This window comes from Cannabis sativa, chromosome 7 (assembly GCF_029168945.1).
Source record: "Cannabis sativa cultivar Pink pepper isolate KNU-18-1 chromosome 7, ASM2916894v1, whole genome shotgun sequence".
Classification (NCBI taxonomy): Eukaryota; Viridiplantae; Streptophyta; class Magnoliopsida; order Rosales; family Cannabaceae; genus Cannabis; species Cannabis sativa.
In genome coordinates, this window is record NC_083607.1 from 25,232,745 (window position 1) to 25,376,923 (window position 144,179).

The following is a 144,179-nucleotide window of genomic DNA, read 5'->3' on the forward strand; positions in this document are numbered from 1 at the left end:
CTTATATATATACTAGGAAACTATGCCGCGCTTCGCGCGGTGTTCCCAAACTTTTGTAATCTTTATATATAAATATTGTATATATATTATAGTTTTAATAATAATAAGTGATATAATTTAAAATATACATTTTCATGTGTGTATTATTATTAATCACTATAAAGAAATTGATTATAAATTTATTAATTTAATTATATAATTAGATTCTATTTTATCATTATTTATTGAGGGAACTAATCTGCGCTTCGCGCGGTGTTGAATAATAATTGTAATATTTTTAAGTTAATAATTCTTTCTATCGAATGAATGATATAATATAAAATAGAATATTTAGTATTTTTTTTTTCTTTTGAACATTTTACACTACTAAGTTGTAACGCCCTGTCCAACAGGGACGCCACGTGTGTGCACTTTATTTAAAATACCAATAATTATATAAGATGTAATTATACTAAAAGTGTGGGTAATTAAATTTTTGATAGTTAAAACTCAACCTTTAAATTGTTTAACAAAAGATAAGTAACATGATTTGTGGGGTCCCCCTGTTTTCAAAATATTTACAAACTGGTTTCAAAGTATTTTACAACATAAGCTTTATATTTTCCAAAATACAATCAAAATAGAGCATCCTGTAAACTGGGCTGCCTACGGCTGGTATGTACATTGCTGCTGCGACCATAAACTCATGATTGCTCGACTTTAGCCTTTCCTTTACCTGCACCATAAAGCACCAGTGAGTCACAGAGACTCAGCAAGAAAGTGATCAAAACAATAATTGTAAGAAAATGATTATCAACTTATTCTTATGCCATTATGTTTACTCACTATTCGATAATAACAAGCATTCCTTTAAACATCACACATTCCTGGTACTTAATAAAGTACCACTTTTTACCACTCGTTACATACGAGCTGAATATGTCACTATCGTTGCCCGATAAAGCAAACGATAAGTAAGAAACCTAACCGCAGTTTCAAGAGTAATTACTCATAACGGTAATAATCGTTTCCAACCCTAGGTCATAACCTAGGCTTAATAAACTTTTAATCAACATCATGATAATAATTAAGGCCACTTCCATTCATCCATTAATCTTTAACCACATACGGTGCTTACCACTTTTCTTACCTTAATTCAGAAGTCAAGAATATGGCCGACCTGGGTGGAAAAACAAGCTAGGCAATCCCGGTCCTATGTCACGACAATTGAAACACAATAAATACCTTAACATAATATTCCGGATTAAAACCCTAATTTGAAACCGATTAGACTTAGCCTTCACCATCTATATAATAATTCAAATAACTCAAAATTATTCAAAGGCAGGTACTAGGTTCAACCCCGAGCTAAACACGGTTCAGAGAAAAACCCGAGAAATTTTCCCCTGCTGTAACCGGTCGACCGGTTCTGATACAGCAGAACCAACCGGTCGACCGGTTGCTGCCAGACCAGAAAAATTCTGGTTTTTCTCCTCCAGCTCGAACCAAAACCATTTCAGACCTAATTTGCACTTCCAGAACAGTTCAATATACCAAATACAACATATTCAACACATCATTCAATCTCAATTCACCACTTAACTCAAAATCACCATCTCACATGAAAATCAAGCTCAAATTACTTAATCAATTGCCTTCAAACTAAACAGCCATTAAAATCACATGATACTAACTTCAACACACCCAAAAAGAGACCTAAAAACACCATCACAACCCAGACTAAACATACAGCCACGAAATCCTACAACCCTCATCCAAAACCAACCTAAATTAGTGAAATCTTCAATCCTCAAGGAAAAGAACTTACCTTCAAAGCTTCTAGGATGATCTTGGGTATCCAACTTGCTCAAAAGCTGAGAGAAATCCAAATGAATCCCCTGGTTTTGGCTAGCTCTAGGTCACGAAAGAGAGAAAGAGAAGGAGAAGGAGAAGGAGTGAAGCTTCCTTGCCTTGGAAGGTTTCTTTCTAACTTAAGTGAAGTGTTTGTTTTTTTTTTTTAAATTTCACTCCTTAAATAAACAATAGGCAGCAGAAAATAAAAGAAGAAAAGTCAAAAAAAAAATCCCTTTGAATTTCCTAATTTACCCCTCTCACAATATATTTTTTTTTAAAAAAAACCCTAGGGGCATTTTGGTAATTTTACTAATTCCCCAATCCGACATTCTAATAAAATTCTAACTTAATCCGGGATATTCTTAAAATAATTCTTTCATTTAATGTCGTGACATTGCTAACCACATAGCTAAATTTTCACAATTGCCGGGTCCAAAAATAACGTATTTCATTAAATAATTTCTCAACAATTTACCTAAGTAAGATCATAATCCTACTTCATTTCCCAAGTAATTACATATTTAATAAAATATGTCCATTTAAATATTATTTATTTTCTGGGATATTACAACTATCCCCCACTTATAGGAATTTCGTCCTCGAAATTTACCTGAAAAGCTCGGCATACAACTCCCGCATCTGCGACTCTAACTCCCAAGTCGCTTCTTCAACTTTACTATTCCGCCACAACACTTTGACTAGTGGAATAGTCTTGTTTCGCAACACCTTTTCTTTCCTGTCTAAGATTTGTACTGGTTGTTCTTCATATGACAGGTCGGTCTGAAGCTCAATGTCTTCATAACTTAAGATATGAGTTGTATCAGATACATATTTCCGAAGCATCGAGACATGAAACACATTATGAACCCCAGATAAAGCAGGAGGTAGAGCCAACCGATAAGCTACCTGGCCTACTTTCTCAAGAATCTCAAATGGACCAATAAATCTGGGACTCAACTTTCCCTTCTTCCCGAACCTTCGAATTCCCTTCATTGGGGACACCCGAAGAAAAACAAAATCCCCAACTTGGAATTCAACATCTCTACGCTTTGGATCTGCGTAGCTTTTCTGTCTACTTTGGGAAGCAAGCATACGAGCTCGAATCTTCTCAATAGCCTCGCTCGTTCTTTGGACAGCTTCAGGTCCAAGGTACCTACGTTCACCAGCCTCATCCCAGTGAATAGGTGATCGACATTTCCTTCCATAAAGCATCTCATACGGAGCCATGCCAATGGTACTCTGATAACTATTGTTATAAGAAAACTCAATCAGAGGTAGGTACTTGTTCCAAGAACCTTCAAAGTCCATTACACATGCCCTCAACATATCCTCAAGTATCTGGATAGTCCTTTCAGATTGACCATCGGTTTGAGGATGAAAAGCTGTACTGAATTTCAACTTAGTACCCATTGCTTGCTGTAAACTTTCCCAGAATTTGGATGTAAATTTTGGATCTCGATCTGAAACTATCGACTTTGGGGCACCATGAAGTCGAACTATCTCCTTAATATACAAATCAGCATATTGATCCACTGTATACGTTGTCCTCACCGGGAGAAAGTGAGCAGACTTCGTATATCGATCCACTATCACCCAAATAGAATCATAATACCCTACTGTTCTGGGCAAACCTACCACAAAATCCATGGTGATGTCTTCCCATTTCCATTCAGGAATCTTTAGAGGTTGAAGCAAACCTGCCGGCCTTTGATGTTCTGCTTTAATTTGTTGACAGGTTAAGCATTTTGACACATATTCAACAATATCCTTCTTCATACCCGGCCACCAGTATAAAGCTTTCACATCATGATACATCTTGGTTGTTCCCGGGTGTAAGGAGTACGGTGTAGTATGAGATTCATCAAGAATCTCTTGTCTGATTTCTTTATCAACCGGTACACAGATTCTGTTTTTGTATCGCAACAACCCATCAGATAAGCACGAAAAGTCTCTTGCCAATCCAGCCTCTAACTTCTCCTTATGTCCCTGTAGCTCAAGGTCACCTTGTTGGGCTACTCTAATTCTTTCCAATAGATTAGATTGTATGGTGATATTAGCAAGTTTTCCAATTACAAATTCAATTCCCGCTCTCGTCATATCCTCAGCCAACTTTGCTGAGATTTCCTTTAGTTCACAAACTTGCCCTGGTCCTTTCCGACTTAGAGCATCCGCTACCACATTTGCTTTACCGTGGTGGTAGAGAATCTCGCAATCATAATCTTTGACCAGTTCTAACCATCGTCGTTGCCTCATATTTAAATCCTTCTGAGTGAAAAAGTACTTGAGGCTTTTGTGATCTGTATAAATTTCACACTTCTCACCGTATAGATAGTGACGCCAAACTTTTAGTGCAAAGACAACCGCTGCTAATTCAATATCATGGGTAGGATATCGTTGTTCATACTCCTTCAATTGCCTGGATGCATAAGCAATCACTTTCCCTGACTGCATAAGAACGCAACTTAACCCTTGTTTGGATGCATCACAATAAATCACAAACTTTTCATCACTTTTTGGTAAAGTCAGCACAGGAGCGGTAATCAACCTTTGCTTCAATTCCTGGAAACTTCCTTCACACTTGTCAGTCCAAACAAACTTACAATTCTTTCGGGTCAATTCAGTTAAAGGCGTAGAAATCTTTGCAAAGCCCTCAACAAATCTTCGGTAATACCCTGCTAACCCCTGTGAAACTTCTAACTTCGATTCTTGACTTAGGTCGAGGCCGATCCACGAATCGCTTCAATCTTCTACCGGATCCACTAAAATACCATCTTTACTCACCACATGCCCCAAGAAACTCACCTGAGGTAACCAAAATTCACATTTCTTAAACTTGGCATACAACTTATGCTCCCTGAGACGTTGTAATACCATTCGAAGATGTCTTTCGTGAGTCTCTTCCGAGTCTGAATAAATTAGAATATCATCAATAAAGACAATAATAAAATCATCCAGAAAATCTTTGAACACTCGGTTCATCAAGTCCATAAATGCTGCCGGGGCATTTGTTAATCCGAAGGACATTACCAGGAATTCATAATGACCATACCGGGTCCGAAAAGCTGTCTTGGGAATATCCTCCTCTCGAATCCTCAGTTGGTGATAACCAGATCGAAGATCAATTTTAGAAAAGACAGTTTTACCCTGCAACTGATCAAATAAATCATCTATTCTTGGCAGAGGGTACTTGTTCTTCACTGTTAATTTATTTAACTCCCGATAATCTATACACATTCGTAATGTTCCATCTTTCTTTTTCACAAACAAAACTGGTGCACCCCAAGGTGAAGTACTAGGTCTAGTAAATTTTAAATCCATCATCCCCTGTAATTGAACTTTTAACTCTTTCAGCTCTGCAGGTGCCATCCTGTAGGGAGCTTTCGATACGAGCTCGGCTCACGGTATTAAATCAATCTCAAAATCAATTTCACGTTTTGGTGGCAACCACAGTAACTCTTCCGGGAACACATCCGAAATTCTCGAACCATCTGGGACATGCTCCGGTCCGCTAGTGGTTCCCTGGAAATATCCACAACACTTGCCAAGAAACCAATGCACCCCTCACACAACAAATCCCTTGCCTTAAGGGCTGAAATTAAGGGAATCCGAGATCCTTGCATCTTACCCACAAATACAAAAGGGTCCTCGCCCTCAGGCTAAAAAGTTACCATCTTTCTTTTACAATCAATGGTGGCGTTGTATTTAGCAAGCCAATCCATCCCCAAAATGACATCAAAATCCTCCAGATTTAATTCTATCAGATCAACTGATAACTCTCTTCCTTCCACAAACACTGGAAGGGATCTAACCCACCTGCTGGAGATAACCAACTCCCCAGTAGGCAGCAAGGTTCCAAAACCTCTAGAAAGCACATCACTAGGTTTATTCAGCTGCTCAATTATTCTACTTGTATAAGAATGCGTCGCACCAGAATCAATTAACACAGTCAATAAAGTACCAGCAACAGAAAGGCGGACTGTCACGGTAGAAGGACCGGCATCGGCCTCGGCAGTCAGGGCAAACACTCGGGCAGGAGCGGGTGTATCATCCTTCTTTTGCTCTAACCGTAGCAATTGTGGACAATTTCTCTTCATATGACCCACCATTCCACAGTGGAAACAGGCCCTAGCCTGACACTCTCCCAGGTGATGCTTTTTACACCTCGGACATTCAGGAAAAGTCCGCCAGTTTTCATTCCCACTACGACGGAAACCTTGGTTACCCTGGAATCTTTTGTTTGGGCCTGCTGCTGATGATTCACTAGGTCTTTTCCTGCGGTCACCAAGATCAGTACCCCTACCTGAACCAGCACCTGCTGTTTGCTTCCATGAATCTCTTCTGGCAATATTTTTCTTTCGTATCTGAGCCTCTGCACCCTCAGAAACTAAAGCCAACTCAACTATCTGAGCATAAGTTCAGGCAACCCCCGGTTGTTTAGAAGCAACAATCACATCCCGGGCGATGTGTTCATCCAACCCCCGAATAAACTTTGCTTTTCTAGCAGCTTCAGTAGCCACCTCATCTGAGGCAAACTTTGCCAGTCGATCAAACTTAGTAGCATACTCTGTCACAGTCATACTACCCTGAGTTAACCGTATAAACTCTTCTGCCTTTGCTGCCTTAATAGACTCATTATAATACTTCTCAAAAAATAAGGCCCGAAAAGTTTCCCAGGTCATATTATTCAGATCATGGCCCTGAGATACAATCTCCCACCAAATACGGGCATCATCTCGTAGCATATAGGTAGCACACCTGACCCGGTCATTATCTTCAACTCGCATAAAATCGAAAATGGATGTTATCATACTCATCCATTGCTCCGCTTTGAGTGGATCAGCACCACCCTCAAACACTGGCGGATTCTGCTTCCTGAACCGCTCATATAATGGTTCCAAACGATTCCCTGCATCCGGTGGTACTACTAGAGGTGCCGGAGGATCAGGATTAAGATTTAGAGCAGGCTGAGCTCGCTGCTCTCTTAATTCTCTGATTTGCTCACCCTGCTGCCGAATAGTTTCTTGCATAGCAGCATATAACTCTTCCCAATTAGGTGGTGGTAAAGGGTTCTCACCCTCCCCGGCAGCCCCGAGCCTAGCTAGCTCGCGGGCACCCCTACCAGTCCGCCTTGGGTGCATAATTATACACCTGCGATCACATTCCAATTATTAACAATACTGATAAGTATTAATCCTTCCCACAACATTCTGATATCAACATAATTCAAATAATCAGGTAATCAGAAAATTAACAAGCTATCTTTTAACTTAAAGCTTACTAAACCATGAGTCGATCAGGTCCTTGCAGCCAATGTACATATCAAACCAGTCTTCAGGATCTAAAAACCTTGGCGCTCTGATACCATGTGTAACGTCCCCGCTTCAAGCCTCCATTGGGCCCTTACACCCACGGACTAATGGCTCTTATACACAGGTACGCCACACTCTGGCTGCTTCATGGACTGATGACTGACCCTACAGACCAACACGAGTGTTTTCAGCGTGCTTTGTCCTCACTCACACGCATCCTGGGAAAACTTCCCAGGAGGTCACCCATCCTTGAAATTGCTCTAGGCCAAGCACGCTTAACTGTGGAGTTCTTTCGAGATGGGCTACCGAAAAACAAGATGCACCTTGTTGACATAGGTAGTACCAATCAATCCATTTAAGCCCTCTTCAACTGTGTAGTCCCATACCTACACAGTCTCAGAATCATCCCACTTGACCTTCCCCAGGCGGTGTGGGATTGCACAGCTTACCCGGTATTTCCCCTTACGGATCACGGGACTACTGACTATCACAATCACCCCCCCTTACGGGGTCCGACGTCCTCGTCGACCACACTTCCGGCTGGGTCAAGGCTCTGATACCATGTTGTAACGCCCTGTCCAACAGGGACGCCACGTGTGTGCACTTTATTTAAAATACCAATAATTATATAAGATGTAATTATACTAAAAGTGTGGGTAATTAAATTTTTGATAGTTAAAACTCAACCTTTAAATTGTTTAACAAAAGATAAGTAACATGATTTATGGGGTCCCCCTGTTTTCAAAATATTTACAAACTGGTTTTAAAGTATTTTACAACATAAGCTTTATATTTTCCAAAATACAATCAAAATAGAGCATCCTGTAAACTGGGCTGCCTACGGCTGGTATGTACATTGCTGCTGCGACCATAAACTCATGATTGCTCGACTTTAGCCTTTCCTTTACCTGCACCATAAAGCACCAGTGAGTCACAGAGACTCAGCAAGAAAGTGATCAAAACAATAATTGTAAGAAAATGATTATCAACTTATTCTTATGCCATTATGTTTACTCACTATTCGATAATAACAAGCATTCCTTTAAACATCACACATTCCTGGTACTTAATAAAGTACCACTTTTTACCACTCGTTACATACGAGCTGAATATGTCACTATCGTTGCCCGATAAAGCAAACGATAAGTAAGAAACCTAACCGCGGTTTCAAGAGTAATTACTCATAACGGTAATAACCGTTTCCAACCCTAGGTCATAACCTAGGCTTAATAAACTTTTAATCAACATCATGATAATAATTAAGGCCACTTCCATTCATCCATTAATCTTTAACCACATACGGTGCTTACCACTTTTCTTACCTTAATTCAGAAGTCAAGAATATGGCCGACCTGGGTGGAAAAACAAGCTAGGCAATCCCGGTCCTATGTCACGACAATTGAAACACAATAAATACCTTAACATAATATTCCGGATTAAAACCCTAATTTGAAACCGATTAGACTTAGCCTTCACCATCTATATAATAATTCAAATAACTCAAAATTATTCAAAGGCAGGTACTAGGTTCAACCCCGAGCTAAACACGGTTCAGAGAAAAACCCGAGAAATTTTCCCCCGCCGTAATAGGTCGGCCGTTCGATACGGCGAACCAACCGGCCGACCGGCTTGCCGCTTTCGAAAAATTCTGGTTTTTCTCCTCCAGCTCGAACCAAAACCATTTCAGACATAATTTGCACTTCCAGAACAGTTCAATATACCAAATACAACATATTCAACACATCATTCAATCTCAATTCACCACTTAACTCAAAATCACCATCTCACATGAAAATCAAGCTCAAATTACTTAATCAATTGCCTTCAAACTAAACAGCCATTAAAATCACATGATACTAACTTCAACACACCCAAAAAGAGACCTAAAAACACCATCACAACCCAGACTAAACATACAGCCACGAAATCCTACAACCCTCATCCAAAACCAACCTAAATTAGTGAAATCTTCAATCCTCAAGGAAAAGAACTTACCTTCAAAGCTTCTAGGATGATCTTGGGTATCCAACTTGCTCAAAAGCTGAGAGAAATCCAAATGAATCCCCTAGTTTTGGCTAGCTCTAGGTCACGAAAGAGAGAAAGAGAAGGAGAAGGAGAAGGAGTGAAGCTTCCTTGCCTTGGAAGGTTTCTTTCTAACTTAAGTGAAGTGTTTGTTTTTTTTTTTTTAAATTTCACTCCTTAAATAAACCATAGGCAGCAGAAAATAAAAGAAGAAAAGTCAAAAAAAAAAATCCCTTTGAATTTCCTAATTTACCCCTCTCACAATATATTTTTTTTTAAAAAAAAAACCCTAGGGGCATTTTGGTAATTTTACTAATTCCCCAATCCGACATTCTAATAAAATTCTAACTTAATCCGGGATATTCTTAAAATAATTCTTTCATTTAATGTCGTGACATTGCTAACCACATAGCTAAATTTCCACAATTGCCGGGTCCAAAAATAACGTATTTCATTAAATAATTTCTCAACAATTTACCTAAGTAAGATCATAATCCTACTTCATTTCCCAAGTAATTACATATTTAATAAAATATGTCCATTTAAATATTATTTATTTTCTGGGATATTACAAAGTTATACTTCTAAGATAGATGACTTGTAAATAACACCTCACAGAATATAATTTCTATATTAACGTGGTCTTTCCATCATACTCTATCCAATTATTTTGTGTAATGAGTGATGCGGTGAATGGTACGTAATTGATAAATGGATGCAAAGAATATATTTTCACCATTTTTACGTTAACGAATTATAGAATAAAAGATATTATTTTTATAACAATTCTTATTTTTATTTTTCATTTTTTAATTATTAACGAATAAAAGTTAGAAGGTATTTAATTTACATTTATTTATCAACTATATTATTTATTGTGTCACTTATTTCACAAAAAAAAAAATGAATAAAGGGTGATGGAATGACCATTTTAAATGTTAATACAAAAATTATATTTCGAGCGATATTATTTATAAACTATATATGTTAGGGGGCACAACTTAATATTGTGAAAAATTAAGAGAGTGAAAATACTAAATCATTTGGCATAATAAGCTTGGAGACAATTAAATTCTTGTATTTCTCTCACAAATTAACAAATATACTCTTTCAATCTTAATTTGTAAAAAAAATTCTTTCCACAAAGAAATTAAATCTTCGCCGAACATCATTGTTATTTTTAGATAATTTATTAAATAACATCTTGGTTTTCAACCACAAAAATTGATAATTAAGATAAATTTTGTCAAAGCACTTTCACCCATAAGAGTATACCTAAAATAACATATTATTTTGTCGAACTTACCAATTCCATTGTAATCCTTCTTTGTTTTATTGAAAAAAAAAACCAAAAAAAATTATTTTTTTTCATGCATACACTATAGTCACATAATTTCTAACAGGTGCCACATATATAAAGGACTATCTCTAGCTAAAAACTTTTTGAAGTATATTTTACACAATGTATAATAGCATTCAAAAGTATTGCTTATTTAAATGCTCTTGGCCTTTTTAGTAAAAGTGTACGTATTTCTACAACCAAATATTTTCAATTGTCAATAGCATAAATTATAAGTGAATACACATTTATTAGGTGCATGGAAGAAGCCATGTAGAATTACTATATCAAAATTATAAGAGAGACTATCACTAATAGTAGCACAATTAAATAACTATTATAGACACAAAATACAAAATTAAATAGAAAATTATTGTATTTGAACTTTAGAGAATTATTTAACACATTACCCTTTATTCAACAATATAAATTTTACACTATTCAACAATTAAAATGTGTGGGCTTAAAAAAAAATGTGTGGGCTTAATTGTTGCATTCATGTCTTTACATACTTTTTTTTTTTTTTTTGAGAGAAAACCTGATATTCATTAACAACCAGCAAATACAGTGTTCAGGTGAAGTGGGAAGGTAAAGAACCATTCCAAATACATTCACTGTCTAATCCTAACCAAGCCTTAGCGAGAAAATTAGCTGTGGTGTTACATTCTCTCGGGACATAAATCACAGACAGATTAGAATTGAACAACAATGAATTCCTAATAGCAGTAACAACATCACAAAGAACAGAATTATTACAGTAAGAACTAGAAATTTTAGTAACCACACTTTGACAATCCGATGCAATAGTCATCACAGGGAGTTGGATTGCTTTGACCCATTCAAGAGCTGCCAGTATAGCTTTAGCTTCTGCAACCTCCGGAGAAACAACACCAGGACAAGGAACCATAAACCCAGCTCTGACGCAGCCTGTATTATCAAAGGCTACAACTCCACAACTATGCTTCAAATGTTGACAATCGAGGGCAGCATCAGTATAGACTACCCACTGACCAGCAGGGAGCTGGATGTCACGTCTATTCGACCGCGGGATAGAGGGAGTCAAAACCATCTGCTTTGCATTTGCATCCAAAAAATCAGACATATAGTTAACTGCATAATCAAAAAGTTGGTACGAAGAGAGCCCTATTTTTTGGTGAAAAATATTATTCCTCTGATTCCATATGGACCAAATAAAACAGAACAGCAAAGCTAGATCATATTTAGTATAAACATCCAAAGCAGCAGCCACAAACAAACAAAAAGATCTGTCTTTATTATTATTGTAAAAAGTAAGAAACTTGGAGTGTTTCCAAGCTTGTTTGGCATGATGACACCCAAGGAGAGCATGTTCAACAGTCTCCGATTGCAGCTGGCAAACTGGGCAAACGGGAGTGGGAATAATGTGTCTAAAGAAAAGGGAAGAGGCAACAGGAAGAGAATGGGAGATAGCACGCCAGATAAGATGTTTAATTTTGGGAGGCGCTACTAAATTCCAGATTTTGGACCAGAAAGATTTACTTGAAACAAAAGAGGAAGAGGTGGGTATATCGCGAGACTGAATAGCTAGGTGATAAGCTGATTTGACTGTAAAAGTCCCAGTTGCTTCAGGCCCCCAAATCATAGTGTCATTACAATTGCAACCCGAAAGAGGAACCTGCAATATATCCTCCACCAATGTATTAGCAAAAAAATTGCTCAACTTACCTCTATCCCAACTTCCAGAAGGTGAAATAAAAAAAGAAAGGAACGGTGAGGGAGGGTTAGAATTGGAATAGGTTTTAAAACGGCTGCCAGGAAGCCAATGATCTTCAAGAGTACGAATAGTCAAACCATTACCCACCTTCCAAATAAGGCCATGTTTAAGCAAAGCACATCCCCACAGAATGCTTCTCCAAGAAAAAGAAGGTCTATGACTAGGAACTGCCTCAAGAATAGAAGAATTGGGAAAATATCTTGCTTTAAGGACTTTACTTAATAAAGAGTGAGGGTATTGAAAAATTCTCCAAGCTTGTTTAGCAAGCATGGCCTGGTTAAAATGAGTTAAAGACCGAAAACCCAAACCCCAACAAATTTAGACTGACACACACTTGACCAATTCTTCCAATGAACTTTAGGAGACTCTACAGAGGAACCCCAACAAAATTTAGAGATCAGAGACTCGATTTCTTTACAGATTTTAGTAGGAATTCGATAGCAAGCCATAGCATAAGAAGGAATAGCTTGAAGGACAGCCTTAATCAAGGTTTCTTTTCCTGCCCGAGAGAACCATTTGTGATTCCAGGAATGTATAATGTTGGAAATCTTGTCCTTAAGAAAAGTAAACGCAGGATATTTCACACGAGACAAACATTGAGGAAGACCTAAGTATTTAGTGATAAACTCCCTATCCTCAAGTTGAAAAGTTTGAAAAAAGAGGCTTCAGATCTCTTGAGTCGTATTAGGGGAGAATAGTATAAAGGATTTAGCAAAATTCACCATCTGACCAGAGGCTTTTGAGTAAAGAGTAAGAGCGTGATGCAAATGCTCACAAGATTGCCTATTTGCAGTGCAAAACAAAAAACTATCATCAGCAAACAACAAATGAGTAATCGAAGGTGCATGGCGAGAAATAGCAATGTCGTTCAAAAGATCTTTGTTTTGAAAAACCTGTAAAACAGCCGAAAGGCCTTCAGAACAAAGGATAAAAAGGTAGGGTGAAAGAGGGTCACCCTGCCTCAGACCCCGTGAAGGCTTGAGGGACCCATGAACTTGACCATTTATAGAAAAAGAAATTGAAGCAGTAGTCAAGCACTTGAAAATGAGAGAGACAAACTGGACAGGGAAATTAAAATGGAACATGAGATGTCTCAAAAAATCCCATTCAACCCGGTCAAAAGCTTTGGCCATGTTTAACTTTAAAGCAGCCCATCCCCGCTTACCCACAGTCCGATTATTCACTGCATGCACTAACTCATTCGCAATGAGAATGTTATCTTGGATGACCCGACCCGACACAAAAGCACTTTGATATGGAGAAATAATTTTATCCAAGACTTTCTTAAGCCGATTAGCCAAAATTTTGGAAATAACTTTATAAAAAGTGGTGCAGAGGCTAAAGGGTCTGAAATCTTTAAGAGTGTTGGCATGCTGCTTTTTAGGGATGAGAACAATGAGGGTAGAGTTGATCTCAGAGAAATCACAACCTTGATTAAGGCAAGCAAGAACTGCCTTTGTAAAATCAGCTCCTACCACAGACCAGTTTTTCTGATAAAAATAAGCATTGATGCCATCTAAACCTACCGCTTTGTCCCCAGAGATTTGGAAAATAGCTTTCCGGACTTCCTCGGCAGTGAATTCCTGAGCAAGGAAAGAGACTTCAGGATCATCTAATCCTGGACCTAAAGACTCAAAGACAAAAGCAGCAGCCTCAAGATCACACCCTTCAGAGGAGAAAAGAGTGGAAAAATAAGAGATAACAAGCTCAACAATACCCTCGGAAGTGTTAACCACAGCCCCCTCATCATCTTTGAGATATTTTATTCTATTGGACTTCCTACGAGATGATGCATGCCTATGAAAAAATTTTGTATTACGATCACCCGCCTTAAGCCAACGGACTCTAGTTCTTTGCTTCCAATAGATTTCATCCTTATAAAGCAGAGAGTCTAACCTAGACTGTAACTGGGTAAGAGTAGAGTTGTCCTCCCTAGAAAGCATGTCCTTATTTTGTAGGTAATTAATTTCCTGCATCAAAAATTTGATACGAGATTGAGTCGAGTGATTATTAGTTTTAGCCCAATCCTGAAGGACAGAGACACAATGATTCTGCTGGGCCAGGAAACTATGAAAGCCACCACCCGTGGAAAGAGAGTTAAGTCCCTCTCTCCAAGCAGACTCAACAATCCTATAGAAATCAGAGTCCTCTAACCATACATTTTCAAACCTAAATCGGGCACGGATAGGAGTGGAAGTGACTTTAGAGCTAGGAGGAGTTAGAACAAGCTTAAGGACTCTGTGATCATACCCATAAAAGCCTAAGTGATGCAAAGAGTGCTCAGGAAAGACATCACCCCAAGAATCAGAAGCTACTGCCCAATCAAGTCGTTCACGGATAGTCTTATTAGTCCAAGTGAATTTGTTTCCAATAAAATAAAGAGGGGCCATGTTAAACTTATGAAGAAAATTATGGAAACAATCCATAGAAACCTGATCAGGGGAACTACCTCCAACCTTATCATTATGAGAGAGATAACTATTAAAATCACCAATGACTAGCCAAGGAAGATTGGCAGCGTTATAAAAAATGTCATGTAAAAGTTTCCAAGTAATCGGCTTTTGATGAGTAACAGGAGATCCATAGAAAAAAGTAAGGTTCCATATATAATTACTAGAAAGAGAAATAATACAGTCTATATGATTAGTAGAATAGTTAAGAATATTTACATTAACATCATCCCCCCACAAAAGAAGAAGTCCTCCCCCAAAATACTTCCTAGGGACTTCAAAGCCATTAACAAAACCTAGAGCCCGTTTAAACCTATCAACAGAGTTGGGCTTTAATCTAGTTTCCATCAAAAAAAGTAAAATAGGCTTATGATTCTTGACAAGGAGGGAGAGTCGGTTGAATGCTCGGGGGTTCCCCAGCCCCCGAGCATTCCAACTTATTATACTCATTTTTCTGGGCGGGTGTGCTCAGCATCACCCGCCTGTTCAACAGCATCGGACGGCAAAGATTCAGCAAATTCAGCTTCCCCCCCTCGAGCACGCTTGAGCATGGATCTCAGGGAGCCTCCCACAGCAGCTTGAGAAGGCTGGAAGCATGGTCTTTTGACGCCTGAAGCACAAGCAAGGCCCTTGCCTTTGACAGAAGGGTCTTGCCTAAGAGCTTCAGCCTGAAAAATAGGGGCAGCAGGAGTAGGTCTACTAAGGACCAGAGTAGGCAGAGCATCAACCAAAGAACGGGCAGCATTACTAAAGGCAAAAGAAGAGTCAGAATGATTAGCACTCACAATGATAGAGTCAGTAGAGACAGAACTGAATCCAGGTGCATACCTCATTGGGATGGAGCCAGAGCCCTCTTGATTCACCTGACCTCCACTAGACATGGAGGGATTAATACCATCAGCAGGAGATGGAGCAGAGACATTCACAGGGTTAAAAAAACCACCAGCCAGACCCTGGTTGGGATTAACATGAGTGGGAATCATGACACTAGCCGAATTGCAAGGGGCACTTAGACAAGAGGCCGAAGCCATATGAGAGTTGAGAAGCGAGGTGAGACCCATAGAGTAACTAAGAAAGGGATTCACTACTTGACCACCTTGAGGGAAGTGAGAGATATCCACATCGGCAATAGTAATAGCAGGAGCATGAGGGTACTGAAAAGGCAACAGTTTCTCAAATAACTTCTCTTTACCACGCAAGAGAAGATCATAAGGGCAAGGGGGTGGTACAAGGGACTCATCACACTTTTGCAGATAAGCATGACAGTATTTTCGAGTGTGATCAAGTTTGCCACAGTAGAAACAGAAATCCGAGAGTCGCTCATATTTGAAATTTAACCACTTAGTGAATTCCCTTCCCATCTTTAGAAAACGAATATGAATGCCACGCCGAATGGGCTTATTGACATCCAACATAAACCTGACCCTCAAATAAGGCCCGGTGCCATCCTTGACAGTGGTACTATCAACCTGAATTAAGTCCCCAACCCCAGTGGCAATAAGCTTAGCCAATTCGTACGACTTACACCTAAACGGTATACCATAAATTTAGACCCAGAAAGGCACATAGTGGAGTTGGTCCGGAGTAATGGGAAAAGAGGAATTAGGCGCAGCAAAGATTGTTAAACTTTGGGCAAAGTGCCATGGCTGGCCATCGAGAATCCTACGCTTATCACCTTCACATGCAAAGGTGACAAGAAAAAGACCCTCCGAATGTTCAGACACCACAACAGGGAAACGACACTGGGAGGTCCATATTTGGGATAATGTTTTGATCAAAGACAGGCGGCTAAAGTGTTTGACAGTACAAAGCTTAAGCAAGAGAGTGATTTCCTGAGAGGTTTCAGTAGGAAAATCATCAAGGGTATAGACCGTGTTTTCGTCAGAGGTTAGAGTTAGAGGCTGAAGGGGATTGAAACCAAGATCATCCATTATCACACACACACAAGGAATAAAAGTACTTAGGCAGGAAAACAGGGAGAAAACAGATAGACAAAAGAATAATCTAATTCTTACTTTATATAGGAAAAATACTAGCTTACGAGGAATAAATCTCGAGAAGTTTCTAATCATAGCCTCTATTTGGGAACTACATGTCTTTGCATACTTAGTGGGCAAGAATCAATTCTTTGTGAGCTATTGAAATGATTTTATTACTAACTAATATGATAAATAATAGTCTTGAGCAATATATAACTTCTTAATGGGTATTACCTATTAATGGGTAATAAACAAATTTAACTACAAATATTAATTTTAAAAATATTAAACCATTAGATCTTGGTCCGATAGTGAATAATAAAAGAGAAATTTGAATTTTTATACTTAACTTAGCTACTTAATTAAAAAAAAATCAAAAAATACCTCTTTTTTACACTATATTAAAAATATGTTTATATGTAAAATATTTTAGTCAAATTCAACTTTTTTTATCACTTTTTTGCCAAAAAACTTTTTTTATTATTATTTTTTTTCAGTTGATGGACAAATCTCAGCCCATATAATGTAAAAATGAGAAAATTTTCTAATTAAATAGAAAAATTAATTATAAAAGCTCAAAATTTTCTAATATTACCCATTCATGGGTAATACCCATTAAAAGTGCACACATATAAATATATATATATATATATATATTTATATTGGAAAATTAGGCATTAGCTCTCTTGTGTATACAAGAACAAAATTACAAGTTACAATTCAGCACTTTACAACCAAAAAAAGAGAGCTAAAAAATATTTACATACATCATTCATTTGATCTCTATCTATAGTACTAAACTCCTTTTTGTTAGCTATATATAAGCTTGTTCTTTATCACCAATTATATTGCTCTAACATCTGAATCAAGAGTGGCAAGTTGATAATTCTAAGACTCATTCCAAACTTGCAAAATCTGGTATTTAACTGCACTAACCACAACTAAATAAAACCTCTTCTAGATTGATTGCTTCTATTGAACAAAATAATTAAATAACTAAATTATAGAAAAATGTGAGTGTATATAACAAAACCAAAAATCATGAATATTTATTTATGTTTATAACTTGGTAGATTATTGGTATTGGATGATTCAAAATAACTAATGGCACATATATGTATATATATTTTTGAAATTTTTTTATCGATTTGTATGCAGCTAAACCAATAGAGAGAGTAAATGAGTGAGTTGTTTACCATAGATCTAATTCGCCGATGGCAAAGTGAGTGGTCCAATTACCCCCATTGATCATGTGGAGAACTAAGATGAGTATTGAATGGTGAGCTAATAGTGAGACTCCGAACTTATTGTGTTAGAAATAATTGAGGTCACAATTGTATATATAAAATGTGTGTTGGGTCATCAAATAAATAAGTCAAATTTATGTGGTCTATTTTGGAATAAAGTTTATGACTTAAGGGCATGATTGTCATGATTTTAATATGTGGATACCAATTAGATTGTTTCTGATTTGATGAGGGGCCAAATTAGAAATTATTAATAAATATTACCAACTGTTGTAACAGTTTCTGATTTCTGATTTTAATATGGGTCCCATTTTGTATTGTATCATTATTTTTTTCAGAGTTTCTGAATCCCCATCATCAGGAAAATAAGGTTTCAAAGGTTTTGATGCAAAATTGGAAGATCATACCAATCAAAGATCGATTCTATGGACTCCGGTACGCTTCCGCTAATCTATATTCTATTGTTTGATTCTCATGAATTAATTAGGGCTATACAGTATTTTAACTTGTGGTATCAAGAACATCCTTAAATTAATTCTTAGGAATTTATGGTAATATTGATCTTGAAGTTCATTTTTGTGTATATATATTGCTGCGATTGAAGTGTTTTGCGTAATCAATCGTTTGATTACTGTAATACTCTATATATATATCTCCGAAGGAAAAGACAAATTTAAGTCTTTTATTTTATATATAGTCAAAATGTCAAAAGAAATTATATATATATATTGTGTGTGTGCATTGTGTGTGTGCTGCATGTGATGCATTTCCTTTCTTTTGCTTTATTATTATTATTATTATTATTATTATTTATTAATATTATTATTTTATTAAAATAAATAATAATTTTAATTATAATAATAATAATACAACAACAATTAAATTTAAATTTTGGTTTAAAAAATTTATTAAGGATATATAATATTTTAGTTGAATTAATTGAAACAAAATATCACCAAAGTGATCTCTTTTGTGTAGATTAATTTAATAAAAATATTATGATAATTGCGTGTATGTAATTCATAAATTTATTAACTAACCCAAAGGTGAGTTAATATTTGGATGAATTTCATGCATGTTTGTGGTGATAAATGTGTGACAATTATAAGGAATCTTGTGTGAATAATATGTTAGTCCAAAGATTGCATATTGTTTGACATAATTTATTGTCAATATTTGATCACTACAACAAGGGTACCGCTTATAATTAATATTACTGTCCAAAGACTTAATATTAATGTTGTGTTTGGTATCTTGAGATGGGATTAACCAATATTTGAATTTATTGTTTTATTTGAATTCTTATATGAGCATGTTATTTATGTAATTGTATTGTTCTTTTCAGCTGTTGCTAGTGTATCTGCTAACCTTAATTCGGTACCGGTCCTTAATGGTAATAACTTTAAGGACTGGAAGGAGAACATTTTTATTGTTCTTGGCTGCATGGATCTTGACCTTGCATTAAGGATGGATCGTCCTGCTCCACTTACGGATACTAATACCTCCGAGCAAAGGAGGATTTATGAGAAGTGAGACCGTTCAAACCGCATGAGTCTTATGATCATTAAGCGCGGCATACCTGAGGCTTTTAGGGGTGCGGTGTCCGAGGAGGTCACCGATGCCACAACTTTCCTTGCTGAAATTGAGAAGCGCTTTGCGAAAAGCGATAAGGTGGAAACAAGTACTCTTTTAAAGAAACTTATTTCCATGAAGTTTAAGGGCAAGGAAAATATAAGGGAGTACATTATGGAAATGTCTCACCTTGCTTCAAAGTTGAAGGCACTAAAGCTTGAGCTTTCGGATGACTTGCTTGTGCATTTAGTGCTTATCTCTCTTCCTCCACAATTCAGTCAATTTAAGGTCAGTTACAACTGCCAAAGGGAGAAATGGACTCTTAATGAGCTCATTTCATTTTGTGTTTAAGAGGAAGAAAGATTGAAGCAAGAAAAGACTGAAAGTGCTCATTTGGCAAGCACCTCTAAGGATAAGGGCAAGAAAAGAAAGAATGAGGCTGCTAAGGATAAAGGTCCTGCACATAAGAAACAAACTCAAGCCAATAATGATGATGCTTGTTTCTTTTGTAACATGAAAGGACACATGAAGAAGGAATGTGCTAAGTACATTGCATGGCGAGCAAAGAAAGGTACATTTCTTACTTTGGTCTGTTCTGAGGTAAATTTAGCTTCAGTACCAAGAAACACTTGGTGGTTAGATTCCGGTGCTACTACTAACATCAGTGTTTCTATGCAGGGTTGCCTGAGTTACCGAAAGCCAAATGATGCTGAAAGAAGCATTTATGTGGGAGATGGCAAGTCGATAAATGTGGAAGCAATAGGACATTTTAGGTTGTTATTAAGTACTGGTTACTATTTGGATTTGATAGATACTTTTGTTGTACCGTCATTTAGACGGAATTTAGTTTCTGTTTCTTGTTTGGACAAATTAGGTTATTGTTGTTCATTTGGAAACAATTGTTTCAGTTTATCTATTAATTCAAATACTGTTGGAACTGGTTCTCTTATGGTTTATGACAACTTATATTTGCTTGACACCGTTGCTTCTTATAATGAAACCTTGAATGTTGAATCACGTGGTACTAAGCGTAAAATGGATAATGAAAAATCAAGTTCCTTATGGCACAAATGGTTAGGTCACATCTCTAGAAATAGAGTTGAGCGACTTGTGTCTGATGGAATTTTAGATTCAATTGATTTTTCAGACTTTGATGTTTGCATTGAATGCATCAAAGGCAAACAGACCAAAACTAAGAAATCGGGTGCGAAAAGAGCTATAGATGTCTTAAAGTTGATACATACGGATATATGTGGGCCATTTCCTACACCTTCTTGGAATGGTCAACAATATTTTGTATCATTCATAGATGATTACTCAAGATATGCGTACCTATTTCTACTTCATGAAAAGTCTCAAGTCTTGGATGTGTTCAAATCTTTTAAGGTTGAAGTTGAGAATCAACTTAGCAAAAGAATAAAGCAAGTCAGGTCTGACCGTGGTGGTGAGTACTATGGTAGATATGACGGATGAGGTGAACAACGTCCAGGACCTTTTGCCAGATATCTAGAGGAGTGTGGAATTGTCCCACAGTACACTATGCCAGGATCTCCTAGCATGAATGGTGTTGCTGAAAGACGAAACCGTACTCTTAAAGATATGGTAAGGAGTATGATCAGTCATTCAACCTTACCAGAATCACTCTGGGGAGAGGCACTTAAGACAGCAGCCTACATTTTGAATAGGGTACCAACTAAAGCAGCTGCAAAAACACCTTATGAGCTTTGGACAGGGCGAAAGCCTAGTCTTAAGCACTTTCATGTTTGGGGATGTCCAACTGAGGCTAGGCCTTATAGGCCAAATGAAAAGAACCTGGAACCCAAAACTGTGAGCAGCTACTTTATTGGATATTCTGAACGATCTAGGGGTTTCAAGTTTTATGATCCCAAAGTAAAGAATATATTTGAAACGGGAACTGCAAAGTTCTTTGAGGATATTGAGTTTGGGGGGAGAAATACGGTTAAAGACTTTGTTTTTTAGGAGGATTTAGAATCACCCACTTCTCTTGAAGATGAGTTGATTCCTATTCCAATAGTTGCTTTTGACAATATTCAGGATTCCATTCCTACTATTGATCAAGTTTTAGATCAAGAGCAACCAAACATAGTCAATCAAACCCCAGAGGTACAAACTCAACAGCCTCAAGAACAAGTGCCTTTGCGACGATCCACTAGAGAAAGAAGAAATGCTATTAATCCAGATGAATACATAGTGTATCTTCAAGAACATGAGGATGGCATTGGAATGATGGAAGATGATCCAATCAACTTTCATCAGGCCATGAAAAGTTCTAACTCTCAAAAGTGGAATGATGCCATGAATGAAGAGAATAAGTCTATGCAAGACAATAAAGTTTGGGAAGTTGTCCCATTACCAGAAGGTGTAAAACCCATTGGTTGTAAATGGATAATTAAAACCAAGAGGGATGAAAATGGTAATGTGGTGAGGTTTAAGGCACGTCTTGTAGCAAAAGGCTATACTCAGAAAGAAGGCATTGATTATAAAGAGACTTTCTCTCCAGTTTCATCGAAAGACTCTTTTAGGATAATAATAGCACTTGTTGCTCACTTTGATCTTGAGTTACATCAAATGGATGTTAAAACAGCGTTTCTCAATGGCGACATTGATGAGACAATTTATATGGAGCAACCAGAAAACTTTGTGGTTGGTGACCCAAAGAATATGGTTTGCAAATTAAAGAAATCCATCTATGGACTCAAGCAAGCTTCCCGTCAATGGTACCACAAATTTCATCAAATGGTTCTCTTATTTGGTTTTGAGATGAATGTTGTGGATGATTGTGTGTATCATAAGTTTAGTGGGAGTAAGTGCATATTTCTGGTTCTATATGTCGATGACATATTGCTTGCCACTAATGATATAGACTTATTGCACGAAACCAAGAAATTTCTATCTAAGCATTTTGAGATGAAAGATCTTGGTGACGCCTCCTTTGTGTTAGGAATTCAAATACATCAAGACCGTTCTCGGGGTACTCTTGGATTATCACAAAAGGGCTATATCGATAAAGTACTCAAACGGTTTGGCATGCAAGATTGTAGACCAGGTGATACCCCTGTCGTTAAAGGAGACAAATTTTGTCTTAAACAATGCCCTAAAGGAAGCCTTGAAATTCAGGAAATGCAAAAGATTCCCTACGCTTCGGCTATTGGGAGTCTTATGTATGCTCAAGTTTGTACGCGTCCGAATATAGCGTACATTGTTGGAGTGTTAGGCAGATACTTAAGCAATGCAGGAATTGATCACTAGAAAGCAGCCAAAAAGGTTATGAGATATTTGAAGAGAACAAGAGAGTACATGCTCACATAAAGGAGGTCAGATCACTTTGAGATCATTGGATATTCTGACTCCGACTTTGTGGGATGCCAAGATAGTAGGAGATCTACTTCGGGCTACATATATCTGTTAGGTGCTGGAGCGATATCATGGAGGAGTGGAAAACAAACACTCATAGCTTCATCAACCATGGCAGCAGAATTTGTTGCGTGTTATGAGGCATCCAACCATGGTATATGGCTGAGAAACTTTGTCACTGGGCTGCGCATTGTGGATGGAATTGAAAGACCACTTAAGTTGTATTGTGACAATAAGTCAGCTGTATTGCATTCTAACAACAATAGGAGCTCGACGAAGTCAAAACACATTGACATCAAGTTTCTTGTTGTAAAAGAAAGGGTACAAAGTGGACAGATTTGTATAGAACACTTAGGTACAAACTCCATGATTGCAGACCCCCTTACTAAGGGTTTGCCACCCAAGGTCTTTCATGAGCACACTGCTTGTATGGGTGTTTTAGATTATGAGGATATCTAGATTCAGTGGGAGTTTGTCTTTAGTGTGTTTTATTTGTTTTATGAAACATGTGTATTTGGATATTTTTCTGATCAGAAATTATGTTATTCAGTTTATTTCCCTTTGTACATTTAAGCTAAAGTTTTGATCTCCATAAAGTAAAGTAGGACCAATTGAAAATTGACATGAATAGACACCATGCATGTAATTTTCATACCACATTATCATGGTTGATCTATGTCATTTGGCTATGTTGATATATGTGACCATTGATGGGTTTAGTTGTGATTGATACAACGAAAATCGCTTTGATCCTATGTTGATATAGTTAATGGACGAGATTGCACATGCCTATGGTTATGATGACAAAGTTATGAGCTCAATAAGGTTAACACATTTATATGTATACATATGTGACCCAGTAGGAGATTGTTAGAAATAATTGGGGTCACAATTGTATATATAAAATGTGTGTTGGGTCATCAAATAAATAAGTCAAATTTATGTGGTCTATTTTGGAATAAAGTTTATGACTTAAGGGCATGATTTTCATGATTTTAATATGTGGATACCAATTAGATAGTTTCTGATTTGATGAGGGGCCAAATTAGAAATTATTAATAAATATTACCAACTGTTGTAACAGTTGGTAATATAACAGGTATGGGTCCCCATTTTGCATCGTATCATTATTTTTTTCAGAGTTCCTGAATCCCTATCATCAGGAAAATAAAGTTTCAAAGGTTTTGATGCAAAATTAGAAGATCATACCAATCAAAGATCGATTCTATGGACTCCGGTACGCTTCCGCTAATCTATATTCTATTGTTTGATTCTCATGAATTAATTAGGGCTATATTCTGAGTTTACAGTATTTTAACTTATTGTTCTTAGTAAGACCGACAGACAGAGGAACTCAAAGAGAGGTTCATCAACGGTTTTCAGAGAATGGAGGCAAGAACGGATTCCTGCAGAAATGGGATGATACCTAACTAAAATTAGAAATATATTATTATTATTATTATAAGTAAAAATAAAGAAAACATCTATTTTTATTTTATTTTTAAAGTAGAATCATAGTCCAACCCAAATATTTAGCATAAATGTATTTAAATACTCCTAATCAAAATATGTAACCCAAAAAAAGTATCAAACCAAAAAATTAAACATCAATTTTTATGCTAGCATCAAATCCCAAGATAAAATTACATAGACAAATATATTCATAACTCTTAATTAGGACTTTGAATGATGAAATGGCTGAATTAGACATACCCTAAAATAGAACCAAGGCTTTGAATATCTTCATAAGGCGAAATAATCCCAGTCTAACCAGAGGCAAATTCTTCCTTACAGCTTTGGAATAGCTACCAAACTTAGGGGTGTACATCAAACTGCTCAAACCGCCCGCACCGCAAAAGAAATGCGGTTTGAAATTCTTCGAGGTGCGGTTGCGGTTTGAATTTTCCCAAACCGCACGGTGGGGTGCGATTTGCGGTTTTAAATTATTAAACCGCGATTCAAACCGCACCGCACTACACCGCACCGCACCGCATATTTTAAAAGAGTAATTTGCGGTAAAACCCTTCAACTATCAATTTACTTGCAAAAAACCATCCAACCTCATATTTTGGTGGGAAAACTCTCCAAAGTACTGTTCCGTTTACATTTTTAAGGTGTCGTCTGTCCAGCCTCGTTGAGTCCTAATTTTGCCCACGTGGCAATGACAAGTCACTAAAAATTATCCTATGTGGCCATATTTTACAAAATAAAAATAAAAAACTTTAAGAGTAATTTGCGGCAAAACCCCCCAACTATCAATTTAGTTGCAAAAAACCATCAAAAAAACTTTAAGGTTGGATGGTTAATGAGAAGATAGACATAAGTATACATTAAAAACATGCAAATAAAAAAATAACTAAACCTCATTTATTTTTGCATTGTGGTGTGGGTACGATTATACTTCAAGTATATATATAAATTTCTCAAATTCTAAAATCACATTTCTTTGTTATGATGATATTAGATTTATCATTGCTAGTTATACCTGCACCTTACCAATTCACAAAAGTCCTTTTCTTTCCTTTCCTTTCAAATCAGCACAGTCGTTGGATTGTTGCATTACGGAGCCGACGGAAGCAACAGTGGCTGTTTGAAGTTCTTCCATCCTTTCCTTTTCTCTCCGATCAGCCACATTTGTTGAGATTGCGGCCTTGCAGAGCCGATAGAAGCAATGGTGAATGTTAGGAGCTCTTCAATTAAAGACATGTAGAGAGAGAAATGTAGAGTTTCGTGCAAACCTAAGAAAAACATGAGTCAAATAAAAAGCTACAACTAATTAAATAAAAAAATTATTAAATGAGATAATTAATAATTAATTAATTAATGTATAAATTAAAAGAAAAACGTACCTAGACTCTTTTGGGCTTCTACTTGCACTCTTCGCTTTATGGCTTCCACTTGCACTCCTGACTTTAGAGGTGTTTCATTCAATCCAATCTGCACTATTTTGCTCATAGTGCATCCGATCCGCACTAAGTACGGATTTCATTTTTTGGATCCAATCCAATCCAATCAGCACAATAGCTCAAATCCAATCCAATCCAATCTGTAAAAGTGCGGATTGGATCGGTTATTTTTTATTAGTTACTTTTTAATATTAAATTATTTAATATTTATGAAAAAAAATATTTTTTTTTACATAATTAGCAACAAAATAAAATAAATTATAATTATTTTATGTCTCCAACAACACATTAAAATAAATAAAATAATAAATAACAAATTCAAAGAAGGACAAAAAATGTATGCATAAAAAATGTTTACTTTTATTTTAAATTGTATTTTGAAAAAAAAAAATTATATATAAGAATAAAATATACATTTAATCTATTAATTAGTTTTAAAATAAAATTGTATTATATGCATTAGACTTTTAACTTACTATTTTATTTACATTAAAATCTTATTTATATATATATAATTTTTTATAAAAATTGTGTGGATTGGATTGGATCGGTTACTTTTACATGTTAATCAACATCCAATCCGCAAAAGTGCGGATTTTGAATTTTCCAATCCAATCCAATCTACACAAGTGCGGATATCCGCACTTTGTGGATTGGATTAGATTGAATCATGCGGATTGGATTGGATCGGCTATTTTATGAGCACCCCTACTTGACTTTATGGTGAAATTATTATAGGAATTTGAATGGTTGTACATTATTTTTTTTATTTTTTCAAAAAAAAAAAAATGGAAGATATTATTTAGCATCAGTTTAACGGATAATCGAACAAACAATCAATATATATTTATAGATATAAATAACGAAAGGTATAAAGGATGACATTATATGAGTTTTCTTTTCAATTCTCAATTCTCCATTTTTCTATTTTTTTTTATTTTAGTTTATACTCATTATTTTTAGGAGCTTTCTCATTTTTACACTTCAAAACAGCTTTTTTTTTTTTTTTTTTTTGCATTTTTACGGAATTCTACATAGAAACTCTTATTGCAACTAGCGCTGCAACCTAAATTGCAACAAAAAATCGTAGAGAAACCCCTATTACAACTAGCTCTGCAACCACTTTAGAAATTCAAACCGTAAATTTGAAAGAAAAAAAAGTTAAAAAAATAATAAATGAGGTAATTCCCCTTATTTTTATTTACTTATATTTATATTAAATGTTACTAATTAACTACAAATGTAACTGTTGGAAATATTTTACCAAGATCTAGATTTACTACCATGTATGTTTTATTAACATCCTAATATAAATTCTAAAACAATGAAATTAAACACATATAAAGTTTAGAAAACTTTAAATTGGGTGCAGCGGAATATACTGACTCCTTCCGTTCAGATCTCTAGCCCTTGATTCCTTTCTGTAGCAGAGCATCACCAAGATCTGAACCTGGATCTCTTTCTCTCATTCCTTTGATGTTGATTCTGATCCTTCTTGTTGATTGGATTCTTCACAATCTTCCACATTATGATTGAGATACCACTTGATGTGTGTGGGCACTCACTCATTCACTCAAGGTTCGAAAATTTAGAGAAGAAAAGAGAAGAAGAGGGTGGCGGCTATTGTATAGAATAGGAGGCTCAACTTTCATCTGACAGAGTTAAGTGTGAATGTGAGCCATCACTATCTATTTATAGGTAATCACCTAGGTTTAAGTTAGAATTATTTGGCATTAAAATAATGAAAAAATAAATGATAAAAGCCTACAATAGTGGCCGGCCTGGGCTTTGGATATTGGGCTCCACTTTTGCAATTTTGTTGTTTTATCATTTCTACATCTCATTTTCCCAAAAATGCTAATTTTCAAATTCAACCATTTAAATGCCAATTCTAATTATTTAATAACTAAAATTTAATTATTAAATAATATTTTCATTTAATATATTTATTAATTAGACATATAAAGTCTCTTAATTAACAAATAAAACCTAGAATCTCTTTTCTTACAATTTTTCTCTTGCTTACTGAAAATTCATAAACTAGACATAGTCTAACTTTAGAATTATAATTGATTAATTAAAATCAATTAACTGAGTCTTACAAGCAGTATGGTCTCAACTAGTATAGGGATCATGGGCCTATATAACCGAGCTTCCAATAAGTCGAACCGAATTTACCAAGTAAATTCCCTAACTTATTAATTCCATATTGAATCCACACTTAGCACTTGGAATTGCACTCTCAGTCATATAGAATGCTCTATATGTTCCACGATATAGATACATCATTAGTTATCCATTGTTATAATCCTAATTTGATCAATGACCCTCTAATAGATGATCTACATTGAATAGGCACTAAGTTACCGTTACACCTTCAATGTATTTTATCCTTAAAACACTTAGCTCCGTATAAATGATATTTCAGCGAAGTGAAATGAGATCTCCACCATTTATCTCTGTTTAGCCAAGCTCGAAGGATATCATCGTTTCACTTCTAAATTCTTATAGAACTTATAGACTCCATATTTATGTTAGCGCTCCCACTCAATTATACTATCATGTTCCCAAAATGTACGTATCACCCTGACCCAAAAGTAGGCTTAACTAACGAATCAAAGAACATGTATAATACTCTTGAGATCGAACCTAACCATATCAGGATTAAGATCATTTGATCTAGGATCAACAGGTGATATTGAATTGAATAGATAATACGGTAAATTTTAACAAATCTAATCAAAGTTCAATGTCGGTCCCTTCCGATGTATACTCCATACATCCGATACTGGTAAACTTTGCCAATGCCCTGGAAATGACATAACACTTATCCAAGGTGTAAGAATACCTATCGCTGATTATCATGCCAGTCTAAATCCAGTGATAATGTATTAGAAAAAGTTTCCATTTTAATTAATTATAATTTTGTTATTTTAAAAGTTAGTGTAATATTTTTTCTTTTGGTTAAAAAATTTAAATTTTATGTTAGGCATATTTATATTAATATATAATTTTTTTAAATTTAGTGTGATAATGTATTTATAATTAAAAAAAGTAATATATTAAATAATAATATGTGACATCATAATAGTTATAGCATTTTTGAAGAGTGCTATAGCATTGGAGTGTTTTTAGAAGTAAAAGTGCTAAAAATGATGTGGAAGAGAGATAAAATAAAATATTATATTTTTAGATAATGTGGATATTGTTAGCATTCTTAAAGGATGCTACCATTGGAGATGCTCTAATAGACTAAAATAGATGGAAGGACTACAAAACAAAACGATTATCGAGTATAGCAAGTATAGCTATAATTTTTCAAGTAAGAGAGTTAAACCGTAACAAAGATAAAAATATAGATTTAGATTATAGAGTTTGAATAAAAATCAGACGTCCCAACTTCCCTATTCCATTCCTATCCCAACAATAAGAGACTAACATCTTATTCTATTCATGTCCCAACAATAAGAGACTAACATCTGTCCATTTCATTTATTACATGTTAACTATAATTCTTCTGTTAGTTTAAAAACTGTTAGTAAAAAAAAAACAATAATTGTCATTGCATTGGGAATTGACATTTATTCTTTTTTTAAAAGTTTCTTTATTCTTTATTTGCATGTATTACAAAATTTTATTCATTTTGTTTTTAATTTATAATTTTATGAAAGTCTTTTATAATTTTTTTTTCATAAATTTGGTATATACTCAATGCAATGATAATTTTAGATTTTAAATATTTTAAATAATTTTTGTAATATATAAATTATTAATATTAAGTGGACTAATGAAAATCTGCAGTCTACTTTGACCCTTAATAGACTAAAATAGACGGAAGGACTACAGAACAAAACGATTATCGAGTACAGCAAGTATAGCCATAATTTTTCAAGTAAGAGAGTTAAACAGTAACAAAGATAAAGATATAGATTACAGAGCTTGAATAAAAATCACCCGTCCCAACTTCCCTATTCCATTCCTGTCCCAACAATAAGAGACTAACATCTTATTCCATTCCTGTCCCAACAATAAAAGACTAACATCTATCCATTTTATTTATTACATGTTAACTATAATTCTTCCGTTAGTTTAAAAACTGTTAGTCAAAAAAACAATAATTATCATTGCATTGGGAATTGACATTTGTTCTTTTTTTAAAAGTTTCTTTATTCTTTATTTGCATGTATTACAAAATTATATTAATTTTGTTTTAAATTTATAATTTTATGAAAGTTTTTTATAATTTTTTTTTTCATAAAATTGGTATATACTCAATAATAATTTTTTAATTATATATTTTATAGTGTATTTTAATTATTAAAAGTGAACATTTTCTCTTACATTTTTTTTTCACTGATGATATAAAAACAAATAAAAAACTTATTGATAACAAATTGATATAGCATAAATATTTATTTAAAATCACTGAATATATATATAATATACTAGGTAGGAGTTACGTGCCGAGGCACGTAAATATTAGTTTTAGGTAAAGCTTAGTTTTTTTTTTATTTTTTCTTATTTAGATTGTATGTGAAGGTATGATCATACGAATGATTTGTTTTATGAAAGTAATATTTGTGCTATTATTATTGGTTATTCAAATAAATTTAGGTATATATATATATGTCATAACTAAATAATACTTATTATTTAGTTATAGAAAATTTGGAAGAACAAGTCATAAGTTTTGATTTACTTATAGAAAATAAATTTGGGTATATATATGTCATAACTAAACATCATGTAGCAAACAATGTATCCTTATTCAGAAATCAATGGTAAATCAGAGGCTAAAAACAATAAAAACTTCCACCCAAAAAATTGCATGAAAGCTTGACATAGGGATCGGATTATAAACTTATGCACATAATCTTCAAATTGTTACTGGTAATATATCCTTATTCAGTTGGCGGTATCGAAACTAAGATCTATATCAGCATGGTCAGAATGATTGTTCATGAGGAAAAGGAAGTGTATATCTACCAGTCCATTTATCTTCATTGCCATGACCAAAGGCACTATTTCTTTTACTACCGCAATACAAGACTGAGACTTGGCACAAATAAAACCAGCATGCTCAAGGTGGTGGCGGTCATAGATAAATAGAACACCCTTGTATATGTGTTCAACTGGACCTTGTTTTCCCTGGTATGACAACAACAATTATTAGATTACATGAATTCATCCCAAATCTTGCAAGAAGATAAAGAAGCCAAAGATACAGAGATCTCACTCTGCAAGGTCCCTCGACAATCCTAACAACATCTTTCACAGATACTGTATTCTTAAACCGATCTTGGACATTATTTTTCCTATCGATCTTGCACTTTATTTCTCTTAATTTGACAAGGGAAACTTCAGGCCTGTAAATGAAGAAAAAGCTAATATTTCAATTTTGTTTATGCCATTCCTCACCATTCACCTATCACTAACACCATCCCCCTCACCATTAAAGCATCCATTATTTCTTAGGGACTATCTAGCAAATTATTATTACCAGTAACCATTAATTATGCATCGTACATCGTCTTAAAATAATGTATCAAAATATACATACAATATTAGCTAGATAGGCACTAAACCCAAAATTTGACATGGCACGTAAAATTCGCCTAGGTAAAGTTTATTTGCAACTCAACCAAAATTTAAATTTAATTGTTACTGAATTATTATTATTATTACTTTAAAATTATTATATTTTAATAATAATAATAATAATAATCAATAAAGAAATAAGAATGCTATAATCGCATTCTCCCACAACAGTGAAAAGGACAAACAATATATATAAAATTGAAAAACTGTAATTGATTTACTAATACATATATGTCAAAGAGCACCAAACGTGATTACTACATTATATATATAATAGTAATCCAAAAACAAAAAATTTAACAGTAACCGCAGTCACCTTTATATATATTCCATTCAAATCAAAAACTTCAATCGCAAACACTGTATTGACTGTTTTAAAGTAACTTGAGCACCTTTATTACAGTACCATAAATAAGAAAGAAAAGAAATATACTAAAAGAGGCTTATAATATGCAAACAATTACCTGAAGTGCTTCACTTTCCACACGTATAATTACACCGAAAGTCATATTACTGCACAAGATTAAACAAATAAAATACTTTACAATTACCATTAATTAATACAAATATACTACCCTGATTCAACCATTGAACAAGTTACTTCAACTAAACAACAACAATAAATAAAACAAGTATACAAAACTCATATGGTAGTTTAGTTAGCAGTGTCATATTTTCCGAACCAACAAACACAATACATATATATATCTAGTGAGAGAGAGTACTTTAAAACAGTAATAAAGGTGAGCGAAAGAAAAGAAATATGCGATCGTAGTGAGAAAAGGGGTGAGCGAAAGAGACGAAAATGACGACATTCGAAGAGTGAGGAGAGAGAGAGCGCTTGAGGAAATGATGAAGGAGAAAAGCGGCGGTGGTCTCTACTGAGAGTGAAGTCGATTGGTTTGAAATGGAAGAGTAGATTGGTTTAAATTTTTTTTTAAAAAAATATCATAAATTAAGTAGCATTTTGCAAATCAATAAATAAAAAAAATTATTAATATTCTCTCAAGATAGGTTTGTTAGGTTCGTTAGAGATTATTAATTTAAAAAGGGATTATTAATATTTAAAAGATTATTTAATTTTTTTTGGGTTTAATTATTGGGTTTATTTGTTAACGGGAGATCAAACTTAAATTTAACAGAATATTCTTTTATTATTAAGTATATTCTGTTAAACCAAAAAATGCCGTTAAATAAGCACTTTTAATATATAAAGATATATAAAATTATATAATTGAAAAGTATTATAAGATGCATATAACAAAAGAAATACTTCTTACACTAATATAATTGGAGAATATAAATAAATAAATAAATAATTCATTTGAATATAAATTTCACTTGTCCCATAACTTATTTCTATCCAAACTTAAAAAAAAAAAAATTATAAATTGTAAATTTAAAACAAATTAATTTATTTTTTACTCTATGCAAAAAAAAAAAGGAAAAAAAAAATAGAGTAACATAATTTCAATAAAATAATATACTTATATATTTGTTATAAAGAAATAGTATAATTAATTATTAGTGATATTATAAGGTGATAATTCCGGTGAAAAAGGTAATTAGGTTGCTAATTAAAATTACAATAAATGATAAAAAATAATTTTTATACAATTAAAATAGTAATTAGACGAATAACCCTACTCTTTCAAGAGAAAATAAATAAAAATGTCTCCTTTATTAGATAAAGATAATAAAGTAAAGTAATTTAGTAAAATAAATATATATTTTTTGATATAATAAAATAAAATATTTAAATAGTTTTTTTTTAGAAATTTTTACATGAAAAATCCTTTTTACACACTTTATTACAAAATTACCCTCACACGCCTATTACTACATTTGTACTTACAAAGTTATTTTTATTACACATTTACCACTTACTCATCATACCATGCATACACGTGTGCTCTCCCCATGCATCATCAATCAAATCATACTCTCTTCCCTCTCTTTTTTCATTTTGTTTTCATTTCATTTTCGATTCTTCATTTCTGTTCTCTAAGTTCATTTTGAATTCAAGTAACCTCCATTAACCACCCATAATTTATCACGTTTTTCCCTCTTATTTTTGGTTCATCCACGAATTTTCAACTTCCTCTTAGCCCACGATTTAGCAACTGTTTTTCCCTCTCTGTTTCATTTTTTTTCAATCTTATTTATACCATGGCAATCACTCGGTCATCTTCATCCCCTTCTCCAGTTCTCAAAAAGAAATCAAAAATGGGCAAGAAATCTTTGGCCAACAAATCCAAGGGTAAACGCCCAATCATTGATGATTTTGATTCTGATTTTGAAGCTCCAATGCCGAAGCGTGTAAGACCCCAGTCTTCGAAGAAAACGAAGCTGAACTTGGAGGAGCCCACGCTTCCAGAAATTTCTGGGAAAAAATTTCAAAAATCTATTACACATGCTGAAGATCGGACTGAGGTTGGTTTTTAGTTTTATTTTCGTTTCCCCCTTTCTGCCATTTATGTTTTACCCAGATTTTGGCGTTTTCATGTTCATTATGCTTTGTGTGATTTTAGGGTTTCATTTGCGCATTTTGTTTCATGTTTTTAAATTTTTTAGTTATTTATTGTTGCTTTTGATCATTTCATTTGATTCTGGTCTGGGTGTTGTTCTTTAATTTTGTTTTGTTTTCTTTATTTTCAGTGTTTTTTTGTGCTTACAGGTTATGTGTTTTGTTTTCGTTTTTGGTGTTTTCAATCAGTCTTCGGTAGTTTCTTTTCAGTTTTTTAATAGTTTGTTACTGGTATGTTTTGATGTGTTTTCGATTTTCATTAGGTTTAGTTGTTTGCTGTTATATTTTAGATTTCAAAACGATTTTCAAATCTTTGCTCTATATTTTTCTATAGTTGTATATGTTTTTTAGTTTGTTTGTTGTTTTAATATAGTTTTGTTGTTCTTCTTATACTGCATTTTTCGATTTCTTTTAGGGTTAGTTGTTTACTATTTTTTTTATGTTTCCAAACGATTTAAGGTCTTTGCTGTTATTTTCTGTGTAGTTGTTTGCCATTGATAGTTTGTTTTAAGTTTGTTTGTAGTTGTATTACAGTTTTCATACTGTTTTATTCAGGATTAATAATTTATCTTGGCCCTTTTTTGTTATGTTGCAGGTTTGGGACTGTAAATTTAGTCCTTCTGATTTTTACAGATCTAAGTGTGTATGCACCAGTGTTTATTCTGTGATAAATAATATTAAAAACACTTTATCTGTTAATTTGCTTTCTTTGTTTCGTCAAACTCAGTTTGGGCATTTTCTGGATATGCCTGAGTTTGTTTTTCATCCACAAGTCGTTCATAGTTTATTACTAAGGGAAGTTTTACAGCCTAATCCTAAGGAGTTTTGGGCTAAGGTTGCTGGCCGTTGCATACGGTTTAGTGCCGAAGAATTTTACCTGATTTCTGGTTTAGATTGTTTCGGTGATTGCAACAAGTTGTTGTTTTCACAGGAAACAAATCAATTGGTAGAAACATGTTTCCGTGGTGTAAAAACTATTGACAACAAAGCCATCGAGGATGCTTTTTTGGGTAGTCGGTGGGGTTTGGATGAGTCTATTGGTTTGAAAATGGCTGTTTTGTATTTCATTCAGTGTTTTCTTCTTAGCAATACTCCTGACAAAGAAGTGTCTAGGTTTGTTCTAGATGTAGTTGATAGCGGTCGGTGGGATGAGTATTGTTGGGGTAGGGAATCATTTGAATTGACAATTGACTCATTCAAAGGTAGGATTGAGCATGGGATCATTATGAAAAATAGAAAGGCAGAGAAGGGAGGCCAATATGATGGCTGGTATAGGGCATTGGGATGTCCTTGGGTTTTCACTGTTTGGTTTTATGAATGCTGTCCTGCAATGGTGAACTCTTTCTGTAAGAGAGTTTCATCTTCTATTCCCAGGATTCTGAACTGGAGCAACACCATCGTCACCAAAAATCCAACCCTTCGAGACTTGAAGGGCAAGATTTTTGATTTACCTTTGGAGAAGGTACTTTACAGTTTCTTTACTGTTTTTTTCCTGTTTCTTTTCAGTTTTATATATGTTGTTGTTTTTTGGTTTTTCCAATTGTTTTAATTTTTTTTCATATTATGTTTGATTATGCTGTTCAGTTGAAGATAAAAAACATGCGTCCTACTGATGAAGAGAGGCAGCAGCTTCAACTTGACGGTCTATTTCTCGATGAATCTATTGATGAACGTGGTGTAGCGAAGCAATCCTTCGAGGGTGGCTCATCTTCAAAGAAGTCTGATTCAGCAGATATTGATTGGATGAAATCTAAGCTGGAGATGCTCAGTTCGAATCAATCATCATTGGCCGAGGACTTCATTTCGTTGAGGTGTTTTGTTGATTTTAATTTCAAATCCGTAATGACTGTAATTAAGGATATCCAAGAGAAGGTTAATGCCATTCATCGTCGTCCTTCTGACGAGGTATTTATTCTTATTTTATTGTTTAGGTTTTTTTATATTTTTTTTTGTATAGTTTCTTTACTGTTTTATTTAAGTTTCATTTATGTTGGTTGATACAGGGAAAGTCATCGGATGAATTAGTAACTCAAGATTCTGATGATGATGATGATGATGATGATGATGATGATGATGATGCCGAGGATGATGAGAAGCAATTGCCTGATCCAGAAAATATTGATTCCGACTCCGACGATGGTGGTGAGTTGGTTAAAGTTGGTGGGGATGCTGATGATGCTGACAAGGCTGTTACTGCTGTTCCTTCTGCTGATGTGAATCCTTCTGAGGATGTTGGAGGGAGTGATAAAAATGTTAAGGATGTTGAGAAGCCGAAGGGCGATGAGTCTCGATTGAAGGGGGACGATTTCTTTGATGGGTTGAGCCAGCTTGTAATAGATGATGATCAAGTTGTGTTGGCTGGCTTGGAGGCTGTTGCTAAAATCAATGTAAGTTTACTTTTAATTGTTTTCAAAAAAACTAGGTTTCTTTTTGGTTGCTCATTAGTTTCTAGTATGTTTTGCAACTGTTTTAATGCATTCTTTATTTTTTAGGTCCCCGCACCCAATCCAGATGTTGTTGGTGAAAAGTCAGATGCCCTTCATACTGATGAAGAAACTGAGGATACTGTCTCTGATACACCTCTGTTGGATAAGAGGAAGCGTGCTCCGGCCTTGAAATCTCCATTTGTTGATTTCGGGTCTGCTGATGTCGGGAGCACTCCAATGGAGCTTATGTCCTCAGGTTCTCAATCAGCTGGGGATGATAGGGATTTCAAAATGGTGACTTATGTGAAGGGCCTTTATGCTCTTAATGATGCTTTTGCTGATCCCGTATCTACCGAGATTGAGGCAAAATTTGACTTTTGGATTGGTGAAGGATTGCTTAAACATCCCAGGTGACTGTTTTTTATTAAATCTGTTTTTGTATTATTTTTTTTTTCCAGTTTTATTCCTGTTTTAATGCTATTTTTTTGCTGTTTTTTTGTTGTTGTAGGCATTATAATTGTTATGAAGACGGCGCAAAGAAATTTACCCCGGGTTTTAGGCTAGGTGTTGATTATGTTGAGGATAAAACTTGGTTTTACCATTTGGCCACATGCGACATGTTTATGAACGACTCGGTAAAGTTTCCAATTTATATTGTACTTATGGTAGTTTGTTTTTAGTTTCTTTATAAATGTTTTTTAGTTTTGATACTACATTTCAGTTTTTTTACAGTTGTTAAACCTTTTCATTTGTGTTTCTGTGTTGTTTTTTTTTCTCAGCATATGAACACCATATTCTATTACCTTCGGAAAAAAGGTAAGTATTCTTCCGCTGTGACGTTGAATTTCGCAACTACTGATTGTCTTTTTGATGATTCCATCCAAGCATTGTACCACAAATTTAACAAGGCCAAGTCAATGAAGACTAAGATGTCACACATTCACGCTGCCCACCCAATTGCGCATTACATCCGAGGTATGCGCATTCCCTGTTCCAAGCCTTGGTATGAAGCCGATCACGTGCTTTTCATCATCAATTTAAGAAGGGAAAGTCATTGGGTTTTTGGGCGTCTTGACGTGCACGAAAGGACGTTATTTCTGTACAATTCTTTGAGAACCGCGAAGATGAATGCCGCAGCTAGGAATGCGATGAAGGCTTATTCCGTGTTGCTGCCTTTGTTTTTCGATTTACTTGGGTTCTGGAAGAATAGAGCACAAGTTCCTGCCTCAGTTTCTGACCCTACAGCTCCATTCAGAATCGTGGAGCTTAGTGGTCTTGCGTCTCAGCAGAAGAAGTGAGTGTTTCTTTTAAGTTTCTTTTATGTTGTTTTTTAGTTTCTAATCTGTTTATTTTTTCTCTATGTTTTTTAACAGTGATTGTGGAGCATATGTTGCTGCCTTTGCTGAATTCTTTATACACGGAAAGGATGTCCCTGCAGACTTTGACATCGAAGTTTATCGAACCCGACTTGCTTCACTTTTCTACTCGTACGGACAAAGGAAAATTGACGAAAGTATTGACAGCGAGGATGAGAAGCAAACCAAGTCTTCTAAGGCATCTAAATTGAAGAAATAGGATCTTTTAATTTGGTGGCTCTATTATGTTATTTGTTGAATCTATTTACTTGACAAGTTTTAGTGTTGTTGTTTCAATGTAGGTATTATATTTGATTTTATACTATGTAGCTGGTTTAAAACTTTTAGGATATTTGACATTCACTCCTTATAATATCTTTATTGTATAGGTTTGTATTTCCCAAAGTTGTGTGTTTTTTTAATTGTTCAAGTTCTTATATACGGTCGCACAACTATGGAGAAACTATTAACCAACTAAATACAAACTATGTTTTCATTTTTCCTAAATAGTGCTATGAATGTATATTTATTCTTCGTATTCCATTAACTCTTTTCCCTTATTCAAGTTATGTTTTATCAATTATTGACTGACTGCCTTTAAAACTGTAAAGAATAAGTCATTCCGGTACTTAATATTTTACAAAGGGTCGCAACTGTAACAAAACGATTTTGAAACTATTAAAAAACTGTTTCAAATTTCATAAAAATGAAATCCCATGTATTTAGAGCATCACAGATCAACCTGTTTGAATTTGCACACAAAATTAAACAATTCAAATATTTCATATGTATCTATTTTATTGCTTGATTGTTGCATGTCTTTCGATTGTGTCCGTGTTGTCCACATTTGCCGCACCTGTTATGTTTTTTTGTATCCCATTCAGATAAAAACCTTCGTTTCCTTGGTCTTCCAGATCTTATTTTTTGGTTTGGTGGCAGAACAATGATATCTTTTATGTTTTGTGGCACATCCCAAGTTGTGTGATTGTGTACCGGATATGTTGAGCCGCTGTATGTTTCAAGCCATGTTCGCGTGGTGTAATAACCCGAACAGTAGTTGTAAACATTCAAGTTCATCTCTTTTATAACAGCAAGCGCATGAGCACACGGTAACTCATCAAGTTGGAATCTGTTGCAACTGCATGTTTTCTCCTTGAGGTTGATGACCCATGATCTGGTTAGTTCAATGACTTCGAACATGGTCTCGTTTATTGGTTTTACCTGCGGATTAAGTGTCAAACTGTTAATATGTATAACAACGAAAAACAAACTATAAAGAAACTAAAATGCAACTAAAATATTTAACATGTCATTACATTTTCTGTCAATGATTCCACAAAGTTTTCGACTAATTTCTTTTCTGCTGTAGGTGTTAAAAATGTTGTTGTTTTCTGTGCTTTTTTCCTGTTTGTGTATGTCCATTGTTGAATCAATGCTCTCAATGACTCCATCAGTGTTGTGATTGGTAGCTCTCTAGCTGCCAAGTTTGCTGCATTTAGGGATTCAGCAATGTTTGAAGTCATAGTTGAATACCTGTTGTTTTTGCAGTGGTATCTTGACCATTTGTGGTATCCAACTTGTTGTAAATATGGTCTTACACGGATGTCCAAGCTGTCCAACTCGCTCATATGGTATTCAAATTTCCTCTCTCGTGTATGCTCTGGCTAGCCGAAGAATGGTGTATCCAGCTTGCTTGCATTCTTCTTGAAGGTTGCTTTTAGGTTGCTTAACGAATTGGTATACACAATAGCAATGTGTGATTTCTGGAAATACTTGACAAGCTGCCTTACTTATGCTCTCATGTCTATCTGAGATCAAGCACTGTTCCTCTCTAATCCCATATGTTTCTCTCACTTTTTTGAAAAACCATTGCCATGAGTTGTTGTTTTCTGAATCCACAACAGAAAAAGCTAGTGGAAAAATGTGCCCATTTGCATCCTGTGTACAAGCAGAGAGCAGTGTACCTCCATATGTTGATTTAAGGAAAGTTCCGTCAACAACTATTATAGGTTTGCATTTCTTCCATCCTTTTATTGATGCATCCAGTGCGACAAACAAGTACTTGAAGCTGTTGTCATCCTCTGTTTCCATGTGCACTATTGTTCCGGGATTAGTTTTTTGCAACATGTGCAAAAAACCGGCGGCAACTCCGTATGATTCGTTGGCTTTTCCTCGTAATTCTTCTTGCGCGTGCTCTTTGCTTCTCCATGCTTTCATGTAGTTCATTCTGACCCCATACTTGTGTTTCATTTCTCCTCTGATGTCTTGTGGCGTTTGAGTTGTTTTTATGTTGGTGAACCGTGGCTTGATGTAGTTTCCAATCAATTTCGTTGTAGCTTGTCTCTTGTCGGCAAATTTGATGTTTAGATCACAAGTGTGTATCACCTTTCTGTCGTACTTTCGAATGATGAATGACTTTGTTGGCCCGTTTCTGGATGCTGTTAGTGCCCACTTGCATTTTGGATCCAAACAACAAATCTTGTATGTTCTTGCACATGATTTTTTAACTCTGAATTGGAAGTTGTTCCTAATTGCATAGAAACCAAGCACACTCTGCAGTGTTTCTTTGTCTTTGTATATTTGTGCTTCTTCTATTTCTGGATGATGCGGATCTGTGATTAGTAGTTCGTCATAATCTGTGATTTCGGTTCCTTTTTTCTCGTTGTTTTCCGGCTTGCTCAACCATTTCCTCTCGCCACAAGTTGTGCATAGTCCATGAAGTCAAAACTTTCTTCCCCAAATTCCAAGACTCTTGCTTCAATTATATGTTGTTGATTTGTTGAGTCTTCTCGTTGTTGCTGCATTGTATTCGATTGGTTGGAAGGCGCTTCTATGTGTAATTAATGAATTGTCATTTCCAAAGAATGTTGCATCGATGGTTGTTGTTGGGTTGTTGATGACATTCACACACATTGGGTATGTTGTGAAGTCGGGGTCTTTCAGTTTGAGTTGTATGTAGAAATGCAGGCTTTGATCATCCTTTATCCTCAATGGTTGGTATCCTTCCTTCACTTGATATTTCAGTTGCAAAACAGTGTTTTCTTGGTTGCATTCCAGGGCATCTTTGAGTTTCTGTTGCAAATCTTCATAGTTACAATTGGCAGAAATGTAGTGTCCACTGGCTTCATAATTTTCATAATTCATTCGATCATCGAATTTTCCATTGTAGAAGACTAGGAATGGAATGTCTTTCCTTTCCTGTGTTTTTGCAATGGTTATTAGTCCGAGGCAACGAATTTTAAAACTGGTTTTATTATGTTATGAAATATAGTACAAACTTACTTCTATCTCTGTTCCTTTGTTCAAGCATTGTATTTCCTGTCCTGATTCCTGATTTTGCCATTTTTTTGGTTGTTAATAAACTACAAAGAAACGAGAATAAAACTATTAAGAAACTTCATTTAAATTTTGGGAAACTAACCATTTCTCAAACTGTTCTGTCCTCTATCTTTTCCACAATAAATTCCTGCAAAAAACGTAATGAAACTATTATTAAATGATTATGCAACTGTAAACCAACTGAAAAACCACAATTATATCCCCAAAATTACATAGTTATTACGCATTGTCATTTTTCATCATGTTTATTCGAATCAGATCGATTTACAACTATTATAAAACTAATTTGCTACCATTAACATACATCTTACCTTGTATATATGCTAGCTCTTGGTACTTGTCATATAACACTTCTTCATGATTTCTAAACCATTTTCAAACGATAATGCAACTGTAAGCCAACGCAAAAAAAATTAAAAAAAAGTTATTAGTATCCCTTGTTTCCTTAATCAGAATCAGTTCTTGTTTATTGGTTTTACCATATGAATTGCCTGTTGCACAACATTGAATCAACCAGAATGCAACTAAAAATGCTGTGTATCATTGTTGAAAAAAAAATTCAGTTCATACCTTTTTTTTGGATTTGAGGGGGAGCTCCAGATCTGTTCAATACAGATTTACATTGCTTCAATCTGAATTTTCGACGATCGTTTGAGTGATATTGCACTATAAAAACCGAAATCAAATGTTGAATTTCAGTTTCTCCACGGTTGTCCTGCTCTTTTTTTTAAAAAATTTATGTTTAGATCGTTGGATTTGATCGTTTCCTATTGAAATTCGACGGGATTTACAGCTGTTTTACGTTCGATCTGGTTTCATTATGGTTGCGTGGCCGACTGCATCGATGGAGCTTCATTCATCCTCTCCGTTTGTGACGTGCGGCTGAAGGTAAGGGCAAGTGGTATTTTTGTAATATTTTCCTTTTGGGCTGTACAAATGTTCATTGGGCCGGCCCACAGTATTGTTGTAATATTTTTCCCTTTTTAGAATATTCCTGTTTTTTTCCCTTTTTTTTAACCCCAAATATTTAAATAGTTATAACATAATATTTTGGATAAGTTTTAGTCTATAATAGACTAAGGGCCAGTTTGGAACAACTGTGCTGTGGGAAAAAAGAGCTGTAGCTGTGCTGCGAGAAAAAGCAGCTGTAGTTGTGCTGTGAAAAAAAACTACTGAGTGTTTGGTAAATATAATTTTAAAATAGCTGTGAGTTGAAAAAGTTGTTTATAAGTGTTTGGTAAGCTAAATGATTAAATAGTTGTTAAATATATAATTACTAAAATAGGTATGACATTTGTTATCTAATTTATTTAAATAATTTTATACATATTAATATATTTATAAATATTATTTATTATATTATAAATTACAGTAATTTTTTTCTTATAATATTTAATTTTTTTTTAAATATTTATATAATAAAATAATAAATTAGACTTTTACTAATAATAATAATAATAATAATAATAATAATAAGACGACTGTTGAGTAGTTTTTGATCAGAGAATGGTTTTTTTTTTTTTTTTTGAATAAGGATGAGATTGAAAGAATGTAAGAAGCCCTAAAATTAATTGGTAAATGGGAAATTTTAAAATTAGATGAGGGCAATTTGGTCAAGTAAAAAATTCATTAAACCAAAATTGTAGCTTCCCTTAAAAGCTAAAATCCCAAAGCTAAGGTTGGCCAACTTTTCTTAAAAGCTATAAATTTCACTTAAATTTTTGAAAAAGCTATTTTTAAAATTTTACCAAACACATATTAACTCATAACTTTTTCCAAAAGTGATTTTAGCCTTTTAAAAAGCTCCCCCAAACGCGGCCTAAGGATATTTCAGTAGATTTTTTATCTGTTTCGACATTCAGAAGATTTTTTTAGTCTAATTTTTTTATGACCGTGTACGTAATAGTTATTTAGGACCATTTGTAAATTTTTAGAAAATTTTGAGTAGTTTACAATGACGAAAATAAGATTTAAATATTTTGTTGTGCTCACAACTATTTTTTCTTACAAGTATGGTAATATTTGAACATTATTTTTGATATTATAAATTATTAATTTTTTTTAAAAATACGATTTTTTTTTAAATAATTACAACATAGATTTAATTCTTTTTTTATAAATACCAAAATAATAAAGAAGTCTTCCAAAATATTTTTTTAAGAAAGTATATGAGATAAATTTTTAAGATAAGAAATATTTAACTTTTTTCAAATAAACTAATAAATATTTACTTTCCTAAAATAAAATTAAAAAACAATTAAAGAAAATAAATTACCTGTAAAATCAATTATTGTTTTGTATTTCCCAATGTATTGATATTTATTGATTTTTGACTTAACAATTCTTAAACTAACAGAAATTTTTAACATGTAATAAATAAAATGGACAATTGTTAATTTTTGATTGTTGGGACAGGAAAGGGATAGGAATTAGGGAGTTTGGGTCAGGTGAATTTTATTCGTAGAGTTTGACTGAATTTAATATTTTTATAGAAATCACCCGTCTAATTAATCCTCCCTTGTTTAAATGCACAACGGTGACTGACTTTAATATTGAGTACAGAAGAAAATTCCCAAATTACCCCAAAACCTGTTTATGAAATAAATACACACCTCAACTCTCAACAAATAAACTAATTAACAAACGAAAAGCAAGAAAAATAATTGAAGAAATGAGGTCCAAAGTTGAGGGATGGGCAGGATCAGAAAGGCTTCAAACCTTAGCGAACCACTTCCGTCCCTCCAAACCGCCTCAACTAACTAACTTCCCAAGGAGAGCGGCGGTTCTGGTATGTATTTTTCAAGGCGACAGCGGCGATCTGCGAGTCATTTTGACCAAACGATCCTCTAACCTCTCAACTCACTCAGGTACCGTACAACAATCCTTATCTTCTTCCATCTGAATTGTATCGATATATATATTGTATATGGGTATATGGATGCAGGGGATGTTGCGCTGCCCGGCGGGAAAGCTGACGAGGGGGATGCCAATGATGTGGAGACGGCCTTGCGTGAAGCTCATGAGGAGATTGGCTTGGACCCTTCCCTCGTCAATGTTGTTACCGTTCTTCATCCTTTTTTCACTAAGGTAATTCATTTCCCCCTTATTATTACCATAAATGTCTTAGACTGCACTTTGCTGGGTGGGATATAGATTCGTTTTCTTATTTTTGAGAAGAGAAAGGGATATATAGATTTTCTATTCCAGTAATTTCATTAATCTTATTCATAGATTTGCTAGATCATGTGAGGTAAAAAATGAAAGTGGACTTTTTCTCAAAATAAATAAATAATGAAAGTGAACAATTATTTTTTTTCTGTTTTATTTTGTTTTGAGAGAAAACCGGTTTATAGTTAACAATTTTTTTTATTGGAATGTAATATTTTGTATTTTAAAATTACATTAATTTTATTTTATTTATACTTTTTTTTTATTTGAAAGTACCTATTCTAAACGCATAATAATACTTATTTGGATTATTATGGCTCGGACCATAGAGCTTTACTCATTGAGGTTGTGTTTAGTCCTCAACATGATCAGCCTAGTAGTTTGCAAAAAAGAAGATCTCGTTTTCGTTTTGAAGAAATTTGGTTGAAAGAAGCTGAATGTTCAGATATCATTCTTTCAAGTTGGCAGCTTGATTCTGCTTGTGACCCCGCGGAAATGTTGGTTCAATGTTTAAATTCTTGTGCTGAAAACTTACAGCAATGGCACACAAGGAAGTTTGGGCGTATGAAAAATGATATTAAACAAGCACAAAAGCATGTTACTATGCTGAATAATTCTGCAGCAACGGGTACTGATTTCACTCAACAGATTCTCTCCGCTGAAACCATTTTGGATGACTTGTTGTCCACTGAAGAGCAATATTGGAAGCAGCGCTCTAGAATTGATTGGCTTAAATCAGGAGATCGGAACACTAAGTTTTTTCATGCGAAAGCTTCAGCTAGGAAATCCAACAACCAAATCAAATTTTTGCTTGATCATCAGGGTAATAAAGTCTCATCAAAGCAAGGTATCACTGATATTGTTTCCTCATATTTCCAAGATTTATTCACTGCTGGGGAAGAAGATTATTGGGCTCTTTCACATGTTTTATCTACCATTCCAACAACAATCACTGCCGTCCATAATGAATCTCTTCTCAAAGAATTTACTAAGGATGAAGTGTTTCAAGCTCTGAAGAATATGGGTAGCGATCGCAGTCCGGGGCTAGATGGAATGTCAGCCATGTTTTATCAACATAATTGGAATATTGTGGGGGATTTGGTCACTAAGGTGGCATTGGATGTTCTAAATCATGGTGCATCTCCAGTCTCTTTCAACAAAACCTTAATTACTTTAATTCCCAAGATCAAAACGCCAATTTCTATGAAGGATTTCAGACCTATAAGTTTATGTAATGTTATCTACAAGTTGATTTCGAAGATCTTGGCTTTAAGATTGAAGGAGGTCCTTCCTCATGTTATCTCTGAAACGCAAAGTGCTTTCCTTCCTCAAAGACAAATCACAGACAATATTCTTGTTGCTTTTGAACTAATACATAGCATCAAACATAGGAAGCGAGGAACTCAAGGATATGCTGCTCTTAAATTGGACATGAGCAAAGCTTTTGATCGAGTAGAATGGTCTTATTTGGCTGCTGTTATGGGGAAAATGGGATTCAATATCCGTTGGATAACTCTAATTATGAATTGTTTAACCACAACTACATTCTCATTTCTCATTAATGGCACGGTTACTGGCTCAGTCTTGCCACAACGAGGTCTTCGTCAAGGAGACCCACTCTCACCATACCTATTTTTAATCTGCTCGGAAGGTCTTTCTAGACTTTTGAAGTATGAGGAGGCTGTTGGGAGGTTAAAAGGTTTGGCTATCGCAAGAACTGCTCCTACAATTACGCACTTACTCTTTGCAGATGATAGCCTATTGTTCTGTCAAGCGAATGATAGGTCTTGTGGTGCTATCAAAAGAGCTTTGGACATATACCATCGGGCTTCAGGACAACTCCTTAATGAAGATAAATCGGTCATGTCATTCTCCCCAAACACAACTGATGAGGTTAAACATTCTTTTGTTCAGATTTTAGGTATGCCTATTAGTGATTGCCATGAGAAATATTTGGGGCTACCAGCATACTCTGAGCAAAACAAAAGTCAGTTGTTTGCTGATATTAAAGATCGCATTTGGAAAATGTTGCATGCTTGGAATGACAAACTTTTTTCTATTGGTGGGAAGGAAGTTTTACTCAAAGCGGTGGTCCAATCGATCCCAACATATGCTATGAGTTGCTTCAAGCTTTCAACCAAATTTTGTAAGGAAATTGACACGATGATGGCTCAGTTTTGGTGGGGTACAACCTATGATAAGAAACGCACTCACTGGAAGAAATGGAAATTTCTCTGTACTTCGAAGATGGAAGGTGGTATGGGGTTTAAGTCTTATGTTCAATTTAATCAAGCTTTACTTGCGAAGCAGGCTTGGCGGATTTTGCAAAATCCTGAATCACTTTTGGCTCGTATATTCAAGGCTCGGTATTATCGGACATCAGATTTTTTATCTGCCTCTTCTGCTGGTGTATCATCAATGACATGGCAAGGCATATGTTGGGGCAAGGATTTATTGATTCAGGGACTTCGATTGCAGGTAGGATCGGGCCTCAGCATTAGAACTGCTACAGATCCGTGGATACCAGCACAGAACAGGTTTACACCAGTAAGGTTTACTGGTTTTGCTGACTCTTGTGTAGCTGATTACATAACTCCAAATAAAGTATGGGATGTAACACAACTGCATAATGATTTCTCATCAATTGATGTGGATAATATACTCAAAATCCCACTTTCCTTGGCTGCTCAAGATGATAACTTCATATGGCATTACACACCTACTGGTGTGTACACGGTGCAGTCGGGTTATCACCTTGCATATTCCTTAGCCACTCAAAATCAAACTACTGGTTCCAACTCTCAAGAAAAATGGTGGAAATATTTTTGGAGTTTACAGTTACCATCCAAGGTTAAGATATTTGCTTGGAGAGTTTTCCATCACTCTATTCCAGTAGCTGCTCATTTATTTCAAAGGAAAATCATAGATTCCAGCTCTTGTAGTTTATGTACATGTGCGTGGGAATCTGTTGGACATGCGTTATTCAGTTGTAAACACGCTAAATCGGTATGGCGCCACTCTGGTTTTTCTTTTGATTATGTTGCTGCTAACAGTATGAATGCAGGGGATTATCTAATACACTTGTCTCACACATTCACCAAAATGGAGCTTGAACGAATTATTTGCTTAATGTGGTCTATTTGGTCGAATCGAAATAGTGTGGTTCATCACAAACCCTGCAAAAAACCAGCTGAAATTTTTGCTGGTTCAATAGCTTATCTCAGCCATTTTTCTCAAGCATCACATACATCATCTATTGTCCATAACGATCCCACAGTTGCTGATCATTCTCCGTGGATACCGCCACCACCTGGTCTATGCAAATTGAATGTTGATGCAGCTGTTATATCTGCACAAAATAAACTGGGTTATGGGGCTGTGATTCGTGATCATAGAGGTGTTGTTTTGGCTGCTTTGTCTAGGCCTGATGTGGGCAATTTAAAGTCTCAAGAAATGGAAGCTAAAGCTTTGTTCAATGCTCTTCAATGGTCTTTACTGATGAACTTGCAGATTGATGAAATTGAGACCGATTCTCTGATGCTTGTCCAAGCTATTAGCAACTTTGCATCTTGTTCACCAACTTTTAAAGCTTTGGTCCTTGATGTAAAAAATCTGTTATCCAATTTCCCTAATGTTTGTGTATCTCACGTTCGTAGAGATGCTAACCAAGCTGCTCATGGCTTGGCTAAACAGGCGTTAGCGATGGATTCTGATTCTATTTGGTTAGGGGAGATTCCTCCTACTATATTTTCTGTTATTGTAAATGACTCCTTGAATTTATAATAACAGAACTTATTCTCAAAAAAAAAATAATACTTATTTAAAAATATTATTTTTTTTAAGAAAAAAAAGTTGTTTAATGAGAATTTTTTCTAAAAAAGCTTACAAAATATGGAAAAAACTTGTTATCTCTTGGTTAGTCTAAGGTACTTGATTTTTCTATATTTTTTTCTTAAATTTTTTCTATAAAGTAATATATTTTTTTTTGAAAAAACTATAAATAGTATAAAAATTCATAAAATTATAATTTCCTGAACAAAAAAAAAAAAAAAGGAAAACAGTACAAAAAGAAATTTAACTTTTAAATGCTATTTACAAAAATATGAAAAAAAATAAATACAAGTTTTAATATATATCACATGCAAACTTAATTACACTAAATATTATTTTTTTTAAGAAAAAAGATTTACAAATATATATAAAAAAAAATCTTTATAAATAAGGAATAATGCTATAAAAAACATTAAAAATGTGTTTATTTTGTCAAAATTGAAACAATCAAATAATTTAAATATCATATTATTTTCAAAAGGAAAATATTTAATTTTTATATTAATTAAATATTACATGTTAAAATCATTAAAAAAAAAATACTATATGTTAAAAATAAAAGTAAGGAAGAAAGAGAAATTAAATAGAACAAAGTACAATTATAAATTTTGAATAGTTAGTAGGCACTAACCCTCGTATCGAGTTACAATAACTAAGACTATTTTCAATAAATGAAGTAAAAAATATATTAAATATGAGAAAAAATTAGAAAATATTATATTGAGTACACATGTTTCAGAGTCAAAGTTATTCTTATTTTATAAATTTCTTCATTGTTTCATATTGTAAACACTAGTCTAAGTTGTCATTTTTAGATGTACAACTAGATGTCGCATTTACAAATATTTATCTGTCGAGATCTATCACTATTATGTTTGTCTAACGGGTGACAATCCTTTGGGATTTGTCCCATTAAAAGCAACAAGTTAAGTTAGACCAACAATGAAGATTTGAAATTATACTACAATATTAATAATAGAAAATATTATGATTCAATATAAATTCATACACATTCAGAAATTATCAAACATTTAACACGTTGGAAAGACATGTGAAAATACAAAACAAACATATCTTAAATAATTTTAAGGTTTCCAACAAACTGATACAGTGCTTCGTATTATGCGACAGTCAAAGATATCATTCATTAAATAAACTAGTTAACTCATCTAAAATGGAAACTATTCTAGCAACCGTTTATTCGATTGAAAAGAGAATTCGACGTTGCTTCGTTTTAGTCGAGAGTCAAGGTCATTCTTATTTCATGAGCTTTTACCATTGTTTCATACTATGTAAGTCTTACTCTTAGCAACCACTATTCGATTGGATGTTACTAAGAATAAAATACTTACAATAATACATACACTACAATAGACATCTCTCATACCTTTCTTCCTCTTTCCTGCAATAGACATCTCTCATACCCAAAACACCCAAAATAATATCAATTGCACTCTACACAATGAAGCAAAATGCCTCGTACATATATAATTTTCTTATAAAAAAGAAAAATTGAAGAAGTGCTTCGAGAAAGTACTAATTTTATTTTCTAAGCAACCAAACATGAAATCGATTTTTTTTAGAGTTTTAATCAACTGAATCCAAAAACTAAATAAACCCATTTCAAAGACAAATGATCATCACCGTAAGAATAAGCTTCCCAACCTAAAACTAAATCCCAAATACCGACTCACCCCAGAACATACTCCTCTTCTTATCTCTTCTATCATCACAATTTTCTTTCGTTATTATATTAATTAGTATTAAAGACAACTATAAACTACTATCTCTTATCTCTCTTTCTTTCCCCCTTTATTATAAAAATACCACATAAAGAATTAAAGGGTTTGTTTTTTACATTGATAAAAATTTAAAAATTATTTAATGGGTAGAGATATGTGTGGCTTTGATTGTGGACCAACAGCAACGACAAACAAACTTGAGGAACTTCTGTGAAATTCGCAAGAAAGAGTTTGGGTGTGGGAGAGCATTGGGACGAGAGCAGCCACCTTAATGACGATGATGCTGCCAATGATTGGGAGGAGAAGCTCCCTCCGACGACAATGAGCAACAAGAAAATGTATGAGTTGAGAATCGACCCTTCTTCGAAGTCTAACGGTGATGAAACTGGCAGAGGGAGGGGTTAATAACATGCTTATGGATTAGAAGGGGTTCGATTTTTGGGCTGAGTCGATATCCTGGTTCGACTTTGGGATTTAATTTTAGGTTTAGGTTTAGTGTTTCTTTCAGATTCAGTCTCAAAGAGGGAGAAGGAAACAAATAAAAGACAAAATAAAATTAAATTCTTTTAATTAATTTTAATTTTAAATTATTAGACCAATTAAGAATGTACACGTGTTCATTTTAGAATAATTACTTGATCTGTTAAAATAGGTACTAACGGCAGTAACGGGAATTCATGATTTGAGTATTTATGCTACTATTTTTAAGATTTGGGTATTTATTAGTAACAAAACTAACAAAATGAGTATTTATGCCGCAATTTTTAAAATCTAACCATAATTTAAAAAATATAATGATTAATTTCTAAATTTAAACCTCAAAATATCAAAAATTAATAATAATCTATTAAAAATAAATATTATAAATTTGCAAAATTGATATTTAAGTTTAAATCAATATATTAAAAATTATTTTTGATTTTGAAATTAGGGTTTGAAAATTGAAAAAATTTGAAATTAGGTGAAAAATTATCAAAAAAATAAGATTTTAGGTGCAAAGCACCCTTGTTGCCGAAGGATAGGCTGCATGCAGCCCTGCCCGCGCGCGCACGAAGGAGGCAGCAGGTTCATCAGCCGAGATTTCTCGGCATCTTGCACGGTCAACTACGTGCATCGTGTCTGAACGTGGGCAAGGACCGAGCTTTAGACACGGGATTTGTCCCCAGTCCGCGGGCGTAAGAGGGTCTTGTCCGAAGCTCCTAGTGCGTGTGAGCACCAAGCTTCGACACCCATGGCATCTGATTTTCAAACAACCATAACTTTCTCATTTTTTATCTGAATCGAGTTCCGTAAAAATAAAAGTTGCTTAATTTTTCATAAGAAATTCAAATAAAATAATTTCAGAATGAAAATAAAATTATTTTCATGGAAAATTTTTGCAAATCACATATTCATCAAATAATACATAAACTAACATGAACACATCCAAATCAACACAATAAACAAAATTCATCGTTTTAAATCCTTATTTCATGAAAGTAAATCATTATAATGGCTATGAGACCAATTGTTGGGAATATTTTACCAGGATCTAGATTTACTAATAAGTATGTTGATTAACATCCTAAATATGAATATATCTTAAACAATAAAATTAAACACATAAGGGTTTAAGAAAACCTTACATTGATTGCAGCAGAATAGAATGATTCCTTCTACTCAGATCTCTAACCCTTGTTCCTATGTCACAAAGTTTTATCAAGATCTGAACCTGAATCTCTTTCTCTCCTTCGGGTTTAGTTACTGTGATAGCCAGTAGTCCCGTGATCCGTAAGGGGAAATACCGGGTAAGCTGTGCAATCCCACATCGCCTGGGGAAGGTCAAGTGTGATGATTTGAGGTTGTGTAAGTATGGGACTACATAGTTGAAGAGAGCTTAAATGGATTGATTGGTACTACCTATATCAACAAGGTGCATCTTGTTTTTCGGTAGCCCATCACGAAAGAAGTCCATAGTTAAGCGTGCTTGACCTGGGAGTAAGTTCAGGATGGGTGACCTCCTGGGAAGTTTTCTCAAGAAGCGTGTGAGTGAGGACAAAGCACGCTAGAAACACTCGTGTTGGTCTGTAGGGTCAGTCATCAGTCCATGAAGTAGCTAGAGTGACGTACTCGTGTATAAGAGCCATTATTCCGTGGGTATAAGTGTTACGAAAATTGTAAATAGTATGCAAGTACACGTAATCAAGTAGTAAGCTTACATAGGTGAGGTCGAACCACAGGGAATTGGATTGAATACCACTAGACTAAATTTATGTTTTTATTTGGCAAATCAATATTTTTCAAGTTTAATAACCGAATAAAAATTCAAGACGCTTAAATAGTCAATAAAAAGTAATCAAAATGAGAAGATAAGGAAGAGAAACTTGTTGATAGGTTTACCCAATTGTTAATGCCTAAATACTATTCCAATTCTTGTTGTGAATGACTGATTATTCAAATTAACCTAGCTCTTTTCAGATCTTCTTGGTTCTAAATCACATGCTCTTTGATTAATCTCTTAATTAGAATCACATGAAATCTGCATTAAGCAATAATCTAAATTGTCACATAACCACCCACTCTGAAATCCTTTCCCCCATTAAAAATCTAAAATCTCATCTCACAAAAACTATTTTTCTTCCATTATTTTCATAATCATTCATCTCCAATCACTTTAAAACCCTATTTCTCTCATCAATCCATCTTCCCCTTTCAAAACCACACTCAAATCCCTAATTTTCATTCAAGTTCAAAAATTCACTATTCATTACCATCTACCTCAAGAACTTCAAGGTCTTCATCAATGGAGGTAGAGTGAAGGAGATTCTCATTAATGTAAGTAAATTCTTATGATTATCTTTTAAATTGTTATTAGATAATTTTGAATTCTTGAGAATCTTGTGAAACTTGGTGTGATTTTTGGCTATTGTTTGATTCAATACTGTGAAAATTGCATGTGAGTGAAGATTGAATAATTTGTGATTGTGTATTCACCCAGAATAGAGGAATTTTAAAGGGAGGTGCTGTCGAAAATTTTCTTGAATTTTCTTGAGTGTCAAGAGTATTGAGTGAGAATGGGACCCAAAAGAGCAAGAGTGAGTGAGAAAGGTGCCTCTTCATCCAACCCACCTAGGTCATCGAGCCGATCTAATGTTGATAGGGCGAGGTTTATAAGTGCCAAAGCACAAGAGCGCTATTTACAAATGAAAAACAGGCCATTCGTTGAAGATAGGGGTATGAAAATTGGTGATCTTAGAAACCCTAGAATTGGCATCCCTCTTGTATTTGAGCCAATAAGAGAACAAGTAATCAACAGGGGATGGACGAAATTTGTGGATGTTACTGAGAGGAATAACCCAACCTTAGCCCTCGAATTCTTTGCTAATTGGCTAGAGAGAAAGGATGACATAGTGAGAGTTAGGGGTGTTGATGTGCCGGTTTCTACTAGAGCTATCCATGCCATCTATGACTTGCCAACTTTCTTCCGTGAGGAGCAACAACTAAAAAAGCTTATTGAAGAAAAGAAGTTGGATTATGTTGACATGGCCAAAACTTTGGGTTACCCCGAATTAAGGTTTCATGAATATGATTGGGAACCCTATCAGTTATACCGATGTGAGTTGAACCCGGTGGCCAAAGCATGGTTGTATTTTGTGAGTGCAAGGTTGATACCTAACAAGCACTTTTCTGATGCTCAAGTAGATAAGCTAAAATACGTCTATGCTATCATGAAGGGCTTTAACCTCAATGTGGGGGATATCATTAGGCAGAGTTCTACCTTTGATGGTCGAAGGATCCTGTGGGGGTGGACTTGGGCTAGCCGATGTTATCACTGATTTGTGCGAGGCATATGGAGTACCACAATACTCCTATGATACTAAGGTTGCACCACAACGCAGTATTGACATGGCAACGATGTTTCGATTTAAACCACCTCATCCACATGGTCAACAACCAGCTCCACCGAACCCTCCTCCTAAACGCGAAGAAGTGCGTGTTGAAGAAGTACCACAACGTGTTGCTGGGCCTCTTGACCCAGCCATGCAATACACACATGATCAGCTGAATTATCTTATTTAGCAGAACATTCACATGCAAACTTCTATAGCGCAGAGGAGTGTCTTTGACGAGAATCAAGTGCAGCAGTTGAATACACTAATCACAAGGATGAATGTTGGAATTGAAGAGCCTAATTACTTGGCGAATCTGCCTCGTTTTTATCCTTATGACCAGCCGCCTCCACCAAGAATTTTCTTTTCTCTCATTGGGGACAATGTGTATCTTTAGTTTGGGGGGGGGGGAGAGATTTAAAATTTTCAATTTATGATTTAATTAGTTTAGTTTAGTTTTTCTTTAAATGTTATGTGTTGATAACTGAGCCGAAATATTGATTGAACTGCTGTTGTTTACTTATGCAATTGATTGAAATTTTAACCGTGTGCTTGAGTCATGAATTCTTTGAATTGAATTAGATGCCTTGTAAAAAGTTTTGTTCATATAGATGTGAAACATTGATTTTTGTATAGTATTACTTTTATTCTACTTGGGTTTGTGGAATGTTTGCTTGACATGGAATAGAACTTGTGTGACTTACTCTCTTGAAGCGAAATCCTTGATGATTGTTGCTTGGAAAATGATTTAGGCAAAAATTTTCTTTGGATCGATTGAGCCTTTCAAGCTTATTTGTAAATTTTTTTTTGTCCTTAGTTTACCCAAAGTTGAGCTTTAGCCTGTTTCAAAATTTTCACCACTTAATTGAGCCTACTGCGTTGTCTTTAACTACTTTCATTCTCAATGTATCTTATTATGCCATAAGCTTTTAATTAAGTTTGGGGAAATGAAGTGTTTTGAGTGGGCAATATTTTGGAAGTAAGAGATTGATTTTTTTTTTTTATGTGAAGTGCCATAAGATCTTTCATCTCAAATTGCTTAGATAAAAATCTCTTGGTTTCGTGCAATAAGCCTATATCATTAGTGGCAAGCAATATGTCATCGACATATAGAACCAGAAATATGTATTTACTCCCACTGAACTTGTGATATACACAATCATCAATAATATTCATCTCAAAACCAAATGAGATAATTACTTGATGAAACTTGTGATACCATTGACGAGAAGCTTGCTTGAGTCCATAGATGGATTTCTTTAATTTACAAACCATATTCTTTGGGTCACCAACCACAAAGTTTTCTAGTTGCTCCATATAAATTGTCTCATCAATGTCGCCATTGAGAAACGATGTTTTAACATCCATCTGATGTAACTTAAGGTCAAAATAAGCAACAAGTGTCAATATTATCCTAAAAGAGTCTTTCGATGAAACCAAAGAGAAAGTCTCTGTATAATCAATGCCTTGTTTCTGAGTATAACATTTTGCTACAAGACGTGCCTTAAAGCTCACCACATTACCATATTCATCCTTTTTGGTTTTAATTATCCACTTACAACCAATTGGTTTTACACCTTCTAGTAATGGGACAACTTCCCAAACCTTATTGTCTTGCATAGACTTATTCTCTTCATTCATGGCATACTTTTGAGAGTTAGAACTTTTCATGGCCTGATGCAAGTTGATTGGATTATCTTCCATCATTCTAATTTCATCCTCATGTTCTTGAAAAAATACAAAATAATCATCTGAAATAGCATTTCTTCTCTCTCTTGTGGACTTCCTTAATGGCTCTTGTTCTTGAGGGTGTTGAATTTGTTCTTCTGGAACAATAACTTCATCTTGATTTGGGAGTTGTTCAACATTTCCTTGTTGGGTTTCCAGATTCATTTCTTGATCAATGACAGATGTGGAAGCATGAACATTGTCTCAACTGATAGTAGGAACTGAGTTTGAATTTAATTCCTCCTCAAAAGCAATGTGTCTAACCTTATTTCTTCCACCAAATTCAACATCCTCAAAAAATGTTACAGTTCTCGTCTCAAAAATATTTCTTACAGTGGGATCATAAAACTTATAGCCTCTAGATCGCTCAGAATAACCAATAAAGTATCTGCTAACTGTTTTGGAGTCCAATTTATTTTCATGTGGCCTATAAGGCCTTGCCTCAGCTGGACATCCCCAAATGTGGAAATGCTTTAGACTAGGCTTTTGACCTGTCCAAAGCTCATAAGGTGTTTTTGCAACTGCTTTACTTGGTACTCTATTCAGAATGTAAGCTGTTGTCTTTAATGCTTCTCCCCAGAGGGACTCAAGTAAGGTAGAATGAGCGATCATGCTCCTTACCATATCCTTAAGAGTCCTATTTCGTCTCTTAGCAACACCATTCATGCTAGGTGATCTTCGCATGGTGTACTGTGGGACAGTACCACATTCCTTTAAGAATTTAGCAAATGGTCCTAGACATTGTTCACCTGAGCCATCATACCTACCGTAGTACTCACCACCACGATCAGATTTAACGTTCTTAATCCTTTTGTTGAGTTGATTCTCAACTTCAGCTTTGTAAGCTTTGAACACGTCCACAGACTAAGATTTTTCATGAATGAGATATAGGTACCCATAACGTGAGTAATCATCTATGAATGATATAAAATATTGTTGACCATTCCAAGATGCCGTAGGGAATGACCCACAAATATCTGTGTGAATCAATTCTAAGGCTTTTGAAGCTCTATTGGCACCTAATCTCTTAGTTTTGGTCTGTTTTCCCTTGATACAATCTACACAGACATTGAAATCTGTGAAGTCAAGAAACTCTAAAATGTCATCAGACACAAGACGCTCAATTCTACCTCTTGAGATATGACCTAACCATTTATGCCATAATGACGCTGAATTTTCTTTATTTAATTTGCGTTTAGTACCTCATGATTCCACATGCAAGGTTTCATTATAGGGTGCAATTGTTTCTAGCAAATAAAGATTGTCATAAGTATTCAAATAACTAGTTCCAATAATATTTGAATTTAAAGACAAAGTAAACTGATTGTTTTCAAATGAACAACAATATCCGAATTTGTCCAACAAAGAAACAGAAACTAAATTCCGTTTAAAAGACGGCACAACAAAAGTGTCTTTCAAATCCAAATAAAAACCAGTTCATAATAACAATCTAAAATACCCAATTGCTTCCACTTCTACCGATTGTCCATCGCCCACAAAGATGTATCTTTCACCATCACTTGGCTTTCGGTAGCTCAGGCAACCATGCATAGAAACACTTATGTGAGTAGTAGCACCAGAATCTATCCACCAAGTGTTTCTAATACTGAAACTAAATTAACCTCAGAACAGAACAAAGCCAGATTAATACATTTCTTTACACGCCATGCGTGATATTTGGCACAATCTTTCTTCACATATCTAGGTTGGTTACAAAAGGAACAACCCTTAGAATCTTGTTGTTTCTTTTGAACTGGATCATTAGCAGCTTTATTCTCAAATTTCCTTTTCTTGCCCTTATCCTTAGGGGTAGTGGCCAAGTGAGCACTTTCAGTTTTGTCATTTTTCAACCTTTCTTCCTCTTGCACACAATGGGAAATGAGCTCATTGAGAGTCCATTTCTCCTTTTGACAGTTATAACGATTTTTGAATTGGTTAAACTGTGGAGGAAGCGTTAACAAAACCATGAGTACAAGTACATCATCCGAAAGCTCAATCTTAAGTGTCCTTATTCTTGAGACAATATGATGCATTTCCATAATGTACTCCCTTACATTTTCTTGACCCTTATACTTCATGTTCAGTAAAGAACCAAGAAGTGTTGTCATTTTAACCTTATCGTTTTTAGCAAAACGTTCCTCAATTTGTTCAAGAAAATTCTTGGCCATAGTAACCCCTTCGGATTCTGTGTCCCAAAAGGCTTCTAGAATGCTGTGTTCATAATTATTAGACTCATGCGATTTGAACGATCCCACCTCTCAAATTCTCTTTTATCATCATGGGAACTTTCCTCAATGAGAGGTGCAGGTTGTTCATTCCTTAGTGCATGGTCTAAATCCATACATCCCAGAACTATAAGTAAGTTTCTTTTCCAATCCTTGAAATTGGTCCCATTAAGCATATGAATAGAATTAATATTAGCAGATATTGAGGCTGCAAAAGATGAACTAGCTGAATATAAAACAAATAAAACAAGCTCACATTAATATGCATAATTTAACAATAAATTCAAAATTTGGTTAATCCCATCTCAAGATACCAAACACACATTAATATCAAGTTTTTGAACAGTAATATTAACTGTAAGCGGTACCCTTGGTGTAGCAATCAAATATTGACAATAAAACTGTGTCAAACAATAGATTAATCTTTGGACTAACGTATTGTTCACACAAAATACCTTAGCAAAATATTGCCACAGGTATGTTTAAAATTTAGCAAAATATTCATTTACCTTTGGGTCAATCAATATATGCATCAATTACAAACACGCAACCATCCTAATATTTAAATAAATTATTCTACACAAAAGAGGTCACTTTGGCGACATATTGTTTCTATTAATTTACTTCAGTATTAGACATAAACTAACACAAAAATTTAAATTAAATTGTTGCTTAAAATTTGTCTCAATCTTTAAAATAAAACATACAAATTCAAATCCATCTATTTATATGAAAGTCATGTATATATATATCTCAACAACTCAAAATTTATGTAACACTTATATAATAATAATAATAATAATAAAAAACATATAACAAATATCTTTTCTTTAAGATTAGATTATGTATCCAATCTGAAGCGAAAAAAAAAAGAGAAATCATAATCGAATAGTGCATGAAAAGATATAAATGTAATATGTATCATCAAAAGATGAGACAAAACTAAATTCCACCACTAACGGACCGAACCGAAACTTTTATTACTCTGAAACCAATAGCATCTGTTGGGTGTACATCCAAAGTCTCACATTGGGTAGAAATGGGAAGGATCTTGGATATATAAGGATGAACACTATCTCCATTGGAATGAGGCCTTTTGGGAAGGTGTCCAAAAACAAATCCGTGAGGGCTTGGCCCAAAGCGGACAATATCATTCCAATGGAGAAATAGATGGTGTCCGACGGTCCTTACAAGTGGTATCAGAGCCAAATCTCAAAATTAGCCATGTAAATGTATCCCCGGATTGCCAAACAAAAAGAAGGTGAAGCTTGCTAGAGCCGTCAGAGGTTTAGATCTGGTTTGAAGGGATTTCGAATCTTGCTGGTGAAGGGATTCATCTAGCTTACTCAAGGGGATCTTGAGTGGTTGAATCGAGAGATTCTTGTATTCAAAGGGATTTCGAATCTTGCTGGTGAAGGGATTCATCTAGCTTACTCAAGGGGATCTTGAGTGTTGGAATCGAGGCATTCAAGTTTAGATCTATAATCGTCTGAGGGGAGGCAAAGTGGTCCTTAGTTTGAGGGGAGGATTGTTGGGTGTACATCCAAAGTCCCACATTGGCTAGAAATGGGAAGGATCTTGGATATATAAGGATGAACACTATCTCCATTGGAATGAGGCCTTTTGGGAAGGTGCCCAAAAACAAATCCGTGAGGGCTTGGCCCAAAGTGGACAATATCATTCCAATGGAGAAATAGATGGTGTCCGACGGTCCTTACAGCATCATCTATACTGAAGCCCAAAGAAAAAAAACGAAAACCAATGCTCATATATATAGGGTAATTATATGGTAGGTCCTAGTATTTTTACCCTTTTTTTTTTTGAAGAAAAGCGTGCAATATATTAGCATAAATCAGTTAGACCTGTCGGTCATTACAGAAAATATTGTCGGGCAAGGAGGTCGGAGGAAAAGTACCAAACCTGTGATGGGAAAAAGCCCACTTGGTCACATTATGGGCCGCAAAATTACAAAGTCTACTAACATGTTCATAACTACAACCGATAAAAGAGGGAGAGATTCTATTACAAAAAGAGACATAGTTGTCAAGCTCCCAAGGGGAATCTTTCCCATTGAGGGCGTTGATCACTACCCTCGAATCACTCTCAACAATAATATATTGGAAACCTAGAGTCGTAGCCGCCTCTAAAGCTAAGCAGCATGCCGCCGCTTCCCTGCAGAGAGCATCAACAAACTCCAGTTTAGAAGTAGTAACCCCGATCACCTTGCCAACATGATCCCTTGCAACCACAGCTGCACACATGCTATCCAACCCTACTCTGATGTCGCAGTTCAGCTTCAACCAATCCTGAGGGGGAGGACGCCAAACATCGGACGGGCACAACTTGGGGCAAAGGAGTAAGTAAGCTTGGTGATCTGCAAAAGAAAAGCGAATAGTGTCAATGCATTTAAAAATATCAACAAAGCTATTGTTGTGTACCTTATCATTCCGTGTTTGCCAAATCTTATCAATTATTATTGAGGCATAGAGGAAAGCCTCCTCAGCATTAATGCCTTTGCTTTTTAGGTCCCATAAGAACTTGACCCAATCCCACATTCTAATACCAGTATCACAAATAGGGTAGATACCCCAAGGGGTTGACCTCCATAAACGAGAGGCAAAGTCACAAGACAGGAAAAGATGCTCCATGGTTTCGACTGCTACTCCACACAACGGGCACTTGTCATCCTCAATAGGAAATTTTCTTGCTATGATCTCACGGACAGGGAGAGCCTTAGAGAGGATACACCACCAAAGAACCTTGAGCCTCTCAGGGATTTTACTATTCCAAAGCTTGTTCCATAAGGCCGGGGCAACCTCACAAGAAATCGCTCGGTCTGCAGCTTGGGCCCGATAAGATGATTTGCTAGAAAAGTAACCATTAGATTCTAAGGTCCAGAACCAACTGTCCTCTCCTATGCCTGAAGGATTGCCTCCATTCAAGATAGCCGAAATACTCTCATTATCAAATAAGCTGTTAAGCTTTTGGATATCCCATCCCCCATCGAGCAGCAGGAGATCAGCGACTTTTAAATCCTCCTTCAGAAAGGGGCCTCTTGGCCGGGGTAAGAAGCCTTTCATATGGGCTATCCAAGGGTCATGCCAAACCTTAGTATCCTTACCATCCATTATTCGCCTACAGGCCCCCTTGTGAATAATTGCTCTTGCTTTAGTCACATTCTTCCAAAACCACGAGTCCGAGGCTTTCGGCTTAAAGTCCAAAAAGTGTCGGCCTTTAAGATATTTAGCTTCCAAAATCCGACAACATAAGGATTGGTTTCCTGTCAGAAGGTTCCAACCCCATTTAGCCAGGAAAGCCTGTTTCATTTCTTTTGATTTCCGAAACCCCAGCCCCCCTAAAGACTTGGGGAGGCACAGTTTGTCCCATGCTTTCAGGTACAACCCATGATTACCCTTCTCAAAGCCCCACCAGAAGTCACGGACCAAACCGTCAATCTTCGTAGCTAGACGGTTGGAAAGCTTAGTAGTTTGCATAGCATACATAGGAAGAGAAAGGCCTACCGATTTGATAAGTGTTGCTCTTCCCGCTTTTGAAAGAGTCTTAGCTATCCAACCATGTAATTTTGAAGTCAGGTTATCCAGAATGAAGTTAAAATCAGCATCCTTTTGTCTCGACCTGAAAAGAGGGAGGTCTAAATACCTGACATTTCCTTCCGGAGATCCAATACCCAGCATAGCCTTGATACCTTGTTTCATGTTGTTGGGGGTATTCTTACTAAAGAAAATGGAAGTCTTCATTTTATTCACCTTCTGAACAGACCAGGAGCAAAACTTCTCAAGACAATCCCAATATCCTTTGGCCTCCTCTAGATTGGCTTTACCAACCAGAATGAGGTCATCAGCGAAGAAGATATGGGATATCATAGCCCCCCCCCCCCCCTACTCAGCCTGATGCCACTAATAGATTTCTTAGCTTGGGCATCTTCCAGAAGCCTAGACAAGATGTCCGCCACCCAAATAAAGAGGTAGGGAGAAAGGGGGTCCCCTTGACGAAGACCACGCGAGGGGATAATCTTTCCAAAGTGGCCTCCATTAATGCAAATGTTGAGAGTGGTGGTAGATATACACTGAGAAACCCAATTCCAAAATTCCGATGGCACCCCAAAGCAATCAATAACATGATCAATAAATCTCCAACTCATCTTATCATAAGCTTTCATGAGGTCGATCTTAATAGCAAACAGACCTTCTCTTCCTCTCTTCCTATTAAACGAGTGGATAATTTCCTGGGCAATCACATTATTATCTTGAATATTCCTCCCAGGCACAAAGGCTGCTTGAGTAGGGCAGATAAGTCTAGGTAACTTGATTCTGTTAGCAATAATCTTTGATATTACCTTGTAAACCACATTGCAGAGAGAGATTGGACGATACTGGCTCGGTCTCTTAGGGTTCTGAACGTTAGGGATAAGGACAATATTGGTAGCATTGACACCTTTGTGGATACGTCCTGAGTGGAAGAAATCCAAGACCGCTTCGTAGAAATCATTCTCAATAGATCCCCAATACTTTTTGAAGAACAATACAGACATTCCATCTGGCCCCGGAGCTTTGTTATTACTCATGGAAAACAGAGTGGCCTTAATTTCCTCGCATGAGGGTTGTCTAATGAGCTCAGCCTGGTCTTCCAAAGAAAGTCTATCGTGGATTAAGTCGTTGCAATTCATCTCAATGTTAGTCTCCAACCCCGTGAAAATTCCTTGGAAAAATTCCATGAATTCACTGCCAATATCCTGTCTCTTATTGATCCACATATTATTTTTGTTGAGAATGCACTCAATGGCATTTCTTCTCCCTCTAATAGAGGCCGAAAGAAAGAAGAACTTAGAACACTTGTCACCTTCTTTCAGCCAAGAGACCCTGGCCCTTTGTTTCCACTACAGGTCCTTCCGAACAAGGGCCTCGTTAAGGGAGCTCCGCTGATTTCTTTCAGTCTCCCAATCTCTAGAGCCCGCCGCGAGCTTTTGAATAAGATCCAGTCTCCTTTCCAGATATCGAATCAGAGTGTCAATTTTTCCAAATTGTGATCTGTTCCAGTGTAAGAGAGCGACTCTAGTAGCCCCAATTTTCTTGAAGATCCGGGCCGGCGCCCAGTGGTAACTAACAGACTTCCAAGTAGAGTCCACCACTAGTCGACTCCTTTCGTCCCTAGTCCAGGCTTCCTCAAACATAAAACTCCTTTGGATTTTATCCTCCAAACCCCCAGAGAGCAGGCACAGAGGACGGTGATCCGAATTTGAGGTCTGGTAAGAGCAGAGAGCCGCCTTTGGGAAAAGACTAATCCACGCTCCATTCGCTAGCCCTTTATCCACGGCTGATTTGACGTGGTTGGATCCGGAGCGGTGGTTTTCCCAGGTCAGACAGTCTCCCTGGATGGCCAAGTTGACCAGACCCCTGGAATTCACCAAACTGGAAATAACCGGAATGAATTGGTCTCTTCCTTTAGATCCAACTCGTTCAAATTCACTCAGGACAAAGTTCGTGTCACCCAATATGAGCCATGGACCGCCAAATCTGTCCCCTATCTTCATACAGCTCTCCCAAAAGGATTTCTTAGCATGGAAGTAAGGGGGACCATAAACACATGACAGAAGCCATGGATGAGCTGGGGGATCCGAATAGACAATACCCAAAATATGATTTTGGGAGTAAGCAATACATTCAAACTCGAAACCTATTTCCAGGCCAAAATAATACCTCCCGCACTACCAATAGCTGGAACAACAATATGAAAGTAAAAATGTAGCGAGTGAAGTGTACGTACAAAAGAAGTAGCATCTACTTTGAGTTCGGTCAGAAAGATGAAATCCGGGGAGCGCAACCGAATCAGGGACTTCAACTCCCGAACTGTAGAGGTCTGCCCTAACCCTCTACAGTTCCAAGCGATTCCTCTCATGGCTCCTGTGGAGGAGTAGTAGCCTCCTCCACAGGGGTATGAGAATGGGCAGACCCAAATGATCCAGAATCGTCAACCACAAATGTACCAACCATCGGCCTTGCTGAGATCACATTTTTTCCTTTTGAGCACCACTCATCCGATCCCAAGAAGTCACTGTTGGATAAGGAGGCATCCTCAGTTGGCTCCTCCTCCACATCATTGGTAGCAATAACCTTGGCATCTGAGTCCCAGGGAAAGTCCCTGACAACCCCTGGATGGTGGCGAGGAAGCTTCCATGGCCGAGAACAAAGAGACGCCGATGCCCCGTCAAACTTTCTCTTTTTGAAAGGAGTGGTTCTTTCATTAACCTCCGAAGCAGTTGGGACCCCAATGTCACCACCGATGGCTTTAATCTCATATAAGTCCAGGTTTCCAAACTTCTTGAGCTCATGTAAAAGAGTTTCTTGTGCTTGAAAAAAATTGGATAAGGCAAGAGTTTCATCTTTATGAAAATTCACTTCTTGCCCACAAGTAGAACTCTCAATGGAAATGGTCTTGGTTGGCCTTTCACAACTAGCAATATTATTATTTTTAAACCCAGGAAGCCCACCCGGCCCAAAGGTATCACACGGCCCCTTAACCTTAAGCAAAGGCAGAAATGTTTTTTGGTTCTCCAAAGTGGGCTCGGCTCCATTAAGGGCTAAATTGGATTCATTGCACCTATTAAAAGGCCCACCGGAAGAAGCTCCATCTTTAAATTGATCCATTTTTGAAACCGGCCCAATAGAAGAGTGAGTCGGCCCAACAACCCCATCTAAAAAGCCTTTCTCTTTCCCACACATCGTCTTTAGGTCAGCAGAATTTGAACTAATAATAGGCAAGTTTTCAGTCAACTTTCCATCAAGCAGAGTACGACCAAGTGCCGTATTAACCATAACAGAAATTCCTGGCATGCGCGAGGCAGGGCGAGCTTTGGGAACCCACAACCTATTTCGAGCCTGACCTCCTCCCAGCGAGCTACGACCCGTCGCCATCACCGTGCGACTCAGTAACCGAGAAGTAGGGGTCCGTCGAACCGATCCCTTTGCACCAGAGACCATGGCCAACGGTCGACTCTCCACACGAACCGAACCAGAGCCTACCTGAGCCGAAGACGATGAAGCCGGAGTGAAGGACTTGGCACCCGAGAAGACATCCAGGTATGATGAATCCATAGACAGCCAAGGCCCAAACAAAGGGAAAGGAACCCCATTCTCACTTGATACCGTGACTGGAGAAGAAAGAGAACAACCTCTTCTTTGATGACCCAATTTGCCACAGTTATAACAAAAGATCCCCAATTTCTCATATTTGAATTGTACCCACCTTTGGATACCCGATTCCAGATCAAAATAACAACCTGAAAATAGGGGCAGGTTAACATTGAGGCTAATCAAAATTCTGAGAGACTTATTCCATAGGGCCGGATTGCCTTCGTCTAAATCAACCGTAAGCACTGTGCCAGCTTTAGCCCCCAAGATTTTTCCATTAACAATGGAGAAATAGTCTCTTGGGAGATTATAAATGTGTATCCAGATTCTAACATGTTCAAACATGTCAAAATGTTCCTTCCTTGGCGCCCATGCTTTCAAGATAAAAGTGTAACCACGTACACACCAAGGACCATGTTCAAGAGCCCAAGTGCGGTTTTCAGTGCTTAAAAATCGCAACTCAAAACAGTTATGGTTGTTAGCACCATCATTCAAAGCTACCACAGTCACATTAAACTTCTAAACTTTTTCCACAAAGTCAATAATAGTGGCCTCATTAACTACCATTGGGGCCACAACTTTCCCAAGAAGACAAAAAGTGGATAATGCCTGCTGAGAAGAGGCACACGGACTGATCTTGACTGAAGCTTCCTCATAAGAATAACAGTTTCCATTAGTAGAGGAGTTGGTGGCATTAACTAAAGTCATTGAAAGCAAACAACGAAAGGACAAGCTACCAAACAAACCAACCTCCCCAAATCCCTCACACCCTCAACCAACCTCTACCCCACAAACCAGGAGTACCCCACAACCAAGACAACAAAAGGAACTAAAGAAAAATAAACCAAAGAAAAGGGCAAAGAACCTATGACCCAAAGCAGAAAATAGACACAAACACACTCTACCAAGGGAAATCAACGACACAGCCAAACCCCAAATGACACTTACACAACCACCAACACTGAGAAGAAAGAGGAAGAAAAGAAAGAAGGGATAAGGAAGTTAGCTAGGAGAGAGTGGTAGATGACCATTCTCCAAAAAGAATATTCGATATCCCAATGGTTTCTTGCTGCACTACATGAACCTTTGAAAATTTCCCTAAAATATAGTCAGTGTTAACAAATGTGAGAAATATATATAGTGTATGAGGGTTTGTTTACAGAAGTGTATGAGATTATTACAATATTTTGTATTATTTTCGTATTATTACTTTACATTATGATTAAATACTTTTATGTATTATGAAATATAAGACTATTTTTCAAAAAAGCTAGTTTAACTGATTTTTTTATTTGTTATTGTTTTTTTTTTTTTGTTGAAAATGAAGCTTAAGTGATGTTAATAACTAATATACTATATTTATTCTAATATATTTTTATTATTATATCAAAAATAAAAAAAATAAAATTTTTAATCAAAACAATAAATAAATAATATTGGGTATGTTTAAAGCCTTTAAAAGGCTATTCTGGTAGCCTCTTATCTGTTTTAGCATTTAAGAGATTTTTTAGTCTAATTTTTTTTTTCATGATTGTGTACATTATAGTTATTTAGAACCACTTGTAAATTTTCAAAAAATTCTGAATATATAGTTTACAATGCCGAAAATAAGATTTAAATATTTTGTTACACATATGACTGTTTTTCTTATGCGTGTGACAATTAACTTAAGGGAATATAATGGAGACATCATCTATAAAAATAGGAATATCTTAAAGAATATGAAAATAAATATAAAAATTAAAACAGATAAAGTAAAGTGGGTATACAATGTAATTTTCTCTTTGTTTTGTTTATATTTTTATGGGTTCTTTTTATGCCTTAGTTTTGTAAAAAAAAAAAAATAGAATACCATACTTTAAGTTTGGGGAGTTATATTTGCACCCCATAAAATGATAATTACACCCTATTATTAAAAACAAAGCTTAATATTTTTTTTTTAAAAAAAAAACTACTCTTAATATTCGGAATATTTTAGTAGGTGCAATTTATGAGATTTTACTTAATAGAAATTTATGTATAATGAGAAAAAAATGTATAAATCCGAGTTGTATAGATAGTAGCATAGAAAGAATTGTTCTTAAAAATGTAAAAGATTTGTAGGTTTATCTTTTGAAGAGAAATCTCCTTGTGGATTGGCTCGATTTAATTAATAGAAATTATCTTTCTTGATAAAATAATAATAAAATATTTCAAATAAAAATATTAATATATAATTTTATAAAAAAAATATTAAAGCAAATTAACTCAAAAGATAATTATGGTAGAACTATGTATGTAAATAAATTGGTGGCAAAAGTATTTAAGTAATCAATTTTACTATAGTTAATTATTAGTATAAAAAAATTGATAAAAAACTTTGTAATTAAAATAATTTTTTAAAAATAAATACTTATATAAAAATAATTCAAATTAAGTTTTAAAAAAATAATAATAATTTAAATTAAAAATAAATAATTTTTTAATTTATTAATATTATTTTATTTTTTTTAAAATAAATATATTTTTTAAATATTATTATAATATGAATAAAGTTTTGATTGTATATAAGCAGTCCTATCATAAGAATATACACCTTACATCATAATAACCACATGATCTAAAATCAATGGTAAAAAAAGCTTCCCTACCGGTAGGGAACTTTTGCTAGGTCCTACCATAGTCTTGCCCAATATATATTTAACGAAATTGCCCACTTTACTTTATTTGTTTTTATTTTTACCTCCATTTTTACATTCTTTAAGATATAACCACTTTTAAAGATGATATCCTCATTAAATCCCTTAAATTAATGCAAATTATATGCTAGACTTAAGTAGAGAATGAGGATATATTGGCTAACCCACTCAAAAAAGTGGGTATATTTTAAAAAAAAAATATAATATGAAGGTATTTTTAATTAATGGAAAAAAAAAAGTATTTTTTAACTTCTCCCTATATATATATACTAGTAAAAAGCTACGTGCGAGGCACATATACTAAATTTTATGCTAGTTTTTTGTAATGTTATTTGAAAGTGATACAATTATAAATTAAAGATAAAATATTATTAGTTATTAGGTGGAATTATTATTGTGTATAGGAAGAAATCACAAATTAATTACTCTTATAATTATAACTCCAATCAAATAGGGTTCCAGATATATGAACAATAAATAATCACGTAAAAATAAAAAATAATTATTTGAATAAAGAATTCAATATACACAGTTATATATATATGAATCTCATTAATCAAAAATAATTATTCAATATATGAACAATAATTTGTCACGCTATATGTTTCCCAATAAAGAAATCCACCTCCTCATAGTCAAAAATAAATAATACGTGTAATAAAGATCTTTATAATGGAGTACCTAAAAGAAACAAAACTTCAGTTACCATAATCGGAAAAGGTTTAAGTGAACTAAATAATGACTAAGAAGATCTAAATTACAAAATGAAAATAACATGTCTATATGAGTATGATTTTTTTGCTATATGAGCATGATTGATCTAAGAGAAAATAGATAAACCTATAAACATATAAATATACGTAATATTAATTTTGACAAAGAAACAATTCAATTATAAATAATTCTAAATATCAGCTTGACAATCCACACTAATTAATCATTAAATCACCATAATGTATATATCATGATAATTTTATTTTATTTGATATCAAATGATAGAGATTATTGAGGTTTTCAGCCATGTAAAACACACCATGATCAAAAAGTAATGCTCATTAATTGTATATTTCAAAGAAACCTTAATTTCTATGAATGTCCCTAATAAGATATAAACAATAAAGTTGTAAATTAAAAAAAAAGTAGCAAAATTTCAGTTAATACAAGAAATAAAACAAATTGAAGATTTATACAATACTGGAATTTGAACTCTTAGAGGCTATTAGCAAAGGGGCGAAACTTGTTAGATCCCCTAGTAGAACACTACCTTAATGGTCTGAACACAAAAATTGTAGAAATCAAAATATAAATAAATTAGCATCATCAACAAAAGAAAAATTAAAGGGAAAAGACTTAATAATTACGTGACAAATAATTATTAATTGAATTAAAAAGTTAAGATTATAAGATTAATTCAAATTATTGTTGTTGACCGAGGTTTTCAGCAACCAATATAATAATAGTATTTAAGAAAGCTATAAGGAATTAATGAGAGAGATTTTTACGTGGTTGGGGCATTAATGAGCCTTAGTCCACGAGTCTGTGTATTTATGAGAGTATTTATTACAGAGAATGTTCTTGGTGGTTTTCCTCGCTAGTTCTTATGAAATCCAGAATTCTCGACCCCTGCCTTAATGAGTTTGGAGGGTATTTATAGTGTTTTTGTGGGGTGATCCCTAGAATTGAGGTACATGTCTTTCTGTAATTTTCAGTAAAGGCACACATTCCCAATGGATACATCATAGGACATACATGGTTTAATCCCTAGGCTTTTTAGGGGTTTAATGGACGTAGTCCTTTATCCATCCTTGATTGATGTGATTTCTCATAAAGTAGCCGTCACTAAGCTTATTAATCATAGCATAGTAGCGGCAGAAGGGGAGTTACGCCGTCAGACTTTAAGACATATGGCAGTTTCAATACGCCTTCTCCCATGCGGCATTAAATGTGAGGTGACTGTTCAGATAGGATTTGACACCTGCCGAAGATGCTTTGTTGTAGCTTTGCTCTCCGGAAGTATGTGAAACTCACATGCCTTCTCCGGGAGGCATGTTAAATGCTGATCCCTTTGATTAAAGAGACTTAGTGGAATTATTTCAAAGTTAAACCTCTTCAGTCTACGCGTCTCAATCCGGTTGGTCCACGTATTTTGGATAAAATCAGGGGCAACATTTACCCCAAGCCTTGTTTGGTGAAAAAATAAACAAGGCTTGCTTAGATGCTTTCGGTTGCCTTATTAGCTTCCTAGCACGTGCCTTTGGCGCGTGGGGATGTATTTATGACCATCATTACTGCAGTTATTTACTTTTTGCAGACAACGATTCGTTTTCTGTCCATTTATTGATACGACACATTAAATGGGTGTCAGTCGAATACTCAAACGTTTTCTACTGCCTTAATGAGTAGTTATTCCAACCGTTGGATCTATAGAATGCGAATCGTTTGCCATCCCGACCGTACGATGATGGTCGATCATAGCTGTCTCACACCTGTTCTGGCGTATAAAAGCCAGCCTTCTTACTTCGTTTGATTATTTTCAGCATTTTACCAAATTTTCTTAGAGTTTTCTCAGAGAAAAAAGAAACTTCAAACACCATAGATTACTTGCTTCTATTCCTTCGCCGTTGCCAGTCTTCCTTCTACCGGTGATCAACACCAACCCCCAGCCTTCAAACTTCATGTAAGTTCTTCGTATACCTTATACTTGCTTACTGTTCGTTTATATAGCATGTTTTATGATTTCTGGGTTGGATGTCGAACTTCTAGGAATGGGTTTGCCTGAGTTTACTGTATGATGCGTTAAATTTCCTTTTTTTTTTTCCGTCTTGATTGCTCCCTTTCACTACGTTTCTGTTGAGGAATCATCCTTATCTTGTGTAATAATGTCTATAGGGCTTAGAGTAGATCTTGCTTTCTCGGCGTTGCCCTTTTTTCCCTTTCTCTCTTTTTCTCTTTTTTTTTTCCTGGAATGTCACTGCCTTTGGGATTTTTGAACCCGATTCTTGCCAAGGAAAATCTCTTGGGGTTTTCTTATTTGGCAAGTGTCCGGAGGGGGGCTCTTTCCAGCGGTTAGGGACCCCCATTCCCTTTTTTGAACATTAAGATTTGGTTTGGGGCCTAACTGCTGGATTTTTTCGATTTTTTCAGAACCAAAATGTCTGCTTCCGCGTCTAGTTCTAAGTCTTCCAAGAAGGGAGAGGTTCAATTGGCCACCCTGGAGGATGTCATGCAGTGTCCCGTGGCCCAAGAGAACTTTAAGTCCCGTGCTAACGGATGGGAGGCGGACGAGCTCCACTCGCTGACTTGTGTTCACCAGCTTGAAAAGATCGTGGTGGTGGCATACATCAAACCATCGGCCTCCGGGACCTTCCACCGGTTGCCTCGGGATGAGGAGACACCCAACCACAATTATGGGGGCTTCTGAGCTTGGAGCCAGACCCATTTGATGTCCGGGGCTATGCTCCCTCTTCAGGACTACTTTGTAAATTTTCTAGTTTTTGTTGGCCTTGCGCCGTACCAACTAATCCCTCAAGCCTACCGCCTGCTTTCAGGCTTGTTTATTTTGTATGCTGCCCGGAACTGGGGTTCGCCCAATCCGGCTGAAATTTTGTATTTTTATGAACTTGATTCTGTCCCCAAGAATGGGGACAAATTTAAAGACGGATTTTATGGCCTTCGGGCCCACCCTTTGAACGAGGGCCCAGTCCCCTTCAACCATCAAAAGCACGTGAAGGAATACCGCCACCGCTTCTTCTTTTCTTTCGGCTTCCAGGCCATGGACCGCCCGGAGCTTCTTACGGAGTAGGTTAGGATCCCTCCTTACATGCGGATCGCACCTACTCGAGTATTCCTCCAGCGGGCCAAGACTTTCTCCACGTATGACAAGAATGCCCTCAATGTTGGGGACTTGGTCACGACGGAGAACTGCCTGAAGGCCAAGCTGATATCTGAGAATCAGTCGGTGGATGACTTCAATCTTTCCAAGGTTATCTGCCCGAATGTAAGGACTCCAGTTGTGGAAAGGGCGCTCCGGGTGGACATAATCGCCTCGGCCGAGGACCGGTACCAGAAGTACCTCTTTAAGAGGGAACAGGAGCTGGCCTACATCAAGGCCCAGGCGGTAGCCGGGAGGATTCTTCGTCTGCAAGCTCCTCCGGAGCGGAGGCCCTCTAGGCCCAAGCTTGTGGCCCCGGTTCCCAACACTGGTGCTCTTGACGCCAGTACTTCAGGTTCTGATAAGTCTCCTTTAGTAATTCATTATGTCCCTTCTGTCCGAGAGTATACCCAACTTAGACCTATAGGGTTCGATGAGCACCTCTGTAGGTTTAGAATGCCTTCCACCTGGTGGGGGAGTCACGCCAAGGAATATTATTTTTCCCACTTGGGCCATTTTTTGGGTCGGTCCCAGATGGGCTCTGGACCTCCGGCGCCTATTCCCCTGGACCATTCAGCCCATTTATCCTCCAGCTGGTTTCTCCTCTCGGACAGCTTTCTTGGGGATGATGAAGCTAGCCTTGTAGTCCAAGACTTTGCTAGGGCTGAATTAGAGAGTCAGAGTAGGACTAGTTTTATTGTTTTCTTGTTGGGCGCACGCCTTTCTCATGATTATTCTAACACTTCGTTTATTTCTTTGCTGCAGCAGCCAGGCCTATGAAAAGTCTTCTGGCCACTCTTGTCGAGGCATATAGCCCTGACGCCTCTCTGCCTCCAGCCCCGTCCCAGTCGGTGACCCCTGGGAGGTCCTCATCTAGTGCCCCTTTAGGCACGATCGTCTTGATAGACGAGGAGGGGTAAGTCAAGGAAGATGAGGTAGAGGTTGCGGCCGCCCTTGAGCGCAAGCAGAAGGGCAAGATGGTTGAGACTGAGCCTTCTAAGCGGATCCGGAGGGGGGACACTCCGGCGGTGAGCAATGACTCCCGGATTCCTCCCGAAGCAGAGGAGTACACCGTGCCGCACGGCATTGTGTTGACCCCGGTTCCCACGGATGAGGAGAAGCAAATGCTCTGAGTTGCCAAGCACAACTACGCCCTGGACGAGTACAGTCGGGGGCACGCTGAGGTGGAGGCCTTAAAGAAGATTCTGCGAGAGCAGCAGCAGAACACTTTGCACGAGGATGCCTTCCGAAATCCTTGGGACTTGAACATGGACCCTTTGACGGATTGGTTCCACTGTTTTGTCGGGCCTACCCTAGCTCCCTTTGCCTCGAAGATGACTAGCCAGTTCGTCTCCCACCTGACTCAGTTCCCAGCCAAGAGATATGTGGCTTGTGCCTCCTTGAACTCCGTTTACCAGGTCCAAGACATCAGCTCTGCTTCGGTCGAGGTGAGTATTTGTAATTTATTCCCTCCTTTGATATTTTGTCTAAGGCATTTGATTTCATTCTTGTTTCTTTTTTCAGATTACTGCCCAGATCGGCCGCCTTTCCAAGACCCTGATCGATGATGGGTTCGTCATGTCTAAATTTGGGGGCATAGACGAGACTGTGAGGATCCTGCGGGACTTGTCTGCCGAAAGGTGGGTGTTCCAAGAGGAGGCTCAACAAAGGGAGGCCCTTGCAGAGGCAAAGTACCGGGAGGAGGCCAAGCAAAGGGAGGCTGAGCCGGAGGCGAGGCACTAGGAGAAGCTGAAGGCGGAGGGTGAGGCTACAGCCAGGACCAAGCGTGAGCTTCGGAAAGCCAGGGAGGCTATGGACGAAATGGCTGCCAAGTTGAAGTCCTTAGAGGAGTTGCATCAGGCGGACTTGCAGTCGACGGCCAACCTGACCGTGGAGGTCAAGGAGCTAAGGGATTTTAAAGATCAGGCCTTGAAAGAGGCCAAAAGAGATGAGCTCCTGACCCTAGTCGTCTGCAAGCACTGCGTCAAGCGCTTTGACGATGGCGTCTATATGGCCTGGCAGTCGAATGGCTAGAACATCAAACTTGACTTCTATCCCAAGCCTGAGGAAGCCCTCGCTAAGTTCCGAGAGAAGAAGAGGAGGCTTGATGCTTTGCTCGAAGAACGCCGGGGCCCTCGTCTTCCTCCTCGTATTGAATAGGCCGAGCAGTACAACCAATTTCACCATTACAACCATATATTTTTTTTTCTTTTACATTTACAGTCTCTTTTCTTTCCCTTCAAACAATTTAAATTATTATCTTCTAAGGGGAGACAGTTATTATGGTCGTCCCCATGCCCTTAGTATATTTTTTCTTGGATACTTTTGGGTCAGGATATTTCAATATATATATTTTCACTTTGATATATATTCTGCTTGATTTTGTTTTTACTTTTGGCCTGTTTTATATTTGCCCGTGTAATATGCCTTAGTACCCCCCTGAGTGACATGAAAACATTGTTTTTGAGGCACCCAGCTTTATTCAAAATTTAGAGGTTGCATATACTTTACGGTACAAATTCTCTTTACAAAGCCTAAGTGTACATTTTTGGACTATTGGTAATACTTCCGGAGATGATCGGCGTTCCAGGCCTTGGCACAATGGTTCCGTCCAATCTTTTTAGCTTATAGATTCCGGAGCCGATCTCATCCTCAATTTCATATGGCCCTTCCCAATTTGGCCCAAGTACCCCCACTCCGGGTTCTTGAGTGGCTGGAAAGACTCTTCTTAAGACCATATCACCAATAGTGAATTTTCTACTTTTAACCTTAGAGTTAAAGTACTTAGTCACCTTCTTTTGATAAGCTGCCATTCGTATTTGAGACTCATCCCGGAGTTCTTCAATTTGATCCAACGGTTCTTGTAATAAAGCCTTGTTTGTTGTTGGATCGTAAGTTGTTCTCCTGTGGGACGAGAATAACGTTTCCACCGGGACCATTGCTTCACAACCGTATGCCATTGAAAATGGCGAGTGGCCGATCGCGGTTCTTGGGGTCGTCCGGTAGGCCCATAACACTCTTGGCAATTCTTCGGGCCAATTATTTTTGCAGGCCAGCAGCTTTTTCTTTAGGGTGACCTTTAGGATTTTGTTGACCGCTTCTGCTTGTCCGTTTGTTTGCGGCCTTGCCACTGCAGAGAAGCTTTTAACGACTCTGTGTTGGTTGCAGAAGTCGGTGAACTCTTCGCAGTCAAACTGCTTTCCATTGTCAGAGACTATTTTGTGAGGCAGGCCGTATCGACACACTATGTTTTTGATAACAAAGTCTAGTGCTTTTTTAGCAGTTATAGTCTTCATTGGCTCAGCCTCCGTCCACTTGGTGAAGTAGTCTACTGCTACTATCGCATACTTTACTCCTCCCTTTCTTGTTGGCAGGGACCCAATAAGATCTATTCCCCAGACCGCAAAGGGCCAGGGACTAGTCATCAGGGTAATCTCATTAGGAGGAGCTCTTGGTATGTTCGCGAACCTTTGGCACGAATCACCTTTCTGGACGTATTCTATGCAATCTTTTTTCATTGTTGGCCAGAAGTACCCTTGTCTCAGTATTTTCTTTGAGAGACTTGGGCCTCCTGTATGATCTCCACAGAACCCCTCATGGACCTCTAGCATAATTTGCTTAGCTTTAGGGTCTGATACACACCTTAAATAAGGCATGCTGAGTCCTCTTCGACAGAGAATTTTGTCCATCATCACATAACGGTGCGCTTGATATTGTATCCTTCTGGATAGTGCCTTCTCTTGGGGCAACTCGCCTTTTGTTATGTATTCGATGATGGGTACCATCCAGCTGGGCTCTTGCTCAACCGTTCCTATGACACTTTTTACTTTGATGCTTGGCTCTGCCAAGCGTTCCACAGGTACAACCCTCAGTTTCTCAACTTTGTTGTCTGAAGCTAATTTAGCCAGACAGTCCGCGTGAGCATTCTTTTCCCTAAGGATTCTTTCTACTTTATAGTCCGTGAACTCGTGGAGCAGTTCCCGGACTATCGCCACGTATGCGGCCATTTTTTCTCCGCGCGTCTGATATTCTCCCGACACCTGGTTTACTACCAGTTGCGAATCGCTGTAGACTTCTACTCTTTAAGCCCCCACGGTTTTTGTTAATCTCAGCCTTGCTATCAGGGCTTCGTATTCGGCCTCATTGTTAGAAGCTGAGAATTCGAATCGTAGGGCTGCTTGGAGTCGAAGTCCGTTCGGGGATATCATTACGACTCCCGCTCCGGATCCGTTCTCGTGGAGGCGCCATTCACAAATACCTTCCACGCCGGGACTGGTGGTGTGGGTATGTTTGCGGTAGCTTCAACTTCATTGCACTCTGTGATGAAGTCTGCTAACGCCTGCCCTTTTATGGAAATGCGTGGAATGTAGTGTAGATCAAATTGGCTTAACTCCATTGGGCATTTGAGGAGCCTTCCGGAAGCCTCTGGCTTTTGTAAGACTTGCCGGAGCGGGTGGTTGGTTAATACCTTGATTAGGTGAGCTTGGAAGTAAGATCTCAACTTTCTTGAGGCCATCAGGAGGCAAAAAACTAGTTTTTCGATCACCGGGTATCGCGTCTCTGCTCCTATCATGCGCTTGCTTACATAGTACACGGGATGTTGAGTTTTTTCCTCTTCCCGTACTAGGGTCGCGCTAACCGCATTCTCAGAGACAGCGAAGTATAAGAACAAGTCCTCTCCGAGAACGGGCTTCGATATGATTGGTGGCTTAGCCATGTGCTCTTTCAAGATGTTGAAGAAGGGAATGCATTTGTCTGTGCACCGGGAGATAAAGCGGCTCAGGGCAGCAACCTTTCCGGTTAGACTCTGGACATCTTTGTGTTTCTTGGGGGAAGGCATGCTCAGGAGAGCTTGAATTTTTTCTGGATTTGCCTCAATTCCCCGCTGACTGACAATGAAGCCCAGAAACTTCTCCGACTTAACCCTGAAAGTGTACTTTTTCGGGTTGAGTTTCATTCCGTATCTCCATACCACTTCGAAGCATTCTTCTAGGTCGTTCGCGTGGATATCGCACGCCTTTTATTTGAACAGCATGTCGTCCACGTATACCTCCATATTTCGCCCCAGAAGGCCCTTGAACATCTGGTTCACCATCTTTTGGTAAGTTGCACTAGCATTCTTCAGTCCAAAAGGCATGACCAGGTAGCAGTATACCCCTTTATCGGTCCTAAAGCTAGTGCACTCCTGATCCGCGATGTGCGTCTTGATCTAGTTGTAACCGGCGTATGCGTCCATGAAAGACAATAGCTTGAATCCGGAGGTGCATCCACAATCTGGTCGATTCTTGGTAAGGGGAAACAATCTTTTGGGCAGGCTTTGTTTAGATCGGTAAAGTCTATACAAACTCGCCATGTCCCGTTGGGCTTCGGCACCAGTACCAGATTGGCTAGCCATTCTGGGTAATACACATCCCGAATCATGCCACTGGTTAGCAATTTGTCCAACTTCTAAGGCTTCACCCTTCACTGAGTCGAGGGGGCGTCGTTTCTGTTGAACCGGTAACATGTCCGGATTGACATTAAGGATGTGGGTTATGACGTGGGGGCTTATGTCGGTCATGTCTTCTTGACACCACGCAAAAACATCCATGCCCCCCTTAGTGTCTTTATTATTTTCTCTCTTTCCTCCGTCTCTAGGCTCTTTCCTAGCCGGAGGACTTTGGTGGAGTCGAGGTTGCACATTGACACTTCCTCCACGTCCTCCATGGGTTCTACAATTTTTTCGGATCCCACACGGGGATCCAAGTCATCTTCTTCCGCCATTTCTGGCTCAATAATTTCTCGGACCATTAGGACGGGTAGGTGGGCAGCAACGTTGTAACACTGCCTGGCCTCCCCTTGGTTGTTGGAAGTTATTTTACCAGGAACTTAGATCTACTCACAAGTATGTTGATTTAACAACCTAAATATGAACTTCTAAAACGATGAAAAATTAAACACATAAAAGTATCAGAAATCTTACATTAGGTGCAGCGGAATATATGTCTCCTCCCACTCAGATCTCTAACCCTTGATTCCTTTCTGTAGCAGAGTATAATCAAGATCTGAGCCCGATAGTCCTTCTTTGTTGTTTCTGAATTCTACACAGCCTTCCTCACTATGATGAAGGTATTACTTGATGTGTGTGGGCACTACTCTAACACTTATAGATTTTGAAACAGTGAAGGAATAGAGTGAGAGAGGGTGGCGGCTCAGAGAGAATTTTGAGAGAGAAAATTCTGTCAGAATAATGTTGTGAAATGTTTTATGAAAACTGAAGCCTTTGCCTTCTATTTATAGAAGACCACCCACGGCTATGATTGAATTAATTGACATTTAAAATTGACAAAATCAAAGAGAAAAGGAAGCTTAAGTGGCCGGCCTAGGCATTATGGAAACAAGGCTTGTCACTTTTCTAACTTTCCTTTTCCTACATTGATAGTTTCCTGTTTTGTCAAAAACTGCCAATTCCTTTGTTCAACCACATAAATGTCAAATCTAATTATTTAATAATTAAAATTAATTATCAAATAATATATTGTCATTTATTTTATTAATAATAAAACTAATTAAAGTTTCTTAATTAATAAATATGCCCTTCAAAATCTCTATTTACTGTTTTGCCCTTAATAAGTGATAAATTCTCAAATAGACACAGTCTATCTTGAGAATTTTAATTGATTAATTAAAATCAATTAAATGAGTCTTACAAGTAATATTATCTCAACTAGTGGGGGGACCATGGGTCTATATATCTGAGCTTCCAATAAGCAGATCTAGAATTTACCACTTAAATTCAGTGACTTATTAATTCTTCGTTGAACCCACACATAGAACTCAGAATTGCACTCTCAGTATATAGAATGCTCTATATGTTCCACCATATAGACACATCATTAGTTATCCATTGTTATAATCCTAATGTGATCAATGATCCTCTATATGGATGATTTACACTGTAAAGGGACTAAATTACCGTAACACCCTACAATGTATTTTATCCTTAAAACACTTAACCCTGTATAAATGATATTTCAACTAAGTGAAATGAGTACACAATCATTTATCTCATTTGATTAAGCTCGAAGGAAATCACCCTTTGCTTACTATTCGCCAGATAGAAGCTATAGATTCCATACTTATGTTAGCGTTCCCACTCAATCGTACTACCGTGTTCCCAAAATGTATGTATTGCCCTGACAAAAAATTAGGCTTAACTAACAAATCAAAGAACACGAATAACACTCTCGAAATTGAGCCTAACCATATCAGGATTTCGATCATGTGATCTAGGATCAACTTATGATATTGAATTGAATAGATATTTACGGTAAGTTTCAAAAACCTATTTCAAAGTTCAATATCGGTCCATTCCAATGCATACTCCATGCATCCAACCTGAGCTTTACTTTAACCTATGTTCTGGAAAGAACATAACATTTCTCCAAATGCAAGTAAACTCTGTTGTAGATTGTCATATCAGTAAAACCCAGTGTTCTGATAAATCTAGGAATACTTTATTCACATAGTCATGTTTACTTTCCACTGTGTTGACAACACAATAAACATGATCAAGTATGTGAAAAGGGGTTTGGATGAATTTATAAATCAAATAGACAAACAATTGATTAATTGAACCAAAATATACACAAATGAATGAAAAATACTTCTGTTACTTTATTGATATGGAATAATCTGGATTACATTGAAATAGAGTTTTATTTAGCGCATAAAACCCAACAAACTCCCACTTGCACTAATATAAAACAAATCAGTATATTTCAATTAATCCTAAATTCTGACGGTGCTTTTCGAATGAAGTTACTGCCAAGACTTTGGTGAATGGATCAGCTAAGTTATCCTGCGTGTCCACTTTCTCCACCAGTACATCCCCTCTTGCCATATATTCTCTGATAATATGATACTTTCTTTCTATATGCTTACTTCTCTTGTGGCTCCGAGGTTCCTTACTGTTGGCTATAGCTCCATTGTTATCACAAAGCAGGACTAGAGGCTTTTCCATTCCAGGAACTACACCAAGACTGGTGAAGAACTTCCTAAGCCAGACAACCTCTTCAATCGCTTCGCAAGCCTATGTATTCTGCCTCCATGGTAGAATCTGAAATCGCAGTTTGTTTAGCACTTCTCCAAACCACTGCTCCACCCCCAAGAGTAAACACCATCCCAGATGTAGATTTCTTGTCTTCAAGACATCCCTCGAAATCTGAGTCTGTATAGCCTAAGGGATTTAAAGCACCACCCTTGTAGACTAATACATAATCTCTTGTACTCTTTAAGTATTTCAAAATATACTTAACAACATTCCAATGTACCCGTCCTGGATTTGACTGATACCTGCTCACGATTCCAACTGCATAGCAGATGTCAGGTCTAGTGCATAACATAGCATACATTAGACTTCCAACTGCAGAAGCATAAGGAATTTTTGCCATGTCTTCTATCTCTTGAGGATCAGTAGGACACTGTTCCTTAGATAGACGGATACCATGTCTAGAGGGCATATTTGCCCCATTGGTATTAGTCATGGAAAATCTCTCTAGAACTTCGTCAATGTAAGTTGTTTGAGAGAGAGCAAGGGATCTGTTCTTCCGGTTTCTGATAATCTGAATACCGAGAACATAGGAGGCCTCACCCAAGTCTTTCATGTCGAATTGAGTCTCAAGCCACTCCTTGATGTGAGTCATTTTCTTGACATTGTTGCCAATGATCAAAATGTCATCAACATAAAGGACCAGGAATACTACTACTTGGTTTTCCTTGAGTTGGTAAACACAAGGTTCATCTTCATTCTGATGAAAGTCGTAGGTTTTAATGATCTCATCAAACCTTTTATTCCATGAGCGAAGCTTGCTTAAGTCCATATATGGACCTGTTTAATTTGCAAACTTTATTCTCTTGCCCAGGAAGAACATAACCTTCTGGTTGCTCCATATAGATGGTTTCTTCAAGAACCCATTAAGAAAGGCTGTCTTGACATCCATTTGCCAAATTTCATAATCTAAAGCGGCAGCTATGGAGAGAAGAATTCGGATGGATTTGAGCATGGCAACCGGACTAAAAGGTTCCTCATAGTCCACACCTTCTCTTTGGGTATAACCCTTGGCAACCAGTCTAGCTTTGAAAGTTTTGACTTCACCTCCAACACCTCTTTTCTTCTTGTAGACCCATTTACATCCAATTGGACGATAATCACCAGGTGGTTCTACATATTCCAAGACTTTGTTCTTTTTCATGGAATCCATTTCTGAATCCATGCCGGCTGACCATCGCTTCCGTTGCGGACTTGCCATTGCCTGTTTATAGGTTAATGGGTCGTCATCAATACCGTCACCAACGACCATATTGATTTCACCATCCAAGCCATAACGAGATGGTAGTAGTTTTCTCAATTGCTACAACTGAGGGAGTGGGATGTTCCTCTTCTTGAGTAGAAGAGGATGGTACATTTGAAGGAACAGTATCTGTGAGCATTTCCTCTAATACAATTTCACTTTTCGGTTTGTTGTCTTTCATATAGTTATCTTCAAGGAAAGTAGCATTTATAGAAACAAACACTTTGTTATCCTTGTGACTATAAAATAGTCCACCCCTAGTCTCTTTAGAATTTCCGACAAACATGCAAACTTCAGTTCGCGATTCCAGTTTGCCTTCTTTCTTTCTCAAGACGTGAGCAGGGCACCCCCAAATCCTATAATGGCGTAAACTAGGTGTACGACCATTCCATAGTTCGACGGGTGTCTTAGGGACTGCTTTAGATGGTACAACATTTAAAATGTCGTTTGCCATTTGAATAGCATATCCCCAGAAGGACGTAGACAGAGTTGAATAACTCAGCATAGACCTAACCATTTCCAAGAGAGTGCGATTTCTTCTTTCTGCAACTCCATTCTGCCGTGGAGTGCTTGGGGCAGTATATTGGGATTCAATTCCAAGTTCAGTTAAATGATCTTTGAACTGCATATCCATATATTCTCCACCCCTATCAGTTCGCAAGATCTTTAATGTTTTACCTAATTGGTTTTGAGCCAAAGCATGAAATTCCTGAATCTTTTCAAACGTTTCAGATTTCTTTTGCATTAGGTAAAGAAAACTGTATCTAGAGAAATCGTCAATGAAAGTGACGAAATACTCATAACCTCCTCTAGCTTTTACATTCAGCGGTCTGCAAACATCTGAATGCACTAACCCTAGGGGTTGTTTGGCACGCTCTCCCTTCGCAGAGAAGGAACGTTTGGTCATTTTTCCTTCTAGGCAAGACTCGCAAACTGGCAGTTCTCCTAAGACGACATTTTTCAATGGACCGTCTTTGGTTAGCCTATTGAGTGTATCAAAGCGTATATGACCTAAACGTAAATGCCATAGATAAGTTTGATCATCATTATCAATCTCTTTTCTCTTAAGGCTTCTAGGTTTAGCTACATTGAAAAGTTCAGTATTTAGTGAGATTTGAGTATCAGGTCTTAAAACATAAAGCCCTTGTTCCATGTTTGCAACACATATATGAAATCCATTACAAGAAATTGAACAATTTGAACTCGAAAAATTCAATATATAAAATTGTGTCTGTAAACATGAAACACTAATCAAGTTTCTACTAAAATTTGGAATATATAAAACATTCTCTAAAAGTAAAAACTTCTTAGAATTAAACTTGATTCGGGCTGTTCCTCTTGCTTTAACTGATACCAACTCGCCATTTCCAACTTTTAGCTTTAACTCATCTGGGTGAAGATTCTCCCAAGTTTCAAGCAGCTGCAATGAAGAATATACATGGTTAGTAGATCCAGAATCAACAATCCAGGTGGATTTGTCGTTCTCTAAAACACATGATTCAAAGACAAAAGTATCACCTTCGTTTGAATTGTCTAGAAGCCTGGGACATTGTTCTTCTTTATGTCCCTTTCCATTACAATTCGCACATAGAACATGATGTTTGATAATTGTACTTGAAGAAGCAACTTTGTTAGAGCCTTCATGTTTAATCTTCTTACTCTGATTAAAGTTTGCAATACCAGGAGGTCCCATTGCAATCAGATTCCGCTCATGGGCCCTCAACTTAGTCTCGAGTTTGTCCATGTCGGAGAAGTGAGGATTGTTCAATAAGTAATATAGAACAAAACTATCATACTCCTGAGGAAGACTATTAAGTATGAGTCTTACCCATTGTTCCCTTGATAAATCAATTCCTAGTAGATTTGCCTTTTGGAATTTCAGATTCATCAACAATAAGTGCGAGTTAATGCAACTACCAGGATGCATTTTCACACTATTGAGTTCTTTTGCAAAGATACTAACTAGGAGTGGATCGGGATGAGGGTTATTCATATTGGCACTACAACATATCAATAAACAGAAGTAAGGTTTTGGTTCTATAAATTCATACACAGGTTCAGAAAACAAATAATCACATATGTTATAAAAATACTAAATCTAACATAGTTTATTTTCCAAGGTTTCCAACGAATTGATACAGTGTCCCGTTTAGGCGAGAGTCAAAGCATCATCCATTGAATAAAGTTGTCAATTCATCTAAAATGTCAAACATTCTAGCAACCTTTTATTCGATCAAGATTGGAATTCAGCGTTGTCCCGTTTAGGCGAGAATCAAGGCAATTCTATCTTATGAGCTTCTACCATTGTTTCGCACTCTTGTAAGTCTTACACAGTCTCCACCATTAGGGCGGTCATAAACCATATAAAAAACTTATAAGAATACTTATCTTTCGAGATTAAACGGCGCTAACTTGCTAATGAACGTTCATCCATTAGGGAGGATTACTCACTAAAACAATAGCTATGTAAAACCAACAATGGAGATCGAATTTCTCTTGATTAAAGCTCATTATTTAAAAAAAAAATATGTATTTTGTTTAATCATTTATATTCCATATCTCAATAATGAAATATTACAAATTAAAGTAAAAACTTTAATTAAATTTCAAAAATGGAATAATTTTGAAAAATATCTTATTTAAGTTGTTTAGAAAAATCTAAATACCCAACTTAAATATTCTTCAATCAATGACTTAATTAAATATTACCAATTAAGTAGTAACCACTTAATTTAGAAGATATTCCATTTTAAGTTCCCATATTTATAAAATATCAACTTAAAAAATATCTAAAGAATCTTAATAACCAATTCCTAAAATTACTCAACTTAATTTATAATAGGAAATTCAAAAATATTCAAATCTAAGTTGATTTGATAGATTTAACTAAATCTCAACTTAAATAGGAATATTTAATGAAATTATAAAATTAAGATTCAGAAAGAATTTATATGGTTATAATTCCATATTTAATTAAACACAAGAAAAATACATATAGTTTTCCAAAATATAATTATTCAAACTATGTTTTTCTTAAATTAATTTCAAGGAAGAATGAAATTAATTATGTTGCTAATCAATTTTTATTAGGTCAAACTAATATAATTAACCTAGCACAGTTATCCAAATCAGGCAAATGGGCCTTCACAATTGGGGTTGTTCATGTGAGGGGGGGCTGGGTCCAGTATGTCGTACCCACTTCTAAGGCTCCCAACTCTCACACAAGGCCCAAAAGAAAGGAATTTAACCTTAAAATGAACAACTATTATTAATTGAATAAGCTCACTACTAAATGAGCCTAAATAAAATCTATCAGTTATGATATTTTATTTAGCAACAACAACCTATATGTATCTATAACAGAAATTAAACATATAGGCTCACACAGGCATACACATTTGGATGGATCCTATTATGTTACTAGGTCATACACAGATGAAAGAAGTTTGTAAAAATTACCTGTTACAAATTATTTACTTGATCTATCATCAATTGAACCATTGGTTAAAATTAGATCATTGGATCTATCATCAAGTTAACCAAGGCAATTTAGATCAAGCAATAATAGGTTTTAGAAAACTTACAAACAATCTAAAACACATACTCCTGCAACAATGTTAAATTTGGATAGTTGGATGTAGGATTTATTTAATTTTATACATATATTTCGAAAAATAAAATTTAAAATTAAACCTACCATTTTGAAAAATTAGGTTTTGGGTAACCTAAATGTCATTTCAAAATTAAATTGCTAACTTTCCTTTTAAATTTCATGTTATTTAATAAATTAAATAATAAAATAGAAAATGGTAAATACATACCTTTTTCTTGTTTTACAATTTAATTTAAGTAAAAATAACAAAATTTAAAAGTTAACAAAAATACCTTATTTCCTCTTTTAAAATATCATGATTATTTTGATCTTATTCTAATTAAGGTCAAGTTACCAAAAAAAATTAATATCTGACCTTAAAAAAAATGAAATAATCAAATTTTAAAGGAAATAAAAAAAGAGGTAAGCAAAACTTGATTTTTCCTATTTTCAAAATCAAATTACACTAATATCTAAAATTAATTTTAAAAAATAAAATTAATTTATTTCTGATAATTAGATTTGAAATTTGAAAAACAAAAATCAACATACAAAACTACACAAAAAATCGGTTTTAATTCCATGAAATAGCATGAAAAATCGAAAAAATTGAAAAAATGGATGAACTGTACGGATGGCATGCCATGCATGCTCATCCGCGCGCGTCTCTGGGGTGCACGCCGAGGAATCACGGCGCAGGAAGGCTGCTTGCAGCCATTCCGCGCGCGTGATGAGGGTGCTCATCACCCCGATTTTTTCCAATTTTCAAAAATTCATAACTAATTCAAATTAAATCGAAATCGAGTTCTGTAAAAAGGTAAATTGCTTAGAATTTTCCAAACTATCCAACAAAAATAATTACAGAGACAGAAAAGTAACTATTTTTCACAGAATTCACAAACAACAATCAAACATCAATATGACACACAAAGCAACATGATACCATCCAAAACACAAGCAAATCGTTTTAAGTCCAAATTTCTTGCAAGCAAATCAATTACCATGGATCTGGTAGCAGTTGTTGGAAGTTATTCTACAAGAAACTTAGATCTACTCACAAGTATGTTGATTTAACAACCTAAATATGAACTTCTAAAACGATAGAAAATTAAACACATAAAAGTATCAGAAATCTTACATTGGGTGCAGCGGAATATATGTCTCCTCCCACTCAGATCTCTAACCCTTGATTCCTTTCTGTAGCAGAGTATAATCAAGATCTGAGCCCGATAGTCCTTCTTTATTGTTTCTGAATTCTACACAGCCTTCCTCACTATGATTAAGGTATTACTTGATGTGTGTGGGCACTACTCTAACACTTATAGATTTCGAAACAGTGAAGGAATAGAGTGAGAGAGTGGCGGCTCAGAGAGAATTTTGAGAGAGAAAATTCTGTCAGAATAATGTTGTGAAATGTGTTATGAAAACTGAAGCCTTTGCCTTCTATTTATAGAAGACCACACAGGGCTATGATTGAATTAATCGACATTTAAAATTGAAAACATCAAAGAGAAAAGGAAGCTTAAGTGGCCGGCCTAGGCATTGTGGAAACAAGGCTTGCCACTTTTCCAACTTTCCTTTTTCTACATTGATAGTTTCCTGTTTTGTCAAAAACTGCCAATTCCTTTGTTCAACCACATAAATGTCAAATCTAATTATTTAATAATTAAAATTAATTATCAAATAATATATTGTCATTTATTTTATTAATAATAAAACTAATTAAAGTTTCCTAATTAATAAATATGCCCTTCAAAATCTCTCTTTACTGTTTTGCCCTTAATAAGTGATAAATTCTCAAATAGACACAGTCTATCTTGAGAATTTTAATTGATTAATTAAAATCAATTAAATGAGTCTTACAAGTAATATTATCTCAACTAGTGGGGGACCATGGGTCTATATATCCGAGCTTCCAATAAGCAGATCTAGAATTTACCACTTAAATTCACTGACTTATTAATTCTTCGTTGAATCCACACATAGAACTCAGAATTGCACTCTTAGTATATAGAATGCTCTATATGTTCCACCATATAGACACATCATTAGTTATCCATTGTTATAATACTAATGTGATCAATGATCCTCTATATGGATGATTTACACTGTAAAGGGACTAAATTACCGTAACACCCTACAATGTATTTTATCCTTAAAACACTTAACCCTGTATAAATGATATTTCAACTAAGTGAAATGAGTACTCAATCATTTATCTCGTTTGGTTAAGCTCGAAGGAAATCACCCTTTGCTTACTATTCGCCAGATAGAAGCTATAGATTCCATATTTATGTTAGCGCTCCCACTCAATCCTACTACCGTGTTCCCAAAATGTATGTATTGCCCTGACCAAAAATTAGGCTTAACTAACAAATCAAAGAACACGAATAACACTCTCGAGATTGAGCCTAACCATATCAGGATTTTGATCATGTGATCTAGGATCAACTTATGATATTGAATTCAAAAGATATTTACGGTAAGTTTCAAAAATCTATTTCAAAGTTCAATATCGGTCCATTCCAATGCATACTCCATGCATCCAACCTGAGCTTTACTTTAACCTATGTTTTGAAAAGAACATAACATTTCTCCAAATGCAAGTAAACTCTGTTGTAGATTGTCATATCAGTAAAACCCAGTGTTCTGATAAATCTAGGAATACTTTATTCACATAGTCATGTTTACTTTCCACTGTGTTGACAACACAATAAACATGATCAAGTATGTGAAAAGGGGTTTGGATGAATTTATAAATCAAATAGACAAACAATTGATTAATTGAACCAAAACATACACAAATGAATGAAAAATACTTCTGTTACTTTATTGATATTGAATAATCTGGATTACATTGAAATAGAGTTTTATTTAGGGCATAAAACCCAACATTGGTTCCCCCTCACGGTTCCTATTCCAGCCTATTGAGTAGGGAATTTTAAGCACAAGTGCCTAATTGACGTGACTGCACCAAAGTCCACCAGGGCCGGTCGGTCGAGGATTGCATTATAAGCTGTTGGGCAGTCCACCACCACAAATGTGCAATATTTGAAAGTGCTTTGGGGTGTGTCTGGGCACAAGGTGACTGGGACCCTCACTTTTCCCATTGGGATAAGTGTTGTTCCATTAAACCCTGTGAGCTGGGAATCGCTTGGTGAAAGATCTCGGTTCATCAGGCCTATTGCTGTGAAGGCTTCTTTGAATAGTAGATACACAGAACTCCCGTTGTCGATTAGGACTCTAGCCACAATCTTATTGGCTATGGGAGTCTCTATGACCAGGGGGTCATGATGAGGAAAACGCACTGTCTTAGCGTCCTCTTCTATGAATGTAATGGGCTGGTCCATTAGCCGGGGCCTTTGAGCTGGGAGTTGAGTGACCTCCCAAACCTCACTGTGCTTCACGACCCCTGCATAACGTTTTCGCTCCTTCCGGGTAGTTCCCCCGATGTGAGGGCCTCCTGAGATCATGGCTACTCTCCCGTTGGGTCTTGGCGGTAGGCCAGGAATATGCTGTGCATCTCCAGGGGGAGCAACTGGGGCCAATGCTCCGGCTACACCCCCTGGTGCTCCTTGAGGCAAAGCTCCTGCTGCCTGAACTGGATTGAGGTGAGGCAACCGGTTCTTGATCCATTCGTAGAGATGTCCCAATCGAATCAAGTTTTCGATCTCGTCTTTGAGGTTTTTGCATTCATTGGTGTTGTGCCCAATGTCGTTGTGGTACTCGCATCTTTTATTGAGATCCTTCCGAGAGCTATCCTTGTATAGGGGAGGCGGTCTCCGATAAGGCGTATTTTGCCTGGTAGCAAAATACACACGCTCTTGTGAGTCCGTTAGCTCCGTGTACTGCGTGTACTGGGGAGTGTACCCCCTCTTCTGCCGCTTGTCCTCCGTCCGGTTGCTACCTTTTGAGGACCTTTTGCTCCGAGAGCCTTGAGAAGGACCGGCTAAGCTTGTGGCCAGAGTGGAGTGCGACGGGGCTTGTCCATTCATCCCTGAGGGATTTCCAAAGTGAGACGATACAGGGGCCAAGGCCTGGCCTTGACTATATCCGGGAGTAGCAGAAAATTGTATGCCGCTCATGGGTGGAGTGATTGTTGGTAAGGTTCCTGGGAGCTGAGCTCCGGGTACATATCGTGCTATCCCGGTAGGATAGTATCCCCCATAGGCCACTCTTTGGGCCTCTTCTAGGTTGATATATTTTTGGACTCTCTTCTGGAAATCTTGAAGGTTGGAAGCTCCTTCTTGTTGTAACTCGTTCCAGAATGGAGTCCCTGTACGGATGCCCGCTTGAAGAAGAGCGAGTTGTTGTTCGTCATCGACTTTCTTGGTTTTTGAGGCTTCTTCCTTGAACCTCTTTATGAAATTCTTCAATGTCTCCGTGGGCAGCTTCTTGATGTTAGTCAAGGCGCTGACCTCCAGATTAACTTTCCTTGCGGCGACAAACTGTCTCCGGAAGCTGGTTTGCAACTTATTCCAGCAATCCACGGATCCTGGTTCCAATTTCTTGAACCACTCTTCCGCGGACCCGCTTAGAGTAAGTGGGAAGCACAAACATTTGGCGTCGTTGTTGACTCTCATGACAGTCATGACTCGGTTGAATTGTGACATGTGATCGCTAGGGTCCGAGTTCCTGGTATAAGCTGCCATTTCGGGCATCTTAAAGTTTTTGGGGAGCTCTGCTTCCAGGATGTGCTAGGCACATGGCTCCCGGTCTTCACAGTCAGAGTCAGAGTCATCGCTTTTTTGTCTTCGGGAGACTCGGGCAATGTCTTTTCGGAGTATGGCAAGCTCAGCCATGATTCCTTCGTTTAACGTTCCCGTAGAGACTGCGGGCCTGTATTTCTTTTGGTCCAGGTGATCCCGGAGGTCACCGTGTTTCACGTTAATCTGATGTCTCAGATCTATGGAAGGACATTTTGGCCCCTTCTTCCTCTCCCTCCGGGTTCTTGGTGTACGGAAACGCTATTTCAGTCCTCTCGATCCTGAGGGCCAAGACTCCCTTTTTGGAGTTTTCCCCTCTGCGGACCTTTCCCTTTCGGGAAATCTGAGCGGACGTTTCGCGGATCCTGCACCTTTTTCTTTTTCCCAGGAGTGGAAGTAGGGTTTTTCTTCTGGTTCCCTTCGGAGGGATACCTTATAGGGCTAGGTTCCGTAGACTTCTGCTTTTGGGTACCTGACGAGGATTCTTCTGGTTTCTCTCCAAGTCCAGCAGGGATGGCTTTATGATGCATGTGGATTCCTGCTGCCTCCATGGCTTTTTGCATGGCCAGCATCACCTCTTGCATCTTTTGGTTTTGTTCTTTTTGGGCTGGGATTTCAGCTTTGTGATCAAAAGCCTTTTGTCTCAAGAGTACCAGCTCTGTGTAGCTACCTTCGTTGTAGGCATTGTACTCATCGAAGTTCCCTTCATATTCGTCATCGTGGGTTCCTTCTCCCTCCTTAGAGCCCACATTTGCTCTTGAGGTCACGTCCTCATCGTTTGGGTCTTGAGCATCTTGAAGAGGACGAGGTTGACGTGTGTTTCGAGTCTCCACCATTGTTGTTTTGTAATGTTACTGTCTACTTTCAGACGCTTCCTTCAGCTCTCAATGAAAGCACCAAAATGTTGACCGAAGTTTTCGGCAACCAATATAATAATAGTATTTAAGAAAGCTATAAGGAATTAATGAGAGAGATTTTTACGTGGTTGGGGCATTAATGAGTCTTAGTCCACGAGTCTGTGTATTTATGAGAGTATTTATTACAGAGAATGTTCTTGGTGGTTTTCCTCTCTAGTTCTTATGAAACCCAGAATTCTCGACCCCTATCTTAATGAGTTTGGGGGGTATTTATAGTGTTTTTATGGGGTGATCCCTAGAATTGAGGTACATGTCTTTCTAAAATTTTCAGTAAAGGGACACACTCCCAATGGATACATCATAGGACATGCATGGTTTAATATCTAGGCTTTTTAGGGTTTTAATGGACGTAGTCCTTTATCCGTCCTTGATTGATGTGATTTCTCATAAAGTAGCCGTCACTAGGCTTATTAATCATAGCATAGTAGCGGCAGAAGGGGGGTTACGCCGTCAGACTTTAAGACATATGGCAGTTTCAATACGCCTTCTCTCATGCGGCATTAAATGCGAGGTGACTGTTCAGATAGGATTTGACACCTCCCGGAGGTGCTTTGTTGTAGCTTTGCTCTCCGGGAGTATGTGAAACTCACATGCTTTCTCCGGGAGGTATGTTAAATGTTGATCCCTTCTACGCGTCTCAATCCGGTTGGTCCACGTATTTTGGATAAAATCAGGGGCAACAATTGTTCATATATTGATTAATCCCATTAATAAAAAATAATTCAATATATGAACTCTATTTGATTAAAGTGATTTAATCAAATAGGGTTTATATATTGAATTATTTTTGATTAATATGGGATTAATCAATTTATGAACAATAATTTGAATTAATCTTATAATCTTAACTTTAATCAAATAGGATTTATAAAAGAAGCATAAATAATCAGATAGGGTTAGAAATACGGTAATTAAAGAAAATCTAGAACCTTATTTTTTCTTTTTGGATTTAATGGGATTTATTTTATTTTTATTTTATTATTATATAAATAAAAAGTGACCCATGAATTTCTCATAAACTATTTTATTTTTAATATAAATAAAAAGTTACCCATGAATTTTTCATAAACCAAGAATTCTGTTATATAGGCACACTTTATATAAAATAGATATGAATCTACGAAATAAAACAATCCAGTAAAAAAAATTTGAATAACACATTATATCAAACTATCCGAGTGAAATATATATATATATTGAACAGTATTAATTAACTAACCCAATACATATAAATAAACCGCATATATATGATATAAATAAAAAATTTAATTTTAAAAACCCCAAATTTCATAAATAAAATTATCAAATCTTCAATTAATTCAATAAAAGTGGCTCTCATACCACTTGTTAGGATTTATAAAACACTCATGAAATATAAATGGATTAATTACACCAAAATACGTTAACTATATTTTATTTATGGATATATGATGACTTAATTAATTTAGGTATATGCCCAATATCATTTTACTTAAATTGATATAGCGGTATACATTTAAATTGGTATGAAAACTGCTTTATTTGCTTTCTCTTCCTGTAAACTTTTATTAAGCATTTAATATTAATTTTTTTTTCTTTTTCTAAATCGTTTTCTCTCTTCTGTAAACATTCAATATCATTTCAATTGCTATTTCATTCCACTAAAAGAGTAACTTCCACATTTATATATACACTACATTAATTTATATAGTATATTCATAATTTTCTTACACTATATTCATAATTTTTTAAATATTAAAAAATAATTCTTTCTCTTTTTTATTTTTTAAGAAAAGTTTAAAAAGTTTTTTTGGTTACATCGGTAATTATTTGAGCTCAAATTTTATATCACCACATCTACTTTTTAAGAGGATTATTTTAACATATGGGAAGCATATATTTCATTACCGTTGTCCGAAAAAATAATTAAAATCAGATGTAACATTTTAGTTCCTTTACTAGAAAATTGAATTTTTAAATATCAACTAATTTCTAAAATAACTTATAAGAAACCAAATATTTAAACATGACTTCTTCTCTGCTGTATAAAATGTATTGGTGTTACTTATTTATAGTAAATTTATTTAGATACTAGAAATTTTTTTTAATATGAAATATATATATCACTACAAAAAATTGTTACTTTTAGTGACAATTTTTTAGTCACAACATAATTTTTTTGTGACTAAATGTGACTTTTAGTCACAACAAAATCTTACTTGTGACTAAAACATAGTATTTAGTTACAAGTTGTCACTAATTTAGTTTTAGTCACAACAAGTATTGTGACTAAAAATACATTTAGTCACAACAAATTGTAATTTTTGTGACTAATACGTTTGGCCACGGACCTTTTAGTCACAACATAGGAATCATGATTTATAATTAGTCACAATTTTTTTACTTTTAGTCACAAGTTTTGTTGTGACTAAAAGTAAGATTTTTTGTAGTATATTATAATATTTATTGTAGTAAACCCATAAAATTAGATGGTATACTTATTTTGTTTAAATATTATATTTTAGTTACTTCTATGTTAATAATCTATAAAATAAAGGGATTGGTTATTTTTACCTTGTTTATCATTTTTTATATCGGACAAAATATATAAACTGTTTCCCACAACTTAAAATATGCTTTAAAATTGCTAGAAAAAAATAAATAACCTCAAAGTATCCTAAATAATAAAATAACATATAATATAGCCTAAAATTAAAAAGATTAAATCATAGTTTTAAAGTTATTTGATCAAAATAAGTAACTAAATGTTTATGACAAAAAATTATCTTGAAACTTTCTTTTTTGGGAAAAAAAAGTAACTAATTGATATATTATTTACATCAAAAGCAACTAAAATGTTACTTTTTTTTAAACTTGCAAAACACCGAAATTTCTGGAAGCGAGAATTTTCAAGTTTTTTTTTAATTTTTGGTAATAATTTTGAATTTCGGTCTTGATGCTGATGTGGCACATCGGTATTTGCGCAAATAAATTTGTTGAAGGTATTTTTACAAATAAAATCAATTTAAAGTATATTAATGAAAATTTCCCTACATAAATATCATAGATATAAATATATTCTTAAAATTGCTTTAATATAGACAACCTTAAATTATAAATCTATATAGTCTTTGCTAAATTAAAAAAAAAAAAAAATGATAAAAGATGAGCAGAAGCACTAACTTGAAGCCATTGTTTGAGATTGTAGAGAAGATTTTGATCTTCCAAGAATACACTATTTTTCTAAAGTACTTTCTCTAATGAGGAAGGAGAGAATATAGAAAACCTAGTGTTTCTTGGGGACCACTACCTATTTATAAGCTCATTATATAATGAGTTTTGAGTATTTATAATTTGGCCCCTCAACAAATTATAAATTAATTTATGGTATCTACACATTATTTCCATGACAATTTAATATCCTTTTGATACCCATAACATAATTGGTCACTTAATTTTGTATCACACTTTATAATAGCATATACATTATATATGTGCCCACATAGGATTTTAATCCAACAACCTGATCCAATAAACAATTGAACTGAATCGAACTGATCAAATTATCACCCAGTTGTCATGTAATAATATTTATATGTTTTTTTAAAAAATATGTATTAATTTTATATATTTATTTACTTTATTAAAATTAAATATATTAATTAATTTTATTATGAATATGCACCTAAATATATAAGATTACATAAAAAAAAAAAATCTAAATTTATAATATCACAAATGACCTTTATAACACTAATAAATATATTTTAGAAACAATTTTTTGTTTCTAAAATATATTTATTAATTTTATATATTTGTGTTTATTACTATGAGACTAGATTTTAAATTATGTTTATATATATAATGAAATTCAGTCTATTCTAATAAAAAATTAGTTAATTAGTTAATGTATTTAATGGTTAGAACTGTTTGAAAATAATGTAGTTATTGGATTGGATTAGATTCGTTGACTCAATTAGTTCGATTGGATTTGATCGGTTGACAAAATTTAACATCTAATAAATAATTGGACTGGATCAGTTGAATCGAAAATTTATTAAATATGATTCAATTGAAAAGAAACAATTTTCATTACATTCATTTGTTTGGTTGCATTTAAAAATATTGGAATGACATTTCAATGGAATGTTCTTTCCACTATTTTGGTGAAATGACTATTCTTTTTTAGAAAGGAAGGAACGACTATTCCAATGTAACAAGAGAAAATTTTAAAGCATTATAAATTTTATTCCATTCCTATTTTCATTCTTATTACTACAATTTCATTCCTCCCAACTAAACACAAAAATTTTGATATACTTTAACAAGGTACAACCTTAAATTTAAATGTCTACCAGGCACGATAAGGAAACGTAAATGATACATCTAATACTATAAGATATAGTCTTTAACTTTTAGCAATCCTTATTTATTAATTTTTTTTAATAAGAAAATATATTTTATAGCAATCTAGAATGCTATATACAAATCCCCACCCTACAATATAGTCCTAAAGCAATCCTTTTTTTTTTAATAAGAAAATATATTTTACAGCAATCTAGAATGCTATATACAAATCCCCACCCTACACTACCAATTAGAAATTTAGAATGCTGCATAGACATTGAATAATATATAGATGATATATATTTTTATATATTAAAAGTGCCAACGGCATTTCTTAGTTTAACAGAATATACTTAAAAATAAAAAAATATTCTGTTAAATTTAACGATTAGGTTTGATCTCCCGTTAACAAATAAACCAATAATTAAACCAAAAAATTAAATAATTTTTTAAATATTAATAATCTCTTTTTAAATTAAAAAAATCATCTTAGCCACAAACTTATCTTGGGAGAATATTAATAATTTTTTTTATTTATTTTTAAAAAAGAAAAATATAGATAAAATAAAAAGAAGATAAAATGGGCTGTAATTAGTATTTACCTTATATGTTTGTGCTTATTTTTAATTTTACCACCAAGAGGAGAAAGTTGAAAAATATTAGAATATAAAAATATTATTGGTGCTTATTAGTAATTTGCAAAGAATGTGAAAGTCTATAAATATATAGTTGTGTAGATATTATTAAATATGAAATGAGATAATAAAACTTTTTTCAATTAGAAGATTAATGTACATTTTACTATTAATAACATACATTATTATAACACAACTATGTTTTACTTACTAAATATACTGACACATATTTTATTTTTATAAAACAAATTGTTCAAATAATTATACTATTTTAATTATTAATTAAAATAAATAACTAAAATATTAAATAAAACTAACACTACATGGCTTGGCACGTAACAATCACCTAGTATATATATATATGTATATATATAATTTTAAGCAATTAATTTTGAAAATATTGTTTATATTTTCATTCCTCATTTTAGAATGAATGCTCCTACATAGTCATTGGCATCCCTAAGTTATTAAACTTTTCAATCTTATTTTCAAGAAAACACGCCTGTAAGTATCTCAGCAAAACATCAATATGGTCACTTTACACCCCTCCTCCTCTAATTAGGATTGCTTTGTCAATGTGGAAAAATAGATTGGTTTGCCAGTAGTTCCTGTAATTGGAGTACTTTCAGACAAGAAAGCATTTATTCCAGCCCCAAATGCAGCAGAAGTAGAAGCAGTATTTGATGCTCCCTTGGAAATGTTTCTTAAGGTTTCACCTCTATTCTAACCAGTTCCATTTCAATACATGATTAATTTTATTTAAAAATATTTCCTTATATCACAACTCGGTTTTGTGAATTGGATCGAACAAAGGACGAAAATAGAAGAGCAGAGGAGAAGGAGTGGAAGGGACACAAGTACTTGTTACATTACTTCGATTTTGAAGCAGAAAGTAAGAAGTTTGTCATCTGGGCTTTAACGGCTGGAATTTTGATTGAAACAGCCTCACTTGTGTACCAGCGGCCACCTGCATTTCTTGAGCAGAGGCCTTATTTCTGGAATGGCTGTGCTGACGAACAGACTGTGATGCCTTAAGACTCAAAGTCAAATAACATTGTAATGTTAACTTTTCTCATGTACTATTGCTTAATTTCATAATCAATGGAAGATGTATGTATGTATGGATAATAAATAACAAAAATAATAAAAACTCAACTCAATCTTTTGACCATTATTAGGGCTTGTTACTTGGAGGCCGTCTCAAGTCAATTAGAAGTTTTGGACCAAAAAATTTAATTAGGTCTTTATTAAGTAAATTTTTTATGGGAAATTTACATGGTATACTAACTTTTGCCATTTTTTTACAAAAATACTGTCAGGCGGTATTTTTTACTTTTTTACTGTGTTTTTTTATAAGTTTCATACTGCAGTATACTGTGTTAAGTTTTCACTGGTGTTCTACTGGTGTTTTACTAGTGTTCTACTATTGTTTTGAGTTATACTGCTTTGTGTTTTACTGGTGTTTTATAAAAACACAGTATTTTTGAAAAAATTTCCGTGTGACAGTATTATTGTAAAAGTTAACTCAAATTCCAGTATTTTTGTAAGTTTCTCATTTTTTATTTGTCTTTCTTTTTTTTTTTTCAATATATATAGTCGTAAAACTTTAAAATATAATATTTGATATAATTTTTTTTTGAATAATTAGTAATATTTTATATATTTAAACCTTTTATCCTATTAAAATATTAAATAGAGTATTTTAAAAAATAAATTAGGTATGTTTTTAAAAAATAGTTATATTTTTAATAAGTAATAGTTAAAATATAAAATATAGTATTTTTAAAAAATAAATTTAAGACCTTTCTGTCAAAGGGTTTTTTAGACTTAAGTGGGCCCCTGCTGCCTCACCGTTGAGCCAGCCCTGGTTACTTGTATTGTTTAAAGGCTAATTAGTAATTTTTTCCCCTGAACTTTGACGTGTAGTAAATCGTGCCCCTGAACTTTTTTGGCCTTTAAAAATTCCCCCCGAACTATTGAGATTGTTAAATTTAAGGACTTTTGTCTAATTTCATTCAATTTTACTGTTTCAGTGATTGTTTATGTACTAAACCATAGACTTTGATATCTACCAAATCATGCCCCTCAAACTTTGATATGTACTAAATCATGCCCCTTAAATTTTTATCTATGTTAGAATTTTTTACTAAAATTAGACAAAAGCCCTTAAATTTAACAATCTCATAGTTTGGGGAGAATTTTTAACGGCTAAAAAAGTTCAGGGGACACGATTTACTACATGTTAAAGTTCAGGGGGAAAAATTACAAATTAGCCTTGTTTAAATTCAAAATACTAACACGTCATGAAAATCAAATTCCACTTAAAACAGAAAGCTACAAAAATAGAAATTTCATACAGCGAACAAAATAAAAATTAAATCTCTACCTGAGTAATATATCACTAGCCTTTAACATTTAGATAGCTGGTGTATTAGGATTAACTTTAGGTAATTATTCATCTTGGTTAACTTAGTTTGTTAGATGGTTAATTAGTATCCCTAGCTAACTCATCTCTTTCTTATTTCTCCCTATTTAAATAGCTCTTGTACGAAGCACAATTTAGTTGAGTGAAATCAATACAAATTCTTGCTTATTTCTCTCTCTCTCTCTCTCTCTCTCTCTCTCTCTCTCTCTCTCTCTCTCTCTCTCTCTCTCTCTCTCTCTCTCTCTCTCTCTCTCTCTCTCTCTCTCTCTCATATGGTATCAGAAGTCACCTTGCCCACAAATTCCATGGAAAGACCTTCCACATGCTTTGAAGATGGTGTTCCTCCATCCACAGCTGAGCCTCATTCCTTAGAAATCAATCTCGATGTCGTTTTCGCCCAAAATCCTCTATCCTTGGCTACTCCACGATAAAATACGACTTTCAGGCCTCAATCTCAGAGTTTTTTCTACAAATCTAGATCATCAATCTCCAGAAGATGACAACACCACTACAGCTCCATCAAGACGATCTCATTCTTCTCTCGATCACCTTGTCAATGACGATGTGTTCAGTCCTTTTTTCCTCAGTGATGGCGATCACCGTGGCCTTGTTCTTGTGTCAACTATCCTCAATGGTACAAACTATCAGTCATGGAAACACGACATTACCATGGCTTTGGCTGCAAAGAACAAGACTGCATTCAAGATGGATGTCTCCCTTTTCCAGATGCTAGTAATCCTTTTCTTACTTCTTGGTTTCACTGTAATAACATAGTTATGATGTCAATTCTGTTTCATCCGAGATAGCACAAAGCATCATATACTTTGATCTTGCTACTGATATGTGACATGATCTAGCCGAAAGATTCAATGAGGGAAATAGTCCTTGCATTTTTCCATTATAAACACAACTCACTCGATAACAATAGAGTGATCATTCTGTCACTTCCTATTTCATAAAGCTAAAATCAATCTGGGATGAGTTGAAAGAATTTTAACCAAATACAACCTGCACATGTGGTGCAATGAAAATATTTCTTGATTACTATAACTAAAATTAAGTTCTTCAGTTCTTCACTGGTTTAAATCAGTTGTATGCATAAGTTCAAGCTTAGACCTTGCTCAATGAACCAATTCTAAATTTATCCTGAGGTTTTTTATGATTGTGCAAGAAGAACGTCAAAGAACTCTTGGATCCTCAGAGACACCTTATATGGTTGCTTCTGTACATCTCTCGTCTACCAATCCCCCACGTGCAAAGAAACCTCACCATTCTTGCTCTAACTGTGGCAAACCAGGTCTTTTAGTTAACAAATTCTTCTTTATCCATGGGTTTCCCCATGGCTATGAAGACAAGAAGAAACAAGAGAAAAGAAAAGCTAAGGCATATCAAGTTTTAACTAGCACATCCACAAATGATGCATTTGGAAACTTAGCCAGCACTGATCTGTCTACACAGTGCCAATATCTTATCTATATTCTCAGCCAACAACTTAATCAAACAACTCCTAGAGTTGACCCTACCATGACCCCTACTGCATCAAACATGGCTTGTAATGACTCTCCACTCTTCTTTCATTACTTAGATAATAGATAGTGGTACTACACACCACATGTGTTCTAATAAGTCATGTTTTACATTCTTTTCTAACAATTACTTTCCAAAACATGTCGTTCTACCAAGTGGCAACAAAATTCCTGTACATAACATTGGTACTATTCATATTAATTCTTCTCTAACACTTTATATTGTATTATATGTCACCAATTTCAGGATAAATTTGCTATCCATCACTGAATATGTTGACAAAACATCTAACTTGATTTTCTTTAACCATGACTCATGTGTTATTCAGGATCATTCTTAGAATGTAGTGATTAAGACAGCTAAAAGGCATGACAAACTATACCTGCTACATCAGGAACATATTCCCATTGCTATTGCTAGTCAATCTTCATTTCATTTTGTTAACAATAATGTAGTAGACCAATGACACAATCGCCTTAGCCATCTCTCAATTTATATTTCCAATACTTTCAATAAAAAGATTGACTCTTCTTTTTCAATTTAATTGGACATGCAGAAACTAGCCTTTCCCTCTCAAATGTTCATTTTTTTTTGTAGATGCAGATTGGGGAAGCTACCGGGACATAAGAAGATCCATTTCAGGCTATTTTATCTTCCTTGGAAACTCCCTTGCCTCATGGAAATTAAAAAAAAAAAAAAAAAAAGAACTTGTCTCTCGATCCTCTATTGAAGCTAAATATCGTGCTATAGCAAACACAAACTCTAAACTCACTTGGGTCCTTGCTCTTCTCAAAGATATTAGCATCTCTCACAACACACCTCCTATGTTATATTGTGACAACACCGCAGCTATACACATCAGTGAAAATCCTGTATACCACGAACACACAAAATATGTAGAAATTAATTTCCATTTCATTCGGGAGAAAGTTCAACAAGACTCACTCAAGCTTCTACATGTTCCCTCACAACATAACTTAGCTGATATTTTTACTAAAGCACTACTTCCTACTCCTTTCTCCAATATTGTTTGTAATTAACATATACACTCCATCTTGATCGGACTATTAGGATTAGCTTTAGTTAATTATTCACCTTGGATAAATTAGTTGAGTTAGGTTGTTAGATGGTTAGGTAGTATCTCTAACTAACTCATCTCTCTTTCTTCTTTCTGCCTATCTAAAAGGCTTTTGTACGAAGCACAATTCAGTTGAATGAAATCAATATAATTCTTGCTTATCTCTCTCTTTTCCTCATATGGTGGAGCAAAAGAGCCAGCAATTTGCTTGTCTAATTGCTTCTCAGTTTTGTAGACCATAAAAATTCAGAAATTACATAAAGATTTTGCGTATACGTCACTCTTGAATTATGGGAAAAGCATAACGTTATTTTCCTAGAAAATTAAAGGTAAATGACAGCTGCATTCTGTTTAAACAAAACTACAGGAGAAAGGCCTTGGCCTCACTCAGTTGAAAACCTCATAAAATTTCTCAATGACAAGTAGACCTGAATCAATTGACTCCAAGGGATCCTTCCGAAGACGATGTCTTAAGCAGTTAGGGATGACAGTAGCAATATCCTCTGTTGATACTTTATCTCTTCCCTTCAAAGCAGCCAAAGCTTTTGCAGCCCTGTTTGTTACAATGTCCCCTCTCAATCCATCAACATTCAGCTCTGAACAAACCTTTGAAATTTTCACTTTGAGTTCATGGTCGATCTGAACAGAAGATAGAGTACTTCTAGCTGCAGTAATTTGCTGTTGCAGTTTTTCTTGCTCGGCGTCATATGATTCGCGGAATTCGTTGGGATTTTTATCAAACCGAGATCTCTCCTCAACAATCTTCACTCTAAGCTCTGCATCCCTTACGGTACCCACTTGTGCATGCATTCCAAAACGGTCCAAAAGTTGTGGCCTGAGCTCCCCTTCTTCTGGATTTCCCGAGCCAATCAAAATAAACCGAGCAGGATGTGAAATTGAAATACCTTCTCTCTCCACAGTGTTCCAACCAGAAGCAGCAGAATCCAATAAAACATCAACCAAGTGATCATCCAAAAGATTAACTTCATCTACATATAGAATTCCTCTGTTGGCCTTTGCAAGAAGGCCAGGCTCAAAGGCTTTGACACCCTCAGTCAGAGCTTTCTCAATGTCAATTGTCCCGCATACCCTATCTTCCGTAGCACCCAAAGGTAAATCAACCATGTTGATTTTAGTCAAGACAACAGAAAGCTGGTCCCCTTTCAAGACACTCTCTCTGACTTCCACGCCCATAGACTCTGGATCTTCTGGATCTGAGTTGTAAGGGTCACCAGAAACAACCTTAATTTCGGGAAGTAAATCAACCAAAGACCTTACAGTGGTGGATTTTCCAGTTCCTCTATCACCCATAATCATGACACCCCCAATCTTGGGATCAATCACATTTAGGAGAAGACAAAGTTTCATCTCATCTTGTCCTACTATGGCTGCAAACGGGTAAACCGGCCTCTGACTATTCTTAGCTTTAAGCTTCCCGTCCTGAAAAATGATCAACTCCACCACTTTATTTGCATGTAATTTATTTTTCAAATAACGTTTTTCTCCCTTGTAGTAAACTCAAATTTGAAACAAATTATCTACTGAAATACTTATAAGCAATGCTTTAAACGACATTTAACAAAGTACAACAGAAGAAGACCTTTTAACAAACATCTACAAAGCAGAACCAAATTTGACCTGTACCAAGTACTTTTAGCGAACCATAGTTCATAATTCTAAGAGATAAGCTGCAAACCTGTTCCACAGAGTTGATTTCAGTAGCAACATTGGTAACTGCCACGTGGAACTGAGACCTCCCCTTTTTTACCTGAATCCCGGTTCCTCCATACAACCGATTCACATTGCCCTGCCCTGTAAAAGCCACAAATTTCAAAGAGAAAAAACCACAATTAAAAAAAAAGCTCAAAATAATGAACTGGGTCAATGAATATCATCCAAAAAATGAAAATTAGACGAAACCCAGAAAATAAATGAACTAAAGAATGAGGTCCATAGCCATAGATTGATTCGTTGAGTAGTGTACCTGGGTTGAAAGAAAAAGAGGGACTGGAAGTCTTCGAGGAGGGAGAAGACAGGAAGCGAGAAGCCAAGATTGCTGACGATGAAGTTCCAAGCACGGATGCCATTTTTCAAAAGCTTTGCAAGAGTGGAATGGAATGGGATGGCTATTGAGACTCGGTATCTGGAGCTTCAACAGCTTATTGGCATTGATTCTATTGGCTCTCGAAGCTGCGATCCTAAGGATAAGAAGATAGATTATAGGAACACGTTGCTAAACGCTTTGTCGTATCTATCAATCAATTTTTTTTTTTTTTTGGGTGTCACTCTTTGTAAATAAAGTACGAGACTGAGTTAGAGAACCAGCGGGATGTCAAAATTTCTCACGCGAGACCGTTTCTTATTTATTTTTTTTTTCTTATTATTATTTTATTTTTTTTTTAGAGAAAATAAATCATTTCGTTAAGATAAATCAACAAAAGTAATGATCATAAGAAGAACACCAAGACCACAAAATGACATTATTAAAGAATTAACATCCAAAATAATAAAATTTAAACTAATATTTAAACGTGAATTATTCACCCAGCCTACAATCACAATTAAATCACAACTAATATTAGTAGGATTAAATTCAAAACAGGTGTGCCAATATTAGTCCTATTCGAATAGCAAGAAGCTCCACCACATTAACATTAAAGTCTCCCAAGAGTCCCACTGTCCATGCCAACTAAATAACACCATCATCACCCCAGATCACCCTCCAATAAAAAAAATCCCCTACCAAGAACCATTGATGTATCTGCGGATGACGAGAAACATCAAGCAAGTAACAATGATCACTGCACAGTCTGACAAACTGTCAGCACTGAAGGGAAACAGTCCATCAAGAGTCCACATTGATGGTGATCGTGGAATTCCATCAATTGGTTTTTAGCTAGCTTTGGGACAACATCAATCCTTGATTGAGCACCACCAAACAACATCGAATTCCTATCACACCACAACCACAACATCATCATCATTACCGACTCAAAGATCTCTTGGGATAACTCTTCAGAGAGGAAATCAAAAACTCCTGTAGCGGACCATGGCCAAACCCCTAAGCGAACCCACTTAGGATGTAGAATAAAGAAAAATAACATTGCATGTTCTAGAGTTTCAACAACTTCTTCACATCTTGAGCACAAAGTCGAGACTTGAATTATTTGGGAGATCACTCAAGTTGCTATTGGTAAGCCTAAATAAAACCTCCAATAATCAGAATTCACACTTTTTAAGTTTGCATATGGCTTGTGATCCTTGAGTTGTTGTAATATCATTCAGAGATGTTGCTTCTGCTCCTCCTCCATCTGAGAGTACACAAGGATGTCATTGATAACCACTATAATATAGTTATCGAGAAAATCCTTGAATACTCTACTCATGAGATCCGTAGAGGCCGCTAGAGCACTTATCAATCTGAATAACATTACCAAAAACTCATAATGACTAATTTTTCGGATTATCTTCTCCCCGAGTTTTGAGCTGATGATAACCAAGCCGCAAGTTAATTTTAGAAAATATAGACTTTCCATAAAGCTAATCGAACAAATCATCCATCCTAGGCAACATATACTTATTCCTGATCGTTAACTTGTTTAGTTCCCAATTATTAATACATATTTGAAGGGAACCATTCTTCTTTTTCACAACAAAACCGGAACTCTCCAAGGCGATACATTGGGTCGAATAATTCCTAAATCAAGTATCCCTTGAAGTTGTAATCAACTCCTTGAGTTTTGCTGAAACCATCCTGTATAACACTTTTGTAACAAGTCCCACACTAGGTGCCAAATCAGTTATAGAATTTATTTCTCGTTGTGGCGATAATCCCGACAACTCCTCGAGAAATACGTTGAGAAATTCTTTTACAATTCTGACTGGTTCATGCCCAAATGTTTCAGGTCTGCTGGAGTCAATCACAATGGCTAAAAATCCTATACATCTATTGTATAGTAAATCTTTAGCTCTTAAAACTGAAATACCTGAAATTCGAAACCCTGAGAAAATTCAATATAAATAGATGGATCTTTGTCCTCCGGTTGAAAAGTTATCATTTCCCGCGTACAATTAATGCTGGCCGAATACTTGGCTAGAAAATCCATCTCAGGTTTGAAATCGAGCTCAACTAATTCCAGCTCTACTAAGTCAGCACCCGACTCCTATTTTCCACTCTAACTAGCATAGTCTTAACTTCCCTTTCAAGGATACCCAATTCTCCGATAAACAATAAGGTTTCAAGTCCTCTTCAATGAAATTACAAGGCCTACCCATGTAAAGACCGATTAGCTTTAATTTAGAAATTAGCAGATAATTAGGGCTTATTATGAAAATTATTTATTTATGATGATTTATTTGAATTCAGAATGCATTTTATATGTTACATATAGAAATTTCATAATTTTACATGTTTTGTGTCCGACAACATTGAAACGCGGTGTTTGGCTATTAAAATCACATCTTAGTATTATTAGTATAGCGGGACAATATAGTTAGACATTAGGAGTGTCGGGATTTTAGAATTTCCCAAAATACCCTTAAGTGACCCTTTATAATTGTTAGTGTGGGAAGGGCAAAATAGTCATTTTGCCCATTTATGTTTTGTCTTTTGTGGTTTTTAATTAAAGTTAATAATTTGATTTATTTGTTATACTTTGGCTGAAAATTGGTTTAACAAAACCAATTTTTATTTCATTTTTACAAAATTAAGGAAAAACTCATGAAAATCACATTTCTCTCTCTCTTTCAACTCTCTCTCTCTTTTTGAACCCCTAAACCAGCTAGGGTTCTGAAATTGTTCTTCAATTCTTGTAAATTTCTAGCAGCTCTAAGTGAATTCAAGCTAAGGTAAGCTTTTAGGTAACTTTTCTTTTAATTTTCTTGAATTTCAAGTTATGAATTTATGCATGCTTTGAGAGATTGAGTTCTATAGTTTCTGTTGATGTTTGAAATGTGTTTCTGTAGTTGGAATATGTTTATATATGTTGAAATAAGCATGTTTTGATGGTTGATTTGTTGTTTGAGCAAGCTTTGAGTTTTATAACTCAAGCTTGGCTCTTTAATGACGTTTTTCAATTCTGAGCTTGGGTAGTTGTTTTATTGCTTGGAAAATGTTTATTGGGGTATAATATGCAGGTCTAGAAAGTTTGGTTAAGTTTGGAATCGATTTGGTTAGGCTTTGTAATTTTTTGGGTTTTCTGGGTAAAACCGTCTAACCGGTTTTATAGGTACCTGTAAAACCGGGTAATCGGTTTTTACAGCTGGAATTCCCGACAAATTTAGCTTGTCGATTCGTTCTAGTTTCAGGTTTCTGGTTGGTTAATTTCCTGCTAGTTTAGGGTATTGTCGTATTAAGTTACAGTAGATAGGTTTTTGGGTTAAAACCTAAGTCCCGATTGTGATTTAGCGTGTCACTTATCCATGTTATTATCGATGAGATTTAGGAGCCTATAATTCGCCGAACAGTTGTTCCACTCAGGTTGACCGGCACACCTGAATTTGGGATTGAGGCAAGATTAGTATAATGTCATGCATATGTTATTACATGTTGTTTATGTTGGAAATTATTTTACCAGGATCTTAGATCTACTCACAAGTATGTTCATTAACACCCTAAATATGAACTTCTAAAACGATTATAAATAAACACATATAAAGTATGAGAAACCTTACATTGGGTGCAGCGGAATAATATGTCTCCTTCCACTCAGATCTCTAATCCTTGTATCCTTTCTGTCGCAGAGTATTATCAAGATCTGAGCCTGAATGTCCTTCTTGTTGAATTGCTTTCTTCACGATCTTCCACACTATGATTGAGGTACTACTTGCTGTGTGTGGGCACTACTCTATCACTAAGAGGATTCGAAACAATCAAGGAAGAACAAGAAAGGAGAGTGGCGGCTAGGTTTAGTGTGAAGGCTCAGGTTTTTTTCTGAAAGGAATAAGATGCAAAAGTTACTTTTCCTGAAGCCATCACTATCTATTTATAGCATCCCACATAGGGTTAGGTTTGAATTATTTGGCATTAAAATAATGAAAATATTAAATGATAAAGCCTACATAAGTGGCCAGCCATGGCTTAGTAGATTTGGGCCTCACTTTTGCAATTTTGCTGTTTTATCATTTCTGCATCTCATTTTCTCAAAAACGTAAAAATTTTCAAATTCAACCAATTAAATGTCTATTTCAATTATTTAATAACTATAAGTAATTATTAAATAATATTGTCATTTATTATATTTATTAATTAGACCAACCAAAGTATCTTAATTAACTAGTAGTTAAGGCAATTTGGAACTTTCCTGCAACTTTAACATTCAATCCCTTTCTGGTAGACCTAGAGACTTCAGATAGGTTTTTACACTTCTCCAAAATCACTATTCCACCACTAGAGTAATCACCATCTTATCAGTAGACTTTCTAGCACAAAGACAAGTCTCGAAGTCTGATGTGGTATAGTCTAAGAGTTTTAAACACACTGTTATTGACTAACATATAGTTCTTCTTTTTAATCTTAAGATTTACTTGATTGTCTTCCAATGTTCCTCTCCTGGATTAATATGATACTTACTCATTACTCCCACTCAACAGCAGGTGTCTGGTCTAAGGCATACTAAAGCATATCTGAGCCCTCTCACTGTTGATATAAGAAATTCTTTCATGGTTTTATCTTTTCTGGAATAGTGAGACTTTTCGTTAGATAAATAAAATCTATGCCTAGAAGTCGAGAAGCTTCTATAGATTGCCATTTGAAAGAAAATGCTTCAGCATCTTACTAAAGTAAGTTGCTTGCATTAGAGTAAGTAATTACTAGGTATACCACAAGCCATAGGTTTAGATAAACTCAAACCTATAATACTAGGAACAGGAAGTTTTGTTAAGTCCATTGAATAGATTTATACACGAAACTTCCTTTTATGTCCTTGTAATAGAAAACTTTAGGTTATTCCATGTAAATGCATTAAACCATAGTTCTATTGGCTTTTCTTCTTAGTTTCTTATCTTGACAATCCATTACTTGTTTAAACTCACAATGAATTTTAATCACTAGTGTCTTCCAAGTCATAAGAAGGTGAGTTCCTAGAAACTCTCCCACTACGACAAGGTACCGTGAATTATGTCTAAGAAAACTAAATGGTATTGATCTCTTCGGTTGTGACAAGACAACAGAGGCAGTGGGATCATCATATGTCAATTAAGATGATAGAACACTTTTGGAATCAAGTAAAATATCTCCTTTATTTTCTACTTTATTTTCAGACTTAGTCATTATCTTAGAAAAGCAGTATTTGTTTAAACAAACACTTTCTTATCTATTGACTATGCGATGGTCCACCCCTAATCACTTAGAATAGCTAACAAACATGCAAACCATGGTTAACAGTTCTAGCTTTTCTTAAGATTTTGATTAGGTCATCCATGAATCTAGTAATGATTTACATTAAGTATACAACCATTACATCATTCTGAAATTGTATTACCATAGAAGGTCTTAGGCAACAACTAGTAACTAATCGTCAATTTGCAAATTGAAATTTCTGGGGAGGTAAGTTTGGATATAATTCAAAAATCAAATTAATGATCTTTGAACTGCATATCTACTAACTATTTCTCCACCCCTATCAGTTCGCAAGATCTTTAACCACTTACCTTAATGGTTTTAACCATTGCTAGAAATTTATGAAATTTTTCAAACATTTCAAATTTCTTTGCATAAGGTATAATCTAGAGTGATCGTTTTAAGAATACAACGAAAAACTCATATCCACCCCTGAATGTACATCCATCTGCGAATGAGATGAACAACTTTCAGTGGATATAGGCATATTAACTCTTTGTAGAGATTGATCTTGTCAAAACCACTATGAACAAGATACAAATGCCATAGATTAAAAATGTGTGGTAGTGTCTTTTGATGACTTAGGTTTAGTTACATCAAAGAGTTATTAGAATAGTACAAGTGGATCCTGGTCACAGAATACTAAACTCATATTCCATACAATTTGAATCCATTAATAGAAGATGGATATTAAACACTTGTGAAAGTGTAACTGTATTGTATTCCGGAATTAGAAATATAAGAAAATTTCAGTTTGGATTCTAAAATTAAAGTCAAAGACTTAAATTTATACCAAATATAATGAGTAATTCTTTCTTGGACCACCACTACTAATTTAAACTCTAAGTCAGATTTGCCCATACAAGTAGGAGATTTCTAAGATTGATGACTTATATCATTGTGGAATAGAATTTTGGGTTATAATCATATGTCATTTAATTTCTTAAGAGAAAATAGAATGACATGAAATGATTTATAGACCATTCATCCAATGATATGTTATTGAGCTACTTCGAAATGAATAAGCTAAGAGGAATTAGGATAATTTCGTTGTTTAAATAAGAATCCAACGATGCTTCGATTAGCGAAAGTCAAAGTAATCTTATTTATACAATCTTCTTGTTTCATATTGTAAAAATACTAGTCTAGGGTGTCATCAATTAATGAACAGCTAGATGTCGCATATACAATATTTATCTTTCGAGATCTAACACTATTATGTATGTCTAATGGTGAAAATCCATTAGGGATTTATCTCATTAGATAAACAAACCAAGTTAGACCAACAATGAAGATTCGAAATTAAAATACAGTTTAATAACAGAAAATAACATGGTTCAATGTAAATTCATACACAATTCAGAAATTATTAAACATATAGCAAGTAGGAATGACAAGTGAAAATACTAAAACATACAATCCTAAATAATTTCCAAGGTTTTCAACAAACTGATATCAGTGTCCCATTTAGGCGAGAGTCAAAGCTACCATTCATTGAATAGAGTTGTCAGCTCATCTAAAATGTTAAACATTCTAGCAACCTTTTATTCGATCAAGATTGGAATCCAGCGTTGTCCGTTTAGGCGAGAGTCAAGGCTATCCCATCTTATGAGCTTCTACCATCGTTTCATATTTTGTAAGTCAAATACAGTCGCCACCATTAGGGTGATCCATACTATATAAAACACTTACAAAGCTACTTATCTTTCGAGATTAAACGGTGCAAACTTGCTAATGAACGTTCCTCCATTAGGGAGGATTACTCACTAAAACAAACGCTATGTAAAACCAACAATGGAGATCGAATATCTTAATAATAAAGCTCATTCTTTAAAATGTATTTTCATTATTATTTATAATAAAATATATTCATTGAATATCGAATTTAGAATTAAAATTCTAAATTAGAATTTAATTTAATATTTATAAAATTATACTTAGATGGTGATTGAAATAAGTTGAATTATTTCCATCTCAGTAGTAATTTTGATATATAAATATTAAGAAAATTATTTAAGTTGTATTAATTTAAATTAATTTGCAACTCAAAATAAATTTTCATGAGAATATATTTATTGTATTTTGAAAAAGAAAGTATAAAAACTTTATGTTTTTCGAAATACTTAAATAATAATTGCTTAGAAAAATACTTCAAGCAAAAATATCACCTATCTAGATTTTCCTTTGACTAGTTAATTAAATTTCTAATAATATACTTTAATTCATTTATTTTAAATTAATCAATAAATGAAAAAATCATTGATTTAAGTTGGTCCAAGAATTAATTAAAATAAATAATTAATTTACAACTTAATCTATTTTTCAAGATAAATTCAAAATCATCTTGCATTATGAAATGCAATTTCGAAAATTGATTAATAAAATAAAGAAAAAAATATATTTTGAGAATTATTTAAATTTAGTTGAAAAAATAAATTTCAACTAAAAATAATTTTCTATTTAATTAAGTGTCATGAAAAAGAAATATTTAAGTATTATGATGAAAATCAACTTAGATATTTAATTTTCAATTTAATTAAATGTATTAAATTCAAGAAATAAATAATTAAGTGTAGAGAAGGCTTAATTATTAATCTCTAGTTCAATACTAGGAAAAAATATACTTAAAATAAACTGCACCCAAATTAATTATTTAAATAATTAATTTCACAATGTATAATATTTTCCTATTTAATATTAGAAATAATAAGTAGTCTAGAAATAACTATCTAGAAAATATTTTATTTGACTAAGTATCTTTTCCACAAAATTTGAAAAAATATCTAATTTAAGTTGTATTAAAAAAAAATCTAGAACTTAAATATTTTCAAATTTAAATTTAACTAAATATCAAAAATTAAGTTGTAACCACTTAATTTGAAAATATTCCATTTTAAGTTAATATTTGAAAAATATCAACTTAAAAAATATCTAAAGAATCTTAATAACCAATTCCTAAATTCCTCAACTTAATTTTGAAATTTCAAATTCAAAAGATATTCAGATTTAAGTTGATTAGTTAGAGATAACTAATTTTCAACTTAAATAAGAATATTTAATGAAAAATTCAAATTAAGCTTGAGAAAGAATCTAGTTGGTTATAATTCTATATTTAATTAAATACAAGAAAATACATATAGTTTAGCTTAGAATAAAATTCTTTAAACTATGGTTTTCTTAAATTAATTTCAAAATAAATGAAATTAATTATGTTGCTAATCAATTTTATTAGGTTAAACTAATATAATTAACCTAGTACAATTATTCAAATCAGGCAAATGGGCCTTCACAATTGGGGTAGTTCATGTGAGGGGGTGCTGGGTTCAGTATGTCGTACCCACTATTATGGCTCCCAACTCTCACACAAGGCCCAAAAGAGAGGAATTTAACCTTAAAATGAACAACTGTTATTAATTGAATAAGCCCAAAAACTAAATGGGCCTAAATAAAATATATCAAGAACTATGACATTTTATTTAGCAACAACAACCTATATGCATCTATAATAAAATTAAACACATAGGCTCACACAGGCACACTTTGGATGGGTCCTATCATGTTGCTAGGTCATACACAGATGAAAGAAGATTGTAAATATACCTGTTACAAATTATTTACTTGACCAAGGGAGCCATGAGATCATTAGATCTGGCAAAAAAGTAACCATGGCTATTTGCAATCAAGTAATAATAGGTTTTGAAAACTTACAAACAAGCTAAAACACATACTCCTGCAACAAGGTTAGTTGGATAGTTGGATGTAGGATTTATTTAATTTTAAATAAATAATTAATTAAATAAATAAAAATTTATTTTCGAAAAAGCATGAAAAATCGAAGAAAAACGAAAAACTTTCGAGTTGTACGGACAGTATGCTGCATACTGTCCATGGGCGCGAATGGGAGTGCTTGGGCGAGGAAACACGGCGCAGCAAGGGTGCTGCATGATTTCCGCGCGCGCGTGGTGCAGTGACACCATCCCGATATTTTTCGAAACTTCAAAAAATAATAACTAATTCAAATTAAATCGAAATTGAGTTCTGTAAAAAAGTAAATTGCTTAATTTTTTTCATACTATCCAATAAAAATAATTCCAAAAACAGATATTCAATTATTTTTCACGAAAATTCACAAACATCAATCAATCATCAAACAACACTCAAAACAACATGATACCATCCAAAACATCAAACAAATCGTTTTAAGTCCAAATTTCTTCCAAGCAAATCGATTACCATGGCTCTGAGGCCAGTTGTTGGAAATTATTTTACCAGGATCTTAGATCTACTCACAAGTATGTTGATTAACACCCTAAATATGAACTTCTAAAACGATTACGAAATAAACACATATAAAGTTTAGTAAACCTTACATTGGGTACAGCGGAATATAATGACTCCTTCCATTCAGATATCTAGCCCTTGATTTTTTTTTGTAGCAGAGCATTATCAATATCTAAACCTGGATCTCTTTCTCTCCTTCTTTAGTGCTGAGACTCCTTCTTGTTGAATGTCTTTCTTCACGATCTTCCTCACTATGATTGAGGTATCACTTGCTGTGTGTGGGCACTACTCTAATCACTAAGTGGTTCGAAATTTCAAGGAAGAAGAAGAGCAAGGAGTGGCGGCTAGGGTTTAGAAAGAGAAGGCTCAGGTTTTTCTCTGAAGGAAAAGTGTGAAAGTTAAGTGTAAATTTCCTGAAGCCTTCACTATCTATTTATAGCATTCCACTAGGGTTAGGTTTGAATTATTTGATATTAAAATTATGAAAATATCAGATGAAAAACACTATAAAAGTGGCCGGCCCTAAGCAATGTGGATTTGGGCCTCACTTTTTGCAATTTTGCAGTTTTATCATTTCTGCATCTCATTTTCTCAAAAACGCCAATTTTCAAAATCAACCATTTAAATGCCAATTCTAACTATTTAATAACTATAAATATTATTGTCATTTATCATATTTATTAATTGAACCATACAAAGTATCATAATTAACAAATATGCCCCTAAAACTCTTTCTTTACAATTTCGCCCTTACTTAGTGAAAAATTCACAAATAAACATAGTCTAAATTGAGAATTATAATTGATTAATCAAAACCAATTATATGAGTCTTACAAGCAATATTATCTCAACTAGTGCGGGGACTATGGGTCTATATAGCCGAGCTTCCAATAAGCAGATCAAGAATTTATAATCTAAATTTACTGACTTATTAATTCTTCGTTGAATCCACGCATAGAAGTTAGAATTGCACTCTCAGTATATAGAATGCTCTATATGTTCCACCATATAGACACATCATTAGTTATCCATTGTTATAATCCTAATTTGATCAATGATCCTCTATATGAATGATCTACACTGTAAAGGGATTAGATTACTGTTACACCCTACCATGTATTTTATCCTTAAAACACTTAACCCCGTATAAATGATATTTCAGCTAAGTGAAATGAGTACTCCACCATTTATTTTCGTTTGGTCAAGCTCGAAGGAGATCATCCTTTACTTACTATTCCCCAGATAGAAGCTATAGATTTCATGTTTATGTTAGCGCTCCCACTCAATTGCATTACCGTGTTCGCAATATGTACGTATCACCCTGACCCAAAAGTAGGCTTAACTAACAAATCAAAGAACACGAATAACCTCTTGAGATTGAGCCTAATCATAATAGGATTAAGATCATTTGATCTAGGATCAACTAGGCGATATTGACTTGAATAGATATTACGGTAAGTTTACTAAATCTAAGTCAAAGTCAATATCGGTCCCTTCCGATGCATACTCCATGCATCCAACCTGAGCTTTACTTTAACCAATGCTCTGGAAAGAACATAGCATTTCTCCAAATGCAAGTAAACTCTGTTGTAGATTATCATATCAGTAAAACCCTGTGTCTGATAAATCTAGGAAACTTTATTCACATAGTCATGTTTACTTTCCAATATGTTGACAACACAATAAACAGGATCAAGTATGTGAAAAGGGTTTCAGATGAATTTATAAATCAAATAGACAAGCAATTGATAAGGTGAACCAAAACATACACAAATGAATGAGAAATACTTCGCTTTCTTTATTGATGTTGAATAAAATGGATTACTTTGAAATGGAGTTTTATTTAGGGCATAAAACCCAACAACAATAAGAACTCAAAAAATTCAATATATAAGATTGTGTTTGTAAACATGAAACACTAATCAAGTTTCTACTAAAGTTTGGAATAAATAAAACATTTTCTAAAATTAAAAATTTTTGTTGAAACTTGATAGGGGTTGTTCCTTTAGCTTCGACCGACACTAACTCGCCATTCCCAAGTTTAAGCCTTAACTCTTCTGGAAGCATATTTTCCCAAGTTTCAAGGAGCTGCAATGAAGAACATACATGGTTAGTAGACCCAGAATTAACAGTCCACGTGGATTTTTCATTCTCTAAAACACATGATTCAAAGACAAAAGCATTACCTTCGTTTGAATTGTTTAGAAGCCAGGGACATCGTTCTTCTTGATGTCCCTTTTCATTACAATTCGAAAATAGAAGATTATGTCTGATAATTGTACTTGAAGAAGCAACTTTGTTAGAGCCTTCATGCTTAATGCTTTTCCTCTGATTAAAGTTTGCAAAACCAGGAGGTCCCATTGCAATTAAATTCCGTTCATGAGCAATTAATTCTGCTTCGAGCTTGTCCATGTCGGAGGAGTTAAAATTGTTGATCATGTAAGATACAACAAATCCATTATACTCCGGAGGAAGACTATTAAGAATGAATTGTACCCATTGTTCTTTTGATAATTCAATTCCCAGTAGATTTGCCTTTTGGAACTTCAGATTCATCATCAACAGGTGCGAGTTTATGCAACTACCAGGATGCATTTTAACACTATAGAGTTCTTTTGGTAAGATATTAACTAGGAGTGGATCGGGATGAGGGTTATTCATATTGGCACTACAACACATCAATAAAACAGAAGTAAGGTTTTGGTTCTATAAATTCATAGACAAGTTCAGAAAATAACAAATAATCACGTATGTTATAAAAATACAAAATCTAACATAGTTTATTTTCTAAGGTTTCCAACAAACTGATACAGTGTCCCGTTTAGGCGAGAGTCAAAGCATCATCCATTGAATAGAGTTTTCATTTCATCTAAAATTATAATCATTCTAGCAAGCTTTTATTCGATCGAAATGAGAATCCGACGTTGTCCCGTTTAGGCGAGAGTCAAGGTCATTCCTATTTCATGAGCTTCCACCATTGTTTTATATTTTGTAAGTCAAATACAATCGCCACCATTAGGGTGATCAATACCATATAAAACACTTACCAATATACTTATCTTTCGAGATTAAACGGTGCTAACTTGCTAATGAACGTTCCTCCATTAGGGAGGATTACTCACTAAAACAAAAGCTATGTAAAACCAACAATGGAGATCGAATGTCTCTTGATTAAAGTTCATTATTTTAAAATATGTATTTTATTTAATCATTTATTCCATATTTTAATAATGAAAAATTACAAATTAAAGTTGGTTTAGTAAAAAAAAATCCAACTTTAATTAAATTTCAATTATTATTTAAATTCGAAAAATAAATTCGAAATTTAAAATTGGAACAAATTTGAAAAAATATCTTATTTAAGTTGTTTAGAAGAATCTAAAATATCCAACTTAAATATTTTTCAAATTATGATTTAATTAAATATTAAAATTAAGTTGTAACCACTTAATTTAAAAATTCTCCATTTTAAGTTTATCTATATTTGAAATAATATCAACTTAAAAAATATCTAAAGAATCTTAATAACCAATTCCTAAAATTCCTCAACTTAATTTTGAAATTTCAAATTCAAAAGATATTCAGATTTAAGTTGATTAGTTAGAAATAACTAATTTTCAACTTAAGTAAGAATATTTAATGAAATAATTAAAATTAAGCTTCAGAAAGAATCTAGTTGGTTATAATTCTATATTTAATTAAAAAAACAAGAAAATACATATAGTTTATCTAGAATATAATTCATTAAACTATGTTTTCTTAAATTAATTTCAAAATATGAAATTAATTATGTTGCTAACCAATTTTATTAGGTTAAACTAATTTAATTAACCTAGCACAGTTATCCAAATCAGGCAAATGGGCCTTCACAATTGGGGTAGTTCATGTGAGGGGGAGCTGGGTTCAGTATGTCGTACCCACTTCTATTGGCCCCCAACTCTCACACAAGGCCGAAAAGAGAGGAATTTAACCTTAAAATGAACAACTGTTATTAATTGAATAGGCCCAAAAACTAAATGGGCCTAAATAAAATCTATCAAGGTGTGACATTTTATTTAGCAACAACAGCCTATATGCATCTATAACAAAAGTAAACACATAGGCTCACAGAGGCACACAGATTTGGATGGATCCTATCATGTTACTAGGTCATACACAGATGAAAGAAGAATGTAAAATTTACGTGTTACAAATTATTCACTTGACCTATTGACAATTGAACCATGGGTTAAAATTAGATCATTGCATCTGTCAACAAGTTAACCATGGCAATTTAGATCAAGCAACAATAGGTTTTATAAAACTTACACACAAGCTAAAACACATACTCCTGGAACAAGATGAATTGGATAGTTTGATGTAGAATTTATTTAATTTTAAATAATTAATTTCGAAAAAAATAAATAAAAATAATTTTTGGATTTTTAAATAAAATAAGAATAATATTTAAAATTAAACCTACAATTTTAAAAAATTAGGTTTCAACTAACCTAAATATCATTTAAGAAAAACTTTGCTAACCACCTTTTAAATTTTCATGTTATTTTATAAATTAAATATTCAATAAAATAAAAAAATGATAAATATATCCTTTTCTTATTTTATAATTTAATTTAAATAAAAAATAACAAAATTTAAAAGTTAGCAAAATATCTTATTTCTATTCAAAATATCATGATTATAGTAATCTTATTTTAAATTTAAATAAGGTCAAATTATCTAAAAAAATTTAATTTAAAAAAAAATTAATATCTAACCTTAAATTTTAAAAATAAGATAAAATAATCAAATTTTAAAAATAAGATAAAAAATCAAGCAAAAGATAGATTTTTACCTACTTTCAAATTCAAATTACACTAATATCTAAAATTAATTTAAAAAATTCAAATTAATTTATTTCTGATAATTAGATTTGAAAATTGAAAAGTAAAAATCAAAATACAAAACTACACAAAATATTGGAAGTTGATTACATGAAAAAGCATGAAAAAATTGAAAAATTGGAAAAAATTGCATGTGGTACGGACAGTATGCATTGCATACTGTCCGCGTGCGCGTAGCAGGAGCTCTGGCCGAGGAAACTCAGCGCTGGGGTATGCCAGCAGCATTTACACACGCGGAATGGGGTTTCAGACACCCCATGCACGTGTTTCTCGGACAAAATCTTGTCCTAAGACGCGTCTCACCGAGGAACAAGGCCATCCGCGCACGTGAACGGGTGATGACACCCGGATTTTTTCCCGATTTTCAAAAATTCATAACTAATTCAAATAAAATCGAAATTGAGTTCTATAAAAAAGTAAATTGCTTAATTTTTTTCCAAACTATCCAATAAAAATAATTCCAGAAACAAAAATTCAATTATTTTTCACGAAAATTCATAAACATCAATCAATCATCAATACAACACACAAAACAACATGATACCGTTCAAATCACAAACAAATTATTTTAAGTCCAAATTTCTTGCTAACAAATCAATTACCATGGATCTGAGGCTAGTTGTTGGAAATTATTTTACCAAGATCTTAGATCTACTTACAAGTATGTTGATTAACACCCTAAATATGAACTTCTAAAACGATTATAAATAAACACATATAAAGTATGAGAAACCTTACATTGGGTGCAGCGGAATAATATGTCTCCTTCCACTAAGATCTATAACCCTTGTATCCTTTCTGTCGCAGAGTATTATCAAGATCTGAGCCCGAATATCCTTCTTGTTGAATTGCTTTCTTCACGATCTTCCACACTATGATTGAGGTACTACTTACTGTGTGTGGGCACTACTCTATCACTAAGAGGATTCGAAATAATCAAGGAAGAAAAAGAAAGGAGAGTGGCGGCTAGGTTTAGTGTGAAGGCTCAGGTTTTTCTCTGAAAGGAGTAAGATGCAAAAGTTACTTTTCCTGAAGCCATCACTATCTATTTATAGCATGCCACATATGGTTAGGTTTGAATTATTTGGCATTAAAATAATGAAAATATTAAATGATAAAGCCTACATAAGTGGCAGGCCATGGCTTAGTAGATTTGGGCCTCACTTTTACAATTTTGCTGTTTTATCATTTATGCATCTCATTTTCTAAAAAACGAAAAATTTTCAAATTCAACCATTTAAATGTCTATTTCAATTATTTAATAACTATAAGTAATTATTAAATAATATTGTCATTTATTATATTTATTAATTAGACCAACCAAAGTATCTTAATTAACAAATATACCCTAGAAACTCTTTCTTTACAGCTTCGCCCTTGCTTAGTGAAAAATTCACAAATAGACATAGTCTAATTTGAGAATTATAATTGATTAATCAAAACAAATTAAATGAGTCTTACAAGTAGTATTGTCTCAACTAGTGTGGGGACCATGGGTCTATATATCCGAGCTTCCAATAAGCAGATCAAGAATTTATATCTTAAATTCACTGACTTATTAATTCTTTGTTGAATCCACACATAGAACTTAGAATTGCACTCTCAGTATATAGAACACTCTATATGTTCCACCATATAGACACGCCATTAGTTATCCATTGTTATAATCCTAATTTGATCAATGATCCTCTATATAGATGATCTACACTGTAAAGGGATTAGATTACCGTAACACCCTACAATGTATTTTATCCTTAAAACACTTAACCCCGTATAAATGATATTTCAACTAAGTCAAATGAGTACTCCACCATTTATTTTCTTTTGGTCAAGCTCGAAGGAAATCACCCTTTACTTTCTATTTGCCAGGTAGAAGCTATAGATTCCATATTTATGTTAACGCTCCCACTCAATTGTACTACCGTGTTCCCAAAATGTACGTATCACCCTGACCCAAAAGTAGGCTTAACTAACAAATCAAAGAACACGAATAACACTCTTGAGATTGAACCTAATCATATAAGGATTAAGATCATTTGATCTAGGATCAGCTAGGTGATATTGACTTGAATAGATATTACGGTAAGTTTAATAAATCTATGTCAAAGTTCAATATCGGTCCCTTCCGATGCATACTCCATGCATCCAACCCAAGCTTTACTTTAACCAATGCTCTGGAAAGAACATAGCATTTCTCCAAATGCAAGTAAACTCTGTTCTAGATTTTCATATCAATAAAACCCCAGTGTTCTGATAAATCTAGAAATCTTTAATCACATAGTCATGTTTACTTTCCATTGTGTTGACAACACAATAAACAGGATCAAGTATGTGAAATGGGTTTGAATGAATTTATAAATCAAATAGACAAACAATTGATAAGATGAACCAAAACATACAAATGAATGAAAAATACTTCTGTTTCTTTATTGATATTGAATAAAATGGATTACATTGAAATGGAGTTTTATTTAGGGCATAAAACCCAACAGTTTATGCCTGTTAGATTACATTGATAGCAGTAATAGTATACGTAGAGTTGTACTGATTACTGATAAATGTATGTTGGCTATAATACTGATCGATGTTGTCACGTCAATACGGTTAGAGTATGACTAGCATATTAAGTTTAAGCTAACATTATGGTCAATAGTATTGTCGTATGAACGTTCTAGACTCAGTACCGTGTGGGACACGAGGATTAGGGTTATGATGGGGTGTATGGGCGCCAGGTTATAACTCGAGATATTTGTATGTTTTACGTTATGCTTTTCTTACTGAGTCTGTCGACTCACAGTGCTTTTTTCATGTGTAGGTAATATTGGGTTTTATGCCCTAAATAAAACTCCATTTCAATGTAATCTTTATCTTTTAAATATCAATAAAGAAACAAAAGTATTTTTCATCACTTTGTGTGTCATTTGGTTCATGTTATCATTTATATGTTTATTTGATTTATAAATTCATCCAAACCCTTATCACATTTATGTTCTTGTTTATTGTGTCGTCAGCACATTGGGAAGTAATCAAGATTATGTGATTAAATATATATTCTTAGATTTACCAGTACACAGAGGGTTTAACTGATATGACAATCTACAACATAGTTTACTTGCACCTTCGATAAGTGTTATGTTCTTTCCAAGGCATTGGTTAAAGTAAAGCTTGGGTTGGATGCATGGAGTATGCATCGGAAGGGACCGATATTGATCTTTGATTCAGATATATTAAACTTACTGTAATATTTATTCAATTCAATATCACCTAGTTGATTCTAGATCAAACCATCTTAATCCTGATATGGTTAGGTTCGATCTCAAGAGTATTATACATGTTCTTTGATTTGTTAGTTAAGCCTACTTTTTGGTCAGGGTGATACGTACATTTTGGGAACATGGTAGTGTACAATGTAAATCATCTATAGAGGATCATTGATTATTGGAATTATAACAATGGATAATTGATAGCATATCTATATCGTGGAACATATAGAGAGTTCTATATAACTGAGAGTTCATGTTAAATGCCAAAATATTACATATTTTATAGTGTAAAAATACAAAATAAAATTAATTCTTTATAATATTTTCAAAAAATTAATGCAATATATTATTATATTGAAAATATTTTATTTAAGATTAATTTTATCTTTGTTTATAAATAATAATAGTATTTATGGCATAATTGAGAAAAAGAAATAAAAGTTAAGAAAATGCATTGTATTTATTTAAAGAAATACAAATTAATTAAATTTTAAATAAATATTTTCATTAAAATTATTGTGATATATTTTATGTTGAAAATATTTTGTTTGGATTTAATTTTGTTTGTGTTTGATTGAGAAAATAGCATTTGTGAAAGAGTGGAAAAGAAATAAAAATGTGATAAAAATGAGGTTCAAAGTATAGAAAAATAGTATTTTTTTTTGAATGCAATTTAGCCCAACAAAAGAGGCCCAACAATCAGCCCAAACACCTCTCTAAGAGGTCCCCTCCGCCACATTTCACGCACACAAGCAGCAGAGCAGCCGCGGGCCCCACGCGCAAGGTTTTGTCTCCCACATTCTCTTCCTTTGTCCCTCACTCTCTTCTTCAGCAAGTGACGCACACTCACACATGAAAGCCAAGTGTGTGGCTCACTTCCAAGCCCGAGATTGGGCTTCGTTCTTCACGCATGGACTACTTGCACCAACAACCATTTTGTGGCATTTTCTACATACGACACGTGGCACCGACTCACAAAGATAATCAACCCAAGCCTTCCACGTGGCACAGTTACAGCCCACTTCATCCAATCCAAGAACGACACGTGGCACTCCGAAATTAACTTTGTGAATTTGCAAAAATACCCACATGCAATTTGTAATAAGTTTAATTGCGCATTAGTCCTTTTGCCCTTCTATAAATAGAAGCTTAGGTTTTTAGAATTCAGTTACAGTTTCAGTTTCAGACAGAAAAATCCAGAGAAAACGCTCAGAGCGCTCAGTGTTAGTTTACCGCTTTCTTAGTTAATTTTCTTATGGGTTTCTAAGTTCCCTTATTATTAAGGAGGACGATGAAACCTAGTGTATTTAATTAAGTATTTATTTTTATTTTGATTCTCAGTACAATATATGCTTATGATTTTCGCTTCTTAAAATAATTTCTTTCATCTTTAATATCAAGTATTTTTGATAGTTAGAAATTATTTATGCTTGGTTCCATATTTTATTAAAAATAATATTCTTTGATTTTTTGTATTTACATTTAATTGTTTCACATTTAATGCTTAGAAGTTATAATTTTAAAGCGAAGGAAAATATATTTTTTCTATTAGAAAATAATTGGTTTGATTACTGATTAAATTATGAGAATCAATATAAACATAAATATTTTTATATATATTAAGTGGATTCTGAACCCTTAATAATATCCTAAAATATTTCTGAAAATATCTGTTACTGTCATTTTTATCATTTAAACACTTTATTTTATTTTGTTACCAAAACCCTCACCATTTTCGGAACTAGGTTAGAGTTTTATTAGCTTAGATTAAATAAGTATTTTCTTCGATTTCACGCAATTCCCATGGGTTCGACCTCGTTCTTCACAATCTCCATACTACAATAAAGATTCGTGCGCTTGCGAGTTGATAAATGTAAAACGTACCATTTTGGTATACAACAAGTTTTTGGCGCCGTTGCCGGGAAATTGTAAAAAGAAAAACTATTTTAATTCAGGTTGGTATAATTCTTTTACTAGTTATTATATTATATATATATTATATATTACGTTTCTTAATAACGAAGTAAAACATATATATAAAGTTATTATTATTATTATTATTATTATTATTATTATTATTATTATTATTATTATCAGTTTACGTTTTTTTACGTAAACTGATAAATATATATATAAATTTTATTATATATTATTATTATATATAATATTAATATATTATTATATATTATTTATTATTATATACATTACTTAACTATTAAGAAAAGTATATTATTATTATAATTATATATAATAAAGTATATATTATAAATTATAATTAATATTAATATTTATATTTCAGTCAAATATATACATATTATTTATTTCCCGTTATATTTTAAATTCGGTCTTTATTTCTGTACATATATTAATATTAGTATTTATATTTCTGTCAAATATATACATATTATTTATTTCCCGCTATATTTTAAATTCAGTATTTATTTACGCAATTATATAGTAGGCACCGCCTCCTAATTTTTTCATGTTATTTTAATTTTTGTGATACTTGGTGTATGATTCGCTGGGAACGAAATTCTAAAAATCGTTTGGTAAAAAGAAAATTATTGTGGGTTGAAATTAAAAGTGAAAATTCTGACATCATGGAACCAAATCAAGTAAATGTGGAAGAAAAAACTCTTTTTGATCATTTTTCTCCCATTTCTGCTAATCCACCATCATGCATTATTTTTCCTGAAACAAATGCTACACATTTTGAGCTGAAACCTTCCATAATTCAACTTTTGCCATCTTTTTATGGGTTAGGTAAAGAGGATCCATACATGCATGTAAAAGATTTTTTAGAAATTTGCTCTACTTTTAGATTTCAAAATTTTTCTGATGAATCTGTTAGGCTTAGACTTTTTCCATTCTCATTAAAAGATAAGTCTAAAGCCTGGTTAAATTCACTCCCAGCCCGATCCATTTCTACTTGGGATGAATTAGTTAATAAATTTTTGTCCAAATTTTTTCCAATGTCTAAAACGGATAATATTAGGAGAGAAATCTCCGAATTTTATCAGAAAGATCACGAAGAATTTTATGAATGTTGGGAAAGATTTAAAGATTTATTGCTAAAATGTCCACACCATGGTTTTGAGAAATGGAGATTGGTAAAATACTTTTATGATGGATTATCTCCTTCAAACCGACAAATAGTACAATCAATGCACACTGGAAATTTTTTGCAATTTAGAGGGGATGAGGCTTGGGAGTCTCTTGAGAATCTTTCTGTAAATTCTCAACAGTGGAATTGCCAAGATCCTAGATCGAAAGCTTCCAACACACCTAAGAGAGGTGGAATTTACGATGTCAAAGATGACGTAGATATCAAAACATCATTAGCAAATCTAACTAGGAGAGTTGAAGCTATGTCATTAAGTCAATCCATGAATACTCCTATCCATAGGAATGAATTTTGTTCTCTATGTTATAGTACAAGTCATACTACCCAGTCGTGTCCATCATTGCCTATATACCAAGAGGCATTTTTTGAAGATGCGAATGCTCTTCAAACTTATGGGAATTCATTTGATAGCCCATTTGCTCAGTCCGACAATCCAAATTGGAGAAATCATCCAAATTTTTCTTGGAGACAGAACCAGCCTCCAATGAACCAGGGGCACCAATACAACTCACCCAATCAGAGTCATGCCCAACCTTATATGCCATATCCTCAACAACAAAGAAAACCATCTTTAGAGGATACCCTACAACAGTTCATGCGAACCACCCAACAAGATTTACACACAAGTTCTCAATCTATGCTAAGGCTTGAGACACAAATTGGTCAGCTTGCTACTATTGTAGTTGAAAGGGAAAAGGAAAAACTTCCCAGTCAACCCATTCCCAATCCAAAGAGCCAGTATGAGATAAGTACATCTAGACCTATTGAAGAAGCTAATTCAATTTCTATCCTTAGGTCTGGAAAAATTATTGAAAAACTTGATTACATATCTCAACCTGATGCTAAAATGAACACTGACTCGTTAAAAGAAAATGAAAAGAGTCAGCCTGAAAGCTCACATTCCAAAGACTCGGTTGAAAAAATGAGTCAAACTTTGTCGTTCATTCCAAAAGCTCCATTCCCACAGAGATTGGTCCCAATCAAAAGAGGTAGTAAGTATGGTGACATCTTAAAGGTATTCAAGCAAGTAAATATAAATATCCCTTTCTTAGATGTCATTAAGCAAATACCTGCGTACTCAAATTTTTTAAAAGATCTGTGTACTGCAAATAGAAACACCAATGTTCCGAAAAAGTTAGCAGATCGATCTATGAAAATTCCTAGAGAATCACAATCACTCCCTAGACCACAAAAGTTATTTCGACCTCCTGATTGGGACATTCCTTTTGATCCCGGTAAGTTACGTTCTAAATGGACTGGTCCATTTTCTGTTCGTACTGTTTTACGGAGCTGTTGAAATTGAAAATTCTAAATTTGGTAATGTTTTCAAAGTGAATGGTCATAGGTTGAAACCATTTTTTAGAATTAACACCACCTGAAGGGGAGGAAACGCTCTTTCATGACCCGATTTACCAAGGTTAGTGAATTCTTTCACTACTGGTCCTATCTTTAATTGCTTTCTTTATTTTCCGCATTTTAGTTTATTTTCTGTCATTTGTTTTTTTTAGAAAATCAACATCTATCACTGTGCATATTCTCTGTTTTTTTCGGTTCTCATCTCATGTTCTTATCATATACATATTTAGACATTGAGGACACTGTCTCATTTTAGTTGGGGGTACTGAGTATATTCTTGCGTTAAGTTCGATAAATTTCTTACCTTTTTGAAAATTTTGAGTCAAATTTTGCTGCTAATTATGTGAATAAATAAATATTGTGTTAGACTAGTTTATACTATATTTAGTTACTTAGATAGTAATTCCAGTAAAAATTGCACAAACCAAACATATGATTTGATTGTTTTTAACACATTTAATTGAGAAAAATCTTAAGTTAAAAGCTTTCATTTTTCGTGAGAAGTGAGAATTGAGAAAACGACTTTTTGAACATATATTGATCTTCTGAATTGGTAAAATCGAAATTTTTTTGAAATTTGAAAATATGACAATTACTAGAGGGATATTTTTTTTTTAGAATTGAGCCTAATTGTAAATTTATTATCTTTATATTTTCTTATCACATGTTGCCTCTTGTAAAAAAAAAAAAAAAAAAAAAAAGTAAAGATATAATGTGGATATTGCCCTTAAAAAAAAATACATATACATCATATAAAGAGCAATATCTTACATACTATATATATATATAAAAAAAAAAAAATCAAACAAGAGCAACATTTCTCTATCAGCGTAGCTTGGTCAAAATTCAAAAGATACCAAAGAAAATTTTGCTACGGTAAATAGTTATTGTGGATATTGCCCTTAAAAAAAATACATATAAATCATATAAAGAGCAATTTCTTAGTTTTAATCATTTAGCAAAGTAAAATATATATATATCGGTAAAAAATATATATGCATATAATATATATATATAGAAAAAAAAAATAATGTATCATCATCAATCAAAAGAGACTTTGCTATAGTTTATTTTTCATAAATATTAGTTACCAAATAAAAAAAAAAATCGTTGTTTATTTCTTTATTTTGGCTCTAGGTACTGTAATGAAATCCCGAAAGTTAACTTGTCATTTGAATTTCAAAATATTTTTGGTTAGCCAATCTATGGGTCAATAATTGTTTACATTGTTCGTCCTAAAAATCTTTATCCATTTGAGCGTCAATTAATATATCTTTCCAGCTCCAAGAGTGACAACCCTTCCTCTTTTCAAATATTTCAATACCTGTGAGGATTTGGAGTTGAGACTTTTTACTTTAAAGATTTTTCAATATTATCTGTGTTATGATTAAAGCAAAGAATATGATTTGAAACACACACACACAAAATCTGGAATTATATCTATTGTAATTTTTTATATATAGTATTTTCTAGAGTTTACACCAATATTTTATTTTGTTTCGATTAGTCAGAGTTTGTTTGATTTGTTCATTTGGATACAAATCACGAGAATGTATATTTTTCCTCGAATTTTTCATTGAGAGGAAAAGGGTAGGGTAGAAGAATGGGACCTATTATGGGACATACAATGCATTACAAACGTATGATCATTACGCTTCAACCGGGTTATTCTATTCCACCTCTTATAACGAAAAGAATATTTTGTTATCCGCTTGAATTGCTAGGGACTAGCAATAAGCTAGTTGGGGGTTGTGTTAAATGCCAAAATATTACATATTTTATAGTGTAAAAATACAAAATAAAATTAATTCTTTATAATATTTTCAAAAAATTAATGCAATATATTATTATATTGAAAATATTTTATTTAAGATTAATTTTATCTTTGTTTATAAATAATAATAGTATTTATGGCATAATTGAGAAAAAGAAATAAAAGTTAAGAAAATGCATTGTATTTATTTAAAGAAATACAAATTAATTAAATTTTAAATAAATATTTTCATTAAAATTATTGTGATATATTTTATGTTGAAAATATTTTGTTTGGATTTAATTTTGTTTGTGTTTGATTGAGAAAATAGCATTTGTGAAAGAGTGGAAAAGAAATAAAAATGTGATAAAAATGAGGTTCAAAGTATAGAAAAATAGTATTTTTTTTTTGAATGCAATTTAGCCCAACAAAAGAGGCCCAACAATCAGCCCAAACACCTCTCTAAGAGGTCCCCTCCGCCACATGTCACGCACACAAGCAGCAGAGCAGCCGCGGGCCCCACGCGCAAGGTTTTGTCTCCCACATTCTCTTCCTTTGTCCCTCACTCTCTTCTTCAGCAAGTGACGCACACTCACACATGAAAGCCAAGTGTGTGGCTCACTTCCAAGCCCGAGATTGGGCTTCGTTCTTCACGCATGGACTACTTGCACCAACAACCATTTTGTGGCATTTTCTACATACGACACGTGGCACCGACTCACAAAGATAATCAACCCAAGCCTTCCACGTGGCACAGTTACAGCCCACTTCATCCAATCCAAGAACGACACGTGGCACTCCGAAATTAACTTTGTGAATTTGCAAAAATACCCACATGCAATTTGTAATAAGTTTAATTGCGCATTAGTCCTTTTGCCCTTCTATAAATAGAAGCTTAGGTTTTTAGAATTCAGTTACAGTTTCAGTTTCAGACAGAAAAATCCAGAGAAAACGCTCAGAGCGCTCAGTGTTAGTTTACCGCTTTCTTAGTTAATTTTCTTATGGGTTTCTAAGTTCCCTTATTATTAAGGAGGACGATGAAACCTAGTGTATTTAATTAAGTATTTATTTTTATTTTGATTCTCAGTACAATATATGCTTATTATTAAGGAGGACGATAAAATGGCAAAATTGCAAAGTGAGGCCCATTATCCTATACATGGCCGGCTACTATGTAGTCTATTTATCATTTATTTTTTTTTCATTCTTTTAATTCCAAATAAATCTAACCGAACCCTAGGTGGTTTGCTATAAATAGGTAGTGATGGCTTTAGGAAAAAGATGATGCATCTCATTCCTTCAGAGACAAATTCAAAGCCTTCTTCCTATACCTAGCCCCCAACTTCTTTCTCTTCATCTCTTCTGAAAACCGAACCCTATAGTGAGTGACTGAGTGCCCACACACATCAAGTGGTATCTCAATCATAGTGTGTAAGGCTAAAAATATTCCAGATTCAAGAGAAGGACATTCAGGCTTAGATCTTGGTGATACTCTGCTACAGAAAGGATACATGGGTTAGAGATCTGAGTGGAAGGAGACATTATATTTTGCTGCAACCACTGTAAGGTTTCTTATACTTTATATGTGTTTATTTCATATCGTTTAAGAAGTTCATTTTTAGGATGTTAAATAACATACTTGTTAGTATTTCTAAGATCCTGGTAAAATAATTCCAATAGGTAAGGGCAAGGCTAAAGCTGAGGAGCCGTGAGAACGAGTAGGTGAAGATTGTACATGTCAAGGCAGTTAGGCCTGGAGCTTATGATCTTTGGGACACCAGGGCCTTTTGCTGTATAGTCGCTAGGTGACAAAACTTTTGTATATGTGCATAGCAAACTTTTATAAATGTATTTTGTAACAGGATCCCAAAATTTTATATATGTATTACTTTAAGTTTATTAATTAAATAAGAAAGTTTCAATTAATCACGTTTTTCATTAATCTCGTTGATTAGCAATGAGCTGCACAATACGTTTAAAATTACGTTAACTGCCTAATTAGTTAAGGTGATACAATTTGGTATCAGAGCCGTCAGGTTGTCTTCTGAAGATCGTCACGACATGTACATCATCAGCAGTCAGCTCGTTTCATGGTTTAGTAAGCTTTTATTACTTTAGTAGTTTATTTTTATAGTATGATTTAAGAAAAGCCTTTTAGGAAGCATGTTAGTAGCCTGATAGTAGAATAGGTGCATGTTTTAATTTCCAAATAAGCGGCATTAGTAAGTTTTTCTTTGATCACGGTCTAACCAGACTAGCTCTTGGTTATGCAGGCTATTCTAATTAGTATGGATGGCAAGCGAAACACTAGGAGCCAGGGTAATTCGGTTGGATCCAGTGGTGGTCAGGGAGCTCAGATTCCCCTTAATATCCGTGGCTAAGGTAGAGGTCCTAGGGGCAGGCCATGTGGCCGGGGTGATGTTAACCCGCCACAAGCTGCCCAAGCTGCTCAAGTTGCCCAATATTGGGAAAATAGGTCTGCAACGATGCAAGCCAGGATCAATGAACAAGATGATGAGATTCGACGGTTGAGACAGCAAGGTGCTCTTGCAATGCCTACTCCAGAAATACCATTAGCTCCTGCCCCTGCTGTGCAGGCCAAACCTGTGGTTACAGTGAACCGGATGGAACCCCTGTACGAAAGGTTCCATAAGCAATCACCTCCAGTTTTCCTGGGAAGTTCTGATGTCATGAAAGCCAAGCAATGCCTAATTAGTGATTACCAGAATCTTGAATTTTATGGGCGTCACCAACAATGATAGGGTGGCCTGTGCCACTTTCCAATTTCAAGAAGACGCTCTGGTCTGGTGGGACATGGTGTCCATGATTCACGATGGTACGACAATGACCTGGGAAAAGTTCCAGGAATTGTTTAATGCCAAGTTGTAACACCCTAACTAACATAGGCGTATTACGTGATTTTTAAACATACTGTGCAGCTCGTTGCTAATCAACGAGGTTTATGGAAAAACGTGATTAATTAAAATTTTGCTTTTTAATTAAACTTATAAAACAATATTACAAAAGACTCGGGATCCCGATTATAAAATTATTTACAAAAAGTTTAACTGTTTAACTGTTACATAAAATAAAGGTCGTCTAACGACCAGTTACAAAAATCAGCCTTGCTGTCCCGAGGATCGTACGCTCCAGGCCTAACCGCCCCGACATGTACAATCTTCACAAGCTCGCTCACGGCCCATCAGCTTTAGCCTTGCCTTTACCTACACATAAACGTAAACTGTGAGTCGACAGACTCAGTAAGAAAAGCATAATAATACTCATACATAATTCTAACTGCCGTGTCCAACACGATACTGAGTCCCGCTACTGCCGTGTCCAACACGGCATGCGAGCCACTACCGCCATGTCCAACATGGTGCGAGTTTTGAACGTTCACGGGGACGGTACTATTGACAAGTATCCTCCCGATCGGTCGAACCGGTCATACTCCGCTTGGTCATACTCCAGCTGTACCGACGGGATAGGTCAATAGCACGGAACCACCAACCAAATGTCGACTGATCGGTCGAACCGGTCATACTCGATTCTGGTCATACTCCGGCACTGTCGTACCGACGTGACAGGGTTGGATGGTTCGAAGCCTATATACATAACTAATGTAATCTAACAGGCTTCCTACATGCACGCTAAACATGTAATCTACATATGCATACTGTTATACTAATCTTACCTGGATTCCGAATTCAGGTGTGCCGGTCAACCTGACTGCAACTTTAGCTGAGTGGCGGATTACTGGCTCCTAAACCATAAAAATCACAACGCTATAAGTGACACGCTAAATCACTTCCCGGGGACTTAAACTAGGAACTAAAAGTTTCCCTATCGATAAAAAGCATGGCAATACCCCTTAAAACATAAAAACGAAGAAAAACACGGGTTCTGAAAATTCCCCAACCCGTGAGGCCAGGTTGCCCAACCGAATTCGGTTCGGAATGCTTGGACCCTCATCCGGAATTCTGGCTGCCCAACCGGAATTCCGATTCCTCGCAGGAATTTTTCAAAAATTCATAACTCGATCAATTCTAACCCAAATCATTCAAGATCTTCCAGACCTGTTCTATATGCCCCAAATAACCATTCAAAGGCAACAAAATCACCCAGAACTCACAGAATCACAAAACACCATTAAAGACCAAGCTTTGAGTTCCAAAACTCAAACTTGGTTAGAATCCACTAACATGCAATCAAACTAGATCAAACCTACATAATTATGCATAACTAAGCCTCTGAAAATGAAAACAATCAACTACAGCAAGTAATTTACAGATTCAACATATATTTTCAAAATTCATGCTCTTGAACTAAAAACTCCAAAACTTGATTCCAAGTAACCATCATGCATACACTAACTCTAAACTACTTAAAATAGCAAGATTAAACCTTAGAAAACAACAACAAATCACAGCAGCAAGAACTTCAAATTATTAGGCATGCATTTCATCAAATTTTCATAAAATTCAAGAAAACACAAAGGGAAAGTTCTAAGAGATCAAACCTTGATTAGATTACACAACAAGAGGATGAAAATCACAAGATTGAGCAGGAAAAATCCCAGCCCTTGCACAGCCACAACCAGCCGAAAAGAGAGAGAGGGAAAAGAGAGAGAAAGCTTGAAAATTCTATTTTTCCTTTACTTAGTAATTTTTTGTAAAATTTGGAATAATGAATATACACTTAACATAAATCCAATTCAGCCAATTAAACACTCAAATAATATTTATTTCCATTTAATCAAGTCACATAAGACAAAACACTAATGGGGCAAAAAGACCATTTTGCCCCTCCACCATAACATCACATAAATCACACTAAAGGGGGTATTTTTGGGAAATTCTAAATTTCCGGCCAATCCCGACATTCCCAATGTCTAAAACCCGTCCCCAAACTACTAACATACTAAGTTGTGATTTCTACTGAGCCAAACGCCGAGTTCCAAAATACCGGGCACCGGAAATGCAAAATATGAAAACTACTGAATAACATAACCATGCATTTCTGAATTCCATAAATAACAGTAATAAATTATTTAAATAGCTATAAATAATTTCATAATTAATCATAATTAACTGATAATTTCCAAATTAACTAAGCGGGCTTTACACAAGTATTACAACGAAGTAGTCAGAAGTGCTAAAAGAAAAGAATTCACCCAACTGACTCAAAAGGAGAACATGAGTGTTACTAAATATACAACCCAATTTGACCGTTTGCGAGGTTGGCCTCAGGAATTGTGCCAGCCGATTTCAGCAAGAAAGAGAAATACCTGGATGGGTTAAATGCAAAGATCAGACACGACTTAATGATCACTACTGATGACAGCACCACCTATGCTGAAATAGTGAATAAGGCACTCCAAGCTGAGGGCACAGTGGAGTGCACCTTAGAGTCTCGAGGGGCTCCGGTTATTGGCGGGGCTCCTACTCCTCCTACATCAGGCTTTAGTAGGGGAGGTAGTTGCTCGGCCGCTGATCAGAAAAGAAAGGCAACCTGTTGGGTTTTGTATCCTAAATAAAACCCATTTCAATAAATCAGAATTACTAATTAACAAAGATCAGAAATCGCATTTTATGTCGCATGGTACACATGATTTATTTCATGATTATATTTAATGTATAAATTCTATTAAGTCCAGAAAATATATGTATTTGTTAATGATTACAGTGTTTTCAGCACAGTGGAATATAATCATGATTGTATGTTCAAAAGTTTAATTCCCTGATTTGTCAGTTCACTGGATTTAGACTAGCATGATAATCAACGATAGGTATACTTACACCTTGGATAAGTGTTATGTCATTTCTAGGGCATTGGCAAAGTTTACCAGTATCGGATGTATGGAGTATACATTGGAAGGGACAGATATTGAACTTGGATTAGGTATGATAAATTTACCGTAATATCTATTCAATTCAATATCACCTAGCTAGTTGATCCTAGATCAAATAATCTTAATCCTGACATGGTTAGGTTCGATCTCAAGAGTGTTATTTGTGTTCCTTGATTTGTTAGTTAAGCCTACTTTTTGGTCAAGGTGATACGTACATTTTGGGAACACGATAGTACAATTGAGTGGTAGCGCTAATCATAGATATGGAATCTATAGCTTCTATCTGGACATAGAAGTGAAACGATAATTTCCTTCGAGCTAGGCTAAATTGAGATAAATGATAGAGCACTCATATTAGTGATTATATTAGTTCACTAAAATATCATTTATAGGTGTCCAAGTATTTTAAGGATAAAATACATTGAAAGGGTGTAATGGTAATTTTGTCTCTATGCAATGTAGATCATCTATAGAGGATCATTGATTATTGAGATTATAACAATGGATAATAAATAACGTATATATATCGTGGAACATATAGGGCGTTCTATGTAATTGAGAGTACAATTCCAAGTTCTGTGGTGGATGCAATGAGGAATTAATAAGTTAGTGAATTTACTCAGTAAATTCTAGACCTGCTTATTGGAAGCTCGGTTTTATAGGCCCATGGTCCCCATACTAGTTGAGACAAACTGCTTGTAAGACTAAGTTAATTAATTTTAGTTAATCAATTATAATTCTAAAATTAGACTATGTCTAGTTTATGAATTTTCACTAAGATATGGTTTGATTGTGAAGAAATAGTGTTTTAGGTTTATTTGTTAATTAAGAGACTTTATAGAGTCTAATTAATAAATATTATAAATGATAATTTTATTTGATAGTTATTTTAATTATTAAATAAATAGTTTTGGCATTTATAGGGTTGAAAGTGCAAAAAGTGTTATTTATGAAAAATAAATAATATAGTTGAGGAAAATGACAAAGCCCAAACTAATGTAGGGCCCATTATGTGGCCAGCCATTAGGTGGGATTTTCACTCTATTTTTATCAATTTTTTTATTTCTTATAATTCAACCCTAACCCTATTGAAGAATAGTATAAAAGGAAGGCTATGGTCTCATTATCCAACTAATACCTCCAAAGCTAAAAACCTAGCTTTTTGATGAGAGCTCTTCCTTCTTCTTCCTCTTTAATTTCGAAACACTATAGCCTATCTTCACAAATATTTTCAAGCCTTAGTGATTGAGTAAGTGCCCACACACATCAAGTTGGTCCTCAATCATAGTATGTAAGACTGTGAAGAGTCCAAATTCAAGGAAGGAGTTTTAGGCTCAGTTCTTGGTGATACTCTGCGACAGAAAGGATACAAGGGTTAGAGATCTGAGTGGATGGAGTCATTTAATTCCGCTGCACCCATTGTAAGTGTAAAGCCCGCTTAGTTTAATTTGGAAATTAGTAGTTAATTATGATTAATTAGGAAAATTATTTATAGCTATTTAAATAATTTATTATACTGTTATTTATGGAATTCAGAAATGCATTGGTATGTCATTCAGTAGTTTTCATATTTTGCATTTTCGGTGCCCGGTATTTTGGAACTCGGCGTTTGGCTCAGTAGGAATCACAACTTAGTATGTTAGTTGCTTGGGACAGTTTATTAGACATTGGGAATGTCGGGAATGGCCGGGAATTTAGAATTTCCCAAAAATACCCCTTTAGTGATTTTTATGTGGTTTTAGTGTGGAGGGGCAAATTGGTCTTTTTTCCCCAATGATGTTTTGTCTTTTAGTGAGTTTATTAAATGGAAAATAAAGGTTTATTTTATTAATATTGGCTGAAATGAAATGTTAATAGGTGGCTTTTATCTCATTCTTTTCATTTTATAAAAAATCACAAGTTAGAAAAAGTTAGAAATTTTCAAAGAAAAAGCTCTCAAGCTCTCTCTCTTTTCGGCTGGGTTTGGGTGTGCACGGAGTTGGATTTTCCTTTGATTTTCAGCTAGTTTCAACCTAAATTCAAGTAATCTTTTGTTGAGGTATTTCTTTATTGATTTCCTTGCCTTGTTTTCTTGAGATTTTTTAATGAAAAAGTTGAGTAATGCATGATGTTTTTGAGTTTGTTGCTACTGTAGTTTAGGGTTGTTTTCTATGATTTTCTATGTTTGAATTGATTGGAATTAAGTAGGTTTTATGCATGCTAGTTACTTGGTTCAAGTTTATGAGTTTTTGTTCAAAAGCTTTGATTTTGAAAATATATGTGGAATCTGTTATTACTTGCTGTAGTTGGTTGTTTTCATTTTCAGAGGCTTAGTTATGCATGATTATGTAGGTTTGATCAGGTTTGAATGCATGTTAGAGGGATTTAGCCAAGCTTGAGTTTTGAACTCAAAGCTTGAAGCTTTAATGGCAATTTTCGTATCTGTGATTTCTGGGTTATTTTAATGCTTTGAAAATGTTCTTTGGGGTATTTAGAACAGGTCTGGAAGGTTTGGTATGAATTGGGTTTGATTTGATTGAGTTAGGAATTTTTGAAAAATTCCTGCGAGGAACCGGAATTCCGGTTGTGCAACCGGAATTCCGGATGAGGGTCCAGTAATTCCCAGAACCGGAATTCCGGTTGCAGAACCGGTCTACCGGTTGGGGAATTTTCAGAACCCGTGTTTTCCTCGTTTTTATGTTTTAGGGGGTATTGCCATGCTTTTTATCGATAGGGAAACTTTTAGTTCCTAGTTTAAGTCCCCGGGAAGTGATTTAGCGTGTCACTTATAGCGTTGTGATTTTTATGGTTTAGGAGCCTGTAATCCGCCGCTCAGCTAAAGTTCCAGTCAGGTTGACCGGCACACCTGAATTCAGAATCCAGGTAAGATTAGTATAACAGTATGCATATGTAGATTACATGTTTAGCGTGCATGTAGGAAGCCTGTTAGATTACATTAGATATGTATGTTGGCTTCGAACCATCCAACCCTGTCATGTCGGTACAGGCTGGAGTATGACCAGCAGCCGGAGTATGACCGGTTCGACCGATCAGGCTGACACTTGGTTGGTGGTTCCGTACTATTGACGTATCCCGTCGGTACAGGCTGGAGTATGACCAGCAGCCGGAGTATGACCGGTTCGACCGATCAGGAGGATACTTGTCAATAGTACCGTCCCTATGAACGTTAACTCAGTACCATGTTGGACATGGCAGTAGTGGCTAAGTACCGTGTTGGACACGGCAGTAGCGGGACTCAGTATCGTGTTGGACACGGCAGTTAGGGTTATGATCAGGGGTATGGGCGTCTGATCATAACCGGGATATTGTATGAGTATTATTATGCTTTTCTTACTGAGTCTGTCGACTCACAGTTCTACGTTTATGTGTAGGTAAAGGCAAGGCTAAAGCTGATGGACCGTGAGCGAGCTTGTGAGGATTGTACATGTTAGGGCGGTTAGGCCTGGAGCGTACGATCATCGGGACAGCGAGGCTGATTTTGTAACTGGTCGCTAGGCGACATTTATTTTGTGTATCAGTTAAATAGTTAAATCTTTTTGTAAATGATTTTATAATCGGGATCCCGAGTCTTTTGTAATATTATGTTATAAGTTTAATTAAAAAGCAAAAATTTTAATTAATTACGTTTTTCCATAAACCTCGTTGATTAGCAACGAGCTGCACAGCATGTTTAAAAATCACGTAATACGCCTATGTTAGTTAGGGTGTTACAGTAAGGTTTCTCAAACTTTATATGTGTTTAATTTACATTGTTTTAGAGATTCATATTTAGGATGTTAAATAACATAGTTTATAGTAAATCTAGATCCTGGTAAAACACATATTCCAACAGAACTAGGGTAGAGGCAATCGCCAGAGTGGCACCGAAATTCGATACACTTACCCAAAGTGCCCCAGTTGTAAAAATCACAATCTCGGGGAGTGTAAAGGGCAAGGGTGTTTTCAGTGTGGTATGCCAGGGATTACAAAAGAGATTGTCCCAAACTCATGACTGAAGCACCAAAGACTGTAGCAAAACCCACTCCAGCAAGGGTGTTTGCAATAACTCAGGCTGATGCAGAAGCCATCCCCTTAGTGGTAACAGGTCAGCTCTCGGTTAACAACTCTTGTTTCTCTATGTTGTTTGACTATGGGGCCACTCATTTGTATGTGGCAGCCATAATTTTTAGTAAATTGGATAGATCGCATGATAGTTATGAAATAGGGTTTGGAACCCTACTGCCTGGCGGAGAGTTAGTCATCTCCAAAAGGTGGATTAGGTATATGCCAGTCAGAGTTGAAGATAGAGAGTTAAGTGCAGACCTAATAGAAATGAATTTAGCGAATTTTGATATTATACTGGGAATGGATTTCCTGTCCAAGTATTCAACAAGTATTGATTGTAAGAGCCATAAGGCGAAGAACAGTTTCTTTTTGTTGGATTAGTTCAGGGATCTCGGATCCCATTAATTTGGTACTAACAACTAGGGAATTATTACGAGAAGGATGTCTAGGGTTTCTGGCCGTGGTATTGGATACCACTCGGCCTGACTCTATTCAGCCAGAAGACATCAAGGTGGTTCAGGAATTTTTAGATGTTTTTCCTGATGAACTTCCGGGTTTACCACCTCAGAGAGAAAATGATTTTTTTATTGACTTGTCACCTAGAGCAGAACTGGCTTCTAAGGCCCCCTATAGAATGGCTCCAACAGAACTTAAAGAATTGAAAATTCAACTCCAGGGGTTGCTTGACATAGGGTTTTCTCAGCCTAGTGTATCACCCTAGGGAGCTCCAATATTGTTTGTGAAGAAGAAAGATGGGTCTTTACGAATGTTCATTGACTACCGAGAATTGAATAAGTTAACAATCAAGAATAAATATCCTTTACCTAGGATTGACGATCTTTTTGATCAACTTCAGGGGAAGACAATCTTTTTCAAAGATTGATCTCCGATCGGGCTATCATCAGTTGAGAATCTGAGAGGAGGACGTTCCAAAGATGGCTTTCTGCACTAGGTATGGACATTATGAATTTCTAGTTATGTCTTTTGGACTGACCAATGTTCCCACAACTTTCATGGATCTGATGAATAGGGTATTCAAGGATTTCCTCAATATTTGTGTTATTGTATTTATCGACGACACCCTTGTGTACTCTCAATCAGAAGAGGAGCATGAGTAACATCTCTGGATGGTTCTGCAAGGACTTCGAGAACATAAGTTATATGCCAAATTCAAGAAATGCAAATTTTAGCTATCTCAGGTGTCCTTCCTTGGGCACATTATTAGTAAAGATGGGATCAAGGTGGATCCACGAAAGATAAAATCTGTCAGGGATTGGCCAAGACCGAAAACACTGATAGAAGTTAGAAGCTTCTTGGGTCTGCCTGGTTGTTATCGTCTGTGGAAGGGTTTTCTAAAATTTCAATACCCTTAATCGAGCTTACCAAAAAGAATCAGCGTTTTGTATGGACAAATAAGTGCGAAGCAAGCTTTCAAGAGCTGAAACGGAGACTAATCACAACTTCAGTGTTAGCCCTACCTTCTCATAAAGAGAAGTTCGTGGTTTATTGTGATGCATCCAGACAGGGTCTGGGGTGTGTATTGATGTAGGCTGATCGGGTTATTGCCTTTACCTCTCGTCAGTTGAAAGATTATGAGCAACGGTACCCGACTCATGACCTAAAACTTGCCGCAATAGTTTTTGCTTTGAAGTTTTTGCTTCGGGTTTTTGCTTTGTACGAAAGGTTTCGGAAGCAAGCACCTCCGGTCTTTTTGGGAGGTCCAGATGTGATGAAGGCCGAACAGTGGCTAACGGTGATCACCAGAATTCTGAATTTTATGGGTGTCACCGGGAATGACAGAGTGGTGTGTGCCACCTTCGAGTTCCAAGAAGACGCTCTTGTCTGGTGGGACATGGTGTCTCAGATCCATGACGTCACTACCATGACCTGGGAAAGGTTCCAGGAACTCTTCAACGCCAAGTATTATAACGAGGCGGTCAGAAGCGCCAAGAGGAAAGAGTTCACCCACCTGACCCAGCAGGAGAATATGAGCGTGACAGAGTATACTACTCAGTTCGACCGGTTGGCGAGGTTAGCCTCAGGAATAGTGCTAACCGACTTCAGCAAAAAGGAGAAGTATCTTGACGGGTTAAATGTGAAGATTAAACACGACTTGATGATCACCACTGATGACAAGACCACCTATGCTGAGATGGTGGAGAAGGCACTGCGAGCTGAGGGCGCAGTTGGATGTATGTCGGAGTCAGCTAGTACTCCAGCGAGTGGCGGGGCTCCTACCCCTCCTGCATCAGGCTTTAGCAGGGGGAGTAGTGGTTCAGCCATGGACCAGAAGAGGAGAACATCCACTGCATCCGGTGGCTCGATTCAGAACTAGAGGTTCTGGGGGAACCAAAATAGAGGTAGTCGTCATAGTGGTGCAGAGACCCGGTTTTCTTATCCTGAGTGCCCCAGCTGCAAAAGGCACCATCAGGGTGAGTGCAAAGGTCAGGGATGCTTTCACTGTGGCATGCCCGAACACTTCAAGAGGGATTGTCCCCAGCTCCGATCAAAGGCACCGAGGGCTCCGGCGAGACCCACTCCAGCTAGGGTGTTCGCCATCACTCAGGCTGATGCAGATGCCAACCCCTCAGTTGTAACAGGTTAGCTTTCAGTTAATAACTCGTATTAATCAGTGCTGTTTGATTCTGGGGCTACACATTCTTATGTGGCAGCCAGAGTCTTTAGTAAATTGGATAGACGGTTTGATAGATATGAATCAGGGTTTGGAACCCTTTTACCTGGCCGAGAATTAGTTATCTCCCAAAGGTGGATTAGGTATATCCCGATCAGAATAGATGGTAGAGAGTTAAGCGCTGACTTGATAGAGATGAGCCTGGTAGAGTTCGATATTATTTTAGGAATGGATTTCCTATCAAAATATTCGGCTAGTATTGATTGCAAAAGGAAGATGGTGATCTTCCAACCGGAAAGTGAAGAACCATTTGTGTTTGTTGGTTCAGTGCGGGGATCTCGGATCCCGGTGATTTTAGCCATGTCAGCTAGGGAATTATTGCATGGTGGATGCTTTGGGTTTCTGGCCGTGGTGGTGGACACCACTCAGCCAGATACCATTCTGCCAGAGGACATCAAGGTGGTTCGGGAATTTTTAGATGTTTTTCCCGAAGAACTTCCAGGGTTACCACCTCAGCGGGAGATTGACTTTGTAATAGATTTGGCACCAGCGGTGGAACCGGTTTCCAAAGCCCCGTATAGAATGGCTCCAGCTGAACTTAAGGAGTTAAAGATTCAGCTCCAGGGGTTGCTTGACATAGGGTTTATTCGGCCTAGTGTGTCACCCTGGGGAGCTCCGGTTTTGTTCGTCAAGAAGAAAGATGGAACTATGAGGATGTGTATCGATTACAGAGAATTGAACAAGCTAACAGTGAAGAATAAATATCCATTACCTAGGATCAATGATCTGTTTGATCAGCTTCAGGGGAAGACGGTCTTTTCCAAGATTGATCTCCGATCGGGTTATCATCAGTTGAAAATCCGAGAGGAGGACATTCCGAAGACGGCTTTCCGTACTAGGTATGGACATTATGAATTCCTGGTTATGTCGTTTGGACTAACCAATGCTCCTGCAGCGTTTATGGATTTGATGAATAGAGTATTCAAGGATTTCCTCGATATCTGTGTGATTGTGTTTATCGACGACATCCTTGTGTACTCTCAGTCAGAAGAGGAGCATGAGTTACATCTTCAGATGGTTTTGCAACGGCTTCGGGAACACAAGCTTTGTGCCAAATTCAAGAAATGTGAATTCTGGCTATCTCAGGTGTCCTTCTTAGGGCACATTGTTAGCAAAGATGGGATCAAGGTGGATCCTGGGAAGATAGAATCCGTCAGGGATTGGCCGAGACCGAAGACAGTGACAGATATTAGAAGCTTCTTGGGCTTAGCTGGGTATTATCGTAGGTTCGTGGAAGGGTTTTCTAAAATTTCAACACCCTTAACCGAACTTACAAAGAAGAATCAGCGGTTTGTTTGGCCAGACAAGTGCGAAGCTAGTTTTCAGCAGCTGAAACAGAGATTGATTACCGCTCCAGTACTAGCTTTGCCTTCAGATAACGAAAAGTTCGTAGTTTATTGCGATGCATCCAGACAGGGTCTGGGGTGTGTGTTGATGCAAGCCGATCAGGTTATCGCTTATTCCTCCCGTCAGTTAAAGGATTATGAACAGCGATACCCGACTCATGATTTAGAGTTGGCCGCGCTGGTTTTTGCTTTGAAGATCTGGCGGCATTACCTTTACGGAGAAAGGTGTAAAATCTATACCGACCATAAAAGTCTCAAGTATTTCTTTACTCAAAAAGATTTGAACATGAGAGAGAGACGTTGGTTGGAATTAGTCAAAGATTATGATTGTGAGATTCTCTATCACCCTGGGAAGGCCAATGTAGTGGCCGATGCCCTGAGCAGGAAGGGTCCCGGGCAGGTAGATAGCATGGTTCAGATCTCACCTCAGTTAGCCGAAGACATGGTTTGATCCAGCATCGAGTTTGTGGTAGGTCAGCTTCACAACTTGACGCTGCAATCTGATCTGTTGGAAAGAATTAAAGTCGCTCAGATGACTGATCCAGAGTTAGTGAAGATCAGAGATGAGGTTTTGGCTAGTCAAGCCAGGGATTTCTCAGTGTCAGACAACGGAATGCTTCTGTATAAAGCTAGGGTTTGCGTTCCGAGTAGTGTGGAACTCAGGAATGAGATCTTTGAGGAGGCTCATTCTACCCCTGATTCTCTGCATCCCGGCACCACTAAGATGTACCAAGATCTTAAACCGTACTTCTGGTGGAGCGGTATGAAGAAGAATTTGGTAGAATTCGTATCAAGATGCCTCACTTGTCAGCAGATTAAGGCTGAACATCAGAGACCAGCAGGGTTGTTGCAGCCTCTAACCCTACCTAAATGGAAATGGGAAGATATCACGATGGATTTCGTGGTCGGATTACCTAGAACCACGGGTATGTTTGATTCCATCTGGGTAGTGGTGGATCGATTCACGAAATTTGCTCATTTTCTGCCTGTTAGAACAATATTTACAGTGGATCAGCTGGCAAAATTGTATGTTAGAGAGATTGTAAGACTTCACGGGGTACCGAAGTCCATAGTTTTGGATAGGGATCCGAAGTTCACCTCCAAGTTTTGGCAGAGTTTGCAATGAGCAATGGGTACAAAACTGAAATTCAGTACAACATTCCATCCCCAGACAGATGGTCAGTCTGAAAGGACAATTCAGATATTGGAGGACATGTTACGAGCCTGTGTTATGGATTTTGAAGGCTCTTGGAATAAATACCTACCGTTGATAGAATTTTCTTACAACAACAGTTATCAGAGTACGATAGGGATGGCTCCCTATGAACTGTTATACGGTAGGAAGTGTAGATCTCCAATCCACTGGGATGAGACAGGGGAGAGGAAATACTTAGGTCCGGAGTCAGTACAGCAGACCAACGAGGCAATAGAGAAAATAAAAGCTAGAATGCTTGCTTCGCAAAGTAGACAGAAAAGTTATGCAGATCCGAAACGCAGAGATGTTGAGTTCCAAGTAGGGGACCATGTGTTTTTACGAGTGTCTCCAATGAAGGGGATCAAACGTTTTGGGAAAAGAGGCAAGTTATGCCCTAGATTTACAGGACCTTTCGAGATTCTCGAGAAGATAGGTCAAGTGGCATACCGGTTGGCATTGCCTCCAGCTTTATCAGCAGTTCACAACGTATTCCATGTCTCGATGTTGAGAAAATACGTTTCGGATTCCTCTCATATACTCAGTTATGAGAGCCTTGAACTGCAGCCAGATATGTCTTACGAAGAACAGCCAGTGCAGATCCAGGATAGAAAGGATAAAGTCCTTCGGAATAAAACCATTGCATTGGTCAATGTTCTCTGGAGAAACAAAAAGGTGGAGAAAGCCACCTGGGAGCTAGAGTCAGATATGAGAGCTCAATATCCAGAGTTATTCAGGTTAGATTTCGGGGACGAAATCCTTTTAAGGGGGGAATAGTTGTAAAGACCGCTTAGTTTAATTTGGAAATTAGCAGTTAATTATGTTTAATTATGAAAATTATTTATAGATATTTAAATAATTATTTATGCTGTTATTTTGAATTCAGAATGCATTTTTATGTCATATAGTGAAATTTCATAATTTTGCATTTTCGCTGTCCAGCAACATGAAACTCGGTGTATGGCTCAGTAGAATCACAAATTAGTATTTTAGTATAGTGGGACGGTTTATTTAGGCATTGGAAATGTCGGGATTAGTCGGGAATTTAGAGTTTTCCCAAAATACCCCTAAGTACCCTTTTATGCCTTTTAGTGTGGAAAGGGCAAAATGGTCTTTTTGCCCATTTGTATGTTTGTCTTTTAGTGAATTTTATGTTAATGAGAAATCAGTTTTTTAAAGTTTATTTTGGCTGAAATGATTTAATAAAACCATCATTTTAACCCATTTTATCCTTTTTTCTAAAAAAAATAAGAAAATTGAAAAGATATACATCTCTCTCTCTTCAAACACTCTCTCTCTCGTTTTTCCCTTAGAACCCAGCTAGGGTTGTGGATTTTGCAACTTCATCTAGGGATTTCAAGCAAATTCTTTGTGGTTTTAACTCAAGGTAAGGCTCTAGCAACTCTCTTTTAGTTTCTTGCAATTTTTGGAAGAAAATGATAGTTTGCATGCTTTGTTTTTGGTTCTTGTTGCTGCTGGATTTATGTGTGGTTTTCAGAAGTTTAATCATGTTTGAATGAGTGAAATAGAATAGGTTTTGAAGCTTGATTAGTTGATTTTAAGCAAATATGGAATTTTGGCTCAAAACTATGGTTTTCAAAGAAAATTGTTGAAATCTGTTGCTGTTGTTTTATTGATGTTTGCTGTAGTTTTCAGAGGTGATTTTATGCATGTTTATGTAGGTTGGGATTGATTTGAATGCATGTTAGTGTTGTTTAACCAAGTTTGAGTTTTGAACTCAAAGCTTGGAGCTTTAATGGTGGATTTTGATTTTATGTTTGAAGCTTTGCTTTATCACTTGAAAAATGTTTATTAGGGTCTAATTAGCAGGTCTGGAAAGTTTGGTTGAGTTTGGAAACATTTTGGTTGGAGAATTGATTTTTGGTGTTTTTCTGCGTAAAACCGGCTAACCGGTTTTACACTGCTTGTAAAACCGGTTACCCGCATTTTGCAGTAGGGTGAGAAAACCGGTTTTTCTCAATTGGTCATTTCGTGCTAGTTTCAGGTTTTCAGGAAGTTTGTTTCCTGCTAGTTTGGGGTATTTTTGTATTAAGTTGCAGTAGGTTAAGTTTGGTTTTAAAACCTTTGTCCCGGTTGTGATTTAGTGTTTCACTTATCGGTGTTGTGATTTTTACGATTTAGGAGCCTGTAATCCGCCGAGCTGATAGTTCCACTCAGGTTGACCGGCACACCTGAATTCGGAATTGAGGTAAGATTAGTATAACAGTATGCATATATAGATTACATGTTTAGCGTGCATGTTTGGAAGCCTGTTAGATTACATTAGATATGTATGTTGGCTTCGAACCATCCGACTGTGTCACATCGGTACAGACTAGAGTATGACTAGCAGCTGGAGTATGACCAGTTTGACCGAGTATAGGCTGACACTGTACCACATCGGCACAGGCTAGAGTATGACTAGCAGCTGGAGTACGACCAGTGTGCCGAGTATAGGTTGATACTTAGGTTGGTGGTTCCGTAGTATTTGACGTATCACATCGGTACAGGCTAGAGTATGACTAGCAGCTGGAGTATGACTAGTTCGACCGAGTATAGGCTGATACTGTAACACATCGGTACAGGCTAGAGTATGACTAGCAGCTGGAGTATGACCAGTTCGACCGAGTATAGGCTGTTACTTGTCAATAGTACCGTCCCTATGAACGTTCAGGACTCAGTATCGTGTTGGACACGGCAGTTAGGGTTATGGTCAGGGGTATGGGCGTCTGATCATGACTCGGGATTTATGTATGATTATTATTATGCTTTTCTTATTGAGTCTGTCGACTCACAGTTCTACGTTTATGTGTAGGTAAGGGCAAGGCTAAGGCTGATGGACCGTGAGCGAGCCGGTGAAGATTGTACATGTCGGGGCGGTTAGGCCTAGACCGTACGATCATCGGGACAGCAAGGCTATTTTTGTAATTAGTCCCTAGGCGACAAGTATTTTGTATAGACAGTAAACTTTTGTAAATGATTTTGTAATAGGGATCCCGAGTATTTTGTATAAATATTTTATAAGTTTAATTAAAAAGCAAAAATTTTAATTAATCACGATTTCCATAAACCTCGTTGATTAGCAATGAGCTGCACAGTATGTTTAAAAAATCACGTAATACGCCTATGCTAGTTAGGATGTTACAATTTTGGTCTAAAATTTGTGATTTAGGTCTTGTTATACCCGAAATTCAGCTGGTACTTCAGAGAAGAACACGTGTTAACTT

At 35.4% G+C, this 144,179-nt stretch overlaps 6 protein-coding genes and 1 non-coding gene across 7 annotated transcripts; 4 read left to right on the plus strand and 3 right to left on the minus strand.

Annotated features, from left to right (window-relative positions):
* The first annotated feature begins 33,175 nt into the window (after positions 1–33,175).
* On the plus strand, positions 33,176–35,908 carry LOC115711067 (uncharacterized). The gene is made up of 3 exons (XM_061118776.1): positions 33,176–33,816; positions 34,506–35,372; positions 35,495–35,908. Exons 1-3 carry the CDS (start codon positions 33,553–33,555, stop codon positions 35,906–35,908), a joined length of 1,545 nt encoding a protein of 514 aa, XP_060974759.1. The 5' UTR covers positions 33,176–33,552.
* On the plus strand, positions 35,842–38,234 carry LOC133039819 (uncharacterized). The gene is made up of 5 exons (XM_061118777.1): positions 35,842–36,297; positions 36,403–36,746; positions 36,845–36,971; positions 37,116–37,630; positions 37,710–38,234. The coding sequence occupies exons 2-5, from the start codon at positions 36,574–36,576 to the stop codon at positions 37,909–37,911; spliced, it is 1,017 nt and encodes a 338-aa protein (XP_060974760.1). The 5' UTR covers positions 35,842–36,297; positions 36,403–36,573; the 3' UTR covers positions 37,912–38,234.
* A 111-nt stretch (positions 38,235–38,345) lies between these two features.
* On the minus strand, positions 38,346–39,178 carry LOC133039820 (uncharacterized). The gene is made up of 2 exons (XM_061118778.1): positions 39,008–39,178; positions 38,346–38,912 (listed from the first exon to the last, which is right to left on the minus strand). The coding sequence occupies exons 1-2, from the start codon at positions 39,140–39,142 to the stop codon at positions 38,484–38,486; spliced, it is 564 nt and encodes a 187-aa protein (XP_060974761.1). The 5' UTR covers positions 39,143–39,178; the 3' UTR covers positions 38,346–38,483.
* Positions 39,179–43,508: 4,330 nt separating this feature from the next.
* Positions 43,509–95,985, plus strand: LOC115697494 (nudix hydrolase 15, mitochondrial). The gene is made up of 4 exons (XM_030624521.2): positions 43,509–43,897; positions 43,975–44,117; positions 95,388–95,507; positions 95,612–95,985. The coding sequence occupies exons 1-4, from the start codon at positions 43,702–43,704 to the stop codon at positions 95,831–95,833; spliced, it is 681 nt and encodes a 226-aa protein (XP_030480381.1). The 5' UTR covers positions 43,509–43,701; the 3' UTR covers positions 95,834–95,985.
* Positions 95,986–99,938: 3,953 nt separating this feature from the next.
* On the minus strand, positions 99,939–102,248 carry LOC115697368 (magnesium-chelatase subunit ChlI, chloroplastic). Its single transcript, XM_030624347.2, has 3 exons — positions 101,813–102,248; positions 101,525–101,640; positions 99,939–101,268 (listed from the first exon to the last, which is right to left on the minus strand). Exons 1-3 carry the CDS (start codon positions 101,913–101,915, stop codon positions 100,216–100,218), a joined length of 1,272 nt encoding a protein of 423 aa, XP_030480207.1. The 5' UTR covers positions 101,916–102,248; the 3' UTR covers positions 99,939–100,215.
* Positions 102,249–122,194: 19,946 nt separating this feature from the next.
* On the plus strand, positions 122,195–124,015 carry LOC133039680 (uncharacterized). The gene has a single exon (XM_061118591.1). The coding sequence runs from the start codon at positions 122,195–122,197 to the stop codon at positions 124,013–124,015; it is 1,821 nt and encodes a 606-aa protein (XP_060974574.1).
* LOC115698356 (small nucleolar RNA R71) lies at positions 122,582–122,688 on the minus strand. The gene has a single exon (XR_004008108.1). It is a non-coding gene; the product is annotated as a small nucleolar RNA R71 (small nucleolar RNA).
* Positions 124,016–144,179: the final 20,164 nt, after the last annotated feature.

Coding starts and splice junctions, on each gene's coding strand:
- LOC115711067 (XM_061118776.1), top strand. CDS start 33,553: ATGGCAATCACTCGGTCATCTTCATCCCCTTCTCCAGTTCTCAAAAAG. Junction 33,817..34,505: donor ATGCTGAAGATCGGACTGAG/GTTGGTTTTTAG, acceptor GTTATGTTGCAG/GTTTGGGACTGTAAATTTAG. Junction 35,373..35,494: donor TTGATTTACCTTTGGAGAAG/GTACTTTACAGT, acceptor TATGCTGTTCAG/TTGAAGATAAAAAACATGCG.
- LOC133039819 (XM_061118777.1), top strand. CDS start 36,574: ATGGAGCTTATGTCCTCAGGTTCTCAATCAGCTGGGGATGATAGGGAT. Junction 36,747..36,844: donor GGATTGCTTAAACATCCCAG/GTGACTGTTTTT, acceptor TTGTTGTTGTAG/GCATTATAATTGTTATGAAG. Junction 36,972..37,115: donor ACATGTTTATGAACGACTCG/GTAAAGTTTCCA, acceptor TTTTTTTCTCAG/CATATGAACACCATATTCTA.
- LOC133039820 (XM_061118778.1), bottom strand. CDS start 39,142: ATGGAGTCATTGAGAGCATTGATTCAACAATGGACATACACAAACAGG. Junction 38,913..39,007: donor TGGAATCATTGACAGAAAAT/GTAATGACATGT, acceptor CTTAATCCGCAG/GTAAAACCAATAAACGAGAC.
- LOC115697494 (XM_030624521.2), top strand. CDS start 43,702: ATGAGGTCCAAAGTTGAGGGATGGGCAGGATCAGAAAGGCTTCAAACC. Junction 43,898..43,974: donor TAACCTCTCAACTCACTCAG/GTACCGTACAAC, acceptor ATATGGATGCAG/GGGATGTTGCGCTGCCCGGC. Junction 44,118..95,387: donor TTCATCCTTTTTTCACTAAG/GTAATTCATTTC, acceptor GTGGAAAAATAG/ATTGGTTTGCCAGTAGTTCC.
- LOC115697368 (XM_030624347.2), bottom strand. CDS start 101,915: ATGGCATCCGTGCTTGGAACTTCATCGTCAGCAATCTTGGCTTCTCGC. Junction 101,641..101,812: donor CTCTTTTTCTTTCAACCCAG/GTACACTACTCA, acceptor TGGCTTTTACAG/GGCAGGGCAATGTGAATCGG. Junction 101,269..101,524: donor AAATCAACTCTGTGGAACAG/GTTTGCAGCTTA, acceptor ATCATTTTTCAG/GACGGGAAGCTTAAAGCTAA.
- LOC133039680 (XM_061118591.1), top strand. CDS start 122,195: ATGGAACCAAATCAAGTAAATGTGGAAGAAAAAACTCTTTTTGATCAT.